Below are 142127 nucleotides of genomic sequence, written 5' to 3'. Positions count from 1 at the left end.
TTTTGCCACATCATATTTTGTAAAAACAAAACCTTTTGTTTTTCTAAAGCAAAGCTAAGCATCAAAAGCTTTTGTAAAACAGGTGATCAAGGAAGGTAATCAAATTCAAGGAAGGTAATGCAGGAATGGTTTTATCAAGCAACTCCTACCACCTAATGCAGCAATCAAGTGAGAAAGATTTTGAAATAGCAAGGGAGGTGGCAAATGCACCGGGGCTTGCCTTCGTTTACAGGTGATTCAGGCTCGGATCCACAAATGTCGAAGTAGAAACTATTCCCGGCCTGAGTGTCCAAGGGTGGTTGCACTTGCTCTTCAGTTACTTCTACCTCTTCTTCTCGTTCTAATCATAACCATACATATGTATAAGAATGGATGCCATGGGATGCTCATGAGGATGCAAAGACAACATAAACTTATTATTTATGTCTTGAATACAACTTGCCTTCACGGAGTTCCGGGAACTTAGGGTTTCCGGAGTCGGTAAAGGAGTTCATAGGGCAGGGGGGGTGTTTTGGGTTTGGTGATCAAACAAGGTCCAAATCAATTCAAACTTTACCCAAGGCTTCTAAATATTGTATAACACTCATATAAAAATTTTGGGCATTTTAGGACTTACCAATTATTTTCTAAAAATCTATAACCAAGACTTTTAACTACTTTAAATACCCTAAAATTTCTTACTTTCACTAAAAATCACCAACTTATTTTTATTAAATACTATGGAAAATAACAAACCTAGGAAAATTAGTTTCACAATTTTAGCATTTTTCTACATTTTTCTACACATTTTTAAAGCTCTGCTGGAAAAAGAAAAAGAAAAAGGTTAAGGGGAACTGGGCCGGATTCAGCCCAGCGGCCCAAGACCAGGGAGGAAAGCGCGCCCGCGCGCTCCGCGCTGGTGTCTTTACAGAAAAGACCCCGACGTTTTTACTAACTAAGAACAGGTTCATTCACTGTTTTCGCAAGTCACTGACGCTTTGCACAGGGGTCCTCCAACTTCTATCTCTTCGCACGGCTAGGTCCCTGACGACGGCAGCGCACGGGGAAGCTCCGGCGAGCGCGTAGACCGGCCGATAGGGGCAGTGACCGGCGCTCCCGAGCGGGGGACACCAAATCGGGGCCTGCCCGAGCATTTCCCCTCACTCAATTGCGCAAATGGTGAGCTACCAAGCTCTGTCCGCGTGAACCGAATGGGTGGCGGACAGTTGATCGTGTTCCCAAGGATTGGTGGCGGTACAATTCAATTGGGTGGGCCGGTGAGCTTAAGGAGGATCCAAGAATGCTAGAACAAGTAACAGAGAGCCTTGCACTAACCTGAGTTAGGCTGGCCGCGGTGAGGTTGATTTCGGGTGGCGGAAACTTGATTTGGGGGAAAACCGAAATTCAAGCGCACTGGTGCACGATTGCTAGCGATTCACGGTGGCTGAATGCGTGAGGATGTGGTGAAGCTCATGGCGGGGTCAATTTATAGAGCCCCGAGGCGGTGGTGCTTTAATTTAAGCGGCTATCGGAGGTGGCCGGAGATAAGGAAGAAGACGTCGCGGTGAAATCGTGGCTAATGGCGTGGCAAGCTCCCCGGCGACGATGGGACAGGTAGAGGGAGTCATGGCGACGCTGTAAAACGGCTAGGCCACGCGGCGCACGGTCGGGAAGCGGCGGTCGACGGCGAGCCTATCGGGTTTCCACCGCGGCAACTCTGTACGGTGGTCGGGTTTATTTTTCCGGCCGGACTTATCCACGGCAACGTGCACCAGGTGTTATCCACTTACCCCAAGCTCAAGTTGGACCGGCGGCGGCACGAATCGCGGCGGAAATCGGTCGCCGGCGGTAAGAGCAGTCGCACTGGCGTCCTGATCCATTCCAGTCTACTGTACCATGGGAAACACTGATTCAGAGCGACTGACAGAGCACTTTGGAGCTCCAATTTCTCTCAATTTCATGTGGCAACAAGTCCAACTCTCTGCAGCAATATTGTAGTGCTACATACCAGCTACAGCTTTGCTATATGGTATTGTCACAAAAAGACAGCAGATCATGCATGAACTTGGCCTTGAAGTTGCTATCAGTCCACTGTCAGTCTGAATTTTCAGACTTAGATAGCCTGACAGTCCAACTTCAGGAGTGATTATCTTCAGTTTTTCCTTAACAACAATGCTCACTTCCTTAAACAAAGTTGTTCTCCTATGATTGAGCTACAAACTTGATGTGGTGACCTAGGGCAAAAACCCTATGCTTTGCAAGTTACAAAGCCCTAAAGTGGAGCCTTTAACACTGAATTTCAGACTTAGTGTAGAACTCAAATGAGGTCCATTTTGCACTTAAGTCCAAATCTCAGGGTTTGGCTTGTAAATTCACATATTTGTGAACCAAAGGACTTAAGATACTTATTTGGCTTGGTTTTTGCACTTTAGTCCAAAAGTGGACTAATTTTGCATATAAGCCCTTAGGGTTTGGTTTTAGGGTTTTCCTAGGTTCCACTTAGGGTTTCTTGTATCCCAGGGGCATAAAAGTGATTCAAATTTATTCTTAGGGTCATTTTATGACTTTTACCCTAAAGTATTTTGGTTTTCTTAACTTGGGTTAAGTTTTACCCCTTTAACTACTATTTAGGGTTAAGTCCATTAACCAGGGTTCCATTTGCAAAAACAGTAAAACAATACAACTTGTTTGAAATTTTTGCCTAGTGAATGCACTCTAGGTGTGTCACACATATGCAATGTCAATGCTTATGATGTCATGCTCAAGTTTTAGTTATAGTAACACCAGGGGTGTTACAGCACATTCACTTTAGCCAAGCAACCCCAAGTGCGCAAATATGAGAGATTTAATCTTCTCTTTTCCCATTCCTCAAATGATGTGATCTCTTTGTTCTTTGTTGGAACTCTGTTCAGGACATGACTTGCCGTCAAAATTGCCTCACCCCACCATGCCTTGGATAATCCCGTTGTACTCAACATGGCATTCACCAAATATGTTAGAGTGCGGTTTTTCCTTTCAGCAATCCCATTGGATTGTGGTGAGAATGACGGTGTCCTCTCATGAATAATACCATGTTCCACGTAGAACTCATCGAAAACATAAGAGAAATATTCTCCACCTCGATCAGACCTTAACCAATTTATTTTCCTCTCAAGTTGGTTCTCAACTTCAGCTTTATAGGTCTTAAAATAATTATACGCTTCATCTTTTGTTTTTAAGAGACACATATAGCAAAATCTGGTGGATTCATCTATAAAAGTGAGAAAGTATCTTTTACCACCTTTTGTCAAAATTCCATTCATCTCGCACAGATCAGAATGAACAAGTTCTAGAGGTGCCAAATTCCTCGCCTCAGCAGCCTTGTGGGGCTTGCTGGGTTGTTTTGATTCAACACACACATGGCACTTAGACTTTTTGACCAAGTTAAATTTAGGAATTAGATTTGCTAGCCGCATAAGACAGCCAAAGCTTGCATGACAAAAACGTGAATGCCATAAATCTGACTCATCAGAAATATTAACAGAATTCACCATTTTATTACACACGTCATGCAGTGATAAGAGGAACAAACCTCCGCAGTCATATCCTTTACCAACAAAAATACCATGTTTCGACACCACATTTATTTGACTTAAGAATAACTTTGTATCCATCTCGACATAGCATAGAAGCACTAACGAGATTCTTCTTGATAGAGGGCACATGTTGCATGCTCTTGAATGGCACCGTCTTTCCCGAAGTAAACTTCAGAATGACCGTACCAACACCAAGAATATGAGCACGCGACCCATTTCCCATTAACAAGGCGCCAGACCTCCCGACCTGGTAGGAAGAGAACATAGAGACATCAGCACACACATGAATATTTGCACCACTATTCATCCACCACTCAGGTGAATTACAAACTGAAAGAACAAATGGTAAAGAATTACCATACCCAGATGTTCCAACTCCAGTTTCAGTAGTTATAATATTAGCTTATTTCTTGCCCTATGTGAACTTGTGATCAGGGCACTCTCTAGCCCAATGTTGATAACTGCCACAAACAAAGCATCCTCCCTTTCCCTTGTTGTTGTTGTTCTTCTTCTTTTTAAACTGTGCTGTTTGAACAGGTTTATTTGTGTTCTCTTGTTTGTTCTGATTTTTCTTCTTATTAAACTTGCGGAAGTTTCTCTTTGGCACCACATTAGCAGTAGAGGTCTCAACACATTTTCCATTGTCCTTTGTTCTAACCCTTTCCTCAATATCAAGAGTATCAATGAGCTCTTCCACATTGAACTCTTGTCTCTTATGTTTGAGAGAGGTAGCAAAGTCCTTCCAAGAAGGTGGCAACTTAGCGATTATATCGCCAGCCACAAACTTGTCAGGCAAAGGATAAGGAAAAAGCTCAAGTTCCTTAGCTAGTGCCTGAAACTCATGAGCCTGTTCCACTATAGATTGGTTCTCAACCATCTTGTAGTCATACAACTGCTCCATGAGATACAGCTCGCTACCAGCGTCAGTTACACCAAACTTTCTAACAAGTGCATCCCACAGCTCTTTCCCTGTAGGAAGGATGATATAGCTTTTCTGGAATTTTGTATCAAGTGCGCTAATCACTGCTCCTCGAAAGAGGTTGTCATCAGCCTTAAACTTAGCCTCATCCTCAGGAGGTAAGTTGACAGGCTTGCCCTCAGCGGCATGATAACAAGACATTGCAGTAAGCCACAATACCATCTTAGCTTTCCAAATCAAGAAGTTTTTACCATCAAAAGGATCAATCTTTAGCACAACAGCAAAACCTCTGACAGAAAAATGCCTAACATTAGGTTTTTGGATTGTTAGAAATATAGGCATTTTTCCATATCATTTTAATTCCATAAATTAACATTATGGTGATGACATATAAAAGATGATTAATCATAGAAATCATGATGTCAAATATATTCATAACAATATAGAACATGAGAACATAAAATGTATGAATCATATAAATAAAATAAACATATAAACATGGTACATGCATCATGATGGAACAACTGAAAATAAATAGATAGCAACATAAATAGCATGACTGTAAAATTAAAACAAATAGGTATGGTATATTAATAGCATGTACAGACATCAGAAAAGTCATGATATGATATGACAGAACTGATTGGATAAATTCATGGTGTCGGTGTTTCGAAACCCGGGGGGTCCCTGGACCGACGAGTGAATTGTCGCCGCGTGCCCTAGCCCAGATGGGTCGGCGCGAGGCAGAACGCGAAGGGGGGAGAAGCAGCCGGAGGGAGACAGGCGTGGGAGGTGGAACCCGCGGCCTTCGTGTTAGCCCCGCGCCCAGGTCGGGTGCGCTTGCAGTAGGGGGTTACAAGCGTCCACGCGGGAGGGAGCGAGCGGCCTTGCGCGAGCGTCGTCCCGTCCTTCCCCGCGCGGCCAACCCTCTGTAAGAGGGCCCTGGACCTCCCTTTTATTGGCGAAGGAGAGGATCCAGGTGTACAATGGGGGGTGTAGCAGTGTGCTACCGTGTCTAGCGGAGGAGAGCTAGCGCCTAAGTACATGCCATCGTGGCAGCCGGAGAGGTTTTGGCACCCAGTTCGCGTGATGTCGTGGCCGTCGGAGGAGCGCTGGAGCCTGGCGGAAGGACAGCTGTCGGGGCTGTCGAGTCCTTGCTGACGTCATCTTGCTTCTGTAAGGGGGCTGAGAGCCGCCATCGTCACAGGGCATGCGGGGCGCCATCATTACTCGTATAGTGGAGCGAGCCAGATGGGACACCTGTCTTGTTCCTCGTAGCCTGAGTCAGCTCGGGGTAGGGTAATGATGGCATCTCCTGTCGACGTGGTCGGTCCGTGCCCTAGGTTGGGCGAGGTGGAGGCTCCTCCGAGGTCGAGGTCGAGTCTGTCTTCCAAGGTCGGGGTCGAGTCCGAGCCCCCGGGTCGGACAAGGCGGAGACCGTCGGCTGAGGCCAGGGCTGAGTCCGAGCCCTGGAGTCGGGCGAAGCGGAGTTCGTCGTCCTTCGGGGCTGAGCCCGAGTCCGAGCCCTAGGGTCGAGCGAGGCGGAGTTCGTCGTCTTCTGGGGCTGAGCCCGAGTCCGAGCCCTGGGGTCGGGCGGAGCGGAGTTCGCCGTCTTCCGGGGCTGAGCCCGAGTCCGAGCCCTGGGGTCGGGCGGAGCGGAGTTCGCCGTCTTCCGGGGCTGAGCTCGAGTCCGAGCCCTAGGGTCGGGCGGAGCGGAGTTCGCCGTCTTCCAGGGCTGAGCCCGAGCCCTGGGGTCGGGCGAAGCGGAGTTTCCTATGACGCCTGAGGCCGGACTTGGCTGCTGTCAGCCTCACTCTGTCGAGTGGCTCAGCAGTCGGAGCGGCGCAGGCGGCGCTGTCCTCTTGTCAGACCGGTCAGTGGAGCGGCGAAGTGACTGCGGTCACTTCGGCTCTGTCGACTAGAGGGCGTGCGTCATGATAAAGGTGTCAGGCCACCTTTGCATTAAATGCCCCTGCGATTTGGTCGGTTGCCGTGGCGATTTGGCCAAGGTTGCTTCTTGGTGAAGACTAGGCCTCGGGCGAGCCGAAGGTGTGTCCGTTGCTGGAGGGGGTCCTCAGGCGAGACGTAGACCCTCCGGGGTCGGCTGCCCTTGCCCGAGGCTGGGCTCGGGCGAGGCACGATCGCGTCCCTCGAATGGACCGATCCTTGACTTAATCGCACCCATCAGGCCTTTGCAGCTTTGTGCTGATGGGGGTTACCAGCTGAGATTTAGGAGTCTTGAGGGTACCCCTAATTATGGTCCCCGACAGTAGCCCCCGAGCCTCGAAGGGAGTGTTAATACTCGCTTGGAGGCTTTTGCCGCACTTTTTTGCAAGGGGACCAACCTTTTTTGGTTGCATTTTGTTCCGGTGGGTGCGCGCGAGTGCACCCGCCGGGTGTAGCCCCCGAGGCCTCGGAGGAGTAGTTTGACTCCTTCAAGGTCTTAGTGCGTTTCGCAACACTTCGGCTGGTCTGGTTGTTCCCTCATGCGAGCTGGCCGTAGCCCGGGTGCACGGTCGGGTCCCAAGTTCTCGGGCTGGTATGTTGACGCTGTCAACGGTGTGGCCGGAGCCGGGTTTGCGAGAGCAGCCCCCGAGCCTCTGCACAGGGCGAGAGGACGGTCAAGGACAGACTCGTCTTTTTTACATACGCCCCTGCGTCGCCTTTCCGCAAGGAGGATGGGGGGAAAGCGCCATGTTGCCCTCGGAGGGCGCCGAACATGGTGTCTTCGGTGAGCTGCTGGCAGGTAATCCGAGTGGACGCCCGTGCCCCATTTGTTAGGGGTCGGCTAGAGGCTCGGAGGCGCGCTCCAAAAGTACCTGCGGGTGATCTGCCGGACCCGGTCCCCTTTTGACGGGGTCCGAGGGCTCGATGCCTCCCTCTGATGGGATTCCGTTACAAGATCGCTCCTGCTGGTCTCGAAAATGCCCTAGGGTACCTCGGGAGCGTAGCCCGAGCCTTGGTTATGTATCGAAGTACCCAGGGTCATCCCTCGCTCTGTGTTTGAGGCGACTGTGAACCCTTCGAGGGCAAGCCTACGAACCCCTGATCAGTAGTGGGCGCGGAGCCCGAGTGGCCTGAGGCGGCCGTTGAACCCTTCCGAGGGGCCGGCCATCGAACCTCTGACCAGTAGTGGGCGCAGAACCCAAGCGCTTTGAGGCGGCCGTTGAACCCCTCCGAGGGGCCAGCCTTTGAACCTCTGATCAGTAGGGAGGCTCGGGGCCTGTTTCCTTCACGGAGAAGGATCCTTTTCAGGGTATCCCCCTTTCCCGGTCCCTGTTGTAAGAGAGAGAAAGAGGAAAAGGAAAAGGATACGAAATCGAATGATGTGGCATACCTTTTTTGACGCGGTCATTATGGCGAAGGCGAAGCGTCGCTTGCTTCTCCTGCCTGAGGCACCGCCTGTCCCGCCGCGGAGCTAATGCGACGGAGCGAGTGGTTTGCAAGGCGACCGTTGCGCGTGCGCGGGCCGTTCGAGGAACGGATCACGGGCGCGCCGTCTTCACGCCGTGAGAGAGGGTTCTCTCGCTGCCCCTGGATGGGACGTAAGCTTGGCTAACGACGTGACCGCTGCTCCTACCCGCCTGCCACCTCCATTACTGTCGGCCCATTTTTTTGCCGTATTGACCGTCGTGCCCGGCTCGCACTGCTGGGTCATACGCAGGGTTGCCTCGAGTCGCGGTACTGGTTCCGCAGTCGAGGAGGCGCGGTAGTGGTGCGAGTGGCGGTGCAGTTGCTCGCACGTAGCAACCGGCGCGCCGGTTGCATGACGTGTGGGCCTGGGCCTCCATGCTGGGCGCGTTGGAGTCGAAGGGGCGCGCCCACTTGGCGCGGTTGCATGCCGACTGCATGGCTGTCCACCCTTTCACCCGCTGGTCTGGGCGAAAGTGGAGGAATGCTTGTAACCGCTGGGCAGTTGCATGCCCTGCGCGCGACGGTTTGGCTCCTTCTGCCCTGGACCAGCTTGCATGACGCGTGGGGCCCAGCCCCCGTGCCGTAGGGGGAGGACCTTGGAGCGTGTTGGAGAAGACTCAGCCCGCAACGGCTGATGACGCAAGTGGGGAGAGTTTACTTTAAAAGGAGGGTGACCTCCTTGAAAGGCGGCCATGTCTTCGCGCTCCCTTATGCACCGTGTCTTTCCACCTTCCGAGCCCCCGAATGGGGGACGCCCACAATCCTTCCGCCTTGTCGTCGGAGGAACGCAACTTCGTGGAAGTTGGTACCTTTCAGCCATCGTTCGGCTTTAAGGATTTTCATCATGCAGCCCGGCCGCATCCCCTCACCGGTGGTCACCCAAGATGGTGACCTCCAGCTTGATGGCGGGGAGAAGCGAACCGGGCTGCGGCCTCTGCCCCTCCCTCAGCTTCAAGGATGTTCATCATCAGTGCTGGGGAGGGGAGTGTGCCGAGTTGGGGTCGGTCCCTATGCGGGCGGCGACCCGCTCCTTCCCTCAGTGATCGGGGGGAAGGGCGTTCGCCGTTTGTGGCGTTGGCAGCTGCCGCGTGCCTGGCTCTCTGAGCCGGGTGGCTTCGGAGCCACTCCCGGCGCCGCCTTCCGCCACGGCAGCCGGAAGAGGTTTCTCCACCGACGAGCTAGCCGGTGCCGCCCACGGACTGACCTCCAACTCTATGGCCTTCTGCCTGTCCTTGCCTCTCGAGTGAGGGCATGGGCGAGGGTCTCATGGCAGCAGCATCCGCCCTGAGTTCATCGCTGCTGCTGTTCGGCCCCCCGGAGCAGAAGTCGTCGTCGTCGCCGCTGTTGGGGCGGGCGACGACGAGCCGTTCGTCGGTCTTCTGTTGCTCCGCAGGCCCCCCAATCGTGTGGGGCTGTTCGTACCTTCGGAGGTGGAACCGGAGTTCCGTTTGTAATGGCACTTTGAGTGCCGGTGTCTTGTTCATTGTGGCTGTCGGGGCCTGAACATGTATGTATTTTCGGCGCGGAGCTGTGTTTTTTTTTTCATTTCGAGCACTAAGACTCGCCTGTTGGTTATCTGAACCGCTTCACCAAGCGTGAGTCGTCTCGTGCGAAGGTGACGAGTGAGGTATCCGTATCCCGGAGGCGTAGGAGTCCCTCGGCTTGGTCGGCCTTGCTGTCCGAGGCTTCTCTTGCTTAGTTAAAGGAACCCCTCGGCCACCCTTCGATGAGCCGAAGCCGGAGGTAGCGGTGTCAGCACGGGCAGAGGCAGAGTTGGCTCGGGAAGAAGATTTGGTCGGCCGAAGCCTGGCCGGGTCGTCCACTGGCGGGACCGACGCCGGAGTTGAGCTGCCGAGGCCACAAGCCGAGCTGATGTCTTCGGGGGACAGCTGGCCGAGGCCTCGGGGTGGCCGGCCGAGCCGTCTGCTCGAGCCGGATTCCTGGAGAAGACCCTGGCGGCGATGGTCCGGGTGTGGTGCTGATGTCGTCCTTCAGAGTGGGGATCCTCCAACCGCGTCGCCGTCCGAGGCTAGGTCAGACCCCGCCGAAGGTGTAGTTGACGCCGAGGGTGCTGCTGCCCCCTTCAACTGTCGACGTCCGAGCCTGCAGGATCGGGTTGTCTTGTAGCGTGTGTATGTTTTCTGCGGCCGCCGAGGCCCAAACATACCATCGTCGTGTTGTAAAGCTGTGTTTCTTTTCCTCTTGTTTGAGTATCCGGACTTATTTGTCGGTAACAGAATTGTTTGTGCGGGCGAGGGTTGCTTTTCACGGAAGGTGATGAGTGAGGTATCCGTATCCCGGAGGCGTAGGAATCCCTCGGCTCGGTTGGCCTTGCCGCTTACGCGCACTCTTACTCGTCCATAGGGTTCTGTCACCGACACAGTCGAGAAGGCCCGGAAAATCATTCCGGCAGAGGAGCTTTCGAGCGTGAAGACTTGTTCGGTCCGCGGAATCACTTATCCGAGCGCGAGTTACTTATCGCAGAAGGTGATGAGTGAGGTATCCATATCCCGGAGGCGTAGGAGTCCCTCGGCTCGATCAGCCTTGGCTGCTTACGTGTACTCCATCGTTTTCAGGATCCACTTTCGAAGTAGTCGAAAAGCACGAAAGGCATTCTGGCAGAAAAGATTTTTTTTCTTTTTTCGAGGAAAATTTCGACGCAGAGGGGGTTCCCCCCTTCTAGCCCCCGAGGGAGGGTCGGGCTTTGCCGAGGCAAGGCTGACCCTTCCTTGACGACCAGACTTTGTGTGTGAACGAGGTATACGAACAACTTGAAAGCATCTTAAGGGTAGAAGCAACGTAGCTGTTGGATGTTCCAAGCGTTGCTGTAGACCTCGCCTTGGCTGTTGGCCAGCTTGTATGTTCCGGGCTTCAGAACCTTGGCGACGACGAACGGCCCTTCCCAGGGAGGCGTGAGTTTGTGCCGCCCTCGGGCGTCTTGTCGCATCCGAAGCACCAGGTCGCCCACCTGGAGGTCTCGGGACCGAACCCCTTGGGCGTGGTAGCGTCGCAGGGACTCTTGGTACCGCGCCGAGTGTAGTAAGGCCATGTCCCGAGCCTCTTCCAGCTGGTCCAGTGAGTCTTCTCGATTAGCTCGATTGCTTCGGTCGGCGTAGGCCCTCGTCCTCGGGGAACCGTATTCTAAGTTTGTGGGCAAGATGGCCTCGGCCCCATAGACTAGAAAGAACGGTGTGAAGCCCGTGGCTCGGCTCGACGTTGTCCTCAGACTCCAGACCACCGAGGGGAGCTCCTTCATCCATCGCTTGCCGAACTTGTTGAGGCCGTTGTAGATCCGAGGCTTGAGTCCTTGCAGAATCATGCCGTTGGCACGTTCTACCTGCCCATTCATCATGGGGTGAGCCACGGCGGCCCAGTCCACCCGGATGTGGTGATCCTCGCAGAAGTCCAGGAACTTTCTGCCGGTGAACTGGGTGCCGTTGTCGGTGATGATGGAGTTCGGGACCCCAAAGCGATGGATGATGTTGGTGAAGAACGCCACCGCCTGTTCGGACCTGATGCTGTTTAGGGGTCGGACCTCGATCCACTTGGAGAATTTGTCGATGGCGACCAGCAGGTGCGTGTAGCCCCCGGGTGCCTCCTGCAAGGGGCCGACTAGGTCCAGACCCCACACAGCAAACGACCAGGTGATGGGTATGGTCTGCAGAGCCTGAGCGGGCAGGTGGGTCTGCCTTGCGTAGAACTAACACCCTTCGCAGGTGCGGACAATTCTAGTGGCGTCGACCACCACCGTCGGCCAGTAGAAACCTTGCCGGAAGGCGTTTCCAACAAGGGTTCGAGGTGCTGCGTGATGGCTGCAAGCCCCCGAGTGTATCTCTTGTAAGAGCTCCTGACCTTCGGCGATGGAAATGCATCGCTGGAGGATGCCCGAGGGGCTGTGGTGGTAGAGCTCCTTCTCATCTCCCAGCAAGACGAAAGACTTGGCGCGCCGCGCCAACCGCCGAGCTTCGGCTTGGTCGAGGGGTAGCTCTCCTCGGTGGAGATATTGCAGGTACGTGGTCTGCCAGTTTTGGTTAGGCGTGACCTCGCTCCGCTCCCCCTCGATGCGCAGTGCCTCACCCTCGGGGGTCGAGGGTACCTCGGGCCGAGCCGAGGGTACCTCGGACTATGCTGAGGGTGCCTCGGGCTGGGCCGAGGCCTTCTCGGGCTCGGGTGTGTCGTCGGTCTTGACGGAGGGAAGATGCAGGTCTCGGGAGAATACGTCTGGGGGAACCGTTGTTCGCCCCGAGGCTATTTTAGCCAGCTCGTCCGCAGTCTCGTTGTAGCATCGGGCGATGTGGTTGAGCTCGAGCCCGTAGAACTTGTCTTCCAGGCGCCGAACCTCATCGCAGTAGGCTTCCATCTTCGGATCGCGGCAGTGGGAGTTCTTCATGACTTGGTCGATGACGAGCTGCGAGTCACCGCGAGCGTCGAGGCGTCGGACCCCTAGCTCGATTGCGATTCGCAACCCGTTTACCAGAGCCTCGTACTCAGCCACGTTGTTGGACGCCGGGAAGTGGAGGCGTAGCATGTAGCGTAGGTGCTTCCCAAGGGGCGAGACGAAGAGCAGGCCTGCGCCGGCCCCCGTCTTCATCAGCGACCCATCGAAAAACATGGTCCAGAGCTCTGGTTGGATCGGAGCTGTTGGGAGCTGGGTGTCGACCCATTCAGCCACGAAGTCCGCCAAGACCTGGGACTTGATGGCCTTCCGAGGGGCGAACGAGATCGTCTCACTCATGATCTCCACCGCCCACTTTGCAATTCTACCCGAGGCCTCTCGGGATTGGATGATCTCCCCCAGGGGGAAGGATGACACCACAGTTACCGGATGAGACTCGAAGTAGTGTCGCAACTTCCGCCGCGTCAGGATCACCGCGTACAGCAGCTTCTGAATTTGTGGGTAGCGGATCTTGGTCTCGGACAGTACCTCACTGATGAAGTAGACTAGCCTCTGGATGGGCAATGCATGCCCCTCTTCTTGTCTCTCAACCACAATCGCGACGCTAACCACCTGAGTGGTCGCGGCGACGTAGATCAAGGGGGCTTCTCCGGCAGCGGGGGGCACCAAGATGGGCGCGTTCGTGAGGAGCGCCTTCAGGTTCCTGAGGGCTTCCTCGGCCTCAGGGGTCCAAGCGAAGCACTCGGCCTTCCTTAAGAGGCGGTACAGAGGCAGGCCTCTTTCGCCGAGGCGCGAGATGAAACGGCTCAGAGCCGCGAGGCATCCCATGACCCTCTGTACGCCTTTCAAGTCCTTGATGGGCCCCATGCTGGTGATGGCTACGATCTTCTCCGGGTTGGCCTCGATGCCCCGCTCGGAGACGATGAACCCTAAGAGCATGCCTTAGGGGACCCCGAAGACACTTTTCGGGATTGAGCTTCACGCCTTTCGCCTTGAGACATCGGAATGTCACTTCAAGGTCGGAAAGGAGGTCGGAGGCTTTCCTCGTCTTGACTACGATGTCATCGATGTAGGCCTCGACCGTTCGGCCGATGTGTTCACCGAACACATGGTTCATGCATCGCTGGTACGTTGCACCCGCATTCCTCAAGCCGAACGGCATGGTAACATAGCAGTACATGCCGAAGGGTGTGATGAAAGAAGTCGCGAGCTGGTCAGACTCTTTCATCCTGATCTGGTGATACCCTGAGTAGGCATCGAGGAAAGACAGGGTTTCGCACCCAGCAGTGGAATCCACGATTTGATCGATGCGAGGCAGAGGGTAGGGAACTTTCGGACATGCTTTGTTTAGACCAGTGTAGTCTACACACGTCCGCCATTTCCCCCTTTCTTTCTCACAAGCACAGGGTTGGCAAGCCATTTGGGATGGAATACCTCTTTGATGAACCCTGCTGCCATTAGCTTGTGGATCTCCTCGCCTATGGCTCTGCGCTTTTCTTCGTCGAATCGGCGCAGAGGCTGCTTCACGGGTCGGGCTCCAGCTCGGATATCCAGCGAGTGCTCGGCGACTTCCCTCGGTATGCCGGGCATGTCCGAGGGACTCCATGCGAAAACGTCGGCGTTTGCGCGGAGAAAGTCGACGAGCACTGCTTCCTATTTGGGGTCGAGCTCGGAGCCGATCCGGATCTGCTTGGAGGCGTCGTTGCAGGGGTCGAGAGGGACGGACTTAACCGTCTCCGCTGGCTCGAAGTTGCCGGCGTGGCGCTTCACGTCTGGCGCCTCCCTAGAGAGGTTCTCCAGGTCGGCGATGAGGGCCTCGGACTCGGCAAGGGCCTCGGCGTACTCCACGCACTCCACGTCGCATTCGTACGCGTGTCGGTACGTGGGCCCGACGGTGATGACCCCGTTGGGGCCCGGCATCTTCAGCTTGAGGTAGGTGTAGTTGGGGACGGCCATGAACTTGGCGTAGCATGGCCTCCCCAACACTGCGTGGTAGGTTCCTCGAAACCGGACCACTTCGAACGTGAGGGTCTCCCTTCGAAAGTTGGAGGGCGTCCCGAAGCAGACGGGTAGATCGAGTTGTCCGAGGGGTTGGATGCGCTTCCCGGGGATGATCCCGTGGAAAGGCGCAGCGCCCGTCCGGACCGAGGACAGATCGATCCGCAGGAGCCCGAGGGTCTCGGCGTAGATGATGTTGAGGCTGCTGCCTCCGTCCATGAGGACCTTGGTGAGCCTGACGTTGCCGATGATGGGGTCGACAACGAGCGGGTATTTCCCCGGGCTCGGCACATGGTCAGGATGGTCGGCCTGGTCGAAGGTGATGGTCTTGTCAGACCAGTCTAGGTAGACTGGCGCCGCCACCTTTACCGAGCAGACCTCCCGACGCTCTTGCTTGCGGTGCCGAGCCGAGGCGTTTGCCACTTGCCCACTGTAGATCATGAAGCAGTCGCGGACCTCGGGGAACTCTCCCGCCTTGTGATCTTCCTTCTTAGCGTCGTCGAGGGCCTTGCCACCCTCCACGGGTGGCCCGGCCTTGTGAAAGTTCGTCGAAGCATGGCACACTCCTCAAGGGTGTGCTTGACGGGCCCCTGATGATAGGGGCATGGCTCCTTGAGCATCTTGTCGAAGAGGTTGGCACCTCCGGGAGGTTTCCGAGGGTTCTTCTACTCAGCGGCGGCGACAAGGTCCGCGTCGGCGGCGTCGCGTTTCGCTTGCGACTTCTTCTTGCCTTTCTTCTTGGTGCCGCGCTGAGTTGACGCCTCGGGAACATCTTCCGGTGGGCGGCCCTGGAGCTGCTTGTCCTTCTGGAAGATGGCCTCAACCGCCTCCTGGCCAGAGGCGAACTTGGTGGCGATGTCCATCAGCTCGCTCGCCCTGGTGGGGGTCTTGCGACCCAGCTTGCTCACCAGGTCGCGGCAGGTGGTGCCGGCGAGGAACGCGCCGATGACATCCGAATCGGTGACGTTGGGCAGCTCGGTGCGCTGCTTCGAGAATCGCCAGATGTAGTCCCGGAGAGACTCTCCCGGCTGCTGGCGGCAGCTTCGGAGATCCCAGGAGTTTCCAGGACGCACGTACGTGCCTTGGAAATTGCCGGCAAAGGCTTGGACCAGGTCATCCCAGTTGGAGATCTGCCTCGGGGGCAGGTGCTCCAGCCAGGCTCGAGCGGTGTTGGAGAGGAACAGGGGGAGGTTGCGGATGATGAGATTATCGTCGTCCGTTCCACCCAGTTGGCAGGCCAGCCGATAGTCCGCGAGCCACAGTTCCGGTCTCGTCTCCCCCGAGTACTTTGTGATAGTAGTCGGGGTTCGGAACCGGGTCGGGAACGGCGCCCGTCGTATGGCGCGGCTGAAAGCCTGCGGACCGGGTGGTTCAGGCGAAGGACTCCGATCCTCCCCGCTGTCGTAGCGTCCCCCACGCCTGGGGTGGTAGCCTCGGCGTACCCTCTCGTCGAGGTGGGCCCGACGGCTGTGATGATGGTGCTCGTTGCCGAGGCGACCCGGGGCCGCAGGCGCTGTGTTGCGCGTGCGCCCGGTGTGGACCGAGGCTTCCTGCATGAATCGGGAGGTCGCGGCGCGATGTTCCGAGGGGTACCCCTGCCTTCGGGAGGCGGAGCTTTCGGCCCGTCGGACCGCGGCATCCTCCAGGAGATTCTTGAGCTCTCCCTGGATACGCCGCCCCTCGGTGGTTGATGGCTCCTGCATCGCGCGGAGAAGTATTGCCGCTACAGCCAGGTTCTGGCCGACTCCACTGGAAACCGGTGGCGGCCTTATCCTGACGTCGTCGGCGATGCGGTGCTGGATGCCCTGGGGGAGATGACGTGCTTCTCCGGCCGAAGGTTGGCCCGCCCATTCCTGCCCGATGTTCCGGCGGATCGGCTCAGGCGTTCCTGCTCCCTCGTCGAGCCTGGCCTGCATCTCGCGGATTTGCTCGAGCTGTGGGTCATGACCCCCCGCCGGAACGGGGACCGCAGCTAGCTCCCGAAGGATGTCAACGCGAGGCACGGGCCTAGGGGGATCACTGTTCTCCGATATACCGAGATGGTTGCCTTCGCCGGGACCCCCTAGATCGACGTGGAAACATTCGCGACTTGGACCGCAGTCCTCGTCGTCGAGGCTGCGGCTACCGTCGGAACAGTCGGAAAGGCAGTAGTCGCATGCGATAATGAAGTCCCGCACGACACTAGGGTTACCAAGTCCGAAGAAATCCCAACAGAGGTCGGGCTCGCCATCTTTCTCGGACCTCGAGGGCCAGTAGGTCGAGACGGCCGTCAGCCGGTCCCAGGGTGACCGCACACGATACCCCAGAGGGTTTGGACTCGCCTCTATGAGAGTGTCCACCGAAGCGGAGTTGCTTGGCGGGTCGAGGCCAAATCCAAAAGACGCGAGATGGGAATCGGTCGGTACCTTTTGGTCGACGGGCGGTGACGAAGTAACGTCAAGGACTGACTGCACCGTCGTCTCAGGTACGAGGGTGACGCCCAGCAAGTCCTTCGCGAGCGTGCTGGCGTCGTGCGTTTGCTTGAGGTTGGTGTGTTGCGGGGAGATGGCGCTCGTCTTCGTCTCAGACGCGAGGCCGATGCCCGACGCGCTCTCCGTTGGGGCGCCGGCGACGTCGACTCGCTCGACAGCCAACGAGGTGCCGCCTCCTGCTTGGCCTTGGTTGCCCCACCTCCTCCTCCGTCGGCGGGGGAGGGGACGGGACAAGCCCGAATGTCGTCCTTCCACCACGTGGGGAAGGCGTCGTCGATTTCCCCGCCGACGGGCGGGCTGTCGACCGCCATTGTCGTTGCCACGCGGCGGGGAAAGGAGTATCATGTCGTAGCTACCGTCGAAGGACATGAGCTCAAGACTCCCGAAACGGAGCACCGTCCCGGGCTGGAGAGGTTGCTGGAGACTGCCCATCTGGAGCTTGACGGGAAGCTATTCGTCAACACGCAGCAGGCCCCTACCTGGCGCGCCAACTGTCGGTGTTTCGAAACCCGGGGGGTCCCTGGACCGACGAGTGAATTGTCGCCGCGTGCCCCAGCCCAGATGGGTCGGCGCGAGGCGGAACGCGAAGGGGGGAGAAGCAGCCGGAGGGAGACAGGCGTGGGAGGTGGAACCCGCGGCCTTCGTGTTAGCCCCGCGCCTAGGTCGGGTGCGCTTGCAGTAGGGGGTTACAAGCGTCCACGCGGGAGGGAGCGAGCGGCCTTGCGCGAGCGCCGTCCCGTCCTTCCCCGCACGGCCAACCCTCTGTAAGAGGGCCCTGGACCTCCCTTTTATAGGCGAAGGAGAGGATCTAGGTGTACAATGGGGGGTGTAGCAGTGTGCTACCGTGTCTAGCGGAGGAGAGCTAGCGCCCTAAGTACATGCCATCGTGGCAGCCGGAGAGGTTTTGGCACCCAGTTCGCGTGATGTCGTGGCCGTCGGAGGAGCGCTGGAGCCTGGCGGAAGGACAGCTGTCGGGGCTGTCGAGTCCTTGCTGACGTCATCTTACTTCCGTAAGGGGGCTGAGAGCCGCCGTCGTCACAGGGCATGCGGGGCACCATCATTACTCGTATAGTGGAGCGAGCCAGATGGGACGCCGGTCTTGTTCCCCGTAGCCTGAGTCAGCTTGGGGTAGGGTAATGATGGCGCCTCCTGTCGACGTGGTCGGTCTGTGCCCTAGGTTGGGCGAGGTGGAGGCTCCTCCGAGGTCGAGGTCAAGTCTGTCTTCTAAGGTCGGGGTTGAGTCCGAGCCCCCGGGTCAGACAAGGCGGAGACCGTCGGCTGAGGCCAGGGCTGAGTCCGAGCCCTGGGGTCAGGCGAAGCGGAGTTCGTCGTCCTTCGGGGCTGAGCCCGAGTCCGAGCCCTAGGGTCGGGCGAGACGGAGTTCGTCGTCTTCCGGGGCTGAGCCCGAGTCCGAGCCCTAGGGTCGGGCGAGGCGGAGTTCGTCGTCTTCCGGGGCTGAGTCCGAGTCCGAGCCCTGGGGTCGGGCGAGGCGGAGTTCATCGTCTTCCGGGGCTGAGCCCGAGTCCGAGCCCTGGGGTCTGGCGGAGCGGAGTTCGCCGTCTTCCGGGGCTGAGCCCGAGTCCGAGCCCTGGGGTCGGGCGGAGCGGAGTTTGCTGTCTTCTGGGGCTGAGCCCGAGTCCGAGCCCTGGGGTCGGGCGGAGCGGAGTTCGCCATCTTCCGGGGCTGAGCCCGAGTCCGAGCCCTGGGGTCGGGCGAAGCGGAGTTCGCCGTCTTCCGGGGCTGAGCCTGAGTCCGAGCCCTGGGGTCGGGCGAAGCGGAGTTCCCTATGACGCCTGAGGCCGGACTTGGCTGTTGTCAGCCTCACTCTGTCGAGTGGCTCAGCAGTCGGAGCGGCACAGGCGGCGCTGTCCTCTTGTCAGACCGGTCAGTGGAGCGGCGAAGTGACTGCGGTCACTTCGGCTCTGTCGACTGGAGGGCGTGCATCATGATAAAGGTGTCAGGCCACCTTTGCATTAAATGCCCCTGCGATTTGGTCGGTTGGCGTGGCGATTTGGCCAAGGTTGCTTCTTGGTGAAGACTGGGCCTCGGGCGGCCGAAGGTGTGTCCGTTGCTGGAGGGGGTCCTCGGGCGAGACGTAGACCCTCCGGGGTCGGCTGCCCTTGCCCGAGGCTGGGCTCGGGTGAGGCGCGATCGCGTCCCTCGAATGGACCGATCCTTGACTTAATCGCACCCATCAGGCCTTTGCAGCTTTGTGCTGATGGGGGTTACCAGCTGAGATTTAGGAGTCTTGGGGGTACCCCTAATTATGGTCCCCGACACATGGCTACATACGAAACAGTAGAGATGAACATATGAAACATATATAATCTGGAGAACGTAAAACGGTAAGGAGTTGAATTGATCATACCCTCACATGCGCTCCGAGGATCCTGATCCTTGTCCAACTTCTCTTGTCATGTCGTACGAGATAAAGACGCCAGGAAGAATAAGATATTTACCAGTAAAGATGTTCGGGCAGTCGCGTAGACGCTTCCCAAAAACCTAATTGTCGATTCCACGTGCAAGGTCTCGAACGGCAAGGGCTTCGGAGGCACCTACCCTCTCGCTTCTCTGTGCGCGCAGAGTTACGAGATGAAAATACCCACACTTGCGGCTGGACTATGATTCTGAAAGAGTTCTGCTCCCTTTTCAAGTGACAGGAGTTCTCCCCTTTTAACCTTTCATCTCGGAAGGGAAGCTGAAGGGGAAGGGTCTCACATGCGGCTACTCAAGAGACGGGCAACTGAAAGGTTTAACCCTGTCGGGGACCATAATTAGGGGTACCCTCAAGACGCCTAATTCTCAGCTGGTAACCCCCATCAGCATAAAGCTGCAGAGGCCTGATGGGTACGATTAAGTCAGGGATCAGTCCATACGAGTGACTCGATCACGCTTCACCCGAGCCTAGCCTCGGACTCGGGCAGCCGACCTCGAGGGACTTCCGTCTCACCCGAGGCCCCCCTTTTAACGGCGGACACATCTCCGGCTCGCCCGAGGCCTTGGCTTCGCTAAGAAGCAACCCTGACTAAATCGCCGCACCGACTGACCGAGTTGCAGGGGCATTTAACGCAAAGGTGGCCTGACACCTCTATCCTGACGCGCGCCCCCCGGCAGAGCCGAAGTGACCGCCGTCACTCCGCTGCTCCACTGACGGGTCTGACAGAAGGACAGCGCCGCCTGCGCCACTCCGACTGCAGTGCCGCTCGACAGAGTGAGTCTGACAGGCAGTCAGGCCTCGCCAGGGGCGCCATAGGGAACTCCGCTCCGCCCGACCCCAGGGCTCGGACTCGGGCTAAGACCCGGAAGACGGCGAACTCCGCTCCGCCCGACCCCAGGGCTCGGACTCGGGCTAAGACCCGGAAGACGGCGAACTCCGCTCCGCCCGACCCTAGGGCTCGGACTCGGGCTAAGACCCGGAAGACGGCAAACTCCGCTCCGCCCGACCCCAGGGCTCGGACTCGGGCTAAGACCCGGAAGACGACGAACTCCGCTCCGCCCGACCCTAGGGCTCGGACTCGGGCTAAGACCCGGAAGACGACGAACTCCGCTCCGCCCGACCCCAGGGCTCGGACTCGGGCTCGGCCCCGGAAGACGACGAACTCCGCCTCGCCCGACCCCAGGGCTCGGACTCCGCCCTGGCCTCTGCCGAACGACTTCCGCCTCGCCCGACCCGGAGGCTCGGACTCGGCCTCGGCAACGGAAGACAGATTCGACCCCAGCTTCGGAGGAGCCCCCACGTCGCCCGGCCTCGGGCGCGGGCCCGCCACGTCAACAGGGAGCGCCATCACCACTCTACCCCGAGCCGACTCGGGCCGCAGAGAACAAGACCGGTGTCCCATCTGACCAGCTCCGCCAGATAGGTAATGATGGCGCCTCCCAAGCTCCATGACGGCGGCGGCTCTCAGCTCTCTTACGGAAGCAGGTGGACGTCAGCAAGGACTCGATCGCTCCGACAGCTGTCCTTCCGTCAAAGCTCCGTTGCTCCTCCGACAGCCACGACATCACGCCAGCAGGGTGCCAAGATCTCTCCGGCTGCCACATTGGCATGTACTTAGGGCGCTAGCTCTCCCTCCGCTAGACACATAGCACTCTGCTACACCCCTCATTGTACACCTGGATCCTCTCCTTACGACTATAAAAGGAAGGATCAGGGCCTTCTTAGAGAAGGTTGGCCGCGCGGGATCGAGGACGGGACAGGCGCTCTCTTGGGGCCGCTCGCTTCCCTCACCCGCGTGGACGCTTGTAACCCCCTACTGCAAGCGCACCCGACCTGGGCGCGGGACGAACACGAAGGCCGCGGGACTTCCACCTCTCTCACGCCCGTCTCCGGCCACCTCGCCTCTCCCCCCTTCGCGCTCGCCCACGCGCTCGACCCATCTGGGCTGGGGCACGCAGCACACTCACTCGTCGGCTTAGGGACCCCCCGGTCTCGAAACGCCGACAGTTGGCGCGCCAGGTAGGGGCCTGCTGCGTGCTGACGAACAGCTTCCCGTCAAGCTCCAGATGGGCAGTCTCCAGCAACCTCTCCGGCCCGGGACGGTGCTCCGTTTCGGGAGTCTTGAGTTCATGTCCTTCGACGGCAGCTACGACATGATACTCCTTCCACCGCCGTGCGACAACGACAATGGCGGCCGATAACCCGCCCGCCGGTGGCGGAATCGACGACATCTCCCCCGCATGGTGGAAGAACAACCTTCGAGCTCGCTCCGTCCTCTCCCCCGCCAACGGAGGAGGAGGCGGGGCAACCAAGGCCAAGCGGGAGGCCGCGCTTCGTCGGCCGTCGAGCGAATCGACGCCCCCGACGCCCCGACGGAAGGCACGCCGGGCGTCGACCTTGCGTTCGAGACGAAGGCAAGCGCCGTCCCCCCGCGACACGCCGATCCCGAGCGAGAAGACGACGCCAGCGCGCTCGCGGAGAGCTTGCAGGACGTCGCCCTTGTACCTGAGATGACGGCGCAACCAGTCCCCGATATGACTACGTCGCTCCGTGTCGACCAAAAGGTACTGACTAACTCCCATCTTACGTCATTTCGACTCGGCCTCAACCCGCCTAGCAACCTTGCTTTGGTGGGCGCCCTCATTGAGGCGAGTGCAACCCCACTGGGGTTTCGTATGCGGTCGCCTTGGGACCGGTTGACGGACGTCTCAATCTACGGGCCCTCTGGGTCCGAGGAAGATGACGATTCCAGCATCTGTTGGGATTTCTCTTGACTTGGCAACCCCGGTGCCATGCGGGACTTCATGACCGCATGTAACTACTGCCTCTCCGACTGTTCCGACGGAAGCCGCAGCCTTAACGACGAGGGCTGCGGCCCAAGCCGCGAATGTTTCCACATCGAGCTAGGGGATCCCTCCGAAGGCAACCATCTCGGCATGCCGGAGGACGGTGATCTTCCTAGGCCGGTGCCTCGCGCCGACATCCCGCGGGAGCTAGCTGTGGTCCCCGTTCCGGCGGGGGGTCACGACCCACAACTCGAGCAAGTCCGCGGGGCGCAGGCCAGGCTCAATGAGGGAACAGGAGCGCTTGAGCCGATCCGTCGGGACGTCGGACAGGTATGGGCGGGCCAACCCCCGGCCGGAGAAATACGTCACCTACCCCAAGGTCTCTAGCACTGCGTCGCCAACGATGTCAGGGTCAGGCCGCCGCCCGCATCCAGCGGGGTCGGCCAGAACCTGGCAGCCGCAGCGATGCTCCTCCGCGCGATGCCGGAGCCATCAACTACCGAGGGTCAGCGAATCCAGGGAGAGCTCAAGAATCTCCTGGAAGGCGCTGCGGCCTGACGGGCCGAGAGCACTGCCTCCCGAAGGCAGGGATACCCCTCGGAACCTCATGCCGCGACTTCCCGATTCATGCGGGAAGCCTCGGTCTACACCGGACGCACGCGCAACACCGCGCCTGCGGCCCCGGGCCACCTCGGCAACGAGCACCATCGATGTGACCGTCGGGCCCACCTCGACGAAAGGGTGCGCCGAGGCTACCACCCCAGGCGTGGGGGGCGCTACGACAGCGGGGAGGATCGGAGTCCCTCGCCCGAACCACCCGGTCCGCAGGCCTTCAGTCGGGCCATCCGACGGGCGCCGTTCCCGACCCGGTTCCGACCCTCGACTACCATCACAAAGTACTCGGGGGAAACGAGACCGGAACTGTGGCTTGCGGACTACCGCCTGGCCTGCCAACTGGGTGGAACGGACGACGACAACCTCATCATCCGAAACCTCCCCCTGTTCCTCTCCGACACTGCCTGCGCCTGGTTGGAGCACCTGCCTCCGGGGCAGATCTCCAGCTGGGACAACTTGGTCCAAGCCTTCGCCGGCAATTTCCAGGGCACATACGTGCGCCCCGGGAATTCCTGGGACCTTCGAAGCTGCCGACAGCAGCCGGGAGAGTCGCTCCGGGACTACATCCGGCGATTCTCGAAGCAGCGCACCGAGCTGCCCAACATCACCGACTCGGATGTCATCAGCGCGTTCCTCGCCGGCACCACCTGCCGCGACCTGGTGAGTAAGTTGGGTCGCAAGACCCCCACCAGGGCGAGCGAGCTGATGGACATCGCCACCAAGTTCGCCTCTGGCCAGGAGGCGGTCGAGGCTATCTTCCGAAAGGACAAGCAGCCCCAGGGCCGCCCGTCGGAAGAGGCTCCCGAGGCGTCTACTCCGCGCGGCGCCAAGAAGAAGGGCAAGAAGAAGTTGCAATCGAAACGCGACGCCGCCGACGCGGACCTTGTCGCCGCCGCCGAGTACAAGAACCCTCGGAAGCCCCCCGAAGGTGCAAACCTCTTCGACAAGATGCTCAAGGAGCCGTGCCCCTATCATCAGGGGCCCGTCAAGCACACTCTCGAGGAGTGCGCCATGCTTCGGCGCCACTTCCACAAGGCCGGGCCACCCACGGAGGGTGGCAGGGCCCACGACGACGACAAGAAAGAAGATCACCAAGCAGGAGAATACCCCAAGGTCTGCGACTGCTTCATGATCTACGGTGGGCATGCGGCGAATGCCTCGGCTCGGCATCGCAAGCAAGAGCGCCGGGAGGTCTGCTCGGTGAAGGTGGCGGCGCCAGTCTACCTGGACTGGTCCGACAAGCCCATCACCTTCGACCAGGCTGACCACCCCGACCACGTGCCGAGCCCGGGGAAATACCCGCTCGTCGTCGACCCCGTCATCGGCAACGTCAGGCTCACCAAGGTCCTGATGGATGGGGGCAGCTGCCTCAACATCATCTACGCCGAGACCCTCAAGCTCCTGCGTGTCGATCTGTCCTCCATCCGAGCAGGCGCTGCGCCCTTCCACGGGATCATCCCTGGGAAGCGCGTCCAGCCCCTCGGACGACTCGACCTCCCCGTCTGTTTCGGAACGCCCTCCAACTTCCGAAGGGAGACCTTGACGTTCGAGGTGGTCGGGTTCCGAGGAACCTACCACGCGGTACTGGGAAGGCCATGCTACGCGAAGTTCATGGCCGTCCCCAACTACACCTACCTGAAGCTCAAGATGCCGGGCCCCAACGGGGTCATCACCGTCGGTCCCACGTACAAACACGCGTTCGAATGCGACGTGGAGTGCGTGGAGTACGCCGAGGCCCTCGCCGAGTCCGAGGCCCTCATCGCCGACCTGGAGAACCTCTCCAAAGAGGTGCCAGATGTGAAGCGTCATGCCGGCAACTTTGAGCCAGCGGAGACGGTTAAGGCCGTCCCTCTCGACCTCTGTGGCGTCACCTCCAAGCAGATCCGGATCGGTTCCGGGCTCGACCCCAAATAGGAAGCAGTGCTCGTCGACTTTCTCCGCGCAAACGCCGACGCCTTTGCGTGGAGTCCCTCGGACATGCCCGGCATACCGAGGGATGTCGCCGAGCACTCGCTGGATATTCGGGCCGGAGCCCGACCCGTCAGACAGCCTCTGCGCCGATTCGACGAGGAGAAGCGCAGAGTGATTGGCGAAGAGATCCACAAGCTAATGGCAGCAGGGTTCATCAAAGAGGTATTCCATCCCGAATGGCTTGCCAACCCTGTGCTTGTGAGGAAGAAAGGGGGGAAATGGCGGATGTGCGTAGACTACACTGGTCTCAACAAAGCATGTCCGAAGGTTCCCTACCCTCTGCATCGCATCGATCAAATCGTGGATTCCACTGCTGGGTGCGAAACCCTGTCCTTCCTCGATGCCTACTCAGGGTATCACCAAATCCGGATGAAAGAGTCCGACCAGCTCGCGACTTCTTTCATCACGCCGTTCGGCATGTACTGCTATGTCACCATGCCGTTCGGTTTGAGGAATGCGGGCGCGACGTACCAGCGGTGCATGAACCATGTGTTCGGCCAACACATCGGTCGCACAGTCGAGGCCTACGTCGATGACATCGTAGTCAAGACAAGGAAGGCTTCCGACCTCCTCTCCGACCTTGAAGTGACATTCCGATGTCTCAAGGCGAAAGGAGTCAAGCTCAATCCTGAGAAGTGTGTCTTCGGGGTGCCCCGAGGCATGCTCCTGGGGTTCATCGTCTCCGAGCGAGGCATCGAAGCCAACCCGGAGAAGATCGCAGCCATCACCAGCATGGGACCCATCAAGGACTTAAAAGGCGTACAGAGGGTCATGGGATGTCTTGCGGCCCTGAGCCGCTTCATCTCACGCCTCGGCGAAAGAGGTCTGCCTCTGTACCGCCTCTTAAGGAAGACCGAGTGTTTTGCTTGGACCCCTGAGGCCGAGGAAGCCCTCGGGAACCTGAAGGCGCTCCTTACAAAGGCGCCTGTCTTGGTGCCCCCAGCTGATGGAGAAGCCCTCTTGGTCCACGTCGCCGCTACCACTTAGGTGGTTAGCGCCGCGATTGTAGTCGAGAGGCAAGAAGAAGGGCATGCATTGCCTGTTCAGAGGCTAGTCTACTTCGTCAGCGAAGTACTGTCCGAGACCAAGATCCGCTACCCACAAGTTCAGAAGCTGCTGTATGTTGTGATCCTAACAAGGCGGAAGTTACGACACTACTTCGAGTCTCATCCGGTAACTGTGGTGTCATCCTTCCCCCTGGGGGAGATCATCCAGTGCCGAGAAGCCTCGGGCAGGATCGCAAAGTGGGCGGTGGAAATCATGGGCGAAACAATCTCGTTCGCCCCTTGGAAGGCCATCAAGTCCCAGGTGTTGGCGGACTTCGTGGCCGAATGGGTCGACACCCAGCTGCCGACGGCTCCGATCCAACCGGAGCTCTGGACCATGTTTTTCGACGGGTCGCTGATGAAGACGGGAGCCGGCGCGGGCCTGCTCTTCATCTCGCCCCTTTGGAAAGCACCTACGCTACGTGCTCCGCCTCCATTTCCCGGCGTCCAACAATGTGGCCGAGTACGAGGCTCTGGTCAACGGGTTGCGGATTATCATCGAGCTAGGGGTCAGACGCCTCGACGCCCGCGGCGACTCGCAGCTCGTCATCGACCAAGTCATGAAGAACTCCCACTGCCGCGACCCGAAGATGGAGGCCTACTGCGATGAGGTTCGGCGCCTGGAAGACAAGTTCTTCGGGCTCGAGCTCAACCACATCGCTCGGCGCTACAACGAGACTGCAGACGAGCTGGCTAAAATAGCCTCGGGGCGAACGACGGTCCCCCCCGGACGTCTTCTCTCGGGATCTGCATCAACCCTCCGTCAAGATCGACGACGCTCCCGAGCCCGAGGCACCCTCGGCACGGCCCGAGGCACCCTCGGCACAGCCCGAGGTACCCTCGGCACCCGAGGGCGAGGCACTGGACGTCGAGGAAGGGCAGAGCGCGGCCACGCCTGATCAAGATTGGCAGGCCCCGTACCTGCAATATCTCCGCCGAGGAGAGCTACCCCTCGACCAAGCCGAGGCTCGGCGGGTAGCGCGATGCGCCAAGTCGTTCGTCTTGCTGGGCGATGAGGGGGAGCTCTACCACCGCAGCCCCTCGGGCGTCCTCCAGCGATGCATCTCCATCGCCGAAGGTTAGGAACTCCTGCAAGAAATACACTCGGGGGCTTGCGGCCATCATGCAGCACCCCGAGCCCTTGTCGGGAATGCTTTCCGGCAAGGCTTCTACTGGCCAACGGCGGTGGCTGACGCCACTAGAATTGTCCGCACCTGCGAAGGGTGCCAATTCTATGCGAAGCAGACCCACCTGCCCGCTCAGGCTCTGCAGACGATACCCATCACCTAGCCCTTTGCTGTATGGGGTCTGGACCTCGTCGGTCCCTTGCAGAAGGCGCCCGGGGGCTACACGCACCTGCTGGTCGCCATCGACAAATTCTCCAAGTGGATCGAGGTCCGACCCCTGAACAGCATCAGGTCCGAGCAGGCGGTGGCGTTCTTCACCAACATCATCCATCGCTTCGGGGTCCCAAACTCCATCATCACCGACAACGGTACCCAGTTCACCGGCAAAAGATTCTTGGATTTTTGCGAAGATCACCACATCCGGGTGGACTGGGCCGCCGTGGCTCACCCCATGTCGAATGGGCAAGTGGAGCGTGCCAACGGCATGATTCTGCAAGGGCTCAAGCCCCGGATCTGCAACGGCCTCAACAAGTTCGGCAAGCGATGGATGAAGGAACTCCCCACGGTGGTCTGGAGCCTGAGGACAACGCCAAGCCGAGCCACGGGTTTCACGCCGTTCTTCCTGGTCTATGGGGCCGAGGCCATCTTGCCCACTGACCTGGAATACGGCTCCCCGAGGGCGAGGGCCTACAACGAACAAAGCAACCAAGCTAGCCAAGAAGACTCGCTGGACCAGCTGGAGGAGGCTCGGGACAAGGCCTTACTACACTCGGCGCGGTACCAGCAGTCCCTGCGACGCTACCACGCCCGAGGGGTCCGGTCCCGAGACCTCCAGGTGGGCGGTCTGGTGCTTCGGCTGCGGCAAGACGCCCAAGGGAGGCACAAGCTCACGCCCCCCTGGGAGGGGCCATTCGTCATCGCCAAAGTCCTGAAGCCCGGAACATACAAGCTGGCCAATAATCAAGGCGAGATCTACGGCAACGCTTGGAACATCAAACAGCTACGTCGCTTCTACCCTTAAGATGTTTTCAAGTTGTTCATATACCTCGCACCCACGCAAAAGTTTAGTCATCAAGGAAGGGTCGGCCTCGCCTCGGCAAAGCCCGACCCTCCCTCGGGGGCTAAAAGGGGGGAGACCCCCTCTATGTCGAATTTTTCCCTCGAAAAAAGATCTCTTTTTAGCAGAATTTCTTCCGTGCTTTTTGACTACTTCGAAAAGCGGATCCTGGAAACGACGGAGTACACGTAAGCAGCCAAGGCTGACCGAGCTGAGGGACTCCTACGCCTCCGGGATACGGATACCTCACTCATCACCTTCTGCGATAAGTAACTCGCGTTCGGATAAAGCGACTCCGTGGACCGAACAAGTCTTCACGTTCGGAAGCTCTTCTGGCAAAGTGGTCCTTCAAGCTTTCTCGACTAAGTCGGAGACAGGGCCTCATGGACGGGCGAAGGCACGCGTAAGCGGCAAGGCCGACCGAGCCGAGGGACTCCTACGCCTCCGGGATACGGATACCTCACTCATCACCTTCCGCGAGAAGCAACTCTCGCCCGCACAAACATCCCTGTTACCGACGGAAAGTCCAGATGCTCGGAATAAGGGGAAAAGAGACGCGGCTTTGCAAGCGCAGCGAGGGTGTGTTTTCTGGCCTCAGCGGCCGCAGAAGGCACACGCTACAAGACGATCTGATCCTGCAGGCTCAGGTCTTCACGCTGAAGGGGGCCGTAGCACCCTCGGCGTCGACGACGTCTTCAGCAAGGTCCGACCCAGCCTCGGACGGCGACGCGATCCGAGGACTTCTCCGGGAATCCGGCCCGAGCAGGCGGCTCGGCCGGCTACCCCCGGGGCCTCGGCCAACCATCTTCCAAGGGCGCTAGCCCGACCCGAGGCCTCGGCTGATCGACTTCGGCGTCGGACCCGCTGACGGACAACCCGGCTAGGCTCCGGCCAACCAGGTTCCCATTTTCGAGCCAACTCCGCCTCTGTTCGTACTGATATCGCTACCCCTGGCCTCGGCTCGTCGAAGAGCGGCCGAGGGGTCTCTTCAACTAAGCTAGAGGAGCCTCAGACAACAAGGCCGATCGAGCCGAGGGATTCCTACGCCTCCGGGTTACGGATACCTCACTCGTCACCTTGACACGGGGCGACTCATGCTTGGTGAAGCAGTACAGATAATAAACAGGCGAGACTTAGTGCTCGAAAATGAGGAAAAAACATGGCTCCGTGCCGAAATTACATACATGTTCAGGCCTCGACAGCCACAATGAACAAAAAACCCTGGCAATCGAAATGCCATTACAAACGGAACTCCGGTTCCCCCTCCGCAGGCACGAACAACCCCACTCCATGGGGGAAGGCCTGCGGAGCAACAGAAGACTGACGAGCGGCTCGCCGCCGCCCGTTCTGACTGCAACAACAACCACCCCCGCCCCGGGCGGCGAAGCGGCTTAGGCAGCAGCTTCGGGGCAGGTGTTGCGACAGGAGGGCTCTCACCCGCAGAGGACGAGAACCAGCCATTCAGGCTGGGAGACGGAGACCCAGGGCTACTGGCGCCCTACCTATCCCGGCATGGCTGGAGGAAGTCCCCGTGGGACTGAGGGATGCCATTCTCCCCCAGGCGCGGGGGAAGAAAAAGGCAGCCGACCCATGCGGGGGCAGCCCCCCGACTCGCCTCATCCTTCATCTTGGCCTGGATGACGAAAATCCTTGAGGCCGAGGGAGGGGCAGAGGCCGCAGCCCGGCTCGCTTTCCCCCACCATCAGGCCGGAGGTCGCCATCTCAGGTGACCGCCGGTCGAGGGGTGCGGCCGGGCTGCGTGATGAAAATCCTTGAAGCCGAACGATGGCTGAAAGGTACCAACTCCCACGGAGTTGTGTTCCTCCAACGAGGAGGCGGAAAGACGGTGGGTACCCCCCATCCGGGGGCTTGGAAGATGGAAAGACACGACGCATGAGGGAGGAAGAAGATGTGGTTGCCTTCCGAAAGGGGTCGCCCTCCTTTTTAAAGGCAACTCTCCCTACGTGCGCCCCCAAACGCCGCGGGCTGAGTCTTCTCCAACACGCTCCAAGGCCCACCCCTGCGACTCGGGGGCTGGGTCCCGCATGTCATGCAGACCGGCTCCGAGCAGAAGAAGCCGAACCGCCGCGCGTGGTGCGCACAACCGCCCAGCGGTTACAAGCGACCCCCACTTTTGCCCAGACCAACGGGCGGGAGGGGCGGGTAGCCATGCAGGCGGCATGCAACCGCGCCAGGTGGACGCGCTTCTCCGACTTCTGACACGCCAGCTTGGAGGCCCAGGCCCACGCGTCACGCAACCAGCGCGCCAATTGCTGCATGCAAGCAACCGCGCCACCACTTGTGCCACCGTCGCGCCTCTTCGGTTGCGGAGCCTATGCCGCGACTCGAGGCGACCCAGCGCACGACCCAGCGGCGCCAGCCTGGCGCGACGGTCAATGCGGCCGAAAGTGGGCCGGCAGTAACGACGGTGGCAGGCGGACGGGAGCAGCAGTCACGTCGTCAGCCAGGCTCACGTCCCATCCAGGGACAGCAAGAGAGCCTCCTCCCACAGCGTGAAGACGGTGCGCCCGTGATCCGTTCCTCGAACGGCTCGCGCACGCGCAACGGCCGCCCCGCCAACCACTCGCCCCGTCGCATTAACTCCGCGGCAGGACAGGCGGCGCTTCTGGCAGGAGAAGCGGACGACGCTTCGCCTTCGCCGTAATAACCGCGCCAAAAAAGGTACGCCACGTCGTTCGATTTCGTATCCTTTTCCCTTTTTCCTCTTTCTCTATCTCTTGCAACAGGGACCGGGAAAGGGGGATACCCCGAAAAGGATCCTTCCCTGTGAAGGAACCGGGCTCCGAGCCCCCCTACTGATCAGAGGTTCGAAGGCTGGCCCTCCGAAGGGTTCAACAGTCGCCTCAGATCGCGTGGGCCCGACACCCACTACTGGTCAGGGGTTCGAAGGCCGGCCCCCCGAAGGGCTCCATGGCCGCCTCAGGCTACTCGGGCTTCGCGCCCATTACTGATCAGAGGTTCGAAGGCTGGCCCCCGAAGGGTTCACAGTCGCCTCAGACGCCGAGCGAGGGATGACCAGGGGTACGTTCGATACATAACCGAGGCTCGGGCTGCGCTCCCGAGGTACCCTAGGACATTTCCGAGACCAGCGGGAGCGATCTTGTAACGGAATCCCATCGGAGGGAGGCATCGAGCCCTCGGACCCCGTCGCCAGGGGACCGGGTCCGGCAGATCACCCGCAGGTACTTTTGGGCGTGCCTCTGGGCCCCTAGCCGACCCCCAACGAACGGGGCACGGACGTCCACTCGGATTACCCGCTTGCAGCTCACCGGAGACACCATGTTCGGTGCCCATCGAGGGTAACATGACGCACTGCCCCCCTCCTCCTTGCGGAAAGGCGACGCAGGGGCGTATGTAAAAAGTCGAGTCTGTCCCTGATCGTCCTCTCGCCCTGTGCGGAGGCTCGGGGGCTGCTCTCGCAAACCCGGCTCCGGCCGAACCGTTGACAGCGTCAACATACCAGCCCGAGAACTTGGGCCCCGACCGTGCACCCGGGCTACGGCCAGTTCGCATGAGGGAACGATCAGACCAGCCGAAGCGTTACGCAAGGCATTAAGACCTCGAAGGAGTGAAACCACTCCTCCGAGGCCTCGGGGGCTACACCCGGCGGGTGCGCTCGCGCGCACCCACCGGAATAAAATGCAACCGAGGAAGGCTGGTCCCCTTGCAAAAAAGTGCAACGAAAGCCTCCAAGCGAGTGCTAACACTCCCTTCGAGGCTCGGGGGCTACTGTCGGGGACCATAATTAGGGGTACCCTCAAGACGCCTAATTCTCAGCTGGTAACCCCCATCAGCATAAAGCTGCAGAGGCCTGATGGGTACGATTAAGTCAGGGATCAGTCCATACGAGTGACTCGATCACGCTTCACCCGAGCCTAGCCTCGGACTCGGGCAGCCGACCTCGAGGGACTTCCGTCTCACCCGAGGCCCCCCTTTTAACGGCGGACACATCTCCGGCTCGCCCGAGGCCTTGGCTTCGCTAAGAAGCAACCCTGACTAAATCGCCGCACCGACTGACCGAGTTGCAGGGGCATTTAACGCAAAGGTGGCCTGACACCTCTATCCTGACGCGCGCCCCCCGGCAGAGCCGAAGTGACCGCCGTCACTCCGCTGCTCCACTGACGGGTCTGACAGAAGGACAGCGCCGCCTGCGCCACTCCGACTGCAGTGCCGCTCGACAGAGTGAGTCTGACAGGCAGTCAGGCCTCGCCAGGGGCGCCATAGGGAACTCCGCTCCGCCCGACCCCAGGGCTCGGACTCGGGCTAAGACCCGGAAGACGGCGAACTCCGCTCCGCCCGACCCCAGGGCTCGGACTCGGGCTAAGACCCGGAAGACGGCGAACTCCGCTCCGCCCGACCCCAGGGCTCGGACTCGGGCTAAGACCCGGAAGACGGCAAACTCCGCTCCGCCCGACCCCAGGGCTCGGACTCGGGCTAAGACCCGGAAGACGACGAACTCCGCTCCGCCCAACCCTAGGGCTCGGACTCGGGCTAAGACCCGGAAGACGACGAACTCCGCTCCGCCCGACCCCAGGGCTCGGACTCGGGCTCGGCCCCGGAAGACGACGAACTCCGCCTCGCCCGACCCCAGGGCTCGGACTCCGCCCTGGCCTCTGCCGAACGACTTCCGCCTCGCCCGACCCGGAGGCTCGGACTCGGCCTCGGCAACGGAAGACAGATTCGACCCCAGCTTCGGAGGAGCCCCCACGTCGCCCGGCCTCGGGCGCGGGCCCGCCACGTCAACAGGGAGCGCCATCACCACTCTACCCCGAGCCGACTCGGGCCGCAGAGAACAAGACCGGTGTCCCATCTGACCAGCTCCGCCAGATAGGCAATGATGGCGCCTCCCAAGCTCCATGACGGCGGCGGCTCTCAGCTCTCTTACGGAAGCAGGTGGACGTCAGCAAGGACTCGACTGCTCCGACAGCTGTCCTTCCGCCAAAGCTCCGTTGCTCCTCCGACAGCCACGACATCACGCCAGCAGGGTGCCAAGATCTCTCCGGCTGCCACATTGGCATGTACTTAGGGCGCTAGCTCTCCCTCCGCTAGACACGTAGCACTCTGCTACACCCCTCATTGTACACCTGGATCCTCTCCTTACGACTATAAAAGGAAGGACCAGGGCCTTCTTAGAGAAGGTTGGCCGCGCGGGACCGAGGACGGGACAGGCGCTCTCTTGGGGCCGCTCGCTTCCCTCACCCGCGTGGACGCTTGTAACCCCCCTACTGCAAGCGCACCCGACCTGGGCGCGGGACGAACACGAAGGCCGCGGGACTTCCACCTCTCTCACGCCCGTCTCCGGCCACCTCGCCTCTCCCCCCTTCGCGCTCGCCCACACGCTCGACCCATCTGGGCTGGGGCACGCAGCACACTCACTCGTCGGCTTAGGGACCCCCCGGTCTCGAAACGCCGACAAACCCAGAGTTAAAACTCCCGCGGTTAATGAGTGCTAAAAAATTAACACAACCACACCACGCCTCGCCACGCCCGTGCCCGGCCGGTGGCGGCGGCGCGCGCGCGTGTGGCACGCCTTTGTTCGTTTCTTAACTTCTCAAATTAAGTGGAATAATTCTCACCATATAAGTCAAGCCAACGACTCTTGCAATTCCAATATGGTACTATTGGTATTATCCACAATTACACACCATAGAGTTTATTGATTAAATTTAAATGGGTCAAGCCCATAATAAATCCAACAGTATAAATAATTTAAAAAATGTGAAATAGGATTTATAGGAATAAAATCTTTTGCACACTGTTCTAAGATATTTGTATCTTGCATGTGACTTAGAAAATAACAAAGATAAAACTATGTATTGTGTGTGTGGCTATTTCTTGATTTCCATCGTAGTTTCAAACTCTCTTTGTATGATATATCACTCTAGTTAAATATGCAATGAAATCTTCACTGAGAATAGCCTTAATGTCCTAACGTCCGAATTTTTTGTATTTTAGCCCTTAAACAGAAATAAATTCACGTTTAGACCTAAAAAAATTTTAAATGCAGTTTTGGACCCTTAGCTCGGCGCCATAGGCTGTGGCGCCGAGCTAAATAGCTCGGCGCCACAGCCTATGGCGCCGAGCTGTGACGTGGCCGCAACGGCTAGCTGCGTCCAGGGCTGACCTGGCGCTGACGTGGCGGCGGCGCGGCCTCGTAGCTCGGCGCCACAGATCTTGGCGCCGAGCTACGAATTCCTATAAAAACGCCCGCGCGGCTGGCCGAGAGCAGCTCATTTCATCCCATTTCCAAACTTCGTAAAAATTTCCTGGATTCAAAGATTTGAGTTGGTTCACTTCGTAGACCAAGGTATGATTTCGAACTGATTCGTTTTGTATATTAGGTTTTTAGTTTAATAATTTGTATACACCTATTATATTATCATTTCGATTATTAGTTTGTGTAAACTTATTATAAAGCATATTAGGTATAAGTGATAATTATAATCGTTTATTAGATGAAAGACATGTACCGAGAGGCGTTGTGGCAGAAGAGAGGTCGTTCTCGGGAGTTATATCCGGACGTATCTAGTAAGGATGCTCCTGTTCCTCCTGAACTCCCCGTGCCTAACTGTGACTGTGGCAGACTGGCTTGGGTACATCAATCACAACATCCAGACACGGCTGCTCGCTGCTACTACCTTTGTGGCACTTTGGACGTACGTAGCTTATGACTTATCACTTAATTTTGTTCGCATTCATTTTTTTGTAGATATGTAATAGTGCATCTTTCCATTATTTTAGGGACATGAGAGGTGTTTCTTTTTCCAGTGGATCGATGGTCCTGATAAATTTGACCCTCGATATCTTCTTTTCGTTAATTGGTTGAGTGGAAAGACCAGTCATGAGCGTTTTAAGCGTTGGGTACCTCCTCCCCCGAATCCTCCACCAATGACGGATGAGGAGAAGGAGGTAGCAACAGAAAGACGGATGGACTCACCGCCTCGATGCGATTGTGGAGACCGTGCTGTCATCGACGAAGACTATGACAAGCAGTTCTGTTGTCCGAACATTGATTATGTGAGCCCATTGATACGCTAAATGTATAAACTAGTTTTTATTTACAATAAATTACTATTTTTTTCTCTTGCAGCCATACGGGTGGCGTAAGTGTCGTTTCAGAGAGTGGTTGTATGGTCCTTTGTCCCATTGGCCAGAGCCAGAGGTAAAGGAAAAGAGATACATGGGGTGGGCGGCAGAAGAGGTCAAATTTGATCCAGTACTCTGCAAATGTGGTATTGAAGCTAAGTATGGATTAGTTCCTTCGGAGCTTGGTGTTGGATATTTTTGTGGACATATGGTCGATTACGATGAGGTTGGTATTTTTTTTGCACCAGATGTAATGTTATAGCGGTACTTACTATATTTTTTGTAGGAGACGAGGAAATGCAGTTGGGAGAGTTACGACGACAAAGGAGAGGTGATGCGCACAATAGAGTCGAAGAGAATAATGGGACAGAAGATGCGTTGTGGATCTCGACTCGTTGATTCGTACATTAACGATCGCATACGCGACATGCGTAGGGAAGCAAAATCTGCCTTTTATGATAGCCCGAAGCGTGCAGAGTATAGGAGGTTGAAGGCGGCAGATGAGAAGAGAGCACAGGATGCAAGGGAATGGGAAGCGGCTCAAGCCGAGAAACAGATGTTGGATAATCTTGCTGATCGCCTCAAGGGAAGTAAGTGAGATAAATGATATTATAATTATGTTAGTACAATTTATTTATCCTGACTTTGCTAACTTAATTTTCTCATTATATTTGCAGAGATTGGAAGCGGCGTAAACTATTTGGCCGATGAGGCGCATGCGAGATATGTTCAGGATAAAATGGCAACGGTTGAGCTGATGGAGGAGGAGGACGACGACACATCTAGATTGAGTGAGCTTATCGCCCTCGCAGAGGCAGGATTACACGAAGAAGAGGAGGACGACATGTCAAGGTTGAGTGAGCTCATAGCACTAGCTGAGGCTGGATTACGTGCTCAAGAGGAAGAGGATGAGTTTATGTCACAGGCCGCCGCAGAGGTAGAGGCAGCTTATTACAAGAAGAAGTCTGATGAGGCTGAGGCTGAGGATGAGCTATTCTCCCAAGCTGCAGATGAAGCAGAAGCCAATTATTACAAAAGAACTGGTGACAAGTGTGATGCAAGACAATGCAGCAAGTGGAATGAGGTTGTTGTTGAGGATTGCGCGACGGATGACTCCGAAGATGAGTTACTCATAGATTGTGATTCAGACTGAAGAATTGTAGCCTATTATGTAGTATTTACGTATCAAAAATAATTTAGAACTCTAAAGATGCGTTACTTATTGCTTATTATGTTTTTTATAGTTCACAAAAAAATTTTGCAAGAGTTCCCCTTGTTTCATTAACAACCACAGTTCAAATAATCACATATTATAAGACATATAAGCATTTCAACATATAATACATCACAAAATAACATCGAATATAAAAACATCCACAGAACATAGTTCTTCATATAATGTCCACAAACAAAGTCCAAAATACAAGTTCCCCAACCCATAGTCCAAAACACATAACATAGTTCATATTACAACGTCTCCAGCATAAGTCCAAATCACATAGTCCATATCACAAAAGTATTCATTTCCTCCTAGTCTTACCCTTGCCCTTGGCCCCAAGAGCGTCGGTGCCTGGAGTGTAAGGGTCTCGTGGACGCCTTCTACGTGGTGTCAGCTGTGATGGCTGAGTTGTAGGAGCATCCTGCAACTGAGACGGTCCAATCTCCACCTGACCTGCGGCGCCAGCGCCAGCGCCAGCGTCGTCGTCGTCGTCGTCGTCATCGTCGTCGTCGTCGTCGTCCTGGGCCACGTTCTCAAACGTGTCCCGCGTCGATCGCGACGAGCTGAGTCCTGCTGTAGATGAACCAAAGAGATGGAGAATCCAAGCTCGACAATGGTATCCAACCGTCTGCTCATCTGCACCAGGTGGACACTGCCCAAAGCTCTGCCTAAGCCAGGTCAGTGGGACTCCGGTGTTGTGGCTACCTCGTAGCTCATCCGGAAGCAGTCTCCCAAGAAAGGCCTCCACCCTCTGCCTCCAACCGCCTGGTGATGCCTGACCGGTCACTGGACGACCCATAATGCTGAGACCAAGAATCTTCTGGCAATCTTCAAGTGTCACGGTCATCTCACCGCAGGGAAGGTGGAAAGTGTGAGTCTCTGGCCGCCACCTATTGGAAGACAAAAGAATACAAAATCATTAGTATGCAAAGTAGATTTGATAATTGTAAATATTAAACAACTAGAGAAGTCTTTACCTGTCGACCAGAGCCGTCAACGCCGCTGGGTTGAAAGTGGGCAGCCCACGGCGGACCTGGTACGATAAGACGTCCAAGCCAGCCCTCTGTAGGAGAGGAGTGTACCTCTCATCGTACCTCATCTCCTCCAGAAACCGGTCGTGGGTCCGGACCCGCAGAACGGGCAACACCTAGCAATCAAAAGAATTTTCATTAGTCAAATATAGGTCGCACATATTAATTCGAAAATTTAATTGATGTACAAAATGTTACCTCTCCCTCTGCGGCTTGAATTGGATTGAGCCGAGAAGACAAGAAACGCGCAGAGAGAAGGGTGTTTGCGGATTTTTCCTAGCTCGGCGCCAAGATCTGTGGCGCCGAGCTAGGTGCCACGCGGGACTGCCACGTCACGAAGCTCGGCGCCACAGGCTGTGGCGCCGAGCTGTGTTACCTCGGCGCCACAGCCTGTGGCGCCGAGCAAAGGGTCCAAAACTGCATTTAAAATTTTTTTAGGTCTAAACGTGATTTTACTTCAGTTTAAGGGCTAAAATACAAAAAATTCGGTCCTAACGTCGGGTATCTGGTGGATAATTTTGGAATTTAGCTACACGTCGTTCATGATCTTACACTGCTGAATGACATTCATTTGTGATTAGTAGAGATTTAGGCCGTGTTCCAAACCTGTAGAGCTAATTGTTAGTTAGCTAATAAGTTGTTAGATTGTTTTAACTGAGTTAGAGCAGCTAATAACTAATAGCTATTTAAGAGGTATAGTTAACATTTAGTTTGTCTATTAGCTGACCCGTTCTAAGGCCCTGTTTGTTTTGGCTTCTGGCAGCTTCTGGCCACCAAAAGCTGCTGCGGACTGCCAAACGCTCAGCTTTTCAGTCAGCTTCTATAAAATTCGTTAGGGCAAGAACCATCCAAAATCAACATAAACACATAATCGGTTGAGTCGTTGTAATAATAGGAATCCGTCACTTTCTAGATCCTGAGCCATATGAACAATTTTATCTTCCTCCACACATAATTGTAATGATACTCAAATTCTCCACACAGCCAGATTTTCAGAAAAGCTGGTCAGAAAAAAGCTGAACCAAACAGACCCTAAATCTTACCGCTAATTTTAGCTGTTAACTATTAATTTATATGTTTAGAACATGTTCTTAGATTCTTAAAAAAGGTTTTGGATCTATAATTTTTTTTAAAAAAAAGTTATATATGATCATATATCATAATTATTCGATAAGATCGTTTGGATGCATGGTAGGCATTGGCAATTTTCTTCCTCTATCAAAAAATCATATAAATCAAAGTTTTCATCAAAAATAGAGTTTTTTGTGGGCGAAAAAACGACTCATATACAACTCACTCTTGTTCTACCTAGAAAAGGATAACTTGAAAGTTGCTCATAGGGAGGGACAAAAACAATCAGCCGAAACTGACTACTGACTTTTGGGCGTTTCACTCGCGTAGGCAAAACCAGCGGAAACGGTCCCGGACATTTTTCTGGCATCGTCCGTCCGTCGGCTGACTGCGCTGTTCCGCGTAAGAAACGGAACCGATCCTTTACGTCCGAACGCTGAACGGACCCGCTGTCACTCAGGCGAGTGTGAGCGAGCAGCCGACAACGCTCCTCAACGTTAGCCGTAACGCACGCGACAGACATGTGTTCGTTCTCTCTCGTTGAATTGAAGCTGAAACAGAACCAGAAGCCCAAAACTAGGCACAGCCACGCCCACGTCCTGTGAAAGCTCTACCTTACCAGACAGGACCAACAGAGCAGCGAAGGTCTCGCTCACTCTCATCCACGCTGTGCCATGGTTCAGGAGTCACGGTCGCCATCACTGCCATTCATTGCCGTCTGCCGCTCTCCGTAATGTCTGCCTTTGGATGATCAAGTTTCATTCTCGCGTCCCGTCCCAACCGGACACCAATAGTTCTCATTCAAAATATTGTTTTATACTATAGACTATAATATTTATATAATAAAATTTAAATATAAATATATGAATGGATAAACTGCGGGTTCTAAAGCAATCTGTTTCACCTATCGCCTTCCCACTCGTGAGGGTTCAGTCCTATTGCACCTAGATTTTAGGGATCCAAACCCCGGACGCGAATTTCATCATGTGTACTAGGATCAAGTCTTACACATATGATAACTCGGGGTACAGAAACAAATGTCACATTATTCATATATAACGGAGTTCTATACAAAATAGATAAATACTTACATCATACGAAGACAACGATCCAACAACTATAGTTGACTGGGAGACGACGACTTAGACCACTCACGAACTCATCACAGCATCCTTCATGCGCCTCATCCTCTGGTACCTATCCTTGACCTGGGGATGTGAGTACAGTAAGGGTGAGCTCACATACGTTCATTGCTCAACAAGTTATGGGGAATAATGTGTACGAACCCGTCAAAGGTGGGAACTCATGTGAATTGTAAGGCTTACCAAAGGAGATGGTTAAAGCCGAGCATTGCTTTTAGAGTTGGTCAAAATTTTATTAGCAGTTATTAAGTATAAGTAGATACCAACTCAATTAAATAAGAGATCACAATTGATAATAACACCCGCGATGCAATGCATATGACAGATTAAATTTAGTTCCATAAATTAATCAGCGAGAGTCTTGAGTCACTCTTGAACGTGAGCACGACTGATATACCAGTTTTATACTTTGCAGAGGTTGCGCCCTTTACCCACAAGTCGTGTATCCCGTCTAGCTAGGGTTTGCAAGACCCTTAGACACTTCCGAGGTGAATGATTAGGGATCCACTACGAGGCCTTTACAAAGTTCCACTAGCTTTAGAAAACACGCTACGGTTTCTGGGAAGGGCAATATAGGAATCCCTCGTCCGAAAAGCAATCGCAGCATGATCGACTCGAGAACCTCCCTATGCATAGCTCCTCTACCGCCCTTGCCCCTTTCGGGTAAGGTAGTCCTCCATTAGCTTTTCTAATTAGTCAGCCAAGGGTGTCTCATTCCACCCTTGTGGTAGCACGGATATCTCAAGTTAAGCTCCATGTTCCAATTAACACAATAATCTTTTCATCAACAATAATTAAAACAACAACATAACTAGAACATGATTATAATATAACATTAATTTCCAAAAACCAGGTAAAGCAATAGCAAAACTATCCAATAATTCTTTTGTCTGCAAGGTGTGGGATAAAAATGCTAGGGAAGTCTATTAGGTCCCATCAAATTAACTTGAGCATGTCACAATGATTAAGAGGTTATGCTTTTCCAAAGATTTAGGTGATTAAACAATAAAATATAAATTATATGTTAATTAATATAAATCATGTAAGAATTAATTAAACTTTAATCCAAGATATAACTTGATTATATGTTGTATTTTTAGTCAGGTTATAACCATGGACATTTAACTTTGATTAGCAAGATAAATTAATAATCATAGGATAACAATATGAAAGTAAATAATATGTTGTAAATAGTGTTATTATTGCGTGGACAAATTTAATACGAGACTAACGCAACTTGAACGGACTAAATCGGAGTTAAAATGAGCAACGCTCCACTAGATGTATAGTACAACCGAACGATTTTGATGTCTCTTTACATCGGCTTTCACAGGCCAAAGCTCGCTGATGTAGCTGAGCTATTTCAAATAACTGTGTGCCATCCAATCTGTCTCTTAAGTAGGATATAAACCCATTAAAGCTAGCCTTGTTAGCTCTTTGTCTACGACATGGATTTGAAAGCATCAGTTTCTAGTGTCTCAGAACCTCCGGATATTAACCAATTCTTCTTGTCCCCGTCGGATTGAGGCTAAATTGGCCAACCCTAATACATATTCCCTGAAAAAGAAATGCTCATGAAATTTACTTTCTAAATCATTCCATGAATTAATGCAATTAGAAGACAAGACGGCGTACCATGCAAAAGCGGTACCAGTAAGGGATAAGAAAAATAAACGAACATGAAAGACTTCCCCATCGGCCAATTAGCCTAGGTATGCTAGGAAATGGCCTACATGTTTGTGTGTGCTTCTACTATTTTCACCAGAAAAATTGGAAAACTCCGGTATCCTTGTCCCTTGTGGGTATGGGACAGTATCAAACCGGTGATCATATGGCTTTTGATATGATTGCCCTACTCTCGCTACACTAAGTTCGAGCTTATCTTGAAATAGTTCAGCCATCTCTTCTCTAATTTTCTCTATTGCGCCCAGTGGTAGACTACCGGACTCTAGGCTATGGGGCTCATTTAGGCGGGCATTGTTATGCCGACCTTCCTACCGTGGACGATCGAGAACGTTCACCGGCCTGTGATCATATGGTACGTTGTGGTTTAAATATATAAGGGGAGGAACATACTGCTGTTGTGGTGTATAATAAATTGGTGTATGATGTGCAATAGTAGGGTCTGTGTATGCGTATCGGGACTGTCCGGCCTAGGCGACCGGACAGTCCAACGTTATGCCGAACTGTCTGATGGTAAATCCAGACTATCCGATTGTGTTCACTTCTATCTGGGCGCCACATGGTGGTCCTAGTATAGCCCCGGACTGTCCAGCAGGAAAAATTGGATGGCCTGCGTAAGGGCCGGACTGTCCGGGCAAAGGCTCAAACGGTCCGACCGTGTCCAGGGGTGTCGATCTGCCAAGCAGGGACGTCGATGATGGCATTTGCGCTATATATGAGTTTATCGGCAATGCCATATAATGGTTGGGGCTACAAATCCCTATTTGTTGCCAATGTATTAGACATAGACATCCTTTTACTAGTTTCAAATGATGGAAAACTAGGAGCAATAAATTTCTCCAATGAACGTGTTAATTTTCTAATTGATTCTTCTGATCCTTCAATCTGTTGTTTCATTTGATTCTACTACTGATCTACACACTATTTAATAGATTAGATGTCGTCGGGTTTACTTGAGTTGGGGATTTGAAGCGAAGAAAGAAGAGATGCAACATCGGTCTCTCCATGTTTGACAACCTTCTGGTGGTGATCCATCGTGAATTGTGACAAGAATTTCTTCTTCGCTTGACGCATGTAGTCTTCATATTACTATTGCTCATCGGCCGACATGCTTTCAACAGCAAGATTTAGGATATTGTCTAGGGAGATATAGGTGTGATCTTTAGAACCGACCATTTAAGGACCTGGTTTTTAGTAGATTTAGAAACCAGGTCCCCATCGGAGTCACCAATCACTAGATGTGTACCGCTTCGCGGTGCCCTCTATGACGCCACGGATGGTTCGCGACTGTGGGCCAGACGGTCCATGACCTGGGCGTAGAAGCGGTGCCTTCCCTATGTACATCTGGACAGTCCACGCTTTGGGCTAGACGGTCCGCGATGGTGCAGGGTCTTCTTCCTCCTCATTGTGACCTAGATCTCACCCCTGGGGTAGAGATCTTTAGGGTGCTTCGGGTTAGCAGACCACCGGATTATCCCCAGACGATGTAGAGTTGCCTAGAGATTAATAATTTGGGTCGGCGATGAAGACCTAAATATATTAACCGTCCTTGCAGATAACTAGGAAGGCAGGGACCTTGTTAGGGTAAGATCCTAGAGTTGTCTTGGGGTTGTTAGGCCACCCTAGACGGATTTAGGCGACATAGAGCCGAATAGGGGTGGAGGTGGATATATGGAAAGCTACGACTAGGACTACACTACATCTACTCATAGGGAAGGAATGGTAAAGAAAGTAAATTGGTTCGATTAGAATATGTTCGATGGTTCTCAATCGATCGTACCCCTTCATATATATGGAGGTTTGGACTCGTTCCTAGGCGATAGCCAACAGATCCCACGTGATTAGATGGATAACCACGCACGAGATAAGGATAATTTCCCAAGTCAATCTGATCGTGGGGGCGCAGACCGGGCCTTAGGACCAGACCATCCCCACTTTTGGTGTTCAACACATGCCCCTGCCTTTTGTTGGAGCTTGGCGAACCAAAAGCATCAACACACTTCGAAAACAATAGATCTCATGAGTTATTTTGTTCCCGAAGTAAGGACTTAGCTCGATGCAAATCATCGGCTCTTGTGATCAGATAATATAAATATCTGATAGAACTTTAATGAGCGGAGGCCGTTTCGGATTGTATCCTCTTCATCCATGTCTGCCTGATCAACATTTCAATAGGCAAAAACTTGTGGTGCCCTTAGCCTGAATAAGTAAACAGATTGGGCTAGTAATATGGATTCATCACCGTACCACCCCACACTTGAGTAGAAAAACACATCAATGATGAAGCGCCCCAATCCTCTGGGACTCAAATGTGATACAATTACTAGTCCTAGGAGGCTAGTAAACACATTTATACATCAGATGATTACAGATCTGCTTAAACGAGACAAACCTATAAAGGTGGCGATCAACTTTAAGAGTTGGTCCACAACTCGGGACATATCATCAGAGTGGGGCTGAAGTAGCCCGATATACGCAGCGAAGCAAATCAGCGGTCCAACAGCCACAGACAAGGTTGGGAACAGGCGTAACTCTTACCCGATCTCCTTTTTCTGAAAAACAACAAATAAGCAAGGGTGAGTACAAACGTACTCAGCAGCCCACCTTCACCCGCGGAATAGAGAAATCAGATATAATGCATGGAATATGTGGAGCTCAGGATATTTTGCAGAAACAACAATATTTTATGCAGGGTTGTTTTGAAAAACATTTTGTATTTTGCAAAGCGCATCCTCTCCAAAAGGAGCAGGAAGTTTTTCAGTATAGAATGAAATCCCCTGGACTAAACCATCCAGGTATCTCAGCAGTTTCCCACTGGTTTTCATTTTCAAAAACAGCTACTGGACTTCCCGTCCACCATAGCTCACGGCTCAACCGCCGGACCTTTTAAAAACCATTTTTCTCAAAAGCACCCTTTTTGAAAACAAGATATTAATTGCCATACCATACCAGACTCGTCCATTCCTGTGGACACGGACTATTCGAATAGGTTTTCAAACTCTGCGTAGAGGTGTACACTTTACCCACTAGTCCGGCTCTGCGATCCCATAGCTAGTGAGACCCGAATCCGAATCTCTTTCTTTCCTCGCACGTCCTAACCTTAACGGTTATACCGGAAGGAGTCAGACCACCGCCATGTCCAAACCGGACAAAACATTCCCCCTCCTTATCCTCCCGGTGCTCCCCAGCCTTCATAACCCTAGGGTTGGACCGTACGAGTTCAGATTGAGTGACTGCCCACACAGTCTCGAGTGGTTGTACTTATCATGAGTACAGGTAGTGAAGGATGACAAACCGGTCCTTATGTGAGGGGACAATCCTTCTGCTCACACCTAAACCAGCTGAGCCACCACCTTAGGCCCTCCCCTAAACCAGGGAGTCCCTGATCATCCCTACTCAAAGGTGATAAGGGTGAAAACCCTTCATCATACACATTTTGAAAAGCATTTTCTTTTGAAAACTCACACCTTTCCTCAAATCATTTGTAACAAATATATCAAGGATTGATTGCGGCAAGCGGCTGGGTGGCCATAATAACTTGTCTCAAAATCATATCATGCATAAAATAACAGGATGAGGGTTGTGGTTGTAAAAGCATAGGTAATTTATGCATCAAAGGGATCCAGTGAGCTTGTCGTGCTTATTCGGCGAAGGGGGAAGGGGAAGCTCGCAGAACTGGCTCCTAGCTCCACTGCCTGGCGTAGACTTGCAGATCGGGCCTCCACGAGACGGCACGAACGCTCCGATAACTATGCAACATGAACAAGCAAACATACAAACAAGCAAGTATACCAACAAATATTTAGTATAGTGGTCAGAATAGAGATATATGGATGGGTAGAGTATTGAGTAGAATCTGCGTCATGTGGTGTTGAGATACTACTAGTGGTGGAGCGGAGGTGCTTACCAGGAGGGTGGACTGGAGGCGAAGCGACACTATGCGTGTAGCCGGTAGAGCGGAGTAACTGAGTGGGTGGGCGTTTGCCTTGGCTGAGGGTGTTGAGTGTGTGTGGAGAGGGAGAGGGTAGCTGGGTGTATTTATAGTTGGGTGTATGTGGTGTAGCACAGTGAAGTTCACTGTTGGTGAGAATAGTGACGAATGAATTGTCTGACTTAGTATGAACAGGAGAGTGATAGGCAGAATATGGGACAAGAGTATTTTGGGATTTTTCTGGAACATGAACCATGCTTAAGGGATGACATGGTTGGATAGGGAATAATTCGATAAGAATTTAGAAACAAGAATTATTGGAATCGGAGTTTGGAAGCCTGGTTCGAAGGAATCTCAAAGTTAAGCGTGCTCAACTTGGAGAAACCTGGGATGGGTGACCAGATGGGAAGTTCCCTACTGGAATGAAAATCACAGTCACCGGAGTTCGTATGACTGGAATATGGGTCTGGCTGGTCTTAGGTGGACTGGACAACATGACGGATGAGTAGTTGAAATTTGGGGTGATCGGATGATCAATGAATAGTAACGGTGAATATTGACGGTAAATAGTAACGGTAAATAGTGACGGTAAATAGTAACGGTAAATAGTAACGATAAATAGTGATGGTGAATAGTTTGTATGAACAAACGATGAACGATGGATAGGAACTATGAACGAACGATGAATGATCGAATGATCGAACGAACAAACGATCGGAATTTCGGCAGCATAACGGCAGGAAAAAAGATTATTTGGACGAACGAACGATCGGACGAACGGACGAACGAACCATGAACGATCGGATGAACGGACGAACGAACCATGAACGATCGGACGAACGATCGGACGAACGAACGATTGGAATTTCGGCAGCATAACGACAGGAAAAAGATTATTTGGACGAACGAACGGACGAACGATCGAACGATCGGACGAACAGACGAACGAACGATCGGACGAACGATCGAACGATCGGACGAACGAACAAACTAAGAACAGGGGGACGAACGATCGAAGAACGACCGAACGATCCTTGTGCTAGTGTGTGCTTGTGTGGAACATGGAGTGGGTGTGTGTGGGGGGGGGAAGAGAGTTGCCATGAAATGGCTTGGGGTGGGATGAGAGGAGGCCCTTGCCCCTCTATTTATAGCCATGGTGGGGGGATTAGAGGGAGAGATGAGGGGATTAGTGGGAGGATGAGAGGATTAGTGGGAGATTAGCATGGATTTGTCTTATATGAGTGTAATTAGCTTGTAGAGCTCACCGTATGACACCGGAGGCATACGTATACGTATGAGCATGAGGAAAGTTATGAAGAAAATATTTGTAGGGACTTGAAAAATGATTCTGAAGGTATTTCTCAAGAGGAAAATATCTGGAGATATATCGGTGGAATATTTGGGCAGTATTTATGGAAAGAACTTGAAGGGGATCACTAGGGAAATATCTGGGCAGTATTTTTGGAAACAATTTGAGGGGGATCACTGGGGAAATATTTGTAGGATATTTTGAGGAGGATTTTGGAGAGAATATAGACCACTATATTTTATTTGTTGATATCAACTCGCAAACAAACATTTTGAAATGAAATTTGAAATTCATTTTGAATTTAGAGCGAGTTTGAGAAAATTTCAGGATTTGAATTTTTGGGATGCTACAGATGATGAATAGACTAGAAAGCACCATGATATCCCTTGAGGAGGATGACCAAACGACCTTGGTTGCACCGTCTTTTAGGCCAGTTTAGTCGGCCTTTGCTTTTGCAAGATCACCTTTTTGACTTTGTTTGTTTTATTGGTCGGTCACGTGGAAATATTGTAACCATTTGCCAACCTATATTTGGTTCTCCACTGAGCTTCCCACCTAGCACCACTACAATTTGTTCATGCAGAATGGTCTTGGAAGTTGATTCTGCTCGATGTCTACTACTGCAAGTTCATATCGTCACATTCTTCACTGCTAATATATGATAAGAACTATTCTACTACTGCTTATATGTTAAGAATCAACACATTCATCGAATCAACTTGGAAATACTGAAAGGGAAATAGGGTCAAACCTTTTCCTATATGAATTTTGGTGGTTGAATTGCCCAACACAAATTATTGGACTAACTAGTTTGCTCTAGATTATGAGTTCTACAGGTGCCAAAGGTTCACAACAAACCAATACAAGTCAAAAGAAAGGGTTCAAAACTAAGGAGCAAAGTATACCGAAGGCAGCCCTGGTCTGGCGCACCGGACTGTCCGGTGCACCACCGGACAGTGTCCGGTGCACCAGCGAGATCGACTCTGAACTTGCCAGCTTCGGAAATTTGGGAGGCCACTCCGCTATAATTCACCGGACTGTCCGGTGTAACACCAGACTGTTCGGTGTGCCAGTGGAGCAACGGCTACTTCGCGCCAACGGTCGTCTGCAGAGAACATTAAATACGCTACAGTGCACGCCTGCGCTCGCAGAAGTTAGAGCAAGCACCAGAAGGCACACCGAACAGTCTACAGGACCTGTCCGGTACACCACCGGACTGTCCGGTGGCCCCAATTGTCAGAGCTCCAACGGTTGGAACCGAACGGCCTGGTGACGTGGCTGGCGCACCGGACAGTGTCCGGTGGCGCACCGGACTGTCCGGTGCGTCATACGACAGAAGCCTTCACCAACGGCCAACCCTTTCCCTCTCTCAAACGGTCACTTAGACCGAGTGAGCTTCCTTCCTTGATTTCCCGGGTCACTTAGACCCCGCAAGGACCACCACACAATTGGTGTCTCTTGCTTCACTTACAAGGTTTTGAGAGTAAGAATGAGAGAAAGAAGAAAGCCAACCAAGCAACAAGAGCAACAAAAGAACACAAGTCGATCTCCTCACAAGTCCTAAATACTAGAGTTGAATTGGGGACTTTGATTCGATCGGAGGCTTTGATTTGTGTCTTGGAGTGTTGTGTATTGCTCTTGTATTGAATGAGATGTAGTGAATGCTTGGATGTCTTGAAGTTCCTAAATTTAGCAACTTGTCATCTAACCTCATTTCCTCTCTACATTTGGCAACCATTTAGCAACTCCCTAATAAAAAATGTTGATTGCATTATGTAGATAATGAAGGTAATTGATGAAATTTGTGACTTATTTTTTATGTGGATAGATACAAAACAAAACTATAACTTATATTTAGAGAACTATTGAAGAACTCACATTTTTTTACTCCTAAAGTTATTTAGCAACTTTTTAAATCTATGATTTAGAGAGTTAAAGTTTACATAAGTATTGGAGTTGCTCTTATGCTACTACACAAGTATTTGATTGTTTTTTTGCAAACCAGATTTCCTTCTATTATATAATTATAAACTTTATTGTCCCTCCTTACCAAACATGTGTTATTTTTTCTGTTTCAATAATACTTCGAACACAAGTGCTTAAATACAAATCTAATTATCATAGGGAACGATTTGCCAATAAGTACTAGAACACATTTTCCCTTATTTATCAGTGAAGTAATATCCTTTTATGTACCTTTTACAAACATTAAATCTTATTCTCTATTGTAGATGCAAGGAGCTCGGTTCAAGTTGTAATTTGGGTGACCGCGATGCTAGCAATACTCCATGATCGTTCCATTCAATAAATATTATATCGGCAACTTTGAACTATCTTATGCTACTATGTAGTCACTAACAACCTACTTAGATGCAAATATCTGGCAACCACCTTTTGCTACTATGCACTGATAAGCAATCTGCTTAGATACATCTTATGATACTATGTAGTCATGAACGACCTACTTATATGTAAATATGTGGCAACCATCTTTTGCTACTATGCACTGGTAAGCAATCTGCTTAGATATAAACATGTGATAACACAATGTTTGTCCCATAAATATTATACAAGACTTATGTGTTCCTTTTATTCCTGACTACATCTAACAATCTTTTCTACTTATGCATCTATGTATATTTCTCAATTGTTGGCATATTATCTATTATCAGTCCTTAACTGTTAAACCTTACATCAAATAGAATTTTGTTCCAACCAATCAACAACATATGCCAGGTAATTATTGGAGCAAATTTGCATGCTTATCATCTATTTTAATTCAACTATTTCCCTCTAAAAATATCATTTCTATAATACTATTTCTATACATATTACACTGCTTACATGCGTACGCTGGCACACACGAGTGACTAGTGTATACTTTAATGATATTACACTGCTTACTATAATGTTATTTGTCTTACTATATAGTTTCCACGGTTCCCTCGTCGTGCGTCACTTCCCCTTTCGCTCCTTAACATTTAAATGGTAAAAAATCTAAAATTATACAAAAGTGGGATTGGTTCAAAACTCATATTCACACCGGACCCATGTATTCGGTAGAACACACATACTCCCTTCGTTCCCTATCTTAAGATCACAAAGTATGTCCTAAGTTAATGTTTTAAAATATTGACAACAATATCTATAAAAATAAATAATTTTCAATTACAGAAATTATATATTGTGGTATTTTAGTAATAAATCTAATAGTTTTATTTTTATTTAGTCAATATTTATACATATTTTGTTATTAACGGTCAAGGTTAAAAATATTTGATTTAAGACATACCTTCGTGATCTTAAGATAGGAAACAGATAGAGTATGTTATACTCTATATCCAAGCATAAATAAAAACCATAGAGATGTACGAACACGTCACTAGTGACTTTTATACATTAGTTTTTGAAGTTTTAAAAAATTATGCAATATTTATAGTAACATACTATACATTTTTATCAGATATTAAAACTTTAAAAAGATTGGCTTTGTAGTTAAAACTACTAATTCACGGAAGGAGGAGATTGAAACTCCTCTGTCCGAAGGGTGCGTAGGCGAGCTCGGTCTTGAACTCGTGAGGGGGCACCGTTGGACGAGTGGAGGGACGTGGAGACTGGAGAAGGCGGCTAGAGGAAGGGTGAGAGTATAGATGTCCAATAAGCACGAGGCCCGCGAGCCCGACACGAAGCCCGCTTTTTGGGCCCGGGCCGGCCCGGCACGAATAAGCGGGCCGGGCTCGGACAGGAAATTAGGCACGGTGGGCTAGCCCGGCACGGCCCGTTTAGCTCTAAGCCCGTTAAGCCCGCTTTTTTTACACTAAAACGTACTTTTCGGCCCGTATAGCCCGCTTTTCGGCCCGCTTTTTTCGTGCTAAACGGGCCGGCCCGGCCCGTTTAGGCCCGTTGCGGGCCGGGCTCGGACAAGAAATTGAGCCCGCGTGCTTAGCCGGCCCGGCCCGGTTTTTTAATCGTGCCTGGCGGACCGGGCTCAAAACGGGCCGGGCTTCACCGGGCCCGGGCCGGACCGGGCCGGGCGGCCCGTTTGGACATGTCTAGGTGAGAGTGAAGCGCCGGAGAGTGTCATAACTATGAAACTTTTCTCATCACCTTAGTTGAATATTATTAACAAAGTACCTGTACATTGTAATGATTTTCATTTATATTTAAATATAGAGTATAAAACACAAAAGGTACAAGCAGAAGTAAAAAACAGTTTTTTTATGATAAAGGACTACACAGTAAACGTGCACCTAATCGCCTTCAGTTAGCAGTGACAGCTACTTTCAGAGACCCATTAGACTGCTCCTGCTGAGGCCTTCCACAGCCAGTTGCCATCCAATTTGGGCTCCAGAACAAGAACAGCTAGGATTGGGAGATGACAGATGATGACACGTATGCCAAAGTCAGAAGAAGCGTTAGCTAGCACTGTGTGACGGACTGACGGTGTGGGTGTGTGGCTGCTTCGACCTAGACCGAGTCAACGCAACCGCCGGGCCCCGGCCGGCGGCCGCCATGGACATTAGTGCGAGCCGTGCTCTATATCTGTACTATACTACCCTACTGCTTCCTCCCGTTAACCTCCGTTGACCCGATCTCCGCCTCCGCCCTTTCCTCGGCGGCGTCCGCGTCGGCGCTGTCCCTGAACTTGGCGTAGATGTCGCCCCTGTAGAAGTTCCTGGTCCGCCACACCAGCACCAGCGACACGAGCGCGCCGGCGACCGTGGCGGCCGTGATAATGAGGAACGCCTTGCGGAAGCACTGCACGCCGATGCAGGTCTTGTCTGCGCCGCCCGCCAGGGAGCCGCCGTGCTGCTTGGCGGCCTCCACGTCGTAGAGCGCCCCCGCGACGCGGACGTTGAGCACGTAGGCGCCGATGGGGCTGGCCACGGACCCGAAGTTGTAGAGCGTGGAGTAGTACTTGAGCCCAAACACCTCGGAGATGATGGCGAACAGCAGTGGCCACTGCGCGCCGAAGCAGAAGCCGATCACCACGGAGGCCACGTACAGCGACTGCGGCACGCCGAAGGCGATGAGGAGGTGGCCGACGCACGAGAGCAGGAGCACCAGCGTGAGCATGAGCGGCCGCGGGAACTTGTACCGCGCCAGGAACACCTCCGACGCGAACCCGGCGGTGACGCGCCCGGCGTAGTTCCAGATGCTGATGAGGGAGACGAACGTGTTGATGCTCTTGGCCGGGTATCCCAGGGACTGCCCGATCTGCCCCATGTTGTCGATCGCCGTCAGCGTGCCGCCCACGCCGCAGATGGTGGCCAGGAACAGCACCAGCATGTCCACGCTCACCAGCGCCTGCAGGATGGTGTAGTCCTCCCCCTGCGCCGGCGGGCTGAACATGTGCCGAAGGCAAGACCCCAGGCAGCTGGACCGCTTGGCCTCTGTTCCCGTAGTCATGCTCTGAGCCACCGCTGGTTCAGGTGCTGCTGCTGCTGCTGCCACCAGCTGCAGCGAAGCTGCGGTGGCCGGTTTCTCCACGGTCACCGTGGGGTCCTCGCGGAGGGACTCCTCCAGCTCCTTCTGGATCTTGTACTCCTGCTTGACGACGACGGCGAGCGGCAGGAAGAGGATGAGGAGCAGCGCCGCGGCCGAGACCGCGAAGGCGGCGTGCGAGAAGTTGACCTGCTTCTGCACCACGATCATGACGAGGAGGTAGGTCGCGAGCGCGATGGAGATGTAGAGGAAGCAGAAGAAGGCGTCGTTGCTGGTGGCTGCCGCTGACGGGCCCCGGCGTCGGCTGGCGCGCGGGTACGGCATGATGCGGACGGTGTGGACGAAGAGGATGGTGACGGCGGCGGGGAGCCAGGCGATGAGCAGCACGAGCGACTTGGCGTCGTCGCCGTAGATGGCGAGGTAGAGCTGCGTGAAGATGGCGCCGCTGAGGCCGACGAAGCCCTTGAGGAGGCCGAGCACGACGCCGCGGCTCTCCGGGAAGTTCTTGACGCAGGTCACGAGCGCGCCGGTGTTGGCGAAGGACTGGGAGTTGGCGCCCACGCAGATGTAGATGCACATGAGCCAGACGGGGGGCCTGCCGGTGCGCCCGTCGATGGCGAGGTAGATCATGAGGTAGCCCGCCAGGTTCATGGCGGCGCCCATGGCGAGCACCACCCACGGCGGCGTGACCTCGTTGATGAGGCCCGAAATGACGCCCACGTCCACGTTGGCGCCCAGGTCCTTGTAGAAGCAGAGCGTGTTGAGCGTGCGCTGGTCGTACCCCAGCGTCGACTTGAGCACTTCGGAGTAGATGCTGAAGATGTAGGTGGCGCCCGACGCCGACAAGATGAGCAGGCACGCGAACACCATGAACCACCGGCCCTGCACCACCTGCCGCACGAACCGCGCCGTCAGCACCTGCGGCCCGCCGGCGGCGGACCCGGACGCGAACACCATCGCTCGCTCCAAACCAAAGCACACGCGCTCCTCCTCCACTCGTAGTCTCGTCCTCGCCGACTCTCTGCTTTGCCGCTTCTCTGGCTCTGGCCCGGTGAGTGACATAGCTCGCGCGCCTGTGGAATATATGATAAGCCGAAGGGGAGCGGCCTGCGCTGACTCTGACTGTGACTCGCTGGTCAAGTTGCTCGTGTGAGTTGCGATGACTGACTCTTCTGTGGAGGAGAGGCAGAAGGAAGAGAGCCAGAGCCCAGAGGTTGGTTAGTAGTTTGTGTGTGAGCGCCAAATTATCTCGCACCTCACTCAGTCACTCCTCAAGCTCCAGGGTTGAACCTTGACCATAGGAACATTATGTGGCCCTGCATCTTCACTATCCGGGTGATTGGTTGGCTACATTCAGGTCCGCGGCGTTCCGTTGACCGCAGTTGGCGCGTGTTTGGATGATTGCTATGTGTGTCTGTTCTGTCATGGCATATTAAGCAGCAAACTAAACAAGCTCTATAATGCACATGGTACATATATTAAATGACGATCATCTATCTCAAATTAACATCTTTTGGTGCTCCATATATTTTGCAATAAACATCCTCTAGCACTATTCTTCTCTCCGTCAAGCAACTCTAACAAAACAAGCCTACACTTGTTTTTCGTTTTAAAAAAGAAGGCCCAAAATCATAAAGGTGGCGGGGGGGGGGGGGGCGTAAATCATAATTGCACTTTTATTCAAAGACAAAAGAAGCACAATATCCATTATATTAAATCATGACCATCGACCTCAAGTTTAACATCATTTGGTGTTCCACATTGTTGAAGGCTAAAAAGAGCCTAGCGGACGGTCCGGCCCTGAGGCCGGACGGTCCGCGGTCCAGACTGTCCGTGGTGGTGGCGCAGACGGTCCGCGCGCGCGCAGAGTCAATTAGGGTTTCTAGTTTCTCGCGGGATTTGTTACCTAAAACCGCGGGATTAACTCGGGAAACAGTTGGAAACGGATCCAGACCTCCCCATTTATATAGATGAAGGGCTACGGCCGATTGAACCCCCAACAATCGATCAAATCCAGTCTATTACTCGTTTTTTACCTTATGCATTAGGAGTAGTTCTAGTCTAGTTCTAGTTTAGCCCTAGTTTAGCCTCTCGATCCCCCAAATTCTCCGCCTCTCCTCGACTCTACGTCGATTAGAGGAGTCTAGGTCGGCCTGCCCGAGCCTAGACAACTCCTAGGATCTCTCCTCCCCGATGGGGTCCCTCCCGGGAGCGAGATCCAGGCGCCGCCGGCGATCCTTCGCAGCCCCTGCGCACGCGCGGACCGTCCAACCCCAGGGCGCGGACCGTCCGGCCGTCAGGCAGGGAACCCGGGCTCCTGTACCAAGTCGCGGACCGTCCGACCCTGTGCCGCGGACCGTCCGCGCCTGACCAGAGAGCACCTCCGCCTCACGCCAGGTCGCGGACCGTCCGGCCCTGTGCCGCGGACCGTCTGCGCCTGGTAGAGATGGCAACGGGTACAAACCCGCTGGGTTTTATCGTCTCAAACACGTACCCGTGAAAAATATCTATGCCCATTAAAAAATCCGTACCCATGACGGGTTTGAGATTTTGCCCAAACCCGTACCCATCGGGTTAACGGGTACCCATGGGTTACCCGTGGGTTTCATCTCTAATATACTTGTTCTTCTCATAATCAATAAGTATCGTAATGATTAATGATATTATAATCCAAAATCTATGTAATGATCAACGAGTTCATGATTTGGTATAAAAATTATTAGTAGAGAGAATAAAATACAAATAATAAGTTGTATAATTAAGTGACCTTGCACTAAGTTATCCATCCACCACATATATAACGCTAGTAAAAACTATAATATCAAGCAAGCAACACTCTCACCGACTACTGATACATTCACCAATTGATAAAAAATATGAAGTAAATAAGGAATAACAAGTTTGTTGTTCGTTTATAAAATAAAATGACAATATGCACTAGGTTTGGTCGGGTTTAAAAAACTCACGGGTTCACGGGTTTGGGTACTATAGGAACAAACTCGTACCCATAAACCCGCTGGGTATAGATTTATGCCCGTTAACAAACCCATGGGTATGAAAATTGACCCAAACCCATACCCTAATGGGGTAAAAACCCATCGGGTTTCGGGTTTCGGGTACCCATTGCCATCTCTAGCGCCTGGCCAAAGAGCACCGCCGCTGGTTCTTTTGAGTAATTGGCGCCTCCAAAAGGGTGTCAACATACTTTTTGGCGACTCCGCTGGGGATTAGGTGTCTAGATCTGCTAAAAATCGGCCCATAAATGGTCGGTTCTAAGGATCACACCAAGATCTCCACTACCAACATCATCAAGTCGGCCATGGAGGCGCTCCCGGCTGATGACCAAAGGCCCTTTGAAGACCTCGTAATGCGCGATGAGAAGGAGGTGATGCGGCAATGGAACGAACAACGCGACAAGGAAGAGGCGGAACTGCTGCATAAACTCTCCGAATGGCGCAAGGAGGCGGCGGACAAGTACTTGTCACACTTCACGGTAGATCGCCACCAGAAGATCGTCCGTCAAGGGGAGATCGATATGGAATCTCTCCTACCTCCACTTCAGGGTCCCGCTGTAAGTACTCCAGACCTATCTCTTACGACTTTCATGGATCAACGAGGAGATCAGTTAAAGCAATATGTAGATGAATCTATTAAAATGCATTTACGTGCATACGAGAAATCAGTTGCTCCTAACTTTCCATCGCAAGAGTCTAATACAGTGCCACCCACGTCAAACACATCGGCTATAAACGGGTCACCCTTGACCCAGCCATCATATGGTATGCCGATGCACGCTTTCGTGTCACCATCACAGCCGCAACCACTAGGCACGCGGCAGGTACTGGACGCGACCGGACCGTCCGAGCATCATCTCAGACAATCCGATTATACCACGGACCGTCCGGCGTATTTCGCCGGACCGTCCGACCAGAAGCAGGCCCACACACAAAACACTCAGGTCGCACCGTACATGGCCGGACCATCAGGGTACAACCCTAAACACTTCGGTCCCATCACGGACCGTCCGGTGCATCACGCCGGACCGTCCGGATATGTTGCGGACCGTCCACCATCTTACACCGGACCGTCCGGATATGGCATGAACCGGCCGACGTATTACGCTGGACCATCCGACTCTACACGAGTCCATGCGCAGACTACCCAAATCGCGCCATATATGGCCGATCCGTCCGGGTACAGCCCTGGACCATTCGGCCCGATCGCGGACCGTCCAGTTCTTTACGACAGACGGTCTGGGTACGAGACTACCCACGTAGCACCATATACGGCTGGACAATCCGGATATACCTTCGGACCATTTGGCCAGGTCGCGGACCATTCGGCCTCTTACGCTGGACCGTCCGGATATGCATACGCACAGTTCCCATATTCATCGCAGCAACATCTTATGCTACTATGTAGTCATTAACAACCTACTTAGATGCAAATATCTGGCAACCACCTTTTGCTACTATGCACTGATAAACAATCTTCTTAGATACATCTTATGATACTATGTAGTCATGAACGACCTACTTATATGTAAATATGTGGCAACCATCTTTTGCTACTATGCACTGGTAAGCAATCTGCTTAGATATAAACATGTGATAACACAATGTTTGTCCCATAAATATTATACAAGACTTATGTGTTCCTTTTATTCCTGACTACATCTAACAATCTTTTCTACTTATGCATCTATGTATATTTCTCAATTGTTGGCATATTATCTATTATCAGTCCTTAACTGTTAAACCTTACATCAAATAGAATTTTGCTCCAACCGATCAACAACATATGCCAGGTAATTATTGGAGCAAATTTGCATGCTTATCATCTATTTTAATTCAACTATTTTCCTCTAAAAATATCATTTCTATAATACTATTTCTATACATATTACACTGCTTACATGTGTGCGCTGGCACACACGAGTGACTAGTGTATACTTTAATGATATTACACTACTTACTTTAATGTTATTTGTCTTACTATATAGTTTCCACGGTTCCATCATCGTGCGTCACTTCCCCTTTCGCTCCTTAACATTTAAATGGTAAAAAATCTAAAATTATGCAAAAGTGGGATTGGTTCAAAACTCATATTCACACCGAACCCATGTAGTCGGTAGAACACACATACTCCCTTCGTTCCCTATCTTAAGATCACAAAGTATGTCCTAAGTTAATGTTTTAAAATATTGACAACAATATCTATAAAAATAAATAATTTTCAATTACAGAAATTATATATTGTGGTATTTTAATAATAAATCTAATAGTTTCATTTTTATTTAGTCAATATTTATACATATTTTGTTATTATCGGTCAAAGTTGAAAATATTTGATTTAAGACATACCTTCGTGATCTTAAGATAGAAAACAGATAGAGTATGTTATACTCTATATCCAAGCATAAATAAAAACCATAGAGATGTACGAACACGTCACTAGTGACTTTTATACATTAGTTTTTGAAGTTTTAAAAAATTATGCAATATTTATAGTAACATACTATACATTTTTATCAGATATTAAAACTTTAAAAAGATTGGTTTTGTAGTTAAAACTACTAATTCACGGAAGGAGGAGATTGAAACTCCTCTGTCCGAAGGGTGCGTAGGCGAGCTCGGTCTTGAACTCGTGAGGGGGCACCGTTGGACGAGTGGAGGGACGTGGAGACTGGAGAAGGCGGCTAGAGGAAGGGTGAGAGTGAAGCGCCGGAGAGTGTCATAACTATGAAACTTTTCTCATCACCTTAGTTGAATATTATTAACAAAGTACCTGTACATTGTAATGATTTTCATTTATATTTAAATATAGAGTATAAAACACAAAAGGTACAAGCAGAAGTAAAAAACAGTTTTTTTATGATAAAGGATTACACAGTAAACGTGCACCTAATCGCCTTCAGTTAGCAGTGACAGCTACTTTCAGAGACCCATTAGACTGCTCCTGCTGAGGCCTTCCACAGCCAGTTGCCATCCAATTTGGGCTCCAGAACAAGAACAGCTAGGATTGGGAGATGACAGATGATGACACGTATGCCAAAGTCAGAAGAAGCGTTAGCTAGCACTGTGTGACGGACTGACGGTGTGGGTGTGTGGCTGCTTCGACCTAGACCGAGTCAACGCAACCGCCGGGCCCCGGCCGGCGGCCGCCATGGACATTAGTGCGAGCCGTGCTCTATATCTGTACTATACTACCCTACTGCTTCCTCCCGTTAACCTCCGTTGACCCGATCTCCGCCTCCGCCCTTTCCTCGGCGGCGTCCGCGTCGGCGCTGTCCCTGAACTTGGCGTAGATGTCGCCCCTGTAGAAGTTCCTGGTCCGCCACACCAGCACCAGCGACACGAGCGCGCCGGCGACCGTGGCGGCCGTGATAATGAGGAACGCCTTGCGGAAGCACTGCACGCCGATGCAGGTCTTGTCTGCGCCGCCCGCCAGGGAGCCGCCGTGCTGCTTGGCGGCCTCCACGTCGTAGAGCGCCCCCGCGACGCGGACGTTGAGCACGTAGGCGCCGATGGGGCTGGCCACGGACCCGAAGTTGTAGAGCGTGGAGTAGTACTTGAGCCCAAACACCTCGGAGATGATGGCGAACAGCAGTGGCCACTGCGCGCCGAAGCAGAAGCCGATCACCACGGAGGCCACGTACAGCGACTGCGGCACGCCGAAGGCGATGAGGAGGTGGCCGACGCACGAGAGCAGGAGCACCAGCGTGAGCATGAGCGGCCGCGGGAACTTGTACCGCGCCAGGAACACCTCCGACGCGAACCCGGCGGTGACGCGCCCGGCGTAGTTCCAGATGCTGATGAGGGAGACGAACGTGTTGATGCTCTTGGCCGGGTATCCCAGGGACTGCCCGATCTGCCCCATGTTGTCGATCGCCGTCAGCGTGCCGCCCACGCCGCAGATGGTGGCCAGGAACAGCACCAGCATGTCCACGCTCACCAGCGCCTGCAGGATGGTGTAGTCCTCCCCCTGCGCCGGCGGGCTGAACATGTGCCGAAGGCAAGACCCCAGGCAGCTGGACCGCTTGGCCTCTGTTCCCGTAGTCATGCTCTGAGCCACCGCTGGTTCAGGTGCTGCTGCTGCTGCTGCCACCAGCTGCAGCGAAGCTGCGGTGGCCGGTTTCTCCACGGTCACCGTGGGGTCCTCGCGGAGGGACTCCTCCAGCTCCTTCTGGATCTTGTACTCCTGCTTGACGACGACGGCGAGCGGCAGGAAGAGGATGAGGAGCAGCGCCGCGGCCGAGACCGCGAAGGCGGCGTGCGAGAAGTTGACCTGCTTCTGCACCACGATCATGACGAGGAGGTAGGTCGCGAGCGCGATGGAGATGTAGAGGAAGCAGAAGAAGGCGTCGTTGCTGGTGGCTGCCGCTGACGGGCCCCGGCGTCGGCTGGCGCGCGGGTACGGCATGATGCGGACGGTGTGGACGAAGAGGATGGTGACGGCGGCGGGGAGCCAGGCGATGAGCAGCACGAGCGACTTGGCGTCGTCGCCGTAGATGGCGAGGTAGAGCTGCGTGAAGATGGCGCCGCTGAGGCCGACGAAGCCCTTGAGGAGGCCGAGCACGACGCCGCGGCTCTCCGGGAAGTTCTTGACGCAGGTGACGAGCGCGCCGGTGTTGGCGAAGGACTGGGAGTTGGCGCCCACGCAGATGTAGATGCACATGAGCCAGACGGGGGGCCTGGCGGTGCGCCCGTCGATGGCGAGGTAGATCATGAGGTAGCCCGCCAGGTTCATGGCGGCGCCCATGGCGAGCACCACCCACGGCGGCGTGACCTCGTTGATGAGGCCCGAAATGACGCCCACGTTGGCGCCCAGGTCCTTGAAGAAGGAGAGCGTGTTGAGCGTGCGCTGGTCGTACCCCAGCGTCGACTTGAGCACCTTGGAGTAGATGCTGAAGATGTAGGTGGCGCCCGACGCCGACAAGATGAGCAGGCACGCGAACACCATGAACCACCGGCCCTGCACCACCTGCCGCACGAACCGCGCCGTCAGCACCTGCGGCCCGCCGGCGGCGGACCCGGACGCGAACACCATCGCTCGCTCCAAACCAAAGGACACGCGCTCCTCCTCCTCTCGTAGTCTCGTCCTCGCCGACTCTCTGCTTTGCCGCTTCTCTGGCCCTGGCCCGGTGAGTGACATAGCTCGCGCGTCTGTGGAATATATGATAAGCCGAAGGGGAGCGGCCTGCGCTGACTGTGACTCGCTGGTCAAGTGGCTCGTGTGAGTTGTGATGACTGACTCTTCTGTGGAGGAGAGGCAGAAGGAAGAGAGCCAGAGCCAGAGGTTGGTTAGTAGTTTGTGTGTGAGAGCCAAATTATCTCGCACCTCACTCAGTCACTCCTCCAGCTCCAGGGTTGAACCTTGACCATAGGCACATTCTGTGGCCCTGCATCTTCACTATGTGTGTCTGTTCTGTCATGGCCTCCCGGAAATAAAATATATTTAGTCCTTGTTCGTTTGCGTCGGATTGCAACCGGAATCGTTCCAGCTAATCAAAATTTATATAAATTAGAGAAGCAATTTAGTTAGGAATCGTTCCGACCCACCAATCCGACACAAACGAACAAGACCTTAGGGTTTGTTTGATTCTTGGTTAACCCACAGCTTGTATAAGATTTCGATCCAATTAAAAAAAGTTATCATTAGAAAAAAAAAGTTAGACAAACTAATCGAACCAAACAAGCTATGCACATGGTACGTATATTAAATGACGAGCATCTATTTCAATTTAACATCTTTTGGTGCTCCATATATTTTGCAATAAACATCACATACCACTATTCTTCTCACCATCAAACAACTCTAACAAAAAAAGGCTAAACTTGTTTTTCGTTTTCAAAAAGAAGACCCAAAATCATAAAGGTCGGAGGGGGGGGGGGGCATAAATCATAATTGCACTTTTATTCAAAGACAAAAGAAGCACAATATCCATTATATTAAATCATGACCATCTATCTCAAGTTTATCATCATTTGGTGTTCCACATATTTGCAAATTTTGCAAAGAACACTCTCTGCCACTATCCTTCACCATTTTCGTCTTAGTCGGAGAGTGGTCTTTCTAAGATAGACAAGACGGTAAGAAACATCAGATTCAAGATATACAATCATATTTTAATATATACATCATATGCACCAAAGTGTCATATATACTAAATCTCCATGTATATCAGATATGTTGGTGCACATAACCCACCCTCGTTTTATATAGGCAACTAGGCAAGCCATGTGCGCGGATTAAGAAACCATAATCGATCCTGTGGTTAACCAAACAAAGTGGCCATGTGTCTGTAGTGTGATTAGCTCCTTCGTGTGAGAACAACGAGGTGATTAACAACATATAAAATGGTGCAAACAAGTGATTTGAGTAAAGCCAAAGCGTCAGCGGCTCCCCGTGCTTAGGAAACCGCCATGCCCATTCCTTTCCACGTTTCTGGCCTCTGGGTGCCGTCTTTATCTGTATTCTAGAGCAAAATTTAAAAACTTTAAAAATAAGAGCTAATTTGAAAACTTAAATCTCTTCCCAGATTTGTGGTAGAGATTTCTAGTGGGAATTGAGAAGAAAAATTAGCTAATTTTTCCGCAATCTTTAAGAATTCCAGAAGGGATTAAATTTCTAAACTAGTGCTAAAAGTTGATGTGTGACATCAACCAGACAGGTATAGAAAATTTAGTGAGGTTAACATCATTAGCTTTTCTATCTCTATTTTTATTTAAAACTCAATTATATGAATAATATAGTCTGTGGTATCTTACATATTTATATAGCCGGTCTAGTTATGAGCAAACGACATGTGCCATCTGCCTTCACGGTTCACAAAACTCTAGGGTAGCGATAACGGCTACTGACATCTAGATCATGACCGCTGACAATGTCCTGCTTCAATCGAAAAATTCTTGTTCACATATTAAACTCATTTAACCCCATTATTGTATGGAGTAATATCCAAGATGCTACGTAAATTAATAATAAAAGATTGGCAGGGCTAGATTTATTATGGAAGCCACTATTTATGTTTAAGACAACATAATTTTATGAAAGAGAAATACTTTTATAGTTTTAACAGTAAAAACTAAACAAGTTTAACTTGTAGTAAATAAATATGAACTAATATTACTCGAAATCGTAATTTTACTTTTAAAACAATAAATAAAAATACAGATCAACAAATGATAAATTGAGAAAATTAATTTGGAAACTCTATTGTAGGACTCGTATCTAATCGTTAAAGGATAAGTTGTGAAAGCTTCAAAATCTCTTATCTCTTACTATATTTAAGCGGGAGTTTCTTTGTATGTCGTATGAATATCCAAAAAATGTGTTGTGGGATTCGAACCATATCAAAAAAATGTGCTATAGGGGATTCAAACCCTGCTCCCTCTATATAAAGCGCTCAACTTCTACCACTGCAACTCTATCCATTTATGTTATATGAAGGAGGCATATTATAAATATATTATATACATATACTAATAACTTGAAAATAAAAAAATATAACCTTGTTTGAATAAATGTCTCATTAAAGTAAGATCTACTTATATAATATATAGAAATCATAGCAATGTACAACAACTAACTAGTCTATTACTACACATCATTTATTCAAGCGTGGGCATTTTTGCCAAGGTTTGGAAATGTCCTACATCATTCATTACTAGTACAACACCCGTGTGTTACGACATCATACAAATTATTTACATATAATGCACTTTACTTATCGATGCACTTGTTGAAGCTCTCCTTCTGGAGTCAAGCCTATATAAGTCATGGTTACAGAATTGTAGAATTTATTAGGGTACCTTCATAATGATAGGGTCATTCCATGGACCCCTGTTAGACTGAGGCAACCACCCTTCTTGCTGCATGTGCATGATCCGCCAAGGCAATTCACTACAAAAACACACACAAAAACGTATTTTCATAAGATGGTAAGCCAATTATATGATTTTTAATGATTCCGATGTTACAATAAGTTGGCACTAACCTTCAGTCAATAACTTTGATAAGTCTTCTCTGGTAGTTGGAACCAAGAACTAATGAAGAAAATTATATGAGTTCTTATTCCGCAGAACTAATGTTTATGGAACATGTGTCATGTTAGAATATTAGTCATCGAGCTTAAATGGATCTTGAAAGAAGTTTTTGGGTCTAGGAATCCTTTAACACTGTTCCATATCAACTTAAACACACTGCCTGCATTCACAACATACATCTGATATAGTGTCTGCAAATTCATCTTCAGTTAGAAAGGTTTCTCAAGCAAACTAACCTGGCACATCACATTCATTCACATTCACAATAGCACAAGTATCTACTATCTGCATATGTTGGACAAGCTCCCTTACAGTCTTTGAGAAATTCTTGAAACCCTGAAACAATAGTAAGAAACTGAGTGGACGACAATTTGATAGTACTTGCAACGTAGACATTATGAAAGGAAAATGGTCTTAAACCATTTCTTAATTTGATTTTGGTGCTTTATGATCATCACAACCATTCAGACTAAATACTTTGCCTAAACCTTTGATTCATAGGTTCATAAGTTCAACAGTTCAGTTTCTAAGTCAAAATCAGCTCAAAACCAACCAATAAGGGGTAAAACTTGGAATAGAAGGACTATGTCTAGTTATATACTTTGGATAAGTTATAAATACGCCTAGGAACAAAAGTGACCTATCTAGAAGCTTGGATAGCTCAAATTCATCGAAATAACTCTTTGAAGCTAGTTTGAGTTAAAACAAGCAACATGAGTTAGAGAATATGTGATGTCTGGATTCTGTGAATTAGACCAGTTGGATTGGCACTAGATACATTTGTCTAAGTCATAGAAACATCCTCAAGACCAGTCAAAATCATTTGAACAATATTTGATCAAGTTTGCAAGAAATGGACTGATGTCTATCGCACCGGGCCGGTCCGATGGTGCGCTAGACCGTCTGTGCATAGAGGCTGAGCTTGGTTTTTCTCGGCTGGCACGCCGGACCGGTCTGATGGCTATCCATACTGGTTACTCATAGAGGATACAAAACACCACTTCAGAGGTGAAAGGGAATTAGGCTTACACCTTTTTCCTAATTGATTTTGGTGGTTGAGTTGCCCAACACAAATAATTGGACTAACTAGTTTGCTCTAGTCTATAAGTTTTACAGGTGCCAAAGGTTCACAATAAGCTAATAAAAAGACCAAGAAAGGGTTCAAACAAAGAGAGCAAAAGACAACCGAAAGGCACCCTGGTCTGGCGCACCGGACTGTCCGGTGTGCCACCGGACAGTGTCCGGTGCACCAGGGAACTCGACGCTAAACTCCTCACCTTCGGAAAAATGGGAGGCCGCTCCGCTATAATTCACCGGACTGTCCGGTGAGGCACCAGACAGTGTCCGGTGACACACCGGACTGTCCGGTGTGCCAGCGGAGCAACGACTACTTCGCACGCAACGGTCGACTGCAACGCATTTAATGCGCGCTTGCGCGCGCAGAGGACAGAGCACGCGCAGAAGGCGCACCGGACAGTCTACAAGACCTGTCCGGTGCACCACCGGACAGCTCAGAGGCCCCACCAGTCAGAGCTCCAACGGTCAGAACCCAACGGCCTGCTGACGTGGCTGGCGCACCGGACAGTGTCCGGTGGCGCACCGGACTGTCCGGTGCGCCATGCGACAGACAGCCTCCCAACGGCCACTTTTGGTGGTTGGGGCTATAAATACCCCAACCACCCCACCATTCATGGCATCCAAGTTTTCCAACTTCCTACACCTTACAAGAGCTATAGCATTCAATACAAGACACACCAAAGAGATCGAATCCTCTCCCAAGTCCTTAGTTCATTCCAAATCAAATAGTGACTAGAGAGAGAGTGACTTGTGTCAATTTGAGCTCTTGCACTTGGATTGCTTCTTTTTCTCATTCTTTCTTGTGATCAACTCAATTGTAACTGAGGCAAGAGACACCAAGTGTGTGGTGGTCCTTGCGAGGACTTTGTGTCCCGTTTGATTGAGAAGAGAAGCTCACTCGGTCTAAGTGACCATTTGAGAGAGGGAAAGGGTTGAAAGAGACCCGGTCTTTGTGACCACCTAAACGGGGAGTAGGTTTGCAAGAACCGAACCTCGGTAAAACAAATCCTTGTGTCTCACTCCTTATTTGCTTGCAATTTGTTTTTCGCCCCCTCTCTCGGACTCGTTTATATTTCTAACGCTAACCCGGCTTGTAGTTGTGCTTAAGTTTATGAATTTCAGATTCGCCCTATTCACCCCTCCCCTCTAGGCGACTTTCTGATAGTCGCCTAGAGGGGGGGTGAATAGGGCGAAACTGAAATTCTCAAAAATAATCACAACTACAAGCCGGGTTAGCGTTAGAAATATAATCGAGTCCGCGAAAGAGGGCGCAAAACAAATCGCAAGCGAATAATGAAGTGAGACACGCGGATTTGTTTTACCGAGGTTCGGTTCTCTCAAACCTACTCCCCGTTGAGGAGGCCACAAAGGCCGGGTCTCTTTCAACCCTTCCCTCTCTCAAACGGTCCCTTGGACCGAGTGAGCTTCTCTTCTCAAATCACTTGGGAATCAAACTTCCCGCAAGGGCCACCACACGATTGGTGCCTCTTGCCTCAATTACAAGTGAGTGTTTGATCACAAGAAAGAATGCGAAAGAAAAGAAGCGATCCAAGCGCAAGAGCTCAAATGAACACTAAAAATCACTCTCTCTAATCACTAATGCTTTGTGTGGAGTTGGGAGAGGATTTGATCTCTTTTGGTGTGCTTTGCAATGAATGCTAGCTCTTGTATAGTGGTTGGAAGCTGGAAAACTTGGATGCAATGAATGGTGGGGTGGTTGGGGTATTTATAGCCCCAACCACCAAATGTGGCCGTTGGGAGGCTGTCTGCTCGATGTCGCACCGGACAGTCCGGTGCACACCGGACAGTCCGGTGCCCCCGCCACGTCATCACTGCCGTTGGATTCTGACCGTTGGAGCTTCTGACTTGTGGGCCCGCCTGGATGTCCGGTGCACACCGGACATCTACTGTTCTTTGTCCGGTGCGCCAGTATGGGTGCGCCTGACATCTGCGCGCGCAGAGCGCGCATTAAATGCGCCGCAGAGAGCCGTTGGCGCCGAAATAGCCGTTGCTCCGTGGTTGCACCGGACAGTCCGGTGCACACCGGACAGTCCGGTGAATTTTAGCGAAGCAGCCGAAGTTAATTCCCGAGGCTGGCGAGTTCCAGAGGCTGCCCTTTCTTGAAGCACCGGACATGTCCGGTGTACACCGGACAGTCCGGTGAATTATAGCGGAGTGGCCTCTGAAAATTCCCGAAGGTGGCAAGTTTGAGTTGGAGTCATCTGGTGCACCGGACACTGTCCGGTGGTGCACCGGACACTGTCCGGTGGCACACCGGACAGTCCGGTGTGCCCGACCAGAGGTGCCTTCGGTTGGCCCTTTGCTCTTTTGTTGAATCCAACACTTGATCTTTTTATTGGCTGAGTGTGAACCTTTTACACCTGTATAATCTATACACTTGGGCAAACTAGTTAGTCCAATTATTTGTGTTGGGCAATTCAACCACCAAAATTAATTAGGGACTAGGTGTAAGCCTAATTCCCTTTCACTTTCAATTGGTATCGGAGCCCGGTGCTTCATTAGAGCTTAACCGCTCAAAGTGATGCCGGGAGATCACGCCAAGAAGATGGTGATCGGCGGGGAGAAGTCCGCTACAAGCCACGGGAAGGCTCCATCGAGGGAGTCCACCAACAACAACAAGGATGGATCCCCTTCACGCATTCGATCGCACAAGAGTGGCGAGAAGAAGAAGAAAATGAAGAAAGTGGTCTACTACGAGATCGATTCTTCCTCGCCCTCTACATCCGGATCCGACGCCGCGTCCGTCACTTCTAAGCGCCAAGAGCGCAAGAAGTATAGTAAGATCCCCCTACGCTATCCTTGCATTAATAAGCATACTCCATTACTTTCTGTCCCATTAGGCAAACCACCGATGTTTGACGGTGAGGATTATTCTAGGTGGAGTGATATGATGAGATATCACCTAACCTCACTCCACAAAAGTATATGGGATGTTGTTGAGTTTGGTGTACAGGTACCATCCGTAGGGGATGAAGATTATGATGAGGACGAGGTGGCCCAAATCGTGCACTTCAACTCCCAAGCCACCACTATACTCCTCACCTCTCTAAGTCGAGAGGAGTATAACAAGGTGCAAGGATTGAAGAGCGCCAAGGAGATTTGGGACGTGCTAACAACCGCGCACGAAGGAGACGAGGTGACCAAGATCACCAAGCGGGAGACGATCGAAGGGGAGCTCGGTCGCTTCCGGCTTCGCTAAGGGGAGGAGCCACAAGATATGTACAACCGGCTCAAGACCTTGGTGAACCAAGTGCTCAACCTCGGGAGTAAAAAATTGGATGACCATGAAATGGTCAAGGTTATTCTTAGATCACTCGTCTTTCTTAACCCTACGCAAGTTCAATTAATACATGGTGATCCTAGATATACACTAATGTCTCCCGAGGAAGTGATAGGAAAATTTGTGAGCTTTGAGTTGATGATCAAAGGCTCAAAGAAGATCATCGAGCAAGATGACCCCTCCACGCCCGAAGCACAACCGGTCGCATTCAAGGCGACGGAGGAGAAGAAGGAAGAGTCTACATCAAGTAGACTCCCCATCGACACATCCAAGCTCGACAACAAGGAAATGACGCTCATCATCAAGAGCTTCCGCCAAATCCTCAAGCAAAGGAGGGGGAAGGACTACAAATCCCGCTCCAAGAAAGTGTTCTACAAGTGTGGTAAGCCCGGTCACTTTATAGCAAAATGTCCTTTATCAAGTGACAGTGACAGGGGTAACGACAAGAAGGGCAAGAGGAGAGAAAAGAAGAGGTACCACAAGAAGAGGGGTGGTGATGCCCATGTATGCCGTGAGTGGGACTCCGACGAGAGCTCCACCGACTCCTCCTCCGACGAGGACGCCGCCAACATCGCCGTCACCAAGGGACTCCTCTTCCCCAACGTCGGCCACAAGTGCCTCATGGCAAAAGACGGCAAAAGGAAGAAGGTAAAATTAAAATCCTCCACTAAATATGAAACCTCTAGTGATGAGGATAACTCCTGTGATGAGGAGGATAATTTGCGCACCCTTTTTGCCAACCTAAACATGCAACAAAAGGAAAAATTAAATGAATTAATTAGTGCTATTCATGAGAAGGATGAACTCTTGGACTCTCAAGAGGACTTCCTAATCAAAGAAAATAAGAAGCATGTTAAGGTTAAAAATGCTTACGCTCTAGAAGTAGAAAAATGTGAAAAACTATCTAGCGAGCTGAGCACTTGCCATGATACTATTGTCAATCTTAGAAATGAGAATGCTAAAATAATTGCTAAGGTTGATTCAAATGTTTGTGATGTTTCAATTCCCAATCTTAGAGATAATAATGTTAATTTACCTGCTAAGATTGAAGAATTGAATATCTCTCTTGCTAGCCTTAGAAATGATAATGAAAAATTAATTGCTAAGGCTAAAGACCTAGATGTTTGCAATGTTACAATTTCCAATCTTAGAAGTGAGAATGATATTTTACATGCTAAGATTGTTGAACTAAAATCTTGCAAACCCTCTACATCTACCGTTGAGCATGTTTCCATTTGCACTAGATGTAGAGACATTAATATTGATGCTATCCATGATCACCTAGATTTAATTAAGAAACAAAATGATCACATAGCTCAACTTAATGCCAAAATAAATGAGCATGACTTAGAAAATGAAAAATTTAAATTTGCTAGAAGTATGCTCTATAGTGGTGTCGGCGTTTCAAACCCGGGGGGTCCCTGGGCCGACGAGTAAATTGTCGCCGCGTGCCCCAGCCCAGATGGGTCGGCGCGAGACGGAGCGCGAAGGGGGGAAGAAGCCAGAGGGAGACAGGCGTAAAAGGGGAAACCCGTGACCTTCGTGTTTGTCCCGCGCCCAGGTCGGGTGCGCTTGCAGTAGGGGGTTACAAGCGTCCACACGGGAGGGAGCGAGAGGCTTACGCGAGCGCCGTCCCGTCCTTCCCCGCGCGGCCAACCCTCTGTAAGAGGGCCCTGGACCTTCCTTTTATAGGCGTAAGGAGAGGATCCAGGTGTACAATGGGGGTGTAGCAGTGTGCTAACGTGTCTAGCGGAGGAGAGCTAGTGCCCTAAGTACATGCCATCGTGGCAGCCGGAGAGGTTTTGGCACCCGGTTCGTGTGGTGTCGTGGCCGTCGGAGGAGCGCTGGAGCCTGGCGGAAGGACAACTGTTGGGGCTGTCGAGTCCTTGCTGACGTCTCCTTGCTTTCGTAAGGGGGCTGAGAGCCGCCATCGTCATAGAGCATGCGGGGCGCCATCATTACTTGTTTACCGGGGCGAGCTAGATGGGACGCCGGTCTTGTTCCCCGTAGCCTGAGTTAGCTTGGGGTAGGGTAATGATGGTGCCTCCTGTGACATGGTCGGTCCGAGCCCTGGGTTGGGCGAGGTGGAGGCTCCTCCGAGGTCGAGGTCGAGTCTGTCTTCCGAGGCCGAGGTCGAGTCCGAGCCCCTGGGTTGGGCGAGGCGGAGACCGTCGGCTGAGGCCAGGGCTGAGTCTGAGCCCTGGGGTCGGGCGATGCGGAGTTCATCATCTTCCGGGGCTGAGCCCGAGTCCGAGCCCTGGGGTCGGGCGAAGCGGAGTTCGTTGTCTTCTGGGGCCGAGCCCGAGTCCGAGCCCTGGGGTCGGGCGATGCGGAGTTCGTCGTCTTCTGGGGCTGAGCCCGAGTCCGAGCCCTGGGGTCGGGCGATGCGGAGTTCGTCATCTTCCAGGGCTGAGCCCGAGTCCGAGCCCTAGGGTCGGGCGAAGCGGAGTTCGTCGTCTTCCGGGGCTGAGCCCGAGTCCGAGCCGTGGGGTCGGGCGATGCGGAGTTCGTCGTCTTCCGGGGCTGAGCCCGAGTCCGAGCCCTGGGGTCGGGCGAAGCGGAGTTCGTCGTCTTCCGGGGCCGAGCCCGAGTCTGAGCCCTGGGGTCGGGCGAAGCGGAGTTCGTCGTCTTCCGGGGCTGAGCCCGAGTCTGAGCCCTTCGGGCGATGCAGAGTTTCCTATGGCGCCAGAGGCCGGACTTGGCTGTTGTCAGCCTCACTCTGTCGAGTGGCACAGCAGTCGGAGCGGCGCAGGCGGCGCTGTCCTCTTGTCAGGCCGGTCAGTGGAGCGGCGAAGTGACTGCGGTCACTTCGGCTCTGTCGACTGAAGGGCGCGCGTCAGGATTAGGAGTCAGGCCACCTTTGCATTAAATGCTCCTGCGATACGGTCGGTCGGCGTGGCGACTTGGCCAAGGTTGCTTCTTGGCGAAGACTGGGCCTCGGGCGAGCCGAAGGTGTGTCCGCTGCTGGAGGGGGTCCTCGGGCGAGACGTAAATCCTCCGGGGTCGGCTGCCCTTGCCCGAGGCTGGGCTCGGGCGAGGCGAGATCGTGTCCCTTGAGTGGACCGATCCTTGACTTAATCGCACCCATCAGGCCTTTGCAGCTTTGTGCTGATGGGGGTTACCAGCTGAGATTAACAGTCTTGAGGGTACCCCTAATTATGGTCCCCGACAAGTGGGAGACGCCATGGCATCAAGGATGGCATTGGCTTCCAAAAGGGAGACAATGTCAAACTTAATGCCCCTCCTAAAAGATTGTCTAATTTTGTTAAGGGCAAAGCTCCCATGTCTCAGGATAACGAGGGTTACATTTTGTACCCTGTCGGTTATCCCGAGCACAAGATTAGGAGAATTCACTCTAGGAAGTCTCACTCTGGCCCTAATCATGCTTTTATGTATAAGGGTGAGACATCTAGCTCTAGGCAATCAACCCATGCTAAATTGCCTAAGAAGAAAACTCCTGTTGCATCAAATGATTCCAACATTTCATTTAAGACTTTTGATGCATCTTATGTTTTAACTAACAAATCCGGCAAGATAGTTGCCAAGTATGTTTGGGGCAAGCACAAGGGGTCAAAGACTTGTGTTTGGGTACCCAAAGTTCTTGTATCTAATGTCAAAGGACCCAAAACCGTTTGGGTACCTAAAATCAAGAACTAAAATTATTTTGTAGGTTTATGCATCCGGGGGCTCAAGCTGGATCATCGACAGTGGGTGCACAAACCATATGACAGGGGAGAAGAAGATGTTCTCCTCCTACGAGAAAAACCAAGATCCCCAACGAGCTATCACATTCGGGGATGGGAATCAAGGTTTGGTCAAAGGATTGGGTAAAATAGCTATATCACCTGACCATTCCATTTCCAATGTTTTTCTTGTAAATTCTCTAGATTACAACTTGCTTTCAGTTTCGCAATTATGTAAAATGGGTTACAACTGTCTTTTTACGGATATAGGTGTTACTGTCTTTAGAAGAAGTGATAATTCAATAGCATTTAAGGGAGTGTTAGAGGGTCAGCTATACTTGGTAGATTTTGATAGAGCTGAACTCGACACTTGCTTAATTGCTAAGACTAACATGAGCCGGCTCTGGCATCGCCGACTAGCACATGTTGGAATGAAGAATCTTCACAAGCTTCTAAAGGGAGAACACATTTTGGGACTAACAAATGTTCATTTTGAGAAAGATAGGATTTGTAGCGCATGTCAGGCAGGGAAGCAAGTTGGTGTTCATCATCCACACAAGAACATCATGACGACTGACAGGCCACTCGAGCTCCTACACATGGATCTGTTCGGCCCGATTGCTTACATAAGCATCGGCGGGAGTAAGTACTGTCTAGTTATTGTGGATAATTATTCTCGCTTCACTTGGGTGTTCTTTTTGCAGGAAAAATCTTATACCCAAGAGACCTTAAAGGGATTCTTGAGACGGGCTCAAAACGAGTTTGGCTTAAGGATCAAGAAAATTAGAAGCGACAACAGGACGGAGTTCAAGAACTCTCAAATTGAAGGCTTCCTTGAGGAGGAGGGCATCAAGCATGAGCTCTCTTCTCCCTACACGCCACAACAAAATGGTGTAGTAGAGAGGAAGAATCGAACTCTATTGGACATGGCAAGAACCATGCTTGATGAGTACAAGACTTCAGATCGGTTTTGGGCAGAGGCGGTCAACACCGCGTGCTACGCTATCAACCGGTTGTATCTACACCGAATCCTCAAGAAGACATCGTATGAACTCCTAACCGGTAAAAATCCCAATGTTTCATATTTTAGAGTCTTTGGTAGCAAATGTTTTATTCTTGTTAAAAGAGGTAGAAAATCCAAATTTTCTCCTAAAGCTGTAGAAGGCTTTTTACTAGGATATGATTCAAACACAAGGGCATATAGAGTCTTTAACAAGTCCTCTGGACAAGTTGAAGTTTCTTGTGACATTGTGTTTGATGAGACTAACGACTCTCAAGTAGAGCAAGTTGATCTTGATGAGATAGGTGATGAAGAGGCTCCGTGCGTCGCACTAAGGAACATGTCAATTGGGGATGTGTGTCCTAGAGAATCTGAAGAGCCACCAAATGCACAAGATCAACCATCTTCCTCTATGCAAGCATCTCCACCAACTCAAGATGAGGATGGGGCTCAAAATGATGAAGGAGAAGATCAAGAGGATGAGCCACCTCAAGAGGAGAGCAATGATCAAGGGGGAGATGCCCATGATCAAGATGAGGAAGATGAACAAGTTCCAAGGTAGCCACACCCAAGAGTCCACCAAGCAATCCAATGAGATCACCCCGTGAACACCATTCTCGGCGATATTCAAAAGGGGGTAACTACTCGATCTTGTGTTGCTCATTTTTGTGAACATTACTCTTTTGTTTCCTCTATTGAGCCACACATGATAGAGGAAGCACTTCAAGATTCGGATTGGGTGGTGGCGATGCAAGAGGAGCTCAACAACTTCACTAGGAATGAGGTATGGCATTTAGTTCCACATCCTAACCAAAATGTTGTAGGAACCAAGTGGGTCTTCCGCAACAAGCAAGATGAGCATGGTGTGGTGACAAGGAACAAAGCCCAACTTGTGGCCAAGGGATATTCACAAGTCGAAGGTTTGGATTTCGATGAAACCTATGCACCCGTAGCTAGGCTTGAGTCAATTCGCATTTTACTTGCCTATGCTACTTACCATGGCTTTAAGCTTTATCAAATGGACGTGAAAAGTGCCTTACTAAATGGACCAATCAAGGAGGAGGTCTATGTTGAGCAACCTCCCGGCTTTGAAGATAGTGAGTATCCTAATCACGTATATAAACTCTCTAAGGCACTTTATGGGCTCAAGCAAGCCCCAAGAGCATGGTATGAATGCCTAAGAGATTTCCTTATCACTAATAGCTTCAAAGTCGGAAAGGCCGATCCTACTTTATTTACTAAAACACTTGCAAATGATTTGTTTGTATGCCAAATTTATGTTGATGATATTATATTTGGGTATACTAACAAATCTACATGTGAGGAATTTAGTAGGATCATGACACAGAAATTCGAGATGTCTATGATGGGGGAGTTGAAGTACTTCTTGGGATTTCAAGTGAAGCAACTCCAAGAGGGCACCTTCATTAGCCAAACGAAGTACATTCAAGATATTCTCAACAAGTTTGGAATGAAGGATGCCAAGCCTATTGAAAGGGAATTAGGCTTACACCTATTTCCTAATTGATTTTGGTGGTTGAATTGCCCAACACAAATAATTGGACTAACTAGTTTGCTCTAGTCTATAAGTTATATAGGTGCCAAAGGTTCACAAAAAGCCAATAAAAAGACCAAGAAAAGGGTTCAACAAAAATAGCAAGGGATAACCGAAGTGTGCCCTGGTCTGGCGCACCGGACAGTGTCTGGTGCACCACGGGACAGTGTCCGATGCACCAGGAAACTCCAAGCTGAACTCAACACCTTCGGGAATTCTCAGTGGCGCTCCGCTATAATTCACCGGACTGTCCGGTGTACCACCGGACAGTGTCCGGTGCCCCAAGGGAGAGCGACTCTGAACTCGCCAGCTTCGGGAATCCGCTCCGCTATAATTCACCGGACCGTCCGGTGAGTCACCGGACAGTGTCCGGTGCACACCGGACTGTCCGGTGTGACAGCGGAGCAACGACTACTTCGCGCGCAACGGTCGACTGCAATGCATTAAATGTGCGCCTGCGCGCGCAGAGGAGCAGAGCACGCGCGGGTGGCACACCAGACAACCTACAGGGCATGTCCGGTGCACCACCGGACAGCCAGGCGGGCCCACAAGACAGAGCTCCAACGGTCGAACCCCAACGGTCTGCTGACGTGGCTGGCGCACCGGACAGTGTCCGGTGCGCCATGCGACAGCACACTTCCAACGACCACTTTGTGATGGTTGGGGCTACAAATACCCCAACCACCCCACATTCATTGGCATCCAAGTTTTCCACCTTCCAACTACTTACAAGAGCTCTAGCATTCAATTCTAGACACAACCAAATAGATCAAATCCTCTCCCAACTCCACAAAGCTCTAGTGATTAGAGAGAGAGATTTGTTGTGTTCTTTTGAGCTCTTGCGCTTGGATTGCTTCTTTCTCTCATTCTTTCTTGCGATCATCTCATTTGTAATCGAGGCAAGAGACACCAATTGTGTGGTGGTCCTTGCGGGAACTTTGTGTTCCGATTGATTGAGAAGAGAAGCTCACTTGGTCTAAGTGACCGTTTGAGAGAGGGAAAAGGGTTGAAAGAGACCCGGTCTTTGTGACCACCTCAACGGGGAGTAGGTTCGCAAGAACTGAAGCTCGGTAAAACAAATCATCGTGTCTCGCTCTTTATTCGCTCACGATTTGTTTTGCGCCCTCTCTCTCGGACTCGTTTCTATTTCTAACGCTAACCCGACTTGTAGTTGTGATTAAGTTTGTAAATTTCAGATTCGCCCTATTCACCCCCTTCTAGGCGACTTTCAATTGGTATCAGAGCCTGGTGCTTCATTAGAGCCTAACCGCTCGAAGTGATGTCGGGAGATCACGCCAAGAAGGAAATGGTGACCGACGAGAAGCCCGCTACAAGCCACGGGAAGGCTCCATCGGGAGAGTCCTACAACAAAGGGAAGGGGAAGGAAAAAGAATCCCCTTCACACAAGTCGCGTTGGAGCGGAGACAAGAAGAAGAAGATGAGGAAAGTGGTCTACTACGAGACCGACACCTCGTCGCCATCCACCTCCGGCTCCGACACGCCGTCCGTAACTTCTAAGCGCCATGAGTGCAAGAAGTTTAGTAAGATCCCCCTACGCTATCCTCGCATTCCTAAACATACGCCTTTACTTTCCATCCCATTAGGCAAACCACCAACCTTTGATGGTGAAGATTATGCTAGGTGGAGTGATTTGATGCGATATCACCTAACCTCACTCCACAAAAGTATATGGGATGTTATTGAGTTTGGTGTACAGGTACCATCCGTAGGGGATGAAGATTATGATGAGGATGAAGTGGCCCAAAACCAACACTTCAACTCCCAAGCCACAACTATACTCCTCGCCTCTCTAAGTCGAGAGGAGTATAACAAGGTGCAAGGGTTGAAAAGTGCTAAGGAGATATGGGACACACTAAAGACCGCGCACGAAGGAGACGAGGTGACCAAGATCACCAAGCGGGAGACGATCGAGGGGGAGCTCGGTCGCTTCCGTCTTCGCCAAGGGGAGGAGCCACAAGACATGTACAACCGGCTCAAAACCTTGGTGAACCAAGTGCACAACCTCGGGAGCAAAAAATGGGATGACCACGAAATGGTTAAGGTTATTCTAAGATCACTTGTTTTCCTTAACCCTACTCAAGTTCAATTAATTCGTGGCAATCCTAGATATACACTAATGACTCCCGAGGAAGTAATCGGGAATTTTGTGAGCTTTGAATTGATGATCAAAGGCTCAAAGAAGATCAACGAGCTTGATGGCCCCTCCACGTCCGAAGAACAACCGGTCGCATTCAAAGCGACGGAGGAAAAGAAGGAGGAGTCTACATCAAGTAGACAACCAATCGACGCCTCAAAACTCGATAATGAGGAGATGACGCTCATCATCAAGAGCTTCCGCCAAATCCTCAAACAAAGGAGGGGGAAAGATTACAAGCCCCGCTCCAAGAAAGTTTGCTACAAATGTGGTAAGCCCGGTCATTTCATTGCTAAATGTCCATTATCTAGTGATAGTGATAGGGGCGACGACAAGAAGGGGAGAAGAAAGGAGAAGAAGAGGTACTACAAGAAGAAGGGCGGCGATGCCCATGTTTGCCGGGAGTGGGACTCCGACGAGAGCTCCACCGACTCCTCCTCCGACGAGGACGCCGCCAACATCGCCGTCACCAAGGGACTTCTCTTCCCCAACGTCGGCCACAAATGCCTCATGGCAAAGGACGGCAAAAGGAGGAAGGTAAAATCAAGATCCTCCACCAAATATGAAACCTCTAGTGACGAGGATAATGCTAGTAATGAGGAGGATAACTTGCGCATTCTTTTTGCCAACCTAAACATGCAACAAAAAGAAAAATTAAATGAATTGATTAGTGCTATTCATGAGAAGGATGATCTCTTGGACACTCAAGAGGACTTCCTTATTAAAGAAAATAAGAAGCATGTTAAGGTTAAAAATGCTTACGCTCTAGAAGTAGAAAAATGTGAAAAACTATCTAGTGAGCTAAGCACTTGCCATGAGACTATTGACAACCTTAGAAATGAGAATGCTAGTTTAATTGCTAAGGTTGACTCAAATACTTGTGTTGTTTCAACTCCCAATCTTAGAAATGATAATGTTGATTTGCTTGCTAAGATTGAAGAATTGAACATTTCTCTTGCTAGCCATAGGATTGAAAATGAAAAATTCCTTGCTAAGGCTAAAGAATTAGATGTTTGCATTGCTTCCATTTCCGACCTTAGAAGTAAAAATGATATATTGCATGCTAAGGTTGTAGAATTAAAATCTTGCAAACCCTCTACATCTACCGTTGAACATACTTCCATTTGTACTAGATGTAGAGACATTAATGTTGATACTATCCATGATCACCTAGCTTTAATTAAGAAACAAAATGATCACATAGCTCAACTTAATGCTAAGATAAGTGAGCATGACTTAGAAAATGAGAAATTTAAATTTGCTAGAAGCATGCTCTATAGTGGGAGACGCCCTGGCATCAAGGATGGCATTGGCTTCCAAAAGGGAGACAATGTCAAACTTAATGCTTCTCCTAAAAGATTGTCTAATTTTGTTAAGGGCAAGGCTCCCATGCCTCAGGATAACGAGGGTTACATTTTGTACCCTGTCGGTTATCCCGAGAGCAAAATTAGGAGAATTCACTCTAGGAAGTCTCACTCTGGCCCTAATCATGCTTTTATGTATAAGGGTGAGACATCTAGTTCTAGGCAATCAACCCATGCAAAATTGCCTAAGAAGAAAACTCCTAGTGCATCAAATGATCATAATATTTTATTTAAAACCTTTGATGCATCTTATGTTTTAACTAACAAATCCAGCAAGGTAGTTGCCAAATATGTTGGGGGCAATCACAAGGGATCAAAGACTTGTGTTTGGGTACCCAAAGTTCTTGTGTCTAATGCCAAAGGACCCAAAACCATTTGGGTACCTAAAGTCAAGAACTAAAATTGTTTTGTAGGTTTATGCATCCGGGGGCTCAAGTTGGATCATCGATAGCGGGTGCACAAACCACATGACAGGGGAGAAGAAGATGTTCTCCTCCTATGAGAAAAACCAAGATCCCCAACGAGCTATCACATTCGGGGATGGAAACCAAGATTTGGTCAAAGGTTTGGGAAAAATTGCTATTTCACGTGACCATTCCATTTGCAATGTTTTTCTTGTAGATTCTTTAGACTACAATTTGCTTTCTGTTTCTCAATTATGTCAAATGGGCTACAACTGTCTATTTACTGATGTAGGTGTCACTGTCTTTAGAAGAAGTGAATGATTCAGTAGCATTTAAGGGAGTATTAGAGGGTCAGCTATACTTGGTAGATTTTGATAGAGCTGAACTCGACACTTGCTTAATTGCTAAGACTAACATGTGTTGGCTCTGGCACCACCGACTAGCCCATGTTGGGATGAAGAATCTTCATGAGCTTCTAAAGGGAGAGCACATTTTAGGATTAACAAATGTTCATTTTGAGAAAGACAGAATTTGTAGCGCATGTCAGGCAGGGAAGCAAGTTGGTGCTCATCATCCACATAAGAACATCATGACGACTGACAGGCCACTTGAGCTCCTACACATGGACCTATTCGGCCCGATCGCTTATATAAGCATCGGCGGGAGTAAGTACTGTCTAGTTATTGTGGATGATTATTCTCGCTTCACTTGGGTATTCTTTTTGCAGGAAAAATCTCAAACCCAAGAGATCTTAAAGGGATTCTTGAGACGGGCTCAAAATGAGTTCGGCTTGAGGATCAAGAAAATAAGGAGCGACAACGGGACGGAGTTCAAGAACTCTCAAATCGAAGGCTTCCTTGAGGAGGAGGGAATCAAGCATGAGTTCTCTTCTCCCTACACGCCACAACAAAATGGTGTAGTGGAGAGGAAGAATATAACTCTATTGGACATGGCAAGAACCATGCTTGATGAATACAAGACTTCGGATCGGTTTTGGGCCGAGGCGGTCAACACCGCCTGCTACGCCATCAACCGGTTGTATCTACACCGAATCCTCAAGAAGACATCATACGAACTCCTAACCGGTAAAAAGCCCAATATTTCATATTTTAGAGTCTTTGGTAGCAAATGCTTTATTCTTGTTAAAAGAGGTAGAAAATCTAAATTTGCTCCTAAGACTGTAGAAGGCTTTTTTACTAGGATATGACTCAAACACAAGGGCATATAGAGTCTTTAACAAGTCCTCAGGACTAGTTGAAGTTTCTTGTGACGTTGTGTTTGATGAGACTAACGGCTCTCAAGTAGAGCAAGTTGATCTTGATGAGATAGGTGAAGAAGAGGCTCTGTGCATCGCGCTAAGGAACATGTCCATTGGGGATGTGTGTCCTAAGGAATCCAAAGAGCCTCCAAATGCACAAGATCAACCATCCTCCTCCACACAAGCATCTCCACGAACTCAAAATGAGGATGAGGCTCAAGTTGATGAAGGAGAAGATCAAATAGATGAGCCACCTCAAGATGATGGCAATGATCAAGGGGGAGATGCAAATGATCAAGACAAGGAGGATGAAGAACCAAGGCCGCCACACCCAAGAGTCCACCAAGCAATTCAACGAGATCACCCCGTCGACACCATCCTCGGCGACATTCATAAGGGGGTAACCACTAGATCTCGTGTTGCACATTTTTGTGAGCATTACTCTTTTGTTTCCTCTATTGAGCCACACAAGGTAGAGGAAGCACTTCAAGATTCAGATTGGGTGGTGGCGATGCAAGAGGAGCTCAACAACTTCACTAGGAATGAGGTATGGCATTTAGTTCCACGTCCTAATCAAAATGTTGTAGGAACCAAGTGGGTTTTCCGTAACAAGCAAGACGAGCATGGTGTGGTGACAAGGAACAAAGCCCGACTTGTGACGAAGGGATATTCACAAGTCGAAGGTTTGGATTTTGGTGAAACCTATGCACCCGTAGCTAGGCTTGAGTCAATTCGCATATTACTTGCCTATGCTACTTACCATGGCTTTAAGCTTTATCAAATGGACGTGAAAAGTGCCTTCCTCAACGGACCAATCAAGGAAGAGGTCTATGTTGAGCAACCTCCCGGCTTTGAAGATAGTGAGTACCCTAACCACGTTTACAAACTCTCTAAGGCGCTTTATGGGCTCAAGCAAGCCCCAAGAGCATGGTATGAATGCCTAAGAGATTTTCTTATCACTAATGGCTTCAAAGTCGGAAAAGCCGATCCTACTCTATTCACTAAAACTCTTGACAATGATTTGTTTGTATGCCAAATTTATGTTGATGACATTATATTTGGGTCTACTAACGAATCTACATGTGAGGAATTTAGTAGGATCATGACAAAGAAATTCGAGATGTCAATGATGGGGGAGTTGAAGTACTTCTTGGGATTTTAAGTAAAGCAACTCCAAGAGGGCACCTTCATTAGCCAAACGAAGTATATTCAAGACATTCTAAACAAGTTTGGAATGAAGGATGCCAAGCCCATCAAGACACCCATGGGAACCAATGGGCATCTCAACCTCGACACGGGAGGTAAATCCGTCGATCAAAAGGTATACCGGTCGATGATAGGCTCTTTACTCTATTTATGTGCATCTCGACCGGATATTATGCTTTCCGTATGCATGTGTGCAAGATTCCAAGCCGACCCTAAGGAAGCTCACCTTACGGCCGTAAAACGAATCTTGAGATATTTAGTTTATACTCCTAAGTTTGGGCTTTGGTACCCTCGGGGATCCACATTTGATTTAATTGGTTATTCGGATGCCGATTGGGCGGGGTGTAAAATTAATAGAAAGAGCACATCGGGGACTTGCCAGTTCTTGGGAAGATCCTTGGTGTCTTGGGCTTCAAAGAAGCAAAATTCCGTCGCTCTTTCTACCGCCGAAGCCGAGTATATTGCCGCAGGCCACTGTTGCGCGCAATTACTTTGGATGAGGCAAACCCTTAGGGACTATGGTTACAAATTAACCAAAGTTCCTCTTCTATGTGATAATGAGAGTGCAATCCGCATGGCGGATAATCCCGTTGAGCATAGCCGCACTAAACACATAGCCATTCGGTATCATTTCTTAAGGGATCACCAACAAAAGGGAAATATCGAGATTGCATATATTAACACTAAAGATCAATTAGCCGATATGTTTACCAAGCCACTAGATGAACAAACTTTTAACAAACTTAGGCATGAGCTAAATATTCTTGATTCTAGGAATTTCTTTTGATGTCTTGCATACATAGCTCATTCATATACCTTTGATCATGTCTCTTTCATGTGCTATGACTAATGTGTTTTCAAGTGAATTTCAAACCAAGTCATAGGTGTATTGAAAGGGAATTGGAGTCTTCGGCGAAGACAAAGGCTTCCACTCCACTCCATGACTCATCCTTCGCCGTCGCTCCGAGCAACTCTCCATCTTTTGGTATAATCTTCACTCATATATCTTTTACCAAAGGGGGAGAAAGTAGTTAAGAAAGGGCTCTAATGATTCCGTTTTTGGCGATTTATGCCAAAGGGGGAGAGAGCATGAGCCCAAAGCAAAAGGACCGCACCACCACCAATTTCAAAATTTTTAGTCTTTCAATTTGATTTTAAAGAAGTATCTTCAAATTGGTATCTTATTTGTGATATAATTTCAAATTGGTATACCCTCTTCAAAATTAACATCAAAACCCTCTTGAACACTAAGAGGAGGATTTTATCAAGGGGGAGTTTTGTTTTAGTCAAAGGGAAAAGCATTTCAAACAGGGGGAGAAAATTTCAAATCTTGAAAATGCTTCTCAAAATCTTATTCATTTACCTTTGACTATTTGCGAAAGGACTTTGAAAAGAATTTACAAAAGAATTTGCAAAACAAAACATATGGTGCAAGCGTGGTCCAAAATGATGAAAATAAAGAAACAATCCATGCATATCTTATGAGAATTTATATTGGCTCAATTCTAAGTAACCTTTGCACTTACAAATATGCAAACTAGTTCAATTATGCACTTTTATATTTGCTTTGGTTTGTGTTGGCATCAATCACCAAAAAGGGGGAGATTGAAAGGGAATTAGGCTTACACCTATTTCCTAATTGATTTTAGTGGTTGAATTGTCCAACACAAATAATTGGACTAACTAGTTTGCTCTAGTCTATAAGTTATACAGGTGCCAAAGGTTTACAAAAAGCCAATAAAAAGACCAAGAAAAGGGTTCAACAAAAAGAGCAAGGGATAACCGAAGTGTGCCCTGGTCTGGCGCACCGGACTGTCCGGTGTGCCACCGGACAGTGTCCGGTGCACCAGGAAACTCCAAGCTGAACTCAACACCTTCGGGAATTCTCAGAGGCGCTCCGCTATAATTCACCGGACTGTCCGGTGTACCACCAGACAGTGTCCAGTGCCCCAAGGGAGAGCGACTCTGAACTCGCCAGCTTCGGGAATCCGCTCCGCTATAATTCACCGGACCGTCCGGTGCACACCGGACAGTGTCCGGTGCACACCGGACTGTCCGGTGTGACAGCGGAGCAATGACTACTTCGTGTGCAACGGTCGACTGCAACGCATTAAATGCGCGCCTGCACGCGCAGAGGAGCAGAGTACGCGCGGGTGGCACACCGGACAGCCTACAGAGCATGTCCGGTGCACCACCAGACAGCCAGGCGGGCCCACAAGACAGAGCTCCAACGGTCGAACCCCAACGGTCTGCTGACGTGGCTGGCGCACCGGACTGTCCGGTGCGCCATACGACAGCACACTTCCAACGGCCACTTTGTGGTGGTTGGGGCTATAAATACCCCAACCACCCCACATTCATTGGCATCCAAGTTTTCCACCTTCCAACTACTTACAAGAGCTCTAGCATTCAATTCTAGACACAACCAAATAGATCAAACCCTCTCCCAACTCCACAAAGCTCTAGTGATTAGAGAGAGAGATTTGTTGTGTTCTTTTGAGCTCTTGCGCTTGGATTGCTTCTTTCTCTCATTCTTTCTTGCGATCATCTCATTTGTAATCGAGGCAAGAGACACCAATTGTGTGGTGGTCCTTACGGGAACTTTGTGTTCCAATTGATTGAGAAGAGAAGCTCACTCGGTCTAAGTGACCGTTTGAGAGAGGGAAAAGGGTTGAAAGAGACCCGGTCTTTGTGACCACCTCAACGGGGAGTAGGTTCGCAAGAACCGAACCTCGGTAAAACAAATCATCGTGTCTCGCTCTTTATTCGCTCACGATTTGTTTTGCGCCCTCTCTCTCGGACTCGTTTCTATTTCTAACGCTAACCCGGCTTGTAGTTGTGATTAAGTTTGTAAATTTCAGATTCACCCTATTCACCCCCCCTCTAGGCGACTTTCACCTATCAAGACACCCATGGGAACCAATGGGCATCTCGACCTCGACACGGGAGGTAAATCTGTCGATCAAAATGTATACCGGTCGATGATAGGCTCTTTACTCTATTTATGTGCATCTCGACCGGACATTATGCTTTTCGTATGCATGTGTGCAAGATTCCAAGCCGACCCTAAGGAAGCTCACCTTACGGCCATAAAACGAATCTTGAGATATTTAGTTTTTACTCCTAAGTTTGGGCTTTGGTATCCTAGGGGATCCACATTTGATTTAATTGGTTATTCGGATGCCGATTGGGCGGGGTGTAAAATTAATAGAAAGAGCACATCGGGGACTTGCCAGTTCTTGGGAAGGTCTCTGGTGTCTTGGGCTTCCAAGAAGCAAAATTCTATCGCTCTTTCTACCGCCAAAGCCGAGTATATTGCCACAGGCCATTTTTGCGCGCAATTGCTTTGGATGAGGCAAACCCTTAGGGACTATGGTTATAAATTAACCAAAGTTCCTCTTCTATGTTATAATGAGAGTGCAATCCGCATGGCGGATAATCCCGTTGAGCATAGCTGCACTAAACACATAGCCATTCGGTATCATTTTCTAAGGGATCACCAACAAAAGGGGGATATCGAGATTGCATATATTAACACCAAGGAACAATTAGACGATATCTTTACCAAGCCACTAGATGAACAAACATTTAACAAACTTAGGCATGAGCTAAATATTCTTGATTCTCAGAATTTCTTTTGATGTTTTGCACACATAGCTCATTTCTATACCTTTGATCATATCTCCCTCATATGCTATGACCAATGTGTTTTCAAGTGTATTTCAAACCAAGTCATAGATTGAAAGGGAATTGGAGTCTTCGGCGAAGACAAAGGCTTCCACTCCACTCCATCAAATTACTCATCCTTCGCCGTCGCTCCAAGCAACTCTCCAACTTTGGTATAATATTCACTCATATTTTGTTCGCTAAAGGGGGAGAAATTAGTTAGAAGGGCTTACATTTCACTCAAGTATCCGTTTTTGGCGATTCATGCCAAAGGGGGAGAAAGTATTAGCCCAAAGCAAAAGGATCGCACCACCACCAATTTTCAAACATTTGAGTTAAGAAAAGATTTTTCAAATGGTGATTTTTCCATGGTGTGTTTCCAATTGGTATCTTATTTTTGATAGAATTTCAAATTGGAACACCCTCTTCAAAACTAATATCTAAAACCCTCTTGAACACTAAGAGGAGGATTTTATTGAGGGGGAGTTTTGTTTAGTCAAAGGAAGAGCATTTGAAACAGGGGGAGAAAATTTCAAATCTTGAAAATGCTTCTCAAAATCTTATTCATTTATCTTTGACTACTTGCAAAAGGACTTTGAAAAGAATTTACAAAAGAATTTGCAAAAACAAAACATATGGTGCAAGCGTGGTCCAAAATGTTAAAAATAAAAGAAACAATCCATATCTTATGAGAATTTATTGGTTCAATTCTTAGTAACCTTTGTACTTACATTATGCAAACTAGTTCAATTATGCACTTCTATATTTGTTTTGGTTTGTGTTGGCATCAATCACTAAAAAGGGGGAGATTGAAAGGGAATTAGGCTTACACCTTTTTCCTAATTGATTTTGGTGGTTGAGTTGCCCAACACAAATAATTGGACTAACTAGTTTGCTCTAGTCTATAATTTTTACAGGTGCCAAAGGTTCACAATAAGCCAATAAAAAGACCAAGAAAGGGTTCAAACAAAGAGAGCAAAAGACAACCGAAAGGCACACTGGTCTGGCGCACAGGACTGTCCGGTGTGCCACCGGACAGTGTTCGGTGCACCAGGGAACTCGACGCTGAACTCCTCACCTTCGGAAAGATGGGAGGCCGCTCCGCTATAATTCACCGGACTGTCCGGTGTGCCAGCGGAGCAACGGCTACTTCGCACGCAACGGTCGATTGCAACGCATTTAATGCGCGCCTGCACGCGCAGAGGATAGAGCACGCGTAGAAGGCGCACCAGACAGTCTATAGGACCTGTCCGGTGCACCACCGGACAGCCCAGAGGCCCCACCAGTAAGAGCTCCAACGGTCAGAACCCAACGGCCTGCTGACGTGGCTGGCGCACCGGACAGTGTCCGGTGGCGCACCGGACTGTCCAGTGCGCCATGCGACAGACAGCCTCCCAACGGCCACTTTTGGTGGTTGGGGCTATAAATACCCCAACCACACCACCATTCATGGCATCCAAGTTTTCCAACTTCCTACACCTTACAAGAGCTATAGCATTCAATACAAGACACACCAAAGAGATCGAATCCTCTCCCAAGTCCTTAGTTCATTCCAAATCAAATAGTGACTAGAGAGAGAGAGTGACTTGTGTCAATTTGAGCTCTTGCACTTGGATTGCTTCTTTTTCTCATTCTTTCTTGTGATCAACTCAATTGTAACCGAGGCAAGAGACACCAAGTGTGTGGTGGTCCTAGCGAGGACTTTGTGTCCCGTTTGATTGAGAAGAGAAGCTCACTCGGTCTAAGTGACCATTTGAGAGAGGGAAAGGGTTGAAAGAGACCCGGTCTTTGTGACCACCTCAACGGGGAGTAGGTTTGCAAGAACCGAACCTCGGTAAAACAAATCCTTGTGTCTCACTCCTTATTTGCTTGCAATTTGTTTTTCGCCCCCTCTCTCGGACTCGTTTATATTTCTAACGCTAACCCGGCTTGTAGTTGTGATTAAGTTTATAAATTTCAGATTCGCCCTATTCACCCCCCTCTAGGCGACTTTCAAGAGGCTAGCGCACCCGACGTGCACTGGACTACCTGACAAGATTCCAACGGTCGACTACTTCAAATGGTTATATGACGTGGCAGGATCCGAAGGTCACCGAACCTTCACTGTTCATGGTCTGGTGCCCCTAACAGATCAAAATGGTCACATGCTCCTAGTCAGGACAGAGTGTCCGGTGGTGCACCGGACCAGTATTATACATGGTCCGGCGCACACGTAGAAACAACTTTTTAGCCCCCACTTTCTACAATGGTATTTGGGTGGTTGTGGCTATAAATACCCCAACCAGTACATTGAAGACACCAGAGCTACACCAAACAATCATACATCAAATGCAACACCTCCCACACATTTAAAGCTATACAAGTGTGCATCTGATTGATTTGAGTGAAGAGATATTTAGCGGCGTGCATTTGAGTGTTGCAAACTCTTGTGCTCTTGATTTGGGTTTTCATTCTCGCTCTCACCCCATTCTCACAAGATGTAAAGAGAAGAAAGAGACTCTGTTCTTTGTGTGGAGGTCCTTGCGGGGCTTGGTGTCCCCGATAAGTGAAAGAAAACACACCCAGTCTTTGTGACCGTTTATGAGAGAGAAAGTGTTGAAAGAGACCCATCCGTAGTGGACTCCTCAATAGGGATGTACGTTCTTCAGAGCGGAACCTTAGGAAACAAATCGTCATGTTCTTTGTGTTGTGATCTTTACATGCAATTTGGTTCTTCCTATCCCCTCTCGTGTTCTCTTGCTTGGGATTGATTCTATATCAATTTGAGTTGGCTTCCAAAGTAATTCCGCAATCGATTTGAGCAACTCTTGCAAGAAGAATGCCTCTCTCTCGCTCCAATTATCTTTATACTCGTTCTAACACTAACCTAGGGTTGAATTCTATGATTAAGTTTGTAAATTTTAGATTTCGTCTATTCACCCCCTATAGGCGACTTTCAATTGAAAACTTAATGTTTTAGCTCAGTCATTAGACCATTAGCATACCACATCATGGACGTCCAATTTAGTTGTAGTGGAGTCAATGTGCCTCTTGGCTGACAGTGTGTAGGTAGGGAACCTCTCCTTGGAGGTCCTCTCAAACTCATGCACATCATACTTGATGTAGCGATCCACTAAGATGATCTGCATGAGCTTATTCAGATCAATTTTGCCGAGCCTCTCAATGTACAATGACCGACCTTTGTGGTCAACGCCATGGTAGCCCTAATGATAGTACTGGAGTACATCGTTGAGCTCGTTGAACTCAAAGTCCAAACAACATGAGCCCCGATTATCCATCAATGAATGAAAACAAAAATCAAACATGTTTGGGTGTTTGACAACTTGTGAAATAAAATTGTGATGCTAAAATCTCTCATCACCTCCAAGATTGTGTCAGTACCAAACTCTTTCCTCCACCTCATCATCTCTGACCACATTTGCATTACCTTGTCGAAATCGAACTTCCTAACTTTTAGAAACCTCCATTTATCATCGTGAGAACGAACATGATGAAGTCATTAATGGAAAACGAGAAATCTATTGAGATTAATCGAGAAAAAGAGAAAAATATTCACCATTAGATTTGTCGGCGTTTCGAGACAGGGGGGTCCCTAAGCCGACGAGTGAGTGTGCTGCGTGCCCCAGCCCAGATGGGTCGAGCGCGTGGGCGAGCGTGAAGGGGGGAGAGGCGAGGTGGCCGGAGTCGAGCGTGAGAGAGGTGGAAGTCCCGCGGCCTTCGTGTTCGTCCCGCGCCCAGGTCAGGTGCGCTTGCAGTAGGGGGGTTACAAGCGTCCACGCGGGTGAGGGAAGCGAGCGGCCCCAAGAGAGCGCCTGTCTCGTCCTCGGTCCCGCGCGGCCAACCTTCTCTAAGAAGGCCCTGGTCCTCCCTTTTATAGTCGTAAGGAGAGGATCCAGGTGTACAATGGGGGGTGTAGCAGAGTGCTACGTGTCTAGCGGAGAGAGAGCTAGTGCCCTAGGTACATGCCAATGTGGCAGCCGGAGAGATCTTGGCACCTTGCTGGCGTGATGTCGTGGCTGTCGGAGGTGCGACGGAGCCTGGCGGAGGGACAGCTGTTGGAGCGGTCAAGTCCCTGCTGACGTCGTCCTGCTTCCGTAAGAGAGCTGGGGGCCGCCGTCGTCACAGAGCTGGTGGAGCGCCATCATTGCCCATCCGGCGGAGCTGGCCGGATGGGATGTCGGTCTTGTTCTCCGTGACCCGAGTCGATTCGGGGTAGGATGATGATGGCGCTCCCTGTTGACGTGGCGGGTCTGTGCCCTAGGCAGGGTGACGTGGGGGCTCCTCCGAAGCCGAGGTTGAGTCTGTCTTCTCTTGCCGAGGCCGAGCCCGAGCCATGGGGTCGAGCGAGGCGGAAGTCGTTCGGCCGAGGTCAGGGCGGAGTCCGAGCCCTGGGGTCGGGCGAGGCGGAGTTTCGTCGTCTTCCGGGTCTTAGCCAGAGTCCGAGCCCTGGGGTCGGGCGGAGCGGAGTTCGCCGTCTTCCGGGTCTTAGCCCGAGTCCGAGCCCTGGGGTCGGGCGGAGCGGAGTTCGCCGTCTTCCGGGTCTTAGCCCGAGTCCGAGCCCTGGGGTCGGGCGGAGCGGAGTTCTCCGTCTTCCGGGTCTTAGCCCGAGTCCGAGCCCTGGGGTCGGGCGGAGTGGAGTTCGCCGTCTTCCGGGTCTTAGCCCGAGTCCGAGCCCTGGGGTCGGGCGGAGCGGAGTTCGCCGTCTTCCGGGTCTTAGCCCGAGTCCGAGCCCTGGGGTCGGGCGGAGCGGAGTTCGCCGTCTTCCGGGTCTTAGCCCGAGTCCGAGCCCTGGGGTCGGGCGGAGCGGAGTTCGTCGTGGCGCCTTTGGCAAGGCCTGACTGCCTGTCAGACTCACTCTGTCGAGTGGCACCGCAGTCGGAGTGGCGCAGGCGGCGCTGTCCTTCTGTCAGACTGGTCAGAGGAGCGGTGGAGTGACGGCGGTCACTTCGGCTCTGCCGGGGGGCGCGTGTCAGGATAAAGGTGTCAGGCCACCTTTGCGTTAAATGCCCCTGCAATTTGGTCAGTCGGTGTGGCGATTTAGTCAAGGTTGCTTCTGAGCGAAGCCAAGGCCTCGGGCGAGCCGGTGACGTGTCCGCCGTAAAAAGGGGGGCCTCGGGCGAGACGGAAGTCTCTCGAGGTCGGCTGCCTTCGGCCGAGGCTAGGCTCGGGTGAAGCGTGATCGAGTCACTCGTGTGGACTGATCCCTGACTTAATCGTACCCATCAGGCCTTTGCAGCTTTATGCTGATGGGGGTTACCAGCTGAGAATTAGGCGTCTTGAGGGTACCCCTAATTATGGTCCCCGACAGTAGCCCCCGAGCCTCGAAGGGAGTGTTAGCACTCGCTTGGAGGCTTTCGTCGCACTTTTTTGCAAGGGGACCAGCCTTTCTCGGTTGCATTTTGTTCCGGTGGGTGCGCGCGAGCGCACCCGCCGGGTGTAGCCCCCGAGGCCTCGGAGGAGTGGTTACACTCCTTCGAGGTCTTAATACCTTGCGTAATGCTTCGGCTGGTCTGGTCGTTCCCTCATGCGAACTGGCCGTAGCCCGGGTGCACGGTCGGGGCCCAAGCTCTCGGGCTGGTATGTTGACGCTGTCAACGGGTTGGCCGGAGCCGGTTTTTGCGAGAGCAGCCCCCGAGCCTCTGCACAGGGCGAGAGGACGATCAGGGACAGACTCGACTTTTTACATACGCCCCTACGTCGCCTTTCCGCAAGGAGGAGGGGGGGAGTGCGCCATGTTACCCTCGATGGGCACCGAACATGGTGTCTCCGGTGAGCTGCAAGCGGGTAATCCGAGTGGACGTCCGTGCCCCGTTCGTTGGGGGTCGGCTAGGGGCCTAGAGGCACGCCCAAAAGTACCTGCGGGTGATTTGCCGGACCCGGTCCCCTGGCGACGGGGTCCGAGGGCTCGATGCCTCCCTCCGATGGGATTCCGTTACAAGATCGTTCCCGCTGGTCTCGGAAATGTCCTAGGGTACCTCGGGAGCGCAGCCCGAGCCTCGGTTATGTATCGAACGTACCCCTGGTCATCCCTCGCTCGGTGTCTGAGGCGACTGTGAACCCTTCGGGGGCCAGCCTTCGAACCCCTGATCAGTAATGGGCGCGGAGCCCGAGTAGCCTGAGGCGGCCATGGAACCCTTCGGGGGGCTGGCCTTCGAACCCCTGACCAGTAGTGGGTGTCGGGCCCACGCGATCTGAGGCGACTGTTGAACCCTTCGGAGGGCCAGCCTTCGAACCCCTGATCAGTAGGGGGGCTCGGAGCCCGGTTCCTTCGCGGAGAAGGATCCTTTTCGGGGTATCCCCCTTTCCCGGTCCCTGTTGCAAGAGATAGAGAAAGAGGAAAAAGGAAAAGGATACGAAATCGAACGACGTGGCGTACCTTTTCTGATGCGGTTATTACGGCGAAGGCGAAGCGTCGCGCGCTCCTCCCGTCAGAGGCGCCGCCTGTCCCGCCGCGGAGTTAATGCGACGGGGCGAGTGGTTGGCGGGGTGGCCGTTACACGTGCGCGAGCCGTTTGAGGAACGGCTGTACCGCTTCGCGCTTTTTGAATCCCGCGTCCGGTCAGGGCGGTGTGCTGGAAATGGTTTCGCCCTGGCCTTCATATACTTGAGAGGGGGTCCGGTGACGGTTCTTCGCTCTGCTCCCTTCTTTTCCCTTTAGGTTTTCGCAACCCGGGAAACTTTAGTCGGAGAAGAGAGAAACCGCTCTCCCTGCCCCCCGCGCCGCCATCTTCTCCATTTTGGTGATGGCGGATCGAGTGACCATAATCCCCCCGCGCGATCCGTGGCCCTTCTCCACGGTGACGGCGAGTGATCTGGAGGAGCTGGTCGGCGAAGGTTTGCTCCGCCCCCTCACCGACAAGCAGCGGCCAGAGTGGATTCCTCCTGTGGGCGGAGCCGCTCCGTCCCCACCGCCGGGGTATGTCGTGAGCTTCGTCTCCTTCCACGAGCGGGGATTTGGTGTGCCGACGGGCCGCTTTATGCGGGCCATCCTGTTCCACTACGGGGTGGAGTTGCACAACCTCTCCCCCAACTCCATCTCGCAGGCCGCTATCTTCGTAGCGTTATGCGAAGGGTACTTGGGGATCGCTCCTCACTGGGACTTGTGGACTCATCTCTTCCTCGCCGAGCCTTTCGCCTTGTCGACGGGGGAGAGGAGGATCCGTGCGGCGGTGTGGGCCGGCGGCTGCATTCTCTTGTTGAGGCAGTCGCGGGCGTTGCAGTACATTCCTGCCATTCTTGCGTCTTCGAACAAGGGGTGGCAGCGCCGGTGGTTCTATCTCCGGAATGACGGTGAGTTGCTCCCACCGTTTTCCCAGCGAGTAGTTACGGCTGCCACCGACGCCTGGCGCCACGGGACCCCGCACGAGAGGCAGAAGAATCTCGAACCCCTTCTCCAGGCCCTGAAGGAGTTGCGGGAGGGGGGACTTACCGCTGCAGGAGTGATCGCCGCTATCCACCGTCGGAGGGTGCTTCCTTTGGCGGAGCGGTGGCTGCCGCTCTGGGAGATGACCCTGGAAGCTGACTGGGAGGGCTCACGAATGTCCCCTGATCCTTTCCCCTTCAACGCCCTCCAATGGCGGGTGTCGACCGCGATGGGGAAGCCGGACCCCCACGCATACTCCCAGCTTCGGATGCGCCCCGACCAGGGGTGCGTGACTTTGGTGAGTGTTCGCTCCTTCCTTCTTCGTATATCTGGTCGCTCCGGGTCCTTATGATCGGGTTCCTTTCTCCCCTCCTTTTAGGATGTGGGGTGGCACAAACCTTCCCGGCCACGGGTCCCGGAGGACGCGGTGGACCGTGCAGCGCGGCGGGTCGCCGCGGAGGAGAAGAAGAAAAAGAAAGACGCGGAGAAGGCCCGGGCCCGCGAGCGGAGGCGGGCTCGGGACGCCTTGGAGAAGCACCGTCGCCAGCAGGAGAGGGATGGACTCCCGAGGGAGCCATCGCCGGAGACGCCCGACGACGATGACGACGATGATGATGATGATGATGATGACATGGCCACCCGTCTCGGCCTCAGCCCCGGCCTGGGGTGTGGCCAGGAGCCGTCGAGCCAGCCCCCGAGCGGGCCGACTCCGTCAGCCCCCGAAGTCGGGGCGTCGGGCTCCCGACCCGAGGCACGGGGGCGAACCGAGAGGTCACCTGACCCCTCAGCCGGAGGAGCTGAGGCAGTTCCGGAGGCCCAGGCCAAGGCGTCTGTTCCCCAGGGGCCGCCGCTCGTGTCGGTGGCGCATGGGGGTGACCCTCAGATCGTCGCGGCCGTGCCCGGGGAATCTGCCTCCCAGGCGCCCCAATCAAGGGTGGAGCCGAAAGCGTCGGCGAAGCGGACCTCGGCGGCTGTTTCGGGAGCCGGGATCCAAGAAGGCTCCCCCCAGGCGCGGTGGATCATGGCCCGGAGTGGGTGAGTACCTCGGAACGTCTTCGTCTTGGCTTCCCATTCGCACGTCTCGGTTGTGATCCCCCCTTTTTTTTATCCAGCAAGCGAAGTCATGGCCAGACCGACCTGGCACCCCGGAAGGCCCTCAAGACGGCGCCGAACTGTGTGGCCAGCGCCATTCAGCCGACCCTCTCGCGGGGTACTCCGCCATCGGGGGCTCGGGTGTCGCCAATCTCGGAGGAGCGGGCTCCCAAGGCCGGCTCTTCAGCCGAGGCGGCGATTGTGGTTGAGGAGGCGGCTGACGCCCTCGCGGCCCTGAGTTCGCCTGTCGTGCCGGTCATGCCGGCGCCTGCCACCGCCGAGGTTGCCGCCGTCCCTGTCGAAGGGCGTCCAGTTGCCGCCAGCGCCGGGATGGCTGATGCGTCGGCGCCCAAGACCTCAGGAGAGGTGGGCGCGGTCGCGCAATCCGTCCAGCCGGGTGACAGCCTCATCGCTGTGCGGCGGAGCCCCGAGGCCCGGCGCCCGTTGCTCCGATTCCGGACCCGCGAGGCCTCGGACCCCGTCTTCGTTCTCGATGATGAGCAGGAGGACCAGTCCTGGGGTGAGCTCCGCGAGCGCGCAGAGGCAACGGTGGGGTTGCTCCGGTCGTCGCTGGAGGTTTTCTGCAGAGACGTCCCCAAAATCCTCCAGGTAGCGGTTTCGGGCATACCTTTTTTTTTCCTTCTGTGAGCGAGATACTTGTTGTGACGCCCTGTTTCCTTTCCCCAGGATCTGACGGACCGGAGCACCGCCAAGTCGTCGTTCATCCGCCGTGAGGTTGATGTCTGGGGCTCGCTGCGATCCCTGAGGTCTTCGCTCGCCGGGGCTACCACGCGCCTTTCTCAGCAGGATGCCAAGGTGGCGGATCTCCAGCTGCTCTGCGCCGACCTGAGAGCCGAGGCGGCAGCAGCGCGTGCGGAGGCGCAACGGCAGCGATCGGAGCTCGTCCAGGTCGTCGAGGAACGGGACCGATTTCGGGGCCGGGCTGCCGAGGCCGGAAGCCGAGCCGAGACCCTTGCGGCTGACTTAGCCGCGGCCCAGGTCGCGGCCTCGGAGCACCGTGCCCGAGCCGGAGGTACGTCTTGGTCCTCCCTGGTTCTTTTTCTTGTCCGTTTCCCTTGCTTGTGCTTGAGGTATTTCTGCTGGTTGCTTGCAGAGCTTGAGTCCGCCCTTGACGAGTCCGCCAAGGCGCTTGCTGAGGCGCTTGCCGGAGCCGCCGAGCAGAGGGAGGCGGACCTCGCGGCCATGTCCGAGGCCGTCTCGGACTTTTATCATGTCCTCGGCTCTGGCGACGTCCCTTCAGGAAGCTCCCCTCAGAGCCGCCTTCGAGCCTTGGGTGGTCACGCCCGCGGCAGAGTCCGCGAAGCGCTACACCACGGCGTCAGGCGGGCCTTCGCCGTGCTCGCTTCCCACTATGTTGTGGACCTGGAGCGGGTTAGTGAGGGGTACTGTCTTCCCGACGAAGACGATGCTGCTCTAGCGGAGGTCCAGCGGCTTGACGCGGTCGCCGCGGGTCCGAGCGCGGTGCTGGCGACCACCTTTGAGGCGGAGGTCCTTCCCCCTGCGACGTCACCGGAGGCCGAGATGGACCCCACCGACGGCGGGGATGGAGCTGAGGGCGCGGCTCCTTCCCAAGGCGACGCCTAATTCTCGTTTGAACAGTTTCTTGTTAAATGTGCGTCTCACCGCGGCCGCTGAGGCCTGAACACTTTGTCTTTCTTGCATGGAGTCGTACTCTCCTTTCTTTCCATCTGCATGTTCGTCCTGGCTCGTCAATAATAGGGTGGCTTCTCGAGTTGGGCCATTCTTCGTGGCAGGTGATGAGTGAGGTATCCCTAACCCGGAGGCACGGGAGTTCCTCGGCTCAGTCGGCCTTGCCATTTTCATGTACCCGCGTTCGCTCCTCGAGACCCTGCTTCTGACATAGCCGGGAGAACGTAGCTGGGAGAACGCAAGAGGCCCCTTTTTTGATTTAAAAAGATCTTGACGCAGAGGGGTTCCCCCTTTTTAGCCCCCGAGGGAGGGTCGGGCTCCGCCAAGGCGAGGCCGACCCTTCCTTGATGACCGAGGCGCAGAGGCTGCCCGACGGATCGGGCCCCGGCCCGGATATCCAGCGAGTGTTTGGCGACATCCCTCGGTATGCCGGGCATGTCCGGGGACTCCGCGCAAAGACGTCGGCGTTCGCGCGGAGAAAGTCGACGAGCACTGCTTCCTATTTGGGGTCGGGCCCGGAATCGATCCGGACCTGCTTGGTGGTGTCGCCACTGGGGTCAAGAGGGACGGCCTTAACCGTCTCCGCTGGCCCGAAGTCGCCGGCATGGCGCTTCACGTCTGGCACCTCCTTGGAGAGGTTCTCCAAGTCGGCGATGAGGGCCTCGGACTCGGCGAGGGCCTCGGCGTACTCCACGCACTCCACGTCGCATTCGAACGCGTGTTTGTACGTGGGGCCGACGGTGAGGACCCCGTTGAGTCCCGGCATCTTGAGCTTTAGGTAGGTGTAGTTGGGGACGGCCATGAACTTCGCGTAGCATGGCCTCCCTAGGACGGCGTGGTAGGTCCCTCGGAACCCGACCACCTCGAACGTCAGGGTCTCCCTTCGGAAGTTGGAGGGCGTCCCGAAGCAGACGGGGAGGTCGAGTCGCCCGAGGGGCTGGACGCGCTTCCCAGGGATGATCCCGTGGAAGGGCGCAGCGCCTGCTCGGACGGAGGACAGATCGACGCGCAGGAGCTTAAGGGTCTCGGCGTAGATGATGTTGAGGCAGCTGCCCCCATCCATTAGGACCTTGGTGAGCCTGACATTGCCGACAACGGGGTCGACGACGAGCGGGTATTTCCCCGGGCTCGGCACATGGTCGGGGTGGTCGGCCTGGTCGAAGGTGATGGGCTTGTCGGACCAGTCTAGATAGACTGGCGCCGCCACCTTCACCGAGCAGACCTCCCGGCGCTCTTGCTTGCGGTGCCGAGCCGAGGCATTCGCCGCATGCCCTCCATAGATCATGAAGCAGTCGCGGACCTCGGGGAACTCTCCTGCTGGGTGATCTTCATTCTTGTCGTCGTCGCGGGCCCTGCCACCCTTAGCGGGTGGCCCGGCCCTGTGGAAGTGACGCCGAAGCATAACGCACTCCTCGAGGGTGTGCTTGACGGGCCCCTGATGGTAGGGGCACGGCTCCTTGAGCATCTTGTCGAAGAGGTTCGCACCTCCGGGGGGCTTCCGAGGGTTCTTGTACTCAGCGGCGGCGACAAGGTCCGCGTCAGCGGCGTCGCGTTTCGATTGCGACTTCTTCTTGCCTTTCTTCTTGGTGCCGCGCGGAGCAGACGCCTCGGGAGCCTCTTCCGATGGGCGGCCCTAGGGCTGCTTGTCCTTTCGGAAGATAGCCTCAACCGCCTCCTGGCCAGAGGCGAACTTGGTGGCGATGTCCATCAGCTCGCTCGCCCTGGTGGGGGTCTTGCGACCCAGCTTGCTCACCAGGTCGCGGCATGTGGTGCCGGCGAGGAACGCGCCGATGACATCCGAGTCGGTGATGTTGGGCAGCTCGGTGCGCTGCTTCGAGAATCGCCGGATGTAGTCCCGGAGCGACTCCCCCGGCAGTTGCCGGCAGCTTCGAAGGTCCCAGGAATTCCCGGGGCGCACGTATGTGCCCTGGAAATTGCCAGCGAAGGCTTGGACCAAGTCGTCCCAGTTGGAGATCTGCCCCGGAGGCAGGTGCTCCAACCAGGCGCGAGCAGTGTCGGAGAGGAACAGGGGGAGGTTACGGATGATGAGGTTGTCGTCGTCCGTGCCACCCAGTTGGCAGGCAAGGCGGTAGTCCGCGAGCCACAGTTCCGGTCTCGTTTCCCCCGAGTACTTCGTGATAGTAGTCGGGGGTCGGAACCGGGTCGGGAATGGCGCCCGTCGGATGGCCCGACTGAAGGCCTGCGGACCGGGTGGTTCGGGCGTGGGACTCCGATCCTCCCCGCTGTCGTAGCGCCCCCCACGCCTGGGGTGGTAGCCTCGGCGCACCCTTTCGTCGAGGTGGGCCCGACGGTCACGCCGATGGTGCTCGTTGCCGAGGTGGCCCGGGGCCGCAGGCGCGGTGTTGCGCGTGCGCCCGGTGTAGACCGAGGCTTCCCGCATGAATCGGGAAGTCGCGGCATGAGGTTCCGAGGGATATCCTTGCCTTCGGGAGGCAGTGCTCTCGGCCCGTCGGGCCGCAGCGCCTTCCAGGAGATTCTTGAGCTCTCCCTGGATTCGCCGACCCTCGGTGGTTGATGGCTCCGGCATCGCGCGGAGGAGCATCGCTGCGGCTGCCAGGTTCTGACCAACCCCGCTGGATGCGGGCGGTGGCCTGACCCTGGCATCGTTGGCGACGCGGTGCTGGAGACCTTGGGGCAGGTGACATATTTCTCCGGCCAGGGGTTGGCCCGCCCATACCTGCTCGACGTCCCGACGGACCGGCTCAAGCGCTCCTGTTCCCTCGTTGAGCCTGGCCTGCGCCTCGCGGACTTGCTTGAGTTGTGGGTCGTAACCCCCCGCCGGAGCGGGGACCACAGCTAGCTCCCGTGGGATGTCGGCGCGAGGTACCGGCCTAGGAAGATCACCGTCCTCCGGCATGCCGAGATGGTTGCCTTCGGAGGGATCCCCTAGCTCGATGTGGAAACATTCGCGGCTTGGGCCGCAGCTCTCGTTGCCAAGGCTGCGGCTTCCGTCGGAACAGTCGGATAGGCAGTAGTCACATGCGGTCATGAAGTCCCGCATGGCACTGGGGTTGCCAAGTCCGGAGAAATCCCAACAGATGTTGGGATCGTCATCTTCCTCGGACCCGGAGGGCCCGTAAGTCGAGACGTCCGTCAGCCGGTCCCAAGGTGACCGCATACGAAACCCCAGTGGGGTTGCACTCGCCTCAATGAGAGCGCCCGCCAAAACGAGGTCGTTTGGCGGGTTGAGGCCGAGTCGAAATGACGCAAGATGGGAGTTAGTCGGTACCTTTTGGTCGACGAGGAGCGACGTAGTCACATCGGGGACTGGTTGCACCGTCGTCTCAGGTACAAGGGCGACGTCCTGCAGGCTTTCCGCGAGCGCGCCGGCGTCGTCTTCTTGTTCGGGGTCAGCGTGTCGCGGGGGGACGGCGCTTGCCTCCGTCTTGAACGCGAGGTCGACGTCCGGCGTGCCTTCCGTCGGGGCGTCGGGGGCGTCGATTCGCTCGACGGCCAACGAAGCGCGGCCTCCCGCCTGGCCTTGATGGCCCCGCCTCCTCCTCCGTTGGCGGGGGAGAGGACGGTGCGAGCCCGAATGTTGCTCTTCCACCACGTGGGGAAGATGTCGTCGATTCCGCCGCCGGCGAGCGGGTTGTCGGCCGCCATTGTCGTCGTCGCGCGGCGGTGGAAGAAGTATCATGTCGTAGCTGCCGTCGAAGGACATGAACTCAAGAGTCCCGAAACGAAGCACCGTCCCGGGCCGGAGATGTTGCTGGAGACTGCCCATCTGGAGCTTGACGGGGAGCTGTTCGTCAGCACGCAGCAGGCCCCTACCTGGCGCGCCAACTATCGGCGTTTCGAGACAGGGGGGTCCCTAAGCCGACGAGTGAGTGTGCTGCGTGCCCCAGCCCAGATGGGTCGAGCGCGTGGGCGAGCGCGAAGGGGGGCGAGGCGAGGTGGCCGGAGTCGAGCGTGAGAGAGGTGGAAGTCCCGCGGCCTTCGTGTTCGTCCCGCGCCCAGGTCAGGTGCGCTTGCAGTAGGGGGGTTACAAGCGTCCACGCGGGTGAGGGAAGCGAGCGGCCCCAAGAGAGCGCCTGTCTCGTCCTCGGTCCCGTGCGGCCAACCTTCTCTAAGAAGGCCCTGGTCCTCCCTTTTATAGTCGTAAGGAGAGGATCCAGGTGTACAATGGGGGGTGTAGCAGAGTGCTACGTGTCTAGCGGAGAGAGAGCTAGTGCCCTAGGTACATGCCAATGTGGCAGCCGGAGAGATCTTGGCACCTTGCTGGCGTGATGTCGTGGCTGTCGGAGGTGCGACGGAGCCTGGCGGAGGGACAGCTGTTGGAGCGGTCAAGTCCCTGCTGACGTCGTCCTGCTTCCGTAAGAGAGCTGGGGGCCGCCGTCGTCACAGAGCTGGTGGAGCGCCATCATTGCCCATCCGGCGGAGCTGGCCGGATGGGATGCCGGTCTTGTTCTCCGTGACCCGAGTCGATTCGGGGTAGGATGATGATGGCGCTCCCTGTTGACGTGGCGGGTCTGTGCCCTAGGCAGGGTGACGTGGGGGCTCCTCCGAAGCCGAGGTTGAGTCTGTCTTCTCTTGCCGAGGCCGAGCCCGAGCCATGGGGTCGGGCGAGGCGGAAGTCGTTCGGCCGAGGTCAGGGCGGAGTCCGAGCCCTGGGGTCGGGCGAGGCGGAGTTTCGTCGTCTTCCGGGTCTTAGCCAGAGTCCGAGCCCTGGGGTCGGGCGGAGCGGAGTTCGCCGTCTTCCGGGTCTTAGCCCGAGTCCGAGCCCTGGGGTCGGGCGGAGCGGAGTTCGCCGTCTTTCGGGTCTTAGCCCGAGTCCGAGCCCTGGGGTCGGGCGGAGCGGAGTTCGCCGTCTTCCGGGTCTTAGCCCGAGTCCGAGCCCTGGGGTCGGGCGGAGCGGAGTTCGCCGTCTTCCGGGTCTTAGCCCGAGTCCGAGCCCTGGGGTCGGGCGGAGCGGAGTTCGCCGTCTTCCGGGTCTTAGCCCGAGTCCGAGCCCTGGGGTCGGGCGGAGCGGAGTTCGCCGTCTTCCGGGTCTTAGCCCGAGTCCGAGCCCTAGGGTCGGGCGGAGCGGAGTTCGTCGTGGCGCCTTTGGCAAGGCCTGACTGCCTGTCAGACTCACTCTGTCGAGTGGCACCGCAGTCGGAGTGGCGCAGGCGGCGCTGTCCTTCTGTCAGACTGGTCAGAGGAGCGGTGGAGTGACGGCGGTCACTTCGGCTCTGCCGGGGGGGTGCGTGTCAGGATAAAGGTGTCAGGCCACCTTTGCGTTAAATGCCCCTGCAATTTGGTCAGTCGGTGTGGCGATTTAGTCAAGGTTGCTTCTGAGCGAAGCCAAGGCCTCGGGCGAGCCGGTGACGTGTCCGCCGTAAAAAGGGGGGCCTCGGGCGAGACGGAAGTCTCTCGAGGTCGGCTGCCTTCGGCCGAGGCTAGGCTCGGGTGAAGCGTGATCGAGTCACTCGTGTGGACTGATCCCTGACTTAATCGTACCCATCAGGCCTTTGCAGCTTTATGCTGATGGGGGTTACCAGCTGAGAATTAGGCGTCTTGAGGGTACCCCTAATTATGGTCCCCGACAAGATTTTATGAAGATCTAACTGTCGGCGTTTCGAGACAGGGGGGTCCCTAAGCCGACGAGTGAGTGTGCTGCGTGCCCCAGCCCAGATGGGTCGAGCGCGTGGGCGAGCGCGAAGGGGGGAGAGGCGAGGTGGCCGGAGTCGAGCGTGAGAGAGGTGGAAGTCCCGCGGCCTTCGTGTTCGTCCCGCGCCCAGGTCAGGTGCGCTTGCAGTAGGGGGTTACAAGCGTCCACGCGGGTGAGGGAAGCGAGCGGCCCCAAGAGAGCGCCTGTCCCGTCCTCGGTCCCGCGCGGCCAACCTTCTCTAAGAAGGCCCTGGTCCTCCCTTTTATAGTCGTAAGGAGAGGATCCAGGTGTACAATGGGGGGTGTAGCAGAGTGCTACGTGTCTAGCGGAGAGAGAGCTAGTGCCCTAGGTACATGCCAATGTGGCAGCCGGAGAGATCTTGGCACCTTGCTGGCGTGATGTCGTGGCTGTCGGAGGTGCGACGGAGCCTGGCGGAGGGACAGCTGTTGGAGCGGTCAAGTCCCTGCTGACGTCGTCCTGCTTCCGTAAGAGAGCTGGGGGCCGCCGTCGTCACAGAGCTGGTGGAGCGCCATCATTGCCCATCCGGCGGAGCTGGCCGGATGGGATGCCGGTCTTGTTCTCCGTGACCCGAGTCGATTCGGGGTAGGATGATGATGGCGCCCCCTGTTGACGTGGCGGGTCTGTGCCCTAGGCAGGGTGACGTGGGGGCTCCTCCGAAGCCGAGGTTGAGTCTGTCTTCTGTTGCCGAGGCCGAGCCCGAGCCATGGGGTCGGGCGAGGCGGAAGTCGTTCGGTCGAGGCCAGGGCGGAGTCCGAGCCCTGGGGTCGGGCGAGGCGGAGTTTCGTCGTCTTCCGGGTCTTAGCCAGAGTCCGAGCCCTGGGGTCGGGCGGAGCGGAGTTCGCCGTCTTCCGGGTCTTAGCCCGAGTCCGAGCCCTGGGGTCGGGCGGAGCGGAGTTCGCCGTCTTCCGGGTCTTAGCCCGAGTCCGAGCCCTGGGGTCGGGCGGAGCGGAGTTCGCCGTCTTCCGGGTCTTAGCCCGAGTCCGAGCCCTGGGGTCGGGTGGAGCGGAGTTCGCCGTCTTCCGGGTCTTAGCCCGAGTCCGAGCCCTGGGGTCGGGCAGAGCGGAGTTCGCCGTCTTCCGGGTCTTAGCCCGAGTCCGAGCCCTGGGGTCGGGCGGAGCGGAGTTCGCCGTCTTCCGGGTCTTAGCCCGAGTCGGAGCCCTGGGGTCGGGCGGAGCGGAGTTCGCCGTGGCGCCTTTGGCAAGGCCTGACTGCCTGTCAGACTCACTCTGTCGAGTGGCACCGCAGTCGGAGTGGCGTAGGCGGCGCTGTCCTTCTGTCAGACTGGTCAGAGGAGCAGTGGAGTGACGGCGGTCACTTCGGCTCTGCCGGGGGGCGCGTGTCAGGATAAAGGTGTCAGGCCACCTTTGCGTTAAATGCCCCTGCAATTTGGTCAGTCGGTGTGGCGATTTAGTCAAGGTTGCTTCTGAGCGAAGCCAAGGCCTCGGGCGAGCCGGTGACGTGTCCGCTGTAAAAAGGGGGGCCTCGGGCGAGACGGAAGTCTCTCGAGGTCGGCTGCCCTCGGCCGAGGCTAGGCTCGGGTGAAGCGTGATCGAGTCACTCGTGTGGACTGATCCCTGACTTAATCGTACCCATCAGGCCTTTGCAGCTTTATGCTGATGGGGATTACCAGCTGAGAATTAGGCGTCTTGAGGGTACCCCTAATTATGGTCCCCGACAGTAGCCCCCGAGCCTCGAAGGGAGTGTTAGCACTCGCTTGGAGGCTTTCGTCGCACTTTTTTGCAAGGGGACCAGCCTTTCTCGGTTGCATTTTGTTCCGGTGGGTGCGCGCGAGCGCACCCGCCGGGTGTAGCCCCCGAGGCCTCGGAGGAGTGGTTACACTCCTTCGAGGTCTTAATACCTTGCGTAATGCTTCGGCTGGTCTGGTCGTTCCCTCATGCGAACTGGCCGTAGCCCGGGTGCACGGTCGGGGCCCAAGCTCTCGGGCTGGTATGTTGACGCTGTCAACGGGTTGGCCGGAGCCGGTTTTTGCGAGAGCAGCCCCCGAGCCTCTGCACAGGGCGAGAGGACGATCAGAGATAGACTCGACTTTTTACATACGCCCCTACGTCGCCTTTCCGCAAGGAGGAGGGGGGGGAGTGCGCCATGTTACCCTCGATGGGCACCGAACATGGTGTCTCCGGTGAGCTGCAAGCGGGTAATCCGAGTGGATGTCCGTGCCCCGTTCGTTGGGGGTCGGCTAGGGGCCCAGAGGCACGCCCAAAAGTACCTGCGGGTGATTTGCCGGACCCGGTCCCCTGGCGACGGGGTCCGAGGGCTCGATGCCTCCCTCCGATGGGATTCCGTTACAAGATCGTTCCCGCTGGTCTCGGAAATGTCCTAGGGTACCTCGGGAGCGCAGCCCGAGCCTCGGTTATGTATCGAACGTACCCCTGGTCATCCCTCGCTCGGTGTCTGAGGCGACTGTGAACCCTTCGGGGGCCAGCCTTCGAACCCCTGATCAGTAATGGGCGCGGAGCCCGAGTAGCCTGAGGCGGCCATGGAACCCTTCGGGGGGCTGGCCTTCGAACCCCTGACCAGTAGTGGGTGTCGGGCCCACGCGATCTGAGGCGACTGTTGAACCCTTCGGAGGGCCAGCCTTCGAACCCCTGATCAGTAGGGGGGGCTCGGAGCCCGGTTCCTTCGCGGAGAAGGGTCCTTTTCGGGGTATCCCCCTTTCCCGGTCCCTGTTGCAAGAGATAGAGAAAGAGGAAAAAGGAAAAGGATACGAAATCGAACGACGTGGCGTACCTTTTCTGACGCGGTTATTACGGCGAAGGCGAAGCGTCGCGCGCTCCTCCCGTCAGAGGCGCAAAAATCCAAGAATTTTTTGCCGGTGAACTGGGTGCCGTTGTCGGTGATGATGGAGTTTCGAGACCCCGAAGCGATGGATGATGTTGGTGAAGAACGCCACCGCCTGCTCGGACCTGATGCTGTTCAGAGGTCGGACCTCGATCCACTTGGAGAATTTGTCGATGGCGACCAGCAGGTGCGTGTAGCCCCCGGGCGCCTTCTGCAAGGGACCGACGAGGTCCAGACCCCATACAGCGAAGGGCCAGGTGATGGGTATTGTCTGCATAGCCTGAGCGGGCAGGTGGGTCCGCTTCGCATAGAATTGGCACCCTTCGCAGGTGCGGACAATTCTAGTGGCGTCAGCCACCGCCGTTGGCCAGTAGAAGCCTTGTCGGAAAGCATTCCCGACAAGGGCTCGGGGCGCTGCGTGGTGGCCGCAAGCCCCCGAGTGTATTTCTTGCAGCAATTCCCGACCTTCGGCGATGGAGATGCATCGCTGGAGGATGCCCGAGGGGCTGCGATGGTAGAGCTCCTCTTCATCGCCCAGCAAGACGAATGACTTGGCGCGTCGCGCTACCCGCCGAGCCTCGACTTGGCCGAGGGGTAGCTCTCCTCGACGGAGATATTGCAGGTACGGGGCCTGCCAATCCCGATCTGGCGTGGCCCCGCTCTGCTCTTCCTCGACGTCCAGTGCCTCGCCCTCGGGGGCCGAGGGTACCTCGGGCTGTGCCGAGGGTGCCTCGGGCTGAGCCGAGGGTGCCTCGGGCTGAGCCGAGGGTACCTCGGGCTCGGGCGCGTCGTCGATCTTGACGGAGGGTTGATGCATATCCCGGGAGAATACGTCCGGGGGGACCGTAGTTCGCCCCGAGGCTATTTTAGCCAGCTCGTCTGCGCCGAGCGATGTGGTTGAGCTCGAGCCCGAAGAACTTGTCTTCCAGGCGCCGAACCTCGTCGCAGTAGGCCTCCATCTTCGGGACGCGGCAGTGGGAGTTCTTCATGACTTGGTCGATGACGAGCTGCGAATCACCGCGGGCGTCGAGGCGTCTGACCCCTAGCTCGATGGCGATCCGCAACCCGTTGACCAGAGCTTCGTACTCGACCACATTGTTGGACGCCGGGAAATGGAGGCGCAGTACGTAGCGCAAGTGCCTTCCGAGGGGCGAGATGAAGAGCAGGCCCGCGCCGGCTCCTGTCTTCATCAGCGACCCGTCGAAAAACATGATCCAGAGCTCCGGTTGGATCGGAGCCGTCGGCAACTGAGTGTCGACCCATTCGGCCACGAAGTCCGCCAACACCTGGGACTTGATGGCCTTCCGAGGGGCGAACGAGATCGTTTCGCCCATGATTTCCACCACCCACTTTGCGATCCTGCCCGAGGCCTCTCGGCACTGGATGATCTCCCCCAGGGGGAAGGATGACACCACAGTTATCGGATGAGACTCGAAGTAGTGTCGCAGCTTCCGCCTTGTCAGGATCACAGCATACAACAGCTTTTGAACTTGTGGGTAGCGGATCTTGGTCTCGGACAGCACTTCGCTGACGAAGTAGACCGGCCTCTGAACGGGCAATGCATGCCCTTCCTCTTGCCTCTCGACTACAATCGCGGCGCTAACCACCTGAGTGGTCGCGGCGACGTAGACCAAGAGGGCTTCTCCATCCGCCGGGGGCACCAAGACAGGCGCCTTTGTAAGGAGCGCCTTCAGGTTGCCGAGGGCTTCCTCGGCCTCAGGGGTCCAAGCGAAACACTCGACCTTCCTTAAGAGGCGGTACAGGGGCAGACCTCTTTCGCCGAGGCGTGAGATGAAGCGGCTCAGGGCCGCGAGGCATCCCATGACCCTCTGTACACCTTTTAAGTCCTTGATGGGTCCCATGCTGGTGATGGCCGCGATCTTCTCCGGGTTGGCTTCAATGCCTCGCTCGGAGACGATGAACCCTAGGAGCATGCCTCGGGGCACCCCGAAGACACACTTCTCAAGATTGAGCTTGACTCCTTTCGCCTTGAGACATCGGAATGTCACTTCAAGGTCGGAGAGGAGGTCGGAAGCCTTCCTTGTCTTGACTACGATGTCATCGACGTAGGCCTCGACTGTGCAACCGATGTGTTCGCCGAACACATGGTTCATGCACCGCTGGTACGTCGCGCCCGCATTCCTCAAACCGAACGGCATGGTGACATAGCAATACATGCCGAACGGCGTGATGAAAGAAGTCGCGAGCTGGTCGGACTCTTTCATCCGGATCTGGTGATACCCTGAGTAGGCATCGAGGAAGGACAGGGTTTCGCACCCAGCGGTGGAATCCACGATTTGGTCGATGCGAGGCAGAGGGTAGGGAACCTTCGGACATGCTTTGTTGAGACCAGTGTAGTCTACACACATCCGCCATTTCCCCCCTTTCTTCCTCACAAGCACAGGGTTGGCAAGCCATTCGGGATGGAATACCTCTTTGATGAACCCTGCTGCCATTAGCTTGTGGACCTCTTCGCCAATCACTCTGCGCTTTTCCTCGTCGAATCGGCGCAGAGGCTGCCTGACGGGCCGGGCTCCGGCCCGAATATCCAACGAGTGCTCGGCGACATCCCTCGGTATGCCGGGCATGTCTGAGGGACTCCACGCAAAGACGTTGGCGTTTGCGCGGAGAAAGTCGACGAGCACTGCTTCCTATTTGGGGTCGAGCCCGGAACCGATCCGGACCTGCTTGGAGGTGTCGCCGCTGGGGTCGAGAGGGACGGCCTTAACCGTCTCCGCTGGCTCGAAGTTCCCGGCATGGCGCTTCACGTCTGGCACCTCCTTGGAGAGGTTCTCCAAGTCGGCGATGAGGGCCTCGGACTCGGCGAGGGCCTCGGCGTACTCCACGCACTCCACGTCGCATTCGAACGCGTGTTTGTACGTGGGGCCGACGGTGATGACCCCGTTGGGGCCCGGCATCTTGAGCTTCAGGTAGGTGTAGTTGGGGACGGCCATGAACTTCGCGTAGCATGGCCTCCCTAGTACGGCGTGGTAGGTTCCTCGGAACCCGACCACCTCGAACGTCAGGGTCTCCCTTCGGAAGCTGGAGGGCGTCCCGAAGCAGACGGGGAGGTCGAGTCGCCCGAGGGGCTGGACGCGCTTCCCAGGGATGATCCCGTGGAAGGGCGCAGCGCCTGCTCGGACGGAGGACAGATCGACGCGCAGGAGCTTGAGGGTCTCGGCGTAGATGATGTTGAGGCAGCTGCCCCCATCCATCAGGACCTTGGTGAGCCTGACATTGCCGACAACGGGGTCGACGACGAGCGGGTATTTCCCCGGGCTCGGCACATGGTCGGGGTGGTCGGCCTGGTCGAAGGTGATGGGCTTGTCGGACCAGTCTAGGTAGACTGGCGCCGCCACCTTCACCGAGCAGACCTCCCGGCGCTCTTGCTTGCGGTGCCGAGCCGAGGCATTCGCCGCATGCCCTCCATAGATCATGAAGCAGTCACGGACCTCGGGGAACTCTCCTGCTTGGTGATCTTCGTTCTTGTCGTCGTCGCGGGCCCTGCCACCCTCGGCGGGTGGCCCGGCCCTGTGGAAGTGACGCCGAAGCATAACGCACTCCTCGAGGGTGTGCTTGACGGGCCCCTGATGGTAGGGGCACGGCTCCTTGAGCATCTTGTCGAAGAGGTTCGCACCTCCGGGGGGCTTCCGAGGGTTCTTGTACTCAGCGGCGGCGACAAGGTCCGCGTCAGCGGCGTCGCGTTTCGATTGCGACTTCTTCTTGCCTTTCTTCTTGGCGCCGCGCGGAGCAGACGCCTCGGGAGCCTCTTCCGATGGGCGGCCCTGCGGCTGCTTGTCCTTTCGGAAGATAGCCTCAACCGCCTCCTGGCCAGAGGCGAACTTGGTGGCGATGTCCATCAGCTCGCTCGCCCTGGTGGGGGTCTTGCGACCCAGCTTGCTCACCAGGTCGCGGCATGTGGTGCCGGCGAGGAACGCGCCGATGACATCCGAGTCGGTGATGTTGGGCAGCTCGGTGCGCTGCTTCGAGAATCGCCGGATGTAGTCCCGGAGCGACTCCCCCGGCAGTTGCCGGCAGCTTCGAAGGTCCCAGGAATTCCCGGGGCGCACGTATGTGCCCTGGAAATTGCCAGCGAAGGCTTGGACCAAGTCGTCCCAGTTGGAGATCTGCCCCGGAGGCAGGTGCTCCAACCAGGCGCGAGCAGTGTCGGAGAGGAACAGGGGGAGGTTACGGATGATGAGGTTGTCGTCGTCCGTGCCACCCAGTTGGCAGGCAAGGCGGTAGTCCGCGAGCCACAGTTCCGGTCTCGTTTCCCCCGAGTACTTTGTGATAGTAGTCGGGGGTCGGAACCGGGTCGGGAATGGCGCCCGTCGGATGGCCCGACTGAAGGCCTGCGGACCGGGTGGTTCGGGCGAGGGACTCCGATCCTCCCCGCTGTCGTAGCGCCCCCCACGCCTGGGGTGGTAGCCTCGGCGCACCCTTTCGTCGAGGTGGGCCCGACGGTCGCGCCGATGGTGCTCGTTGCCGAGGTGGCCCGGGGCCGCAGGCGCGGTGTTGCGCGTGCGCCCGGTGTAGACCGAGGCTTCCCGCATGAATCGGGAAGTCACGGCATGAGGTTCCGAGGGATATCCTTGCCTTCGGGAGGCAGTGCTCTCGGCCCGTCGGGCCGCAGCGCCTTCCAGGAGATTCTTGAGCTCTCCCTGGATTCGCCGACCCTCGGTGGTTGATGGCTCCGGCATCGCGCGGAGGAGCATCGCTGCGGCTGCCAGGTTCTGACCAACCCTGCTGGATGCGGGCGGCGGCCTGACCCTGGCATCGTTGGCGACGCGGTGCTGGAGACCTTGGGGCAGGTGACGTATTTCTCCGGCCAGGGGTTGGCCCGCCCATACCTGCCCGATGTCCCGACGGACCGGCTCAAGCGCTCCTGTTCCCTCGTTGAGCCTGGCCTGCGCCTCGCGGACTTGCTCGAGTTGTGGGTCGTAACCCCCCGCCGGAGCGGGGACCACAGCTAGCTCCCGTGGGATGTCGGCGCGAGGCACCGGCCTAGGAAGATCACCGTCCTCCGGCATGCCGAGATGGTTGCCTTCGGAGGGATCCCCTAGCTCGATGTGGAAACATTCGCGGCTTGGGCCGCAGCTCTCGTTGCCAAGGCTGCGGCTTCCGTCGGAACAGTCGGATAGGCAGTAGTCACATGCGGTCATGAAGTCCCGCATGGCACTGGGGTTGCCAAGTCCGGAGAAATCCCAACAGATGCTGGGATTGTCATCTTCCTCGGACCCAGAGGGCCCGTAGGTTGAGACGTCCGTCAGCCGGTCCCAAGGCGACCGCATACGAAACCCTAGTGGGGTTGCACTCGCCTCAATGAGAGCGCCCGCCAAAACGAGGTTGTTTGGCGGGTTGAGGCCGAGTCGAAATGACGCAAGATGGGAGTTAGTCGGTACCTTTTGGTCGACGAGGAGCGACGTAGTCACATCGGGGACTGGTTGCACCGTCGTCTCAGGTACAAGGGCGACGTCCTGCAGGCTTTCCGCGAGCGCGCCGGCGTCGTCTTCTTGTTCGGGGTCAGCGTGTCGCGGGGGGACGGCGCTTGCCTCCGTCTTGAACGCGAGGTCGACGTCCGGCGTGCCTTCCGTCGGGGCGTCGGGGGCGTCGATTCGCTCGACGGCCAACGAAGCGCGGCCTCCCGCCTGGCCTTGATGGCCCCGCCTCCTCCTCCGTTGGCGGGGGAGAGGACGGTGCAAGCCCGAATGTTGCTCTTCCACCACGCGGGGAAGATGTCGTCGATTCCGCCGCCGGCGGGCGGGTTGTCGGCCGCCATTGTCGTCGTCGCGCGGCGGTGGAAGAAGTATCATGTCGTAGCTGCCGTCGAAGGACATGAACTCAAGAGTCCCGAAACGAAGCACCGTCCCGGGCCGGAGATGTTGCTGGAGACTGCCCATCTGGAGCTTGACGGGGAGCTGTTCGTTAGCACGCAGCAGGCCCCTACCTGGCGCGCCAACTGTCGGCGTTTCGAGACAGGGGGGTCCCTAAGCCGACGAGTGAGTGTGCTGCGTGCCCCAGCCCAGATGGGTCGAGCGCGTGGGCGAGCGCGAAGGGGGGAGAGGCGAGGTGGCCGGAGTCGAGCGTGAGAGAGGTGGAAGTCTCGCGGCCTTCGTGTTCGTCCCGCGCCCAGGTCAGGTGCGCTTGCAGTAGGGGGGTTACAAGCGTCCACGCGGGTGAGGGAAGCGAGCGGCCCCAAGAGAGCGCCTGTCCCGTCCTCGGTCCCGCGCGGCCAACCTTCTCTAAGAAGGCCCTGGTCCTCCCTTTTATAGTCGTAAGGAGAGGATCCAGGTGTACAATGGGGGGTGTAGCAGAGTGCTACGTGTCTAGCGGAGAGAGAGCTAGTGCCCTAGGTACATGCCAATGTGGCAGCCGGAGAGATCTTGGCACCTTGCTGGCGTGATGTCGTGGCTGTCGGAGGTGCGACGGAGCCTGGCGGAGGGACAGCTGTTGGAGCGGTCAAGTCCCTGCTGACGTCGTCCTGCTTCCGTAAGAGAGCTGGGGGCCGCCGTCGTCACAGAGCTGGTGGAGCGCCATCATTGCCCATCCGGCGGAGCTGGCCGGATGGGATGCCGGTCTTGTTCTCCGTGACCCGAGTCGATTCGGGGTATGATGATGATGGCGCCCCCTGTTGACGTGGTGGGTCTGTGCCCTAGGCAGGGTGACGTGGGGGCTCCTCCGAAGCCGAGGTTGAGTCTGTCTTCTGTTGCCGAGGCCGAGCCCGAGCCATGGGGTCGGGCGAGGTGGAAGTCGTTCGGCCGAGGCCAGGGCGGAGTCCGAGCCCTGGGGTCGGGCGAGGCGGAGTTTCGTCGTCTTCCGGGTCTTAGCCAGAGTCCGAGCCCTGGGGTCGGGCGGAGCGGAGTTCGCCGTCTTCCGGGTCTTAGCCCGAGTCCGAGCCCTGGGGTCGGGCGGAGCGGAGTTCGCCGTCTTCCGGGTCTTAGCCCGAGTCCGAGCCCTGGGGTCGGGCGGAGCGGAGTTCGCCGTCTTCCGGGTCTTAGCCCGAGTCTGAGCCCTGGGGTCGGGAGGAGCGGAGTTCGCCGTCTTCCGGGTCTTAGCCCGAGTCCGAGCCCTGGGGTCGGGCGGAGCGGAGTTCGCCGTCTTCCGGGTCTTAGCCCGAGTCCGAGCCCTGGGGTCGGGCGGAGCGGAGTTCGCCGTCTTCCGGGTCTTAGCCCGAGTCCGAGCCCTGGGGTCGGGCGGAGCGGAGTTCGCCGTGGCGCCTTTGGCAAGGCCTGACTGCCTGTCAGACTCACTCTGTCGAGTGGCACCGCAGTCGGAGTGGCGTAGGCGGCGCTGTCCTTCTGTCAGACTGGTCAGAGGAGCGGTGGAGTGACGGCGATCACTTCGGCTCTGCCGGGGGGGGCGCGTGTCAGGATAAAGGTGTCAGGCCACCTTTGCGTTAAATGCCCCTGCAATTTGGTCAGTCGGTGTGGCGATTTAGTCAAGGTTGCTTCTGAGCGAAGCCAAGGCCTCGGGCGAGCCGGTGATGTGTCCGCCGTAAAAAGGGGGGCCTCGGGCGAGACGGAAGTCTCTCGAGGTCGGCTGCCCTCGGCCGAGGCTAGGCTCGGGTGAAGCGTGATCGAGTCACTCGTGTGGACTGATCCCTGACTTAATCGTACCCATCAGGCCTTTGCAGCTTTATGCTGATGGGGGTTACCAGCTGAGAATTAGGCGTCTTGTGGGTACCCCTAATTATGGTCCCCGACACTAACGGTCTAAGGAAAACCACAAAATTTTGTTATAAATCCAAATTAAAGGATATGATCAATCAAACAAGTTAGATTTTAAGATGATTATGGTAAGTAAAAGTATACAACTCTGAATTTAGTTCTCGCGTAAGTTGGAAACACAATCAAATAGATCGACTTATATATTGAACCTCAACATTATGTCGGGGAGGAGGTGTTGCGTGGCGAGATGGTCGCAGAAGGCGGTGACGGTGCGCTCCTCCTTGGCGCCACGAGCGTCCTCGATGGAGATGGTCATGGGGAACCGAAAGTCATCAGGGGCAGGGGTGAGGTTGAGGACGACGTCTGCAAGGAGGGCATAGGGATGACATATGCGAGGAGGCAGGGGCGACGCTGAGGTAGAGGATGGCAAAGGAGGCGACAAGGCGAAGGACGGCGACCACAACGTGCGAGGTCGTTCGATGCTGATCCCTGGGAGCTCAGGTGTCATTGGGGGCAGAGGCGAGGCAGAGGTGGAGGATGGCATCCGCGAAGAGGCTACGGGGATGTCGTACACGAGGAGGACGCATGGGCGATACTGAGGTGGGGGACGATGCGAGGAGGTTGTGGGGACGCCATATGCGAGGAGGAGGCAGAGACAATGCCGAGGGCGAGGCGCGTGATGTCATCCATCTTTCACCAAACCGTTATAAATTAACGAACCATTTACCTAACACTAATGAATAAAAAAACTAAAATAATAAACAAGTAAAAGCTACGCACCATATGTTAATTAGATACAATATTGACTTAGTGTACAACACATGAATTCAACAACCAACACTTATGTAGCCGTGCTAGGCTTGGGCGATAACCGGTGGATGCATGAGCCACTTTATACCACTTAATGTAGTGATGTCGTGGCCACTCATTTTATGGAGGCAGGAGGCTAGCCTTAACATAATCCTATTAGTATTTTTAGCAAATTTGAGCTTAAATAATAGTTCAAAAACTATATGTTCTCTTTCTCCTAGTTTCTTTGGGAGGCTATAGCAGACTGAGACACCGAACACAGAAAAATAATAACGATAAGTGATTTGCTGGAACAGAATCGATGGTGATAGGTCTCTAATCTCCGAACTCCACATCTGCACATCACAAACCAAAAGATATGTTGCACGTACTCACCTTAGTTAGTCCACATGACCCAACCCAAGACGTTACTTCATTGACAAAAAACCCATCACAAACCTAGACCACAAATACACATATTTACCTTAGGTTCGTAAGAACTAAAACCTGCGAAAAAAACACATATTTACCAAAGTGTTCCTTGGTAATGAGCACAATAAACGTGCTTATGCATGGCATGTCACACTCAGCCACATCAGCACTCGAGAGTGTCCCGATTTCCCGGATAAGCATATATCCTGCTCGCGTGCTTGACTCGCACCCACTCATCCGTTTATGCTTTCACCTCCCCCCACAAAAAAACTATGTATAGTTACAATTGCATATTTGGCTTTCATGCGTGCATTGACGATCGATGGCATATTGATGTACATCTAGGGTGATATGCATGGATGTATATCTAGATTCTAGGATGATAATTGATCGTGATCCAAATGTTTGTTCATAAATTGTTAGGGCCTTAAATTATTTGTAGTTCAAAATTGAATAGAATTAGGATCCGATTCTAACCCGATTCAATTCTTACATTTTATATAGTGTAAAATTTAGAGCTCACTGTCACCTCTATGTTGTCACCTCTACGTGCATCACCATTGGATATATCGTGGCATCGTGCACGTCAACGCCATAAGATCTCTCTCCATTCTCCAAGGAACGTGCATGTCAATGCCAAAGAAGATATCCCTCCCCCTCAATGATGCATGCATGGCAAAACTCTCCTAACCAAAAGGTCAAAAAGTGCTGGAAATGAAAAGGCCACGTACGCACGCACGCATGCATATAGATCGCATTCGTACTTGAGTGCAAGCCATATGTTCATCTTGGAAGCCCGGTCGGCGGCTACCACTATATATATCCACTGGATCCGATCCGAGTAGAATCTTTCTGTATGTGCACGTATCCATCTGCTCTGATCTTTATCCGCATGACCCAAGCTCTCTGTTTTTTTTTTGTCTCGATGGGTACTTCCAGTTAGGAAATGCCTGCCTGCCTGTGCCTGCAAAAGAACAAAATTAATGTCAATGCGTGACATTAATTAGGAGATGAGCTGGCATATTCAAGACTAGTCTAATCAGACGTATGCTTGTCATAAAACTCCTCAAAAGCAGTCGACCTACCTACCTTAGCCTGTCATAAGATTAACTGTAAATTAATCTTAGCTACGCCGATGATGTACCATATGTAACCGGCGTAGAAAGTGGCTGCCACATCAAGCAGCACGCATACGCATCTATGTCACGTATACATCTAGAGCTAGGATTCGGCACGTTTTCAAAAGGCTGTTACGTTTTTGTGCTTCATTTGGAATTGGAGGAGACATGGAAACTGACAGAGACGCGTGTCCGTTTCACCGCAACAACGCAATGCGCATGCCCATTCTGCAAAAAAAAAAAAAAAAAAAAAAAAAAAAAAGCGAAGGAAACCATGCATGCCGATTGCCAAACGCAATGTCCAGCATCTTGGGGTTTGCTTTCTCCCCTCTTCCTCTCGTCTCTGCCGCTGCGTAATGTATGTAACACATGCTATGGTTCTAGCTCTTTAACCTCCACATAACCCCGTATGTTACTCTTATCCTTTTTTTTAACATATGGCCATGACTGTGAACAAGGTAAAGCTTCAGTTAATTATTATACTATCTTGGACGGGAGTTAGTTACATAATCTGTCTAATAAATAAATAAATCTAACAACATAACGTAATCTTGTGGAAATTTAAAATTTTGGAGATTAACGATCAATAATGCTAGACATGTTTGACATATGACAAACCTAGACGGATACTATATATTTTCTGTCGGCGATGTAATTAATAAAAGCAAGCAGATAAGGTTCACGGTATTTTATTGCTTTTTTTTCCGTAGAATATGGGGTTGTTTGGTTTGCTGTCTAACTTGCAACAGTCACGTCTAAGGTTAGACAAGTTTTAAGTTTAATCAAGTTAGACATGTGTTTGGTTTGAAACTACAAGTTGTGGCAAGATTTTTTCTCCTGCTACGTAGGTCTCACTCGTCAATGACTAGTAAAAGTGTAGCAAGATTATCTTAGGCGTGGCAAACTGTAGCGCAGAATTTAAGTGCTTAACCTTAGATATAAAATTGTATGGCAATTTATGCACCATAAGTATAGAACCAAACAACCTCTAAATAGAACGACTAAATAAAACGAGACGATAATCATAATAAACGTAGTTTCTAGGATGAGGTGGATAGAGGTTCCACACCAGCCATCTGCCGCGCACTTGATGCACGCCAAACAAACAGGGGTGACCACGGCTCCGCCAAACGTTTGAACGGAACAGGTGCGGCGGCTACGCGCCAAGCGCAGCGGACAAGGAGATGCATGGGCATGGTCGTGGGCATGGGCATGGGCATGGATGCTCCCCAGCTCAGCCCCGAGAGGGAAAGGGAAGCCACGGATCTCAGACAGGTGAGCGGTCCGACCGGTGATCAGATTCACAGTACTACAAGTCAGAGCAAGTCCCTGTCCGCGTGCCATCCCTGACCTGTATGGCAATGGCAACAGCTTGACCTGAAGCAGCGCCTGCTCTGTGAGCTTCTAGACAACGTCTCACGCTTGGGCACAGCCGCAGCGTCAGATGATGACCCGCCAGCGTCAGCGTCAGCGTCACACTGTCACTCATCGGGTTGAATAGTACGCTGCCCAGCGAAGCAGGGCAGAATGCACCGTGCTTCTTCCGTCAATTATTATTGAGAGAGGTCAAGAGCAATCTCATCTGTTGTCTATCTGTAACACAAGGTGTGAAAACCAGGAACGGGTTCAGGTACAAAGCACGCCGCAGCAAACAGCGAGGTGTGGTCGCAGTCGGCAACAGCCCTCATGCCTTGAGGACTCGCCATCAGAGATTTTGAGAGGTGACTGGCTGTCTTCTTCTACGGCCTCAGGTTGAGCCTCGCGTGCGTGAAGAAGGCGTAGAAGAGGACGGCCGACGACACGAAGAGGCTCAGCAGCGCCAGCCAGATCTGCCACACTGCGCAGCACAGCACAGGTGGTCCGCGTTTTGGTGAGTTTGCAGACTACAGAGAGACATGGTCACGGCACGGCCACACGGACAGACGCGTACCTTTCCATTCAGGAGGGACGTCGAGCTTTGTTATCTCTGCTCCCCATTGATGTGAGGTGGAGATTACAACCCTACAATATCATAGTAATGCATGTATCATATCACCAGTGCAAGCGGGAGGATCGCGCAAAAGCCAGACATGTTGAGTTTGAGTAGCTGTAGATGGATGGATATGGTCATGTGGATGATTTTTTTTTGGCTTGTCCCATTGGAAAACCTTGGCGTATTTATGGTGGACATGAATAAATATGCAAAGTAGTCCTATATCGTGAGTTTGTAGCCTATTTATTATCCACTTTTCATTCTATTTCGACGACAGAGGGCCTAATGAATATTCTTGTCGGAATGCAGGACTGGTTATCTCTTCCAAGGTTCCCTTCCCTCATTCCCTGTGCTACACAACAAGACACTTGTGCCCTCCATATATCTACTTAAGTAATGAAGTGCTTAGTAATGCTAACCTGTCGGTTTGTCTCTTCTTGCAACAGAGAGAAATATTACCTTTCACTAGGGCAGAACTCAATGGAGGAAACTGGGAAGCCAAGATGAACCTTCTTGCTCCAGTGAGCAACCTCCATCTTCTTTACTTCTACGGCGCAAAAGTCGCCATCACGGTTTCCTCTAAAAAAGGGTGAAAACTGTATCATATTTAATGGCACCTCAGATTGAGGAAAATCAAACCCTGGTTGTCAAATACTCCTATTGACAGATTCAGATTACAATGTTAATGTCAATTTTCGAAGGCATCGCTAGTGGATAAGCTCCTTTTTCTAAAGAAGGAAACAAAGCAGGTACCTTGAGTTTTCAATCAAATCAATTCATTAAGAGCCTGCTATAGCATAACTATTATCCGTTGACTAGCTAATACTTTATTCAGTCAGTTGGACGCGCTTCAGGTTATGTGGTCACTATTTATCTTCCAACGGTTGCATCTTTGCAAATTTTCAGAAATAGTACACAGCTACAAAGATACTTTCAGCCACTGCTTATCAGCATATACATAAAAATATATAATAACACAAATAGTGTTTTCAGGTCAACAAAGTATACAACAAGGACAGCTGACAGGGAATGCTAAGAAAAAAAAACTCAGCCGGGGAGGAAAAGACCGCCCTCCCGGTATTCCATATAAGAAGAGACCGAAACAATGGTCCCGGCCGAGAAAATCTCTGAACCCTGGCCCCCCATCACTAACGGGCCGACGTCAACTGTCTACTCTGCAACGGCCCAACCGGAGGGTGGCGCACAGGACATCGTAACCGGAGAGCGGATGGGGCACAACGAGGGGATTTTTTTAACCAAGCCTGAAAATTCGCTCCCGATAGGAATCGAACTCAGGACTTGGAGGTGCTACTCGGAAGTCCTTAACCGCTAGGCTAGAGGCCCTTTCGCGGGAATGCTAAGAACGACGATGAAACTGCTTAAATTCTAGGAAATAAAAACTATCATGAGCCATTTCAAAGTTTGCCAATACAGGGGTTCCTAGAAAAGTAAAAGCTCTAGACAGAAATGTATTTGCAGACCCAAATTAAATGCCAGCGTCTCATCCACTTACAGTGCAAGATACTTCCCATCCAAGCTAATTGCGAGTGTGGAAATGGGCTTTGCTGAAAATCTTTTGTAACCGATTCTCTTCCAATTACTTATGTCCACCGCCATAGTCAAAACATCATGACCTATTTAAGAGACAAAAACTGAACTATAGCTGGCTGCTGGTGCACTTATTTAAATTCATCCAAAGGATTACCTTTTACAAGTGTGCAAAACAGGAAAGGTTTGGCTCCATCCCTAGAAAAGCGGCAATACTCAATCTTCTCATCCTGTAAATAAACAGAAGGAACGAGAAGATCAGACGAAACAATTCAGTTTCAACTATCATGACAGGCAATTACAACAAAATATCATACTGTACCGAAGCTCTTGTCAAATTGGTTAGTGGAGACCCCTCATCAATGTTCCATATTCTTGCAGAGCCATCAGTGGATGATGAAACTAAAAACTTTGAGTCTAAGCTACATGAGAAGGGGACAAGCACTGTATCAGGATCTAAGATTAAGGAAATGAATTTAGGCTCTTCATCTTGCAAAAAAAAGTAACCAATGTGTATCTCTTCTGAGCAAGGAAATTTAAGACAAAGGCTATAGTAAAAAGTAAAACTACCATGATACTAGGCAGCTAGAAGATTCATTATGTGCATTGTAACAGAATGAATCTTATATATCTGAGTAAGTAGCCAACCCAAAGCATGAGGTAATATATTAATGATGCATGCATCAATTCAGCAGGGGATAGGATTTTTTTATCTAATAGGAACAGAAAACGCTTCCTCATTTCTTTCACCTGATGTCCATGTCACGGAAGGATTTGTGAGCTTTAGGTTCGTCTAAAATCGTAATAAGACTTGGCCAATGAAATATTCTGAGATGTCCATCCTGTCATTGTGAAATAGGCTAGTGAATTGTAGATGTAACATTCAAAATTTAGTAAACCATATGTCATGACTCTTGAAGAAAAGTTATTTCGAAAATTACCACCATATGGATGATCAATACTTCAAACAAAAATGAAACTCATATAACATCATTAATATAGTAAAAAAGGTTAAATAATTGGAAATTGGAATAACAAGAAAAGATGAGCTCATACCTCACCACCAACAGCAAACTTAGCACCATCAGTGCTGAATGCTAAACATTTTTGAGGCCCAACAGATTGGAGAGGTGAAGCATCTCTTGAAATAAGGTGAACACCGAAGTCTTTATAAACTAGATTAAAGAGCCTACAAAAGTAACAAAATAATAGTAGCATAATAATTATTTTATAGTATGAAAAAGAATAAGACTACGAAAAAGAAGTGATCCACATATAGAAAACAAAGGGCTAGTTTTCTTTTGAATTTTAATAGAGGGCTAATTCTGATATTACAAGGAGTGCAGCTAGCTAGATACACGCTTCAGAACGTTCTACGTTACAAACCTGAAGAATGTGTAATTCAGCATTGGGGAAAACAACTTCAAACTCCTAGTGAAGTTCAGGCAGGCAGGCATGAGGTGACAGTTCAATCCTTTGCCCATACGAACCAAATCAACCCAACAATGTCTAAGGCATAAGCACATTTCAAGTACTATAGCAACTTGTTACCGACAAAGTTTAACAGCGATTTAGCATCTACAAGGAGAAATTCGAACTAGAATTGTAGCATCAACAGGGAAAACAGCCCACCTGCACCCTTTGGCGGTTGCGCAGACGAGCTCCCGGCCGCCGGGATGCACGGCGATCGCGCGCGGCGTGTCCGCTGCATCCTCACCCACGGTGACCCTCGCCTGCAAAACCACAGGCAAGCGCGCGCCCATTAGCATAAGCCCGGCTCGCGATCATGCCGGCCAAGCAGAGCAGGGTGCACGGGGGAAGCACTCGCCAGGGGCTCGGACTCGGAGGCGAGTGCGGATGCCTTGGCGTCGAACTCGAGGAGGTCGACGAGCGGCGGGGACGAGGCCGTGGACCGGCGGCCGAACGCCACGAGAAGACGGGAGACGCCGGGCGGCCCGCCGTAGTCGTCCCGCCGCCGTATCCATGCCGCGCAAGTCACCTTCCCGACCGCACCCTCGCCGCCGGTCCCCGCCATAGGACAGCAGCGGTGGTGGACTGGCGGGCGATGGACCTTGGTGCGGTTCCGCAGCTCTGCTCTGCTCTGCTTGGTGGCTTAGCATTTGCTTCTTTTTAGGGAGTAGACTGCAGGCGAGACGAGGGAGGCGGCCGGCCGCCGCGGCGCGAGGCGTTGGACGGAGGAGGGGGCAAGGCTGGCGGAGTGCGCCACGGAATCGACGCCCGCATCCAGTGGATATGCTCGGGCCGGCCGCGCGCGGCGCGCCTGCATCTGCATGCGCTGGCGCAAGCTGACGGCTCGTGCATTGTGCGAATCAGCCGGCCGCGCACGCGTCAGCCTGGCACGTAGCTGCCTTCCCGGCGCAAGCGCAACCGGCCGTGCCGACCTCGAGTCTCGGCGGTGCAAGCTTGTTTGAACTGCAGAGCCAATGGGCGTTGCCGTTGGACTTGCGAACTGCGGAGCGGCGCACCCCACGAGTTTCAACTTTCAAAACGGAGCCTGAAAACCAACGCGATCCGTATCAGACTTCAACGTTGGTGGCTTCATCGTCATGGCCGGCCCTGAGGGTATACAGGGTATGCGACCGCTCAGGGCCCCCAAGTTCGGCAGGGCCCCATTTGTCCAGCTTATGTCAAATCAGGGCCGGGCCAGTGAAATTTGAGGCCCTGTGCCAAATCTAGGTAAAAAATTTGGTGCAGCCGGCTGCAAACCAGAATGTTTGTAGCTCCTCACAAAAAATGAGGATTGACCCCACCTGCAGGTCCACCAGATAACGTTTTAGTTGTGTTATTGCTGCTGCGGGTGGGGTCAATCCTCATTTTTTGTGAGGGGCTGCAAACATTCTGGTTTGCAGCCAGCTGCACCAAATTTTCCCCCCAAATCTAAAGCAGTGTAATATATGTTTTTATTAACAACCAATAATAACAATCTGCAAGTTGCAGTAATATATATTGCAATAGAATATCTAAAGAAACATTTCTATTTTATTTGAATAACATCGTTCTTTTGGTGGGTTTTAAAGAAAATTTGTACAATATGCTTATATTCGATCTTCTCCAAAGCTTCACTCTCGAATGCTATTGTGGCTAAATAATATGTCTTTTTTTATCATAGTAGAACACAAATATGAATTTAGTAGCTTTAATTTAGAGAACTTCATTCACGCGGACAGATATGTTAAGATTCTACGAAGATTTATTCTTTAGTGGAGCGCTCGGTAGTTTTGCTTCAGCGCAGTGGTATGGTAGAGAGAAAAATATGTGCTATATATTAACATGTGTAGAAGATCATAAAACTAGAATATATACATCTACTAAGTTTTGAGGCCCTTAATTTTTGGAGGCCCTGTGCGAGCACACGGCTCGCACGTGCCTTGGCCCGGCCCTGTGTCAAATACATATACATTATAGATAATCTCTATTCTTGTTCATTTGTTACATCTCTCTGATTTTCTGGCAATCATCTCTTCGAGGTAACGCGCAACAATCTGTTTGACGACGAATACTAAATATTGATTGGTGCGGGAAAGACGAAAGGTGTTGTACACATGTGCCTGTCGCGTTTCTTAATTCTAGCTTACCGAAGGGCTGACCCCGATAACCTATGTTGCTTAATTTTAGTTTAATTTGCTGATTTTTGTTTTCAGAAAATTTGATCAATGTATTTAGATTTAGTTTATTGTGCATTTTAAGTTTTAGGTTAGTTTGACAAATTAAAAGTAAAATACTCACTCTCAAAATAAATACAGAGTTATATTACATAATTTATATAATTTTACGACTCATAAAATATTGTAATATTGTAACAGTGTTTCTAGTCATATCATTTAGAATAAAATTGTATAAATCATCAACTTCTTTTATTCTTCGGGTATCCATTTAAAAGTTGAAAAAAATTAGCAGACTCAAACCTCCGTATAAGGCCTCTACATATATTTTCGCTTAGGGCCCCCGAATTGTCAGGACCGGCCCTGTTCATCGTCTTTCAGAAATGGCAACGTCGGTGCAAGTACAGTGATCACGTGCATATAAAATCTGGGACGTTTGCAGAAGAGATGCCCGCTTTTGTGAGAGAAGGAAGCACGCAACGCGAGGTGTGTTGAGTTCCCTGGCCCGATGGGCGTAAAATAGGGCTCGAAAAAAAGCTCGAGCTCAACGAGCTGGCTCGGGTTCGTAGCAGCTCGGCTCGGACCGGCTCGACGCTCAGAACGATCTCGAACCGAGTCTATTTTTGTGGCTCGTAAAAAGAGCGAGCCAGCTCGGCTTGGCTCGGTGCAGCTCGCGAGCTGGCTCGTGGCTCGACCCAACAACAATTTATTACATAAAATCTTAGTTAGCATATAATATTAGTACCGAGTAGACAATAGTTTATGTTATCTGATATTACTATACAAAAATAATCTATATTTTTAAGATTTTATATTATAATTTAGAGAACAAATTTACATTTATGGCTAGGCGGCGAGTCCGGAGTGAGTCGAGCCGAGCCGGTTTTCCGAGCTCGCCAGATGAACGAGCCGAGTTGAGCTCGGCTCGTTTCCACCCCTAGCGTAAAATGCATCAGTGGTCAGTGCAGACCTGGAGATGGCACATCACATTGATTCGTGAAATGAAATTGTTGTCACAAAGCGATAGTTCCATCAAAGTGTATTTCTTGTAGTACACAGGACTGAAACCACAGAAGACAAATGCCGCATCGTGCATCTGTGCAGACAAGAGATGAATGCTACACTGCAAATCTGCGCAGATTGGAGACGAATGATACAATGACAGCGCCGACATAACTCAAACTAATCTATTCACATACGTTGTACTGTCACCTACAAACGGCAGCTGTGGACGACAACAAATTCAATTTTCGCAGAAATTTCACTGGAGAACCCGTGTTACAAACGACGCCTGAAAAACCGCTGTGCTCCAGCATTAGTGTTTTCACCCTTCAGAAACCGCTGGTGCCGTTGCTTCAGAAAACTCTCCATGGATTTAACTGCCGTTGGGGATTCTTCAGTATGTGCCAGGGGGGCATCCAGTTCATTCCCTTTTCTGCTACTGGAACTGGACTATGGTACTATTTAGCCTATATTTATGCTAACTTACTTTGCTCAATGTTCTGGTAACTTGTGATCAAAGCATTTTCTCAGGGCTGCCCTTATCTCCTTCAGCATCTCGTCGATCCCGATATGCCTCCTGCAGAACCAAGGCAACAGGGTTAAACAAACTGGATCGACATTATAACAGGACAAGAGATAAGCAGACGTCAAGCTAGAAAGATATTTTTGCTTCCAGGGCTACGAAGGTCCTAGTTCTAGAAGATTTGGCAGCCCAGAGGAAAAGAACAGCACATTTATGAACTTCAATATGAACCGCTTAAAAATTGAAAAATTATAAACATTTGTCTAGTGTGGTAAGGTGATGGGACATACAATACGCTAGCAGCCACGACAGCTTCAGGTCTTGGATAGTCCCCGAGCTCCTTTTCAACACCTTCAGCTTTAGCCTCTGATAAGACCTGATGATCACTTACTCGTCCATTTAGGTTATCTTTGCTGCCACTTTGCTCATGCCCTTCTTCACATCCAATTGAAGATATCTCTAAGACCAGTGCAGATAGTCTATCTTGGGCCTACGAGGGAAATCAACGCTACAATAGTTAAAATACCTGACATATCAAATATGAAATCAAATTTTCATGATATTGTTTTGAATAGAGAATAACGTCACTGAAACTAGGAAGAAAACAACTTGACGTCTTGACCCAAATTAAGGAATTTAAGTGCACCTTAGGAAGATCAATTTTGTTGAGGACCACAACATAAGGTCGCTCCAGGTATTGGGGGTTATACATCCTTAATTCCTGCAAAGAGCTACATGTCAGATCACTGTTCAAAACTGCACCTTGACTTGAGAACAAAATGTAGAGGTATAAACAAATGGTTCAGTTTTCACTTCCACAAATCACAAGCCTGATACACCCAATTATTATTTTGTAATCCTTTAAGAAAGCAAGTTTTATTCTAAGATCCTATATTTCTACTAACTCCTTTAAGAAAGCAACTTATATTTTAAGATCCTAGTTGCCTCTTACTAACTGTTTAGAAGCCTGGTATTCTCAGAATCAGAACTGGTCTAAAAGCCAGATATCAGGAGCAAATTGTTACATTGATACACTCGTAACACTTGTCATCCCTTGAACTCTCATTAAGTTTACCATACACTCAATCTGGCAATATGATTCTGCTCATGACAACATATATAAGTGTTTATCAAACAATCTCACTATTAATGCTAGGGTAACAAGCAGATCAGATAGATCATGAACATTGTAATACTGAGACGGGAAAGCCAAACAGCACATGAGAGTGATGAAAGCAATTAGAAATTAGTACTTCTCTAACAATCTTATAATCATTGACAGGGTCATCTGCAGCAGCATCGACAACATGGACGATTACTCTAGTTCTCCTTAAATGTCTTAAGAAATTGCGGCCAAGGCCCTGAAAAATTAATTAAACCACATGATAAGTCCAAATGAAACAGTGAGAAGTGATATGAAAGTTCCAAAGAAAAGTAATTAGGAGCAAGCAGAGCATATAGAAGTAAAAGCATTACCTTTCCTAGATGAGCGCCCTCAATTAGACCTGGCAAATCTGCCAATGTTGCTTCTGAGGAAAACTGTAACGCCCCTAAAGCAGGATCTCCACCAAGTCGGCCAAGATTGGGCATTAATGTAGTGAATGGATAATCAGCAATGTCTGGTCTTGCAAGTGTTATAGCTGATAGAAGTGTTGACTTTCCAGCATTTGGAAGTCCCTGAAGATGCAATTAAGACAACTTATAACAACATGGTGACATGCCAAAGAAATAAATTTGAAGCAAGCCTCAAAATTTGGATAATCAAACATCTGCATCCTAAAAGGAAACAGGGTTGACTCTGTTATATGATACATGAACATGAAACATTTAACAAAATGGTGAAAACAATTTCTTTCTCCATAAAACTCGAGATGTGTGGATTAGTAAAACGTCATACCACAAGGCCAACATCAGCAACTACCCTTAAGATCAACTCCAAGCTTACTTCCTCACCAGGTTGACCATGCGTTAATACCTGAAGATAATAGAGGCAACAGAATCACGAAACATACTTTGGACTTGACAATAGTAGACAGTAAAATCACCTCGAAATCTTTAAGCTATCAAAATCCACAATGGTGACAAAAATGAATACAAGAAGTTCAGTGTTCAGTAAGGAATTTATAGCAGACTGTTGACATTAGCACTTGAGCATCATATGTATTATTCTCATGATCAGTCATCAACTGCTGCTTGTGGAAGTTTAGATCAATTTGTGCATCAGTTAACATGACATCAGAGATATGCAAGCAACTGGACATTTACAAAGTGCATGCAGAGATGGAGAAGAGACGGTCAGCTAGACTGGTTTCCTATCCGATGGGCTGATAATACAAGTAGTACAGACTACAGAGACATCTATTTTTAATCAATCCTTTCCCAACTTAAAAGATCCAACAAGAGACATAAGTGACACAACCCTGAAGTTAACCATAAGTGACACAACTTACTTTGTCACTAGTATCTCGCATGATGTTTGGGGATAAAGCCATGGCTTTCCTCCTCTTGTACTCAGGCACATCAATCAAGCTGATCTGCAAAATAAATAAACATATTAAGCATGTAAAACCCTAATGTGGATCCAGTATACTTACTTTACCAAATAAACGGAATAGTCATAGTGAACAAAGGGGAATTTTTCTTTTTTCTAAAAAAATGTAAGAGGTCCTGCGTGGTTCTAGATCATTTACACTACATGCTCAGTACCGATAAGGAATATGCATAACTACTATTGATTAAGTAGCTGCCTTAGCAGAAATCAAGTACACCTAAGATCATAGACAAGTGTGCCACCCATTGCATATTTTATAGCACAACATCAAAATCAAGTTACTGGACCTACGCAAAAGGCTGCAGTGCTGCACATGCATATATATACTTCAAATGTGTCAAAACTGTACAGCTGCATCTCAGGATGTTGAAAACGGGGTAACTGCAATTCTTAACACACTTCATACCACCGAGGTTTGTGCTTACACTAGTATTGCAAAATTAACATGCTAAAAAAATGCTTACTACACTCCACACCATTTAGGATGTCGAAAAGAGTTTTTTGAAAGGGAAAGACAAAAGATTTGCCATTCCAATATATTAAAAGAGAAAAAAACTTTACAAACTGACACAACCCAAACAACTTAACAAACTTGACCTAGTTAGAACACTGACGTTTAGAGATAAAGACCCAAACTCCCCTGACCAGGCCCCCAAACGCTACAGACAAGCTAAAACTAGGGACAGTGTGAGTTTAGTTACAGTAATAAGTTTTTGTCCTTCAATAATTCATAAAATTAGGGACAGTGTGAGTTTAGGACTGGAATCCACATTTCCTCTTGCATCAGCGTGACAGAGTAGTCAAGAAGTAACTACTCACTCCGCCCTGTCCACCTCTAGCAACGAGCACTTCATCACAGTGATGAGCCAAATCCGCCAGAACAGCCCCCTTCTTGCGTTTCACAACAGTTCCTGCAATTCGATGCGAATGCATCCATCAAAAAGGCCAATCCCCGCACAAAAAATGCTCGAAATTCACGGCACCGAGTCCACAGACCTACAGGCACGGGTATCCTGAGCGTCTCCCCGGCGAACCCGCTGTGCATCCGCGAGCTGAGCGTGCCGCCAGCGGCGCCCACGTTCCCTCCCCGTTTGGCGCAGTACCGCGCCTTCTCGTGGAACCGCAGCAGCGTCTCCTCGGCCTCGTCGGCGTACACCACAACGTCGCCGCCGTGCCCGCCCGTCGGCAGCGCCACGGACCCGTCGTAGTTGCGCTTGTACGACACCTTCTTGCTCTTCTTCTCGCCCCGGTTGAACCTGCCGCGGGGCTTGGCGGCGTCCGCGGAGGGCGCCGGCGGCATGGCGAGCACGGCGCCGTGCCCGCCGTCGCCCGCGCGGACGGTGACCACGGCGTGGTCGAAGTACTTGTGCGCCTCCTTCGTCAGCGCCTGTGGCGGCGGCGGAGGCGAGGCGCCTGCGCTCGGAGCGGGCTCCTTGACCCTGGCTGCGCGGCACGTGACCGCCGCGAGCAGCATGCGGCGCTTCCTTCCGGGGCCGTGGAGGGTAAGGAAGCAAGAGGCGTCCGAGATGGCGTGGTGGTGGTGGGCTGCCGCGCGGAAAGGATGGGACGGGAGGCGGGGATGAAGAAGAAGCGCCATGGTGCGGTGTTGCTGTTGCCGCGGCGTGGCTGCGCTGCGCTACTGCAGCGCCCGGCCGCCCGCGCGGGCTGGAGATATCTGATAAGCTAAGTTGGGGCGCAGCATCCGCCGTTGGATTGCAACGACGAAACCATCGTGGTCGCCCGCTTGATCAGAATGAGCGAGACTGGGGATAAATGATTCCGAATACCTCCATTCATGCAGAATTCCTTCATAGTTCATTCTGAACTGCATGTGAATATGTGACATACCGCGTGCTTTGGTCGTGCGAATTCCCATCTTCCAGCAAAATGAGTGCTGTGTAGATTTGAGATGCAGCCACGTTGGCCGCTGAAAAATGAAAAATCTGGTCCTGATTCGTCGAGGTCACTGAACTTGGGTGAGTAGGTGACAGCCCCTTGCACATGATAAAACGAACTTAGCAGTAATTAGTGCACGAGAACGAATATTACTTGCAAATTACCACCCAACACCATTCGCTTTATTGAATCTTTGATACGGAGTACGTACATGGCAAATCGGCAAGTAGAAATCTGTACTGAACGCAGGCTTTTCTTGATTTAAACCCTGAATTCAAAACATGGTCATGTAACATAGAGTTCTGGGCATCTGGCTGTAGCATGATCCTTCGACAGCACAAATGAAGGGAATCAACAGACAAGTGCATCAATTCATTCGGAATTTGGAACATATAGGTGCATGAATAACATCAAGAATCCATTATACAGGAATGCAATACAAATAAAAATGTGCCACGCTTGAACTCTTAAAAATATGCCACCCTTGAACCCCCTACAACGAGTCTAACATACTCTAATCACAACTCTATGAGACCTTTGATGCAGTAGGTGCCCACAAGGAACCAGACAGTCATCGCAGCGGCGAAAGCAAGAAGGCCGGTCAGGAAGGTCGTGCCGCCAAGGAAGGTACCGATGGAAAGCACAACTGCAAATGGCAATAAGGTCTTCACCACCGATGCCGTGCTCACCCAGCGGCCTCGTAAGAACATCACAGCAGCCAAGCTGACCACATTCCATTCGTCGTGGCCGGAATAAAACAGCCTGTTCAGATTGTTTGCGACAAAGGAGTGGCAGTTGCAGGTGAACAGGTTGTAGTTCCTGTTTTGGAACTCCTGCGTGCCTTTCTTCAGCGCGCCGTCCCACGTGGCATCTCCTTCAGGTTCAATAAGCTTATAGCACTGCAGATTCCCAAGGATGATCAATATTAGGTGTGGTGGTAAGTGGCTAAGCACTAGCATGATTCGAACATACAGCACTTCGATTTCTACACCGATATGTGACGGCGGCAAGTCATAGAGAAGAGCATAAACTGCAGGGTACAAACCTCATCGCAGTTTACTTGAATGTAGCGCGCAACAGCTCCGAATGCAAAATTGTCAACTGATACAAAATGTGGACCAGAGAAGTCCAGAATTACACCGTCTTCTCTGCAGATGCCAATGTGACCGATAAAGGGCACCAACCAAGTGATGAATGGTATTGGAGTCCATACTATGCAGCAAGGAAAGCGGGCTCTTCTTGGATCGATCTGACCAAGTTGCCTTCTATCATTTTCCATCTCGCTGTAAGTTCAAGCGCTTGATCCTATTTCTGCAAAAGGGTGAAGGGGAAGACATTGAGCACTCTACACAATCAAGTTGTCATGTAACACAGAAGTAATGTGCACAAATGCATGATGGAAATTCACTAGTTAGCAGTATCTCAACACTGGTAGAACACATGACGCTGAAATACGTAGTACTTATACAGCATATGAAAGGTACAAATAACTTAATCCACTTGCGGAATGAGGCTCACATGGACGAGGCGTTGCCCCAAAACCAGCGATCCAACCAGGGGCGGACCCAGTAATGGAAATGATAATTTTGGGAAAGAATCCAAGTTAGTAGGCATATAATACATGCATATATACGCTATTTAGATAAGATCCGGATGCAAATAGCAAGATAGGGTTTGGATGCCCTGTTTCTCACAGCAGGAAGGGAAGAGCAAGGGCTGGGCGTACCACGTACCTGATGGATGGTGATCGTCGCCGGCGAAGGGGCCGCAGATGATCTGGGCACCTGGCGTAGGGCGGCAGCGATGGCCTCCAAGTCGTCGCCACGCCCACGAGAGAGGGAGAACGCTGGGCTAATAAATCGAAGAAGAACAGGCAAGGTTCAAGGTTGGGTTGCAGGCTTGCAGGACGGATGCCAACGCTGGACCGCGGGCGTGGCGACCGTCTAGCGACCCAAACGGTCGGCATTGATGAGGCGGAATGCCCAAACAATGAGGGATATTTGGGAGTTAAGAAAAACCTAGGGGCTAAAATCTCTTTTTTTATTTAAAATTGAATAATAATGAAATTTTAGTTTCTTAAATTTTCTCTGATTTAGGGGGTGTTTGAATGCACTATAACTAATAGTTAGTGGCTAAAATTAATTCAGACATCCAAACACTCTAGCTAATAGTTCAGCTATTAGCTATTTTTGTTAAATTAGTTAATAGTTAGGTAGTTATTTGTTAGCTAGCTAATTCCACTAACAATTTTTAGCCAACTAACTATTAGTTCTAGTGCATTCAAACGCCCCCTTAGTGGCTCTCAAACTAGTCATGATAAGCCGGGATGACATCACTCATGTTGGAAACACGATCAGCTGGATGGATTCGAATACTTAGGGCATGTACCACCCTGAGACTCCGCTTCGGTTTTCAAAATACAAGAGACGACTAAAAGATTGCATGTTACAACCCTGAGACTCTGGATAATAAATACAGCTAAGAGATAACATGTATAAAGAGTCGTAAAGAGACGGACCCTTCGCGAAGAGACCATGTTTTGTATTTTTTTCACTTAGCCCCTTAGAGACTCCTCAATAAACCCCATATTAAATGGGGCTGAACATGCCCTTAGGCTGACTTCAGCAGCGCGCGGGCGTGAATGTGAATACGTCCGTCGTTTTCGCAGTGGAACCCACACGGAGATGCATATCCGCGACGCCATGTTCCAGTAAGGTTTTGTATTCGCCCATCGTTCGCCGTCATTTGTTGCTTCCCACGCCATAGGCGAAACTTCATCGATGTTCGCGTGCCCAAGCTCCACTTGCCGCATCGTATCAGCGCCTCCTTCCGTGGTCACAGGCAAGTGTCGTCAGTTCATTGTTCTCGGATTCGCCGACACCTCCCCCTCTGTCACCCCGATGCTGGACTCACTTTGTCGGCTTCCCGAGCTTGCAGGCAATTTCATCGTCGGAAGCGTGGTCGGGGTGGAGCTCGCATGCTACCGGAAGCTACGAAGCTCCGACTCACCCCATGGGATCCACAACACTCTAGACAATGGCGACTGCTACCAAAAGGTATGAAGCTTCCTTCCCATAGCGAGCATGCCTTGGATCTATGTAGGCGCTCTAGAGAGCTTGCAAGGTTGCTCGGCATGGACTTCTCGGACTTTGTTTGGGCACCCCGTTCCTGGGTGCCCAACAAGAGGCTTGATCCTGGATTGGACTTCGTTCTTCTGCCTCTTGGCTATGAGAATTTCCCTTTGTTTTTGTAAATGATTATTCCACATGTGGAGGCTTTTCAACAGTAGATTGTCTTCAGAGTTGATTCTGAGGTCCTCAACCTCGTGGAGGTCGTCTTCTTCGATGTCGCCTACCATCGAAGGGGGTGCTTGTTGCTCTCTAGAGCTAAGAGGAGGTGGTGTGTGTTGGAGCTGGAGGATAGGCCCTTGGAGAGGTTGGGCCAGGTGTCGTCTTGGTATGGGTGGCTTTTGGGGTTTAATGGTGAGTGATCTAGGGTCTTCGAACTACAGGTGCAGAGTGATTTCTAGGTTTTAGTGGGTTCAGCAAAGGTGACCTTGCCCTTCCTATTTGCATCGACGGAAGCAGGCTTTTCGACCTCGTCAGCATCGGAGGGTGAAAGTCGCCTAGAGGGGGGTGAATAGGCGGAATCTGAAAATTATAAACTTAAGCACACACTACAAGCCGGAGTTAGCGTTAAAAATAAAATCGAGTCCGAAAGAGAGGGCGAAAACAAATCACAAGCAAATGAAGAGTGTGACACGGTGATTTGTTTTACCGAGGTTCGGTTCTTGCAAACTGAAAGGGAAATAGGGTCAAACCTTTTCCTATATGAATTTTGGTGGTTGAATTGCCCAACATAAATTATTGAACTAACTAGTTTGCTCTAGAATATATGCTCTACAGGTGCCAAAGGTTCACAACAAACCAATACAAAGATAAAAGAAAGGGTTCAAAACAAAGGAGCAAAGTTATACCGAAGGCTGCCCTGGTCTGGCGCACTGGACTGTCCGGTGTGCCACCGGACAGTGTCCGGTGCACCAGGAGGATCCACTCTGAACTTGCCAGCTTCGGGAATTCGGGAGGCCGCTCCGCTATAATTCACCAGACTGTCCGGTGTAACACCAGACTGTCCGGTGTGCCAGCGGACCAACGGCTACTTCGCGCCAACGGTCGTCTGCAAGGAACAGTAAAAGTGAACAGTGTGTGTCTACGCGCGCAGAAGTCAGAGCAGGCGCCAGAAGACGCACCGGACAGTGTACAATGACTGTCCGGTGCACCACCGGACTATCCGGTGTCCCCACTTGTCAGAGCTCCAACGGTCGAACCCTAACGGTTGGGTGACGTGGCTAGCGCACCGGACAGTGTTCGGTGGCGCAACGGACTGTCCGGTGCGCCATACGACAGCAGCCTTCCCCAACGGCCACTTTGGTGGTTGGGGCTATAAATACCCCCCAACCACCACATTTCAAGGCATCCAAGTTTTTAGCCATTGCATTCAATATAAGAGCTCTAGACTTCATTCCAAGACACAAACAAGAGATCAAATCCTCTCCCAAGTCCAAAGTTCATTCCAATCAAATAGTGACTAGAGCTTGGATCACTTTTCTTCTTCTTTCTTTCTTGTTCCCAACTCAATTGTAATCAAGGCAAGAGACACCAATTGTGTGGTGGTCCTTGTGGGGACTTAGTGTCCCGATTGATTGAGAAGAGAAGCTCACTCGGTCTAAGTGACCGTTTGAGAGAGGGAAAGGGTTGAAAGAGACCCGGTCTTTGTGACCACCTCAACGGGGAGTAGGTTTGCAAGAACCGAACCTCGGTAAAACAAATCACCGTGTCTCACTCTTCGTTTGCTTGTGATTTGTTTTTGCCCTCTCTTTCGGACTCGTTTATATTTCTAACGCTAACCCCGGCTTGTAGTTGTGCCTAAGTTTATAATTTTCAGACGCGGTGAGAAGGTGCCATGCTTGATTTGCTGGCTGAGGACTCTTCTGACACTGTTCTCTGACGCTGCTCCTGCTGATGACATACCATGGCTTTAAGCTCTATCAAATGGACATGAAGAGTGCCTTCCTCAATGGACCAATTGTCACACCCGGTTTTAGAAGGCAAACCGAATGCGAACCATGTACGTGCCAGGATCAGTTATTCACGTACACAGCAGTTACATAATATGGACATCATCACACAATGCTCAAAATAGTATTAATAAGGGAAATAGTCGGTTACATCATACGTATGAGACGTCCATATAGTTCTTACAATAAATCAAAGTGCGGAAAAGAAACGTAGATAACTGCGGCCTTCACAGGCAGCCGACTAGGGGTTGCCGCTAACCCACACCTAGAACTCGTCGTAGTCTTGGAACTCCTGGAAGTCTCCTTCCACAGCTTCATCTTCGCCTGAGCAGTGGTTGCAATGCTGACAACCTGGGGATGGGGGGGTTTGGTGTGTAGAGCAAGGGTGAGTACACATCAACATACTCAACAAGTATCCTGTTTGGCTGTAGTGGACTAGCTTTATGTGGGGATAAGTCAAGCAGTTGCTTTTAGTTGGTCAGATTATTACTTACTAGTAGAAAGCCAAGTTTTAGCATTAACCCAAGTTATTAACCCGATGTACCCTTTCCAAACGGAAAGAATACCACTTACCAGCACCATAGTCATAACCAAAACCATCGATTCTCATAGCCACCTGTACCACAATGTCTCTGATCAAGTACCACTAATCACTGGAGCTCCCTTGGCCGCTCATAACCGCGAGCACGGCTGATATATCAGTTTCATAACACTCTGCAGAGGTTGTGCACTTTACCCACAAGCCGTGATTCCCTCTTGCCTCGGGCCGATCAAACCCTTAAACACTACCAAGGTGAATAGGCAGGGTTTCACTACGTAGCCTTTACAAAGATTCCCCGGGGCTGTAGCCACCCGTTAGGTTTCCTAAATGTACCGCACTCCTCCCCAAGGGACAAATCAACCTTGGCAGAGCGAGCCGCATACACCGAGCCCCATTGACGGCACGACGGCTAAGTGAACTACATCCCGGATCCTCTAATTATTCAGCTAAGGGCACCCCATTCTACCCTCATGGTTGCACTGTTTTCCCGGGCGGTCATCCATAGAACAGGTCCTTACGGAGAGGCACTCGAGAAACCGCTCGAGCCCCCTTGATGACCACAAGTACAACATCATAATAAGAGAAGGGAAAACAGCGTATCATAGATAATCTCATCATGTTCATTGATTAGAGTTAAGCAATAGCATAAAGCTAGGTAATAATAATCCAACCCAAATAGGTAATCAAGGACATGGATAACAAAAGCTAGTCAATCCTTAGGCATAAATGTGTAAAGCGGGAGGTGAATTAAAGAATGAATAGGACAGAGATAGGTCAAATGACACTTGCCTCCACCAACCGACTGCTGCTCAGGGGCTTCTCCCGCGAGTTCCTCGGGCTCTTCAACCGGATCGTTCTCTATGCGAGCGCAAACATACATACATCCACATATTTAATACAAAAGAACAGTACACCATACAATAGAATGCAATAAGTAAACAGACGTTCTACGCGGGCTCGCGAGTACGGTTAAGAGAGAAAGAGGAAAAGACAGTCGAGAAACGATCACGTTACATGATTATAAATTAACCACTCGCTTAATGGAAGGAAATTTAATGTAGACACTATGTTTAGCGTAAAGTAAAGTCATGTTTCATGTCTAATTATTATAAGCAGGTGGAGATAAACAAAAAGATGGTCGCGTGGCGAGACGCGCGACAAGGCTCTCTAAAACAAATTAAGAAGTTAACGACTCGTCGTGCGATCGAGCACGCAACGAGACACTTCGCCTTAGTTACGAGGAGACGTTAAGCGTCGCGCGACGAAGCGCACGACGGCATACGTCGACTAAACTGAGTCCAAAGTGGAACGTCGCGTGAATACACACGCGGCGTTACACCTTAAACAACCTGAAACAAAAATGGATCGTCGCGCGACGAAGCGCACGACGCAACACAAGATAGAATCTGAATTTAGACAAATCCGTCGCGCGGCGAAGCGCGCGACGCAACACGCTAATTAATGAATAATCACCGCGAGCGCGGGCGAGCGAAGATACGGTCGGACGAGGCCGGGACGGGGGAACGGGTGGCCGAGCCTGGGCCGGGGCGGTCGGCCAGGGGGGCGGTTGAACCGGCCGGGGCCGCGTCGGGGATGCGCCGGCGAGCAGGGGCCACCGGGGCCACGCCGGGCCACGCCGGGGGCGCGCCGGGGCCGCGCTGCGCGCGAGCAGGGGAGGAGCGGGGGCGGGCGGGCGAGCGCCGCGCGGGGAGGGGCCGAGCGGGCGAGCCGGGCGCCGCCACGGGGAGGGGCCGAGCGGGGGCCGAGCGGGGGGGCCAAACGGGGGCCGAGCGCCGCCGGGGAGGGAGGCCGGGCGGGCGAGCGACGCCGGGGAGGGAGGCCGGGCGGGCGAGCGCCGCCGGGGAGGGAGGGGGAGGGGCCGCGCGAGGGGAGGCCGGGGACGGGCGCCGAGCGCCGCCGCGGGAGGGAGCGGGCGGGCGAGCGCCGCCGAGGAGGGCAGCCGGGCGGGGCCGAGCGGGCGAGCCGGGGGCGGGCGCCGCCGCGAAGGGGCCGAGCGGGGAGGCCGAGCGCCGCCGGGGAGGGGCGGGCAGGGGCGCCGCCACGCCGGGCAGGGGCGGGGATGGGGTCGGGCGCGGGCAGGGGAGTGGGAGGGCGCGCGTGGGGAAGAAGAGGAGGGAGAGGGAGAGAGAGAAGAGAAGGGGAGGGGAGGGGAGCTCACCTCGGGGTCCAAAATCCGGTGATCGCCGTCTCCAAACCCTAAGGCACCACGGGGAGAGAGAGGTGGGAGAGGGAGAGGGAAGTTGTTGCGCGGGAGATCCAAATGAGGGAGAGAGAGAGGATGGGGGGCGCAGGGGGGGGTTGGGCGCCAGGGGCGCGCAGGCCGGGGCGGGCCGGGCCGGCTGAGCTGGGCTGGGCTAAGTTGGGCTGGGCCGAGCCACTTTGCGGATTGAAAACCCACGACGCGCGCGGACCACTAAACGGACTTAAAACGCGAATCAAAATCCGGAACGGAACGAGACGAACCCTCAACCTCAGACAAAGAAATGTGCTTCGGCATGATGCAACACCCATGACACTTAGGTTTTGGTTTATACATGACACGGACACCTGCCGCTATACTGGTTTGAAATTGGGAAGAAGGAGCAAACGGGGAAAGAGAAGAGAGAGTAACGCCCGAATTTGGTGAGAGAAAAGAAGAAAAAATTCTACCCCCAAATTCAGGGCGTTACAAACCTATCCCCCTTAAAAGAATCTCGCCCTCGAGATTCAGGGTTGGCTAGCAAAGAGCTCAGGGTATTTAGCCATCAGATCATCTTCACGCTCCCAGGTTGCTTCTTCCTCAGAGTGATGATTCCATTTGACTTTGCACATTCTGATGGTCTTCCTTCGGGTGACTCTGTCTGCAACCTCAAGGATTTGCACTGGCTTCTCAACGTAGGTCAAGTCCTCCTGGACTTCAAGACCTTCCACTGGCAACTGCTCTTCTGGCACACGCAAGCACTTCTTCAACTGAGACACATGAAAGACATCATGCACAGCAGACAAATTCTCGGGCAAACTGAGCTGATAGGCCACTTCTCCACGTCTTGCAAGAATCTGATACGGACCAATATAGCGGGGTGCTAGCTTGCCTTTCACTCCGAATCTTCTGACTCCTCTGATCGGTGACACTTTCAGATAGACAAAGTCTCCGACTTCAAAACTCAGCTCCCTTCTTCTTATGTCTGCATAGCTTCGCTGCCTCGATTGTGCTATCTTCAGATTCTCTCGAACCATCTTGATGTTCTCTTCGGCTTCAAGCAAAATGTCTGGCCCAAACACTTGCTTCTCTCCAGGCTGATCCCATTGCAACGGAGTTCTACAACTCCTTCCATAGAGCGCCTGAAATGGTGACATCCTCAAACTGGCCTGGTAACTGTTGTTATAGGAAAACTCTGCATAAGGCAATCTCTTATCCCATCCGGACTGATCTTGCAACGCACAGGCTCTCAACATGTCTTCAAGAATTTGATTGGTCCTTTCGGTCTGGCCATCTGTCTGCGGGTGATAAGCTGAGCTGAAATTCAGATGCGTGCCCAAAGCTTCATGCAACTGCTGCCAGAAATGAGAGGTGAACTGTGTTCCTCTGTCTGACTCTGACACTATCTTCTTTGGCACACCATGAAGACAAACGATCCGAGACATATACAATTCTGCCAATACGGCGCTGCTATAGTTGGTCTTGACAGGTATGAAGTGGGCTGACTTGGTCAAGCGGTCCACTACTACCCAAATGGAATCGTAGTCGGCTCGAGTGCGAGGCAATCCGACTATGAAATCCATACCGATTTCATCCCATTTCCACTGAGGGATCTGCAACGGTTGCAACAATCCAGCAGGTCTCTGGTGTTCTGCCTTAATTCTTCGACAACTATCGCACATAGCCACATGCTCTGCGATTTCCCTCTTCATTCCGTACCACCAGAATTTCTTCTTCAGATCCTGATACATCTTCTCACTGCCAGGGTGAATCGAATAGGCTGTCTCATGAGCTTCCTTAAGAATCAACTCCCGAATGGACTGGACATTGGGAACACACAAGCGGACTTTGAACCATATCACGCCTTCTGCATCTTCTCGAAAATCTTTGCCTTTGCCATCTAGAATCAGTCGCCGGATCTCATTGATCTTCTCATCATTCTTCTGCGCTTCTTTGATTTCGCGCTCCAAGGTAGGTTCCAACTCGACTGTGACTCCTCGCGAATTGTTCAGAAATCCGAGACTCAACCTGTCAAACTCCTTGGCCAACTCATAAGGCATCGGACGAGCAACCATCAGATTGACTTGACTCTTTCTGCTCAAAGCATCTGCCACTACGTTTGCTTTGCCTGGATGGTAATGAATCTCCAACTCATAATCTTTGATCAACTCTAACCATCTTCGTTGCCTCATGTTCAATTCTGACTGAGTGAATATGTACTTCAGACTCTTGTGATCTGTGTAAACATCACATTTCTGTCCATACAGATAGTGCCTCCATGACTTCAGTGCATGAACCACTGCTGCCAACTCTAGGTCATGGATGGGGTAGTTCTTCTCATGAACCTTCAACTGTCGGGACGAGTAAGCCACAACTCTTCCCTCTTGCATCAACACGCATCCCAAACCTGTGTAACAAGCATCACAATACACCGAGAAGGGCTTGTGCACATCAGGCAAGACTAGGACAGGCGCTGTAGTCAACTTCTCTTTCAGCGCTTCAAAGGCCTCTTGGCATTTCTGGGTCCACTTGAACTCAACTTTGTTGCCTAGCAACGCTGTCATTGGTTTCGCAATCTTCGAAAACCCTTCAATGAATCGCCGATAATATCCGGCCATTCCAATGAAACTCTTGATTCCTCGAGCATCTGTTGGCGCTTTCCAGTTCAGAATGTCTGCCACTTTCTTCGGATCCACAGCCAATCCTTCTTTGTTGATTATATGACCCAAGAACAGGACTTCACTGATCCAGAACTCACACTTGCTCAACTTTGCATACAACTGGTGCTCTTGCAATCTCTGCAATACCATCTTCAAATGATCTGCATGCTCTTCTTCGCTTTGAGAATAAACCAGAATGTCATCAATGAATACTACCACAAACTTATCAAGGTAATCCATGAATACACTGTTCATCAAGTTCATAAAAAACGCTGGCGCATTGGTCAAACCAAAAGACATCACTGTGAACTCATACAAACCATACTTGGAAATGAATGCCGTCTTCGGAATGTCCGAAGGTCGGATCCTGAGCTGATGATAACCTGACCTCAGATCAATCTTGGAGAACACACTGGCTCCTCTCAACTGGTCGAACAGAACTTCTATTCTGGGCAAGGGATACTTGTTCTTGATCGTGACTTCATTCAAAGCTCGATAATCAATGCACATCCTCTTGGTGCCATCTTTCTTCTCCACAAATAGGACAGGGGCGGCCCAAGGCGAGGTGCTTGGCCGAATGTAACCTTTCTCTGACAGCTCATCAATCTGCTTCTTAAGCTCAACCAACTCTGGTCCAGATATTCTGTAAGCTCTCTTGAAGATAGGGGCGGTTCCAGGAAGAAGCTCTATGGCAAACTCAACTTTCCGCTCTGGTGGCATACCCGGTAAGTCCTTCGGAAACACATCTGGGAACTCGGACACAACCCTGATCCTCTCGATTGGGTCTGCTTTACTGCTATCAATAGCTATCTGATAACAACTTCCTTTCTTTGGCTCAGGCGGGACTAACTTGGTCACCACTTCCTCTCCTAGTGGGGACACCAACTTGATTGTCCTCTTATCACAACTGATAACTGTCTGATACTTATCTAGCCAATTCATCCCTAGGATGACATCTATTCCCTGAGTACCCATTACTATAAGGTTGGCGGGAAACGCTATCCCCCTTATTTCCACACTTATATTCAAACAAATGCTATCGGCTCGAATTCTACCACCGGCTGAGTCAATTTGAATGGGGTTTGACATGGTAGTAATTGGAAGATTATGTGCTTCTACCCACGATGCAGTAATGAAAGAATGCGTTGCTCCAGTATCAAATAACACTTCTGCAATATGGGAGTCGACTGGGAACATACCTACTATCATGCCGGGGGTCTCCTGAACTGCTTCAGCCTCCAAGTGGTTCAGCCTTCCATGATTATAACGCGGCTGAGGGCGATTGCCTGCTCCAGGCTGAGGCACATTCTGCTTTGCTGGGGCATTGGGGCCTGACTGCTGCTGGGCTGCCTTCTTCGGACATTGCATCACCTAGTGGCCTTGCTCTCCATAGTGGAAACATGCTCTGTTTCCAACCTGAGCTGGTGCTGCCTGACTGTTCTGTTGGTTTGCTGGGGCAGGAAGACGAGGTGCCTGCTGATTCTGCCTCGGAAACTGACCTCCTGACTGATTGTTCTGACGGTTCTGGTACTGATGCTGAGGATACTGCCTTTGGAACTGCTGATGCTGAGGTGGACGCTGGTTTTGCCTGAACTGCTGAGGTTGATTGCCTGAGAAACGAGGACGATTGCTGCTTCCAGGCTGGGGTCCACTGATCTTGCGCTTACGATCTTCCATCTCCTTACGCTTCCTCTCTGTCATGATTGCTCTGTCAATCAGGTGCTGGAATGTCGGGAAGGTGTGATTCATCAGCTGGTAATGCAGAGGGTCAACCAAGCCTCTCAGGAAACGGTATTGTCGCTTGGCGTCAGTGTTGACATCTTCAGGAGCATAGCGAGACAGCTGCAGAAATCTGTCTCGGTACTCACTGACAGACAATGGCCCTTGCTTGAGAGCCAGGAACTCCTCCTTCTTCACTGTCATCAGACCTGCAGGAACATGGTACTGACGAAAGCTACCTCTGAACTCTTCCCAAGTGATGGCGTCAGGGTGGGCATGGGTGGCGAGATAAGACTCCCACCATGACTGGGCTGCTCCTCTCAACAGACGGGGACCATACAAGACTTTCTCCCTGTCATCGCACTGAGCGGTGTGCAACTCCCGCTCCACAGTGCGCAGCCAATCTTCAGCATCCATGGGGTCAGAAGAATGAGCGAACGTTGGTGGATGACCTCTCATGAATTCAGCACGCTTGTCTCTAGGCATCTGGGGCTGAGGCTGAGGTGGGGCCTGCTGTTGTTGTTGCTGCTGCTGCTGAATGGCGGCCAAAGTCTGACCGATGGCTTGAACTGTCTGAGTCTGCATCAGAAACATCTGCTCGATGGACATCGGGGCGGGGGCGGCAGGTGCTGCTGCTGGGGCACCTCATCCTGTTGAGCGGCTCGCTCCTGCTGAGCACACCTTCCTCCTCTGCGCCTGTTCTCTGACATCTGCAGAATGCAACCACACATCAGAACTGATCTGGCAAATCTTGCAGCATAAGGAAAGAGAATAGAATTCTTCAACAGCACTGAACAGATGAGCATCTTCACTGATCTCCAACACAGACCACACAGCTTCTCAGATAAAGAGGAAAGTGGAATAAAAGGTTTCCCCACTATATAACTAACTTTATTAATATAATAGGTAAACCAAAATGCAGGGGATACCCACACTCTGGTGACAGTCATTACAAAGATCCAAACCAAATATAGTTCATCATGACAAACATAGATGCACAGGATATAGCAAACTACCCTGTCTAACTAAGACTTAACTAAGAGCGAGACTAACGCTAAGACTGAAGCTTCTATGTATATATATTTCGTATTAATTACAAGATCTAACTCTAACGATCTATGGTTCTAGATTTATCTTGGTCTTGCAGTCGGGATTGCCATAAGACTGGTGTCCACGCTGAGGTGAGCGGTACGGGTGCTGACTCCCGACGGGAGCGGGGGAACCACCATCCAAGTGACGACGTTCCGCGCGCTCAGCCCGCAGCAGGGCGATCTCAGCACGAGCCCTACTCAGCTCGTCTAATGCATGGTCCAGCTCCGTGTTTAGCACGGCGGCTAGGTTGACTGTGCTGCTCAACCTAGGATTGCCCTCACCGACAGGTGAGACAATCACGCCTCTTGTGCTGCCAGATGGACGGCGGGGGTAATACTTCAGGTCAAGACCGTCAGCTGCCCCACCGAAAACCGAGCAGTAGTGCGAAAGCGCACGCCGTGCAGCATCTTGCATGGCTGCCTCAGCCGAGTCCCGCTCAGAAATAGAATAGTGCTCTGAGCAGACCTCAGCACCCTGGAGACTGTTCTCCGGACGGCGCACCAAGCAGGTTGCCTCCCAGCGGTCCGGGTAGACCCCGCGACTGTGCTGGTAGACCACACAGCGATACTCGACGGACCAAGTATGCCGGTCAAATGCCCGACGTAGCAGGGTGTCGAGCGCATCGTGGAAGTGACACCCGCGAGCAGCGTCGCGAGTGATGGGTCGAGCAACCCATCCTTCCGGCTCAAGGTTAGCAGAGAAGTCGGTGTCGTGGCTTGAGCTGTCGTCGCCTCCTCCGTCGTCTGGGTCTCCTCCAGCAGCTACTCCAGAAGCTGGGACGCCCAGTGGTGGTGCAGGGGGCGGCTCCAGAGGAAGCACAGGGGAGCAGCTCCTCACAGACTCTATCTCCTGGTGGAGCGAGAAAGAAGAGCCCTGCTGCTCCTGTCGTCGACGTTCCTGCTCCTCACGCAGGCAGTGGTGTAGTCTCTCCAAGTGGCTGGACTGTCCGGCCACAGGACGGCGAAGCGGACGCTCAGCAAGACGGGAGGGTAAGAAGGGGATGACGGACTTTCGTGCAGTGTGTCTAAGTCGAGCCATCTATAAAAGACATCGCAAGCAAAAGGGTGAGAACAGAATCAATATGACCAGCAAATAATGAATCATAAGTGAATGAAGGATTAGAATAAAACATGATTTTCAGCAAAGTATAATATATAGTAGAACATAGGTTTGGTCGGTATGACCAACTTTTGAAGGGATATCAAAGTCAAGGAAGGGACAGAGGTCTATAGTCCTTAGAACGGCCATTCTACTCTAGGCTAGCGGTCCTACAGTCAGCACGGCTTTGATACCACTTATGTCACACCCGGTTTTAGAAGGCAAACCGAATGCGAACCATGTACGTGCCAGGATCAGTTATTCACGTACACAGCAGTTACATAATATGGACATCATCACACAGTGCTCAAAATAGTATTAATAAGGGAAATAGTCGGTTACATCATACGTCTGAGACGTCCATATAGTTCTTACAATAAATCAAAGTGCGGAAAAGAAACGTAGATAACTGCGGCCTTCACAGGCAGCCGACTGGGGGTTGCCGCTAACCCACACCTAGAACTCGTCGTAGTCTTGGAACTCCTGGAAGTCTCCTTCCACAGCTTCATCTTCGCCTGAGCAGTGGTTGCAATGCTGACAACCTGGGGATGGGGGGGTTTGGTGTGTAGAGCAAGGGTGAGTACACATCAACATACTCAGCAAGTATCCTGTTTGGCTGTAGTGGACTAGCTTTATGTGGGGATAAGTCAAGCAGTTGCTTTTAGTTGGTCAGATTATTACTTACTAGTAGAAAGCCAAGTTTTAGCATTAACCCAAGTTATTAACCCGATGTACCCTTTCCAAACGGAAAGAATACCACTTACCAGCACCATAGTCATAACCAAAACCATCGATTCTCATAGCCACCTGTACCACAATGTCTCTGATCAAGTACCACTAATCACTGGAGCTCCCTTGGCCGCTCATAACCGCGAGCACGGCTGATATATCAGTTTCATAACACTCTGCAGAGGTTGTGCACTTTACCCACAAGCCGTGATTCCCTCTTGCCTCGGGCCGATCAAACCCTTAAACACTACCAAGGTGAATAGGCAGGGTTTCACTACGTAGCCTTTACAAAGATTCCCCGGGGCTGTAGCCACCCGTTAGGTTTCCTAAATGTACCGCACTCCTCCCCAAGGGACAAATCAACCTTGGCAAAGCGAGCCGCATACACCGAGCCCCATTGACGGCACGACGGCTAAGTGAACTACATCCCGGATCCTCTAATTATTCAGCTAAGGGCACCCCATTCTACCCTCATGGTTGCACTGTTTTCCCGGGCGGTCATCCATAGAACAGGTCCTTACGGAGAGGCACTCGAGAAACCGCTCGAGCCCCCTTGATGACCACAAGTACAACATCATAATAAGAGAAGGGAAAACAGCGTATCATAGATAATCTCATCATGTTCATTGATTAGAGTTAAGCAATAGCATAAAGCTAGGTAATAATAATCCAACCCAAATAGGTAATCAAGGACATGGATAACAAAAGCTAGTCAATCCTTAGGCATAAATGTGTAAAGCGGGAGGTGAATTAAAGAATGAATAGGACAGAGATAGGTCAAAGGACACTTGCCTCCACCAACCGACTGCTGCTCAGGGGCTTCTCCCGCGAGTTCCTCGGGCTCTTCAACCGGATCGTTCTCTATGCGAGCGCAAACATACATACATCCACATATTTAATACAAAAGAACAGTACACCATACAATAGAATGCAATAAGTAAACAGACGTTCTACGCGGGCTCACGAGTACGGTTAAGAGAGAAAGAGGAAAAGACAGTCGAGAAACGATCACGTTACATGATTATAAATTAACCACTCGCTTAATGGAAGGAAATTTAATGTAGACACTATGTTTAGCGTAAAGTAAAGTCATGTTTCATGTCTAATTATTATAAGCAGGTGGAGATAAACAAAAAGATGGTCGCGTGGCGAGACGCGCGACAAGGCTCTCTAAAACAAATTAAGAAGTTAACGACTCCTCGTGCGACCGAGCACGCAACGAGACACTTCGCCTTAGTTACGAGGAGACGTTAAGCGTCGCGCGACGAAGCGCACGACGGCATACGTCGACTAAACTGAGTCCAAAGTGGAACGTCGCGTGAATACACACGCGACGTTACACCTTAAACAACCTGAAACAAAAATGGATCGTCGCGCGACGAAGCGCACGACGCAACACAAGATAGAATCTGAATTTAGACAAATCTGTCGTGCGGCGAAGCGCGCGACGCAACACGCTAATTAACGAATAATCACCGCGAGCGCGGGCGAGCGAAGATACGGTCGGACGAGGCCGGGACGGGGGAACGGGCGGCCGAGCCTGGGCCGGGGCGGTCGGCCAGGGGGGCGGTTGAACCGGCCGGGGCCGCGCCGGGGATGCGCCGGCGAGCAGGGGCCGCGCCGGGCCACGCCGGGGGCGCGCCGGGGCCGCGCTGCGCGCGAGCAGGGGAGGAGCGGGGGCGGGCGGGCGAGCACCGCGCGGGGAGGGGCCGAGCGGGCGAGCCGGGTGCCGCCGCGGGGAGGGGCCGAGCGGGGGCCGAGCGGGGGGGGCCAAACGGGGACCGAGCGCCGCCGGGGAGGGAGGCCGGGCGGGCGAGCGCCGCCGGGGAGGGAGGGGGAGGGGCCGCGCGAGGGGAGGCCGGGGACGGGCGCCGAGCGCCGCCG

At 52.4% G+C, this 142127-nt stretch overlaps 5 protein-coding genes and 1 pseudogene across 8 annotated transcripts; all 6 read right to left on the bottom strand.

The window, feature by feature from the left end:
• Positions 1 to 50421: 50421 nt before the first annotated feature.
• On the bottom strand, positions 50422 to 53035 carry LOC103644191 (uncharacterized). The gene has a single exon (XM_008667385.2). The coding sequence runs from the start codon at positions 52789 to 52791 to the stop codon at positions 50842 to 50844; it is 1950 nt and encodes a 649-aa protein (XP_008665607.1). The 5' UTR covers positions 52792 to 53035; the 3' UTR covers positions 50422 to 50841.
• Positions 53036 to 57587: 4552 nt separating this feature from the next.
• LOC103644190 (uncharacterized) lies at positions 57588 to 60088 on the bottom strand. Its single transcript, NM_001346986.1, has one exon. It carries the CDS (start codon positions 59881 to 59883, stop codon positions 57940 to 57942), a length of 1944 nt encoding a protein of 647 aa, NP_001333915.1. The 5' UTR covers positions 59884 to 60088; the 3' UTR covers positions 57588 to 57939.
• A 1053-nt stretch (positions 60089 to 61141) lies between these two features.
• LOC103645690 (phosphatidylinositol/phosphatidylcholine transfer protein SFH8-like) lies at positions 61142 to 113501 on the bottom strand (annotated as a pseudogene).
• A 58-nt stretch (positions 113502 to 113559) lies between these two features.
• On the bottom strand, positions 113560 to 118026 carry LOC100281812 (uncharacterized). The gene is made up of 10 exons (NM_001368101.1): positions 117361 to 118026; positions 117165 to 117265; positions 116589 to 116721; positions 116283 to 116374; positions 115855 to 115954; positions 115690 to 115762; positions 115498 to 115618; positions 114444 to 114563; positions 113943 to 114013; positions 113560 to 113849 (listed from the first exon to the last, which is right to left on the bottom strand). The coding sequence occupies exons 1-10, from the start codon at positions 117565 to 117567 to the stop codon at positions 113752 to 113754; spliced, it is 1116 nt and encodes a 371-aa protein (NP_001355030.1). The 5' UTR covers positions 117568 to 118026; the 3' UTR covers positions 113560 to 113751.
• Positions 118027 to 120133: 2107 nt separating this feature from the next.
• On the bottom strand, positions 120134 to 124906 carry LOC100191840 (uncharacterized). Its single transcript, NM_001137264.2, has 9 exons — positions 124228 to 124906; positions 124051 to 124142; positions 123131 to 123214; positions 122578 to 122655; positions 122157 to 122357; positions 121934 to 122041; positions 121327 to 121401; positions 120971 to 121170; positions 120134 to 120734 (listed from the first exon to the last, which is right to left on the bottom strand). The coding sequence occupies exons 1-9, from the start codon at positions 124826 to 124828 to the stop codon at positions 120650 to 120652; spliced, it is 1524 nt and encodes a 507-aa protein (NP_001130736.1). The 5' UTR covers positions 124829 to 124906; the 3' UTR covers positions 120134 to 120649.
• A 563-nt stretch (positions 124907 to 125469) lies between these two features.
• LOC100276900 (uncharacterized) lies at positions 125470 to 127097 on the bottom strand. 4 transcript variants are annotated; one of them, XM_008672620.4, is made up of 3 exons: positions 126646 to 127089; positions 126173 to 126438; positions 125470 to 126026 (listed from the first exon to the last, which is right to left on the bottom strand). In XM_008672620.4, the coding sequence occupies exons 2-3, from the start codon at positions 126404 to 126406 to the stop codon at positions 125646 to 125648; spliced, it is 615 nt and encodes a 204-aa protein (XP_008670842.1). In that variant the 5' UTR covers positions 126407 to 126438; positions 126646 to 127089; the 3' UTR covers positions 125470 to 125645. The 4 variants fall into 4 exon arrangements, with proteins under 4 accessions (XP_008670842.1, XP_008670846.1, XP_008670851.1 ...); XM_008672624.3 differs by having other exon boundaries at positions 126854 to 127089; XM_008672629.3 differs by having other exon boundaries at positions 126173 to 126432; positions 126861 to 127089.
• Between the last annotated feature and the right edge of the window lie 15030 nt (positions 127098 to 142127).

The sequence above is a fragment of the Zea mays genome, chromosome 1 (genome assembly GCF_902167145.1).
Source record: "Zea mays cultivar B73 chromosome 1, Zm-B73-REFERENCE-NAM-5.0, whole genome shotgun sequence".
Classification (NCBI taxonomy): Eukaryota; Viridiplantae; Streptophyta; class Magnoliopsida; order Poales; family Poaceae; genus Zea; species Zea mays.
This window is presented reverse-complemented; position numbering and strand designations above follow the sequence as displayed.

Excerpts from the sequence above, each read along its gene's own strand:
- LOC100281812 (NM_001368101.1), bottom strand. The coding sequence starts at position 117,567 with ATGGCGGGGACCGGCGGCGAGGGTGCGGTCGGGAAGGTGACTTGCGCG. Across the intron at positions 115,955-116,282 it reads TTCCGTGACATGGACATCAG|CTTAGACTCAAAGTTTTTAG; the intron begins GTGAAAGAAATG and ends CTTCTCATGTAG. Across the intron at positions 114,564-115,497 it reads GATGGGAAGTATCTTGCACT|AGGAAACCGTGATGGCGACT; the intron begins GTAAGTGGATGA and ends ACCCTTTTTTAG.
- LOC100191840 (NM_001137264.2), bottom strand. The coding sequence starts at position 124,828 with ATGGCGCTTCTTCTTCATCCCCGCCTCCCGTCCCATCCTTTCCGCGCG. Across the intron at positions 122,358-122,577 it reads TTGCTGATGTTGGCCTTGTG|GGACTTCCAAATGCTGGAAA; the intron begins GTATGACGTTTT and ends TTGCATCTTCAG. Across the intron at positions 121,171-121,326 it reads ACAAAATTGATCTTCCTAAG|GCCCAAGATAGACTATCTGC; the intron begins GTGCACTTAAAT and ends TTTCCCTCGTAG.
- LOC103644191 (XM_008667385.2), bottom strand. The coding sequence starts at position 52,791 with ATGTCACTCACCGGGCCAGAGCCAGAGAAGCGGCAAAGCAGAGAGTCG.
- LOC103644190 (NM_001346986.1), bottom strand. The coding sequence starts at position 59,883 with ATGTCACTCACCGGGCCAGGGCCAGAGAAGCGGCAAAGCAGAGAGTCG.
- LOC100276900 (NM_001150599.2), bottom strand. The coding sequence starts at position 126,406 with ATGGAAAATGATAGAAGGCAACTTGGTCAGATCGATCCAAGAAGAGCC. Across the intron at positions 126,027-126,172 it reads TTCAAGTAAACTGCGATGAG|TGCTATAAGCTTATTGAACC; the intron begins GTTTGTACCCTG and ends GGGAATCTGCAG.